This window comes from Ambystoma mexicanum, chromosome 12, assembly GCF_040938575.1.
Source record: "Ambystoma mexicanum isolate Mex_15411 chromosome 12, UKY_AmexF1_1, whole genome shotgun sequence".
Classification (NCBI taxonomy): domain Eukaryota; kingdom Metazoa; phylum Chordata; class Amphibia; order Caudata; family Ambystomatidae; genus Ambystoma; species Ambystoma mexicanum.
The window spans coordinates 887,513,993-887,658,171 of NC_090936.1; the positions used below are offsets into that span (position 1 = coordinate 887,513,993).

At 46.8% G+C, this 144,179-nt stretch overlaps 1 protein-coding gene across 1 annotated transcript; it reads right to left on the reverse strand.

Annotated features, from left to right (window-relative positions):
- Window positions 1–26,151: 26,151 nt before the first annotated feature.
- Window positions 26,152–95,861, reverse strand: SDHAF3 (succinate dehydrogenase complex assembly factor 3). The gene is made up of 2 exons (XM_069629375.1): window positions 95,692–95,861; window positions 26,152–30,112 (listed from the first exon to the last, which is right to left on the reverse strand). The coding sequence occupies exon 2, from the start codon at window positions 29,982–29,984 to the stop codon at window positions 29,601–29,603; it is 384 nt and encodes a 127-aa protein (XP_069485476.1). The 5' UTR covers window positions 29,985–30,112; window positions 95,692–95,861; the 3' UTR covers window positions 26,152–29,600.
- Between the last annotated feature and the right edge of the window lie 48,318 nt (window positions 95,862–144,179).

Sequence of the window (144,179 nt, forward strand, 5' to 3'; positions counted from 1 at the left end):
GACACAGCAATACCAGTGATGCAGATTATATCGTAGGCAACCAACATAAGTACAGCACGAACATTATGTGCCAACTTTTCACAAATGAAACTCAGCACAGATAGGTAGCAGCAGTGCCATATCAGGCTGCATGCACAGAACAAGTTAGGGGCAGGTTGCCGCACTGAAATTTCTCATCTGATGCCCACAAGGCAAGTGAAGCAGCGCCAGCCGCAGCCAAGCCATCCCTCTTACACACGCGGCAGGTACGGTAGACAACACAGGTTGCAGCAGTCACAGAACTGCCACAACACAGGCAACATAAGTAGCTATGGCTTCCTTCGCCCCACAGAACAGGCACAGACAAGAGTGCAAGGCTCCCTTACCATACATGGGTAGCAGGGGCAGCAGCAGTGTAGTATTCCCTCTCAATGCACAGGTAGGCCACAGATCACAGCAGTCCAAGCTTTACACATGAATAGAACAGGTACATCACTCACTAGCACAACTGCACTTTTGAAAAGGGATTATGGCGTTATGTCTGGGTCAGCATACTATACAACCCCATCAATGGCATATTTATTTTTTATTTTGTATTGTGAATTGGTTTAAATTAAACATTACATAAAAGGGGGAACGTGGCTAGAGGGCCATGGAGTAGGACACGTCTTCCGAGCTGCTCCCGACGATCCGATATGATCCTGCGTGAAAACAAGCTAAAAAAGGCATGATCATGTTCAGAATTACACTCTTGGATGTGTAAAGGCGAGGGGCAAGTTTGATGGAGACCTGAGTCCTCGTTGACTTCAGGAAGATTGGCAAGATCAACTGAAAGTTTGTGGTCGTGTGGCGAAACCCCAGACAAAATGGCCGGCGCGCTAGAACAAAGGAGGCCGAGGTAGGCCTAGCAGCCCCACGGCAGACGGAGGTTGGCAAGGAGAGCGCAGCGGGTGGAATGTGAAGCGGGAAGCAACTATGGCTCAGAGAACTGCACTGGTGATATAGAAAGAGTTCACTAGAAGCGGTCCACAACACAGTGCACAAGCTGCTCACGATGCGCGTGAGCTGCAACTGACTGCCTGCGAGAGCGAAAGGTATATCCCTCAAAAAGTGGACTGAGATAAGGCACAAGAGAGACACAGGCCTGGCGGTGCCGCAGCGCGCTATAACCACGGAGAAGGAGGAACGGGGAAGGAGGAACGGGGAAGCAGGGCCCGCACAATACAGAAAAGCTGGCCCCCGGCACAAAGGCTGGACTGCACAATGTCGGTGAGAGGAGGCAAGACTAAGAGTAAGTAACCCACTATGGACATTTTTGCCAAGCCGCAACAGACTCCAACCACCCCGGTACAGGGTGCGGCAGCCGCGCCTGCAGAAATATCCCCGACAAAAGAGGATCACTTTATCCTAACAGCCATTACGGAGTTGAAAGCCTTTTGGGGTACAGCGATGGCGGACCTAAGAACCGCTTTGGAAACCAAAATAGATGCGGTTGGGCTAGAGGGTCAACCTGCTGCGACAAGATGTAAGAGCGCTGGCTGAAAGAACAAGCGGCCTAGAGCGCGGTGAAAACCAACACGGAAACCAGCACAAGTAACGCAAAGGAAGTCCACATTCTGAAGCAACAGGTCGCCAACTTGGAGAACTGCGTGGAGGAGGCTGAAGGGAGAGCGAGATGGAACAACATACGGGTGGTCGGCCTACTGGAGGGAGAGGAAGGTCAGGACCCCACGGACTACGTGGAAAATTTGATCCTGCAAGAAATAGGAGCTGACAAACCACAAGGATTTGCTGTCAAACGGACGCACAGGGCCCTGATGAGGAAACTACGACCTGGAGCACCCCCTCGGGTGATAATAGTAAAGATCTTGAACTATAAAGATAGAGAGAAGATCCTGGAGTACTTTCGCAAAGGTGGAACGATCGAAAGGGCATCTGCAACCATTACGGCATACCCTGACTACACCATGTTGGTACAGAGACAGCGTTATAACTATGTGGCGATCAAGAGGAGAATGCGTACGGCTGGAATCAAGTACATGCTTTTGTATCCCGCAAAGCTCAAGGTCGTGCACAAAAGTAAGGCATACTTTTTTGATACCCTGGAAGACGCGGCGGCATGGTTGGATATGCAGGGTTGTCAGCAACAAGGCGAGAAACAAGACCACAAGGATCACGATAAGTGAGGGGGACACATTATGTAGAATGCAAATGGAGAAGGGGGGGCCCTGGTGAAAAATGAAAGGATTGTCGCATGAGTAACAAGGGCGGGGCGAGGACAGATAACATTGAAAATTGCAAAGAGAGACATTTGGACTTGTTGACCTAGAATATAAAATGTGAATGTAAATTGGGTAGCATTAAGCGCGCTCATATGGAAGCAAACGGGAGTGGCAAAATGGAAACGACCTACCCCCAGGAGTTATAGTAGTAGGACCGCCATTAGGGCGACTTCACCCTGCTGAGCTGTGAGTAAAGGCAATTGCCATAAAAGGGCTAGATGCAGGGGTGCCTGAGATCCAGGGATGGAGCTGGGCAACAGTTGGGTAGGGTGTTGGGGCGGGAGGAAATGGAGGGGAGTGAGTTGGGGCAGGGAAGGGAGGTGGGAGGGAGGGAGGGAAGTTTGGGGTGTTTGTTGTTTGGGAAAGTTTATGTTGGGAGACAAGCCCGCAGAGAATGGGAATATATTTGGTCATGGACTGCACTTGTGGGGGAGAATAGGGACCCTGATATGCCATGGGGGATCTTAAACTAATTACTTGGAACGTCAAAGGGCTCAATAGTTATTTAAAGAGGAATAAGGTCATGCTATATCTACGCAGACAGAAAGTAGACATAGCCCTGCTGCAGAAGACCCATCTTACACAGTATAAGATGGAGATGATCCGGAAGAAGTGGAGGGGGACTGTGGTGGGAGCATCATATTTGGCCTATGCCAGGGGAGTGATCATCCACGGTGGAGGCAGACGGGAGGATGGTCATGATGAGAGGGCTGGTGGAAACAGGGAGATATCCATTATAAACATGTACGCCCCGAACCCAAACACGGCGGCATATTTTAGAACCTTATGTAATAAACTTAGTACGTATTTGGGAGGGGCGGTGATCTGGGGAGGAGATTTCAACTGTGTGTTAAACCCTATGGTAGATAGGTCAGATGGAAAAATGGACAGACCCACCCCAGCCGCTAGAGCACTGCATACGCTGTTGGATGATTTCGGGTTTGTGGATGTATGGAGGATACACCACCTCCAGGAGACGAAGTATTCGCACTACTCAGCTCCACAAAATTTGCACACTAGATTGGATTAGATGTTTGCCACGCATGAGTTAATGACTGAGATAACGGAAACGGAATATAAAGCGAGACTCCTCTCAGACCACTCACCACTAATCCTGAGATGGCAATACCGACCCCCGAGAGCAAAGATCCCGACATGGCGCCTCAGAGCAGAGTCGCTGAAAGACACCATCTTCCGGGAGGACACGTGGGAGGAAATAATAAACTACTTTGAGATAAACACTGGCAGTGTAGAGACAGCAGGTATGCTTTGGGAGGCCTTTAAAGTGGTAATGAGAGGGGTAGCTATAGCTAAGTCCAAAGGGCTACAAGGAGGGATCCAGGCTGAACTGCAAGATACAGAGAGGGAACTAGAAAGGGCACGAAAGGAGGGAGGTAACACCAAGAAAGATAATGCAGCAGAAATGTGCGGGGCACTGGGAGAGATTGTGCAATCTTAACTATAAGAAGTATATGGAGAGACAGCATGCGGGGGGGATAAACCAGGGAGGGTCCTGGCATGGCTATACAAGAGTGAGATCCCCAGGCCCACAATCAGGACAATAACGAGGGAGGATGGGAGCTTGGTCGACACCCAAGAGGGAGTTAACCAAGAATTTGTGGAGTATTATCGACTCCTGTATGGAGATGATGACAGTGACTGCACAGAAATAGCAGAAACACTGGAAGATATAGGACTGCTGCAGATCAGTGCCGAAGAGCGGGAGGAGCTGGATGCCCCGATTACCTTAGAGGAGTTGGAAGAAGTAGTGAGACAGTTGCCTACTAGCAAAACCCCGGGGACTGACGGACTCCCAAGTGAATTTTATAAAACATATAAGGATGAAGTGCTTCCTCCGCTTTTAGAAATGTTGAATGAAGCGTATGAAGTGGGTAGGCTGCCAGAGTCCCTCAAAGAAGCGACAATTATACCGTTGCCCAAACCTAATAACCCCGGTCATAAGTGCGGATCATACAGACCCCTGTCAATGCTCAATCAAGACAGTAAAATATTGACGGCTGTTTTGGCAAATAGAATGAGGAGGGTTATTGCTAAACTAATACATCCCGACCAGACTGGCTATGTTCCGAACAGGGACATATCCAACAATCTGAGGCGACTCCGAGTCGTTGAGCACGCAAATGAGGACTAAAGCGAACTGGCAATTGTATTGCTAGATGCAATAAAGGCCTTTGATTCGGTCAAATGGCCGTGGCTGATGGCGGCCCAGGTTGGCTATGGAATAGGGCCGGGGTACTTACAGTGGGCCAAAATGCTATATAGCGCGCCGTTGGCTAGAGTTAAAACAGGGTTGGTGATATCGGAGAGGTGGCAGCTTCGTAGAGGTACTAGGCAAGGATGCCCGTGGTCTCCTATGTTGTATATTCTTGCCCTGGAACCCTTGGCCATATACCTGAGGCAACAGTATGACCCGATGGGCATTGCTGTAGGAGGGGAACCGCATCTAATCTCTTTGTATGCGGATGACATGTTGTTGTACTTAAGGCACCCAGAAGGAAACCTCCAGTACATTCTGAAGTGATGGAGAGATATGCAAAGCTGTCTGGCATAGCTGTGAACCCCAAAAAACTAGTATATTTTCAATGGGGAGGTATAAAGGGACCCTGCTAGAACAGCTACTGGTTCTACAGATACCATGGGAGGTGGGCACGATCGATATCTTGGAATAGATATATACCATATGGTAGAAGAGGAACACCAGTATAACACAGAGGAGGCGATCAGGAAAAATTGGAAATAGTATGAAGTTTCGGGTGAAACTAACACTAGCGATGATGGGGCGAGGGGCAATGTTGAAAATGGTGGTCCTACCAAGACTCTTGCATTACTTTGGAAACATTCCATATCTTATAACAAGGCGGACCTTTGCTAAGCTAGAAAGCATGTGCAGGGACTTCCTCTGCCATGGGACGAGGAATAGAGTAGCCCTTTGGAAGCTACAAAACTCATACGAAAAAGGGGGCATAAAACTGCCGAACTACGAAATCTACTACATAGCAAGCCAGCTGCAATATGTAGCTAAATGGCTCTCTGAAGAGTCAACCTCGGAGTCCAGGCTGTTCCGACAGGACTGTGCCCCATACTTCCTAAAGGAAATGGTATGGCTGCCTACGGCAGACATGGAAGGGCGCCCAAGGATGATGATACTAGGGTGGAAGATATGGCGCAGGGCCTGCCAGCTGATGGTTAATTCATTCCTGTGCTCCCCGCAGGTACCACTAGTGGCGTGGACTGGCAAAGACAGGCAATTAAGGATGACGATTAGGAAACACTGGGAACCGGTTGGGATAGCAACCATGGGCGATATATGGCAGGAGGGGGACATAAAGGACTTTGCGGTACTGGAGGAAGAAACTGGGTTACATACGGGCCAGTAGATTACATACCACAGGGTGGTGCGGAAAATCAAGGAGACATGGTCCGAAGTAGCACTAGCAGAAGAACCGGACACTACCATAGACACAATATTCGACGTCGCAGAGGGGGGACACGAGATATCCAGAATATATGAGCTGATGATGTCCAAGGTGGGGAAGGAAGTGGCACAACTGAGACGGGACTGGGAAGAGGAAGTAGGGGCCCCAATCAGTGATGGGATGTGGGAACGAGCCCAAGGGTACCACAAAAAAAGTGTCGAGAAATGCAAGACTGCAACAAATACAACTGTACGTAACACATAGGGCATATATGACGCCCCAGAGAATAGCTAAATTCAAAAATGTAGGACGACAAGCATGCCCCAAATGTGATGAGGAAAATGCCGGAATGGTGCACGTTTTGGTCATGCCCGGTCATTGAGTGTTTTTTGGGGTGAGGTGGCGCACAAGTTGGCTGAAAAAAGAATCAAAATTGTGGTGGATACGGTATGGGCCTGTTTGATGGGAGGGTTTCCGAGACCGCGGAAACTCAAGCATGTGAGTAATTTAAAGGACTTAGCGTATGCACTTGCAAAGAGGAGAATTGCTATGGGGTGGAAGGCATGCCAGAGACCACGAATAGAAGTATGATGGAAAGATCTACAGAAATGGGCCGAAGCAGAAACTGCGGTATGGCAGGATGCAAGTAATTTCGGGGGGGAGGAAGAGGCTGAGACCCTGATAGCCTGGAAAAAAATATTAGTTATTTTGGTTACCATGAGACCCAACGGAAAATATAGAGGATGAATCCTTATCACAAGATGCAGAAACAGAACATGGAAGGGAATAGGCTCGTAAGGGGGGGAGGGAAGGGGAGAAGCAGTGAACATGTTGAAGTGATGTATGTTATTTGTAATATGTATGTTTATAATGTTATTGTATGCACTGCAAGTTTGGTTTGTATCGTTTGTTGAAATAAAATGAATACATTTTTTTTTAAACGTACATAAAAAGATAAAACAAATTGTAAAAAATATACAAATAGACCAAAATGTACAAGATATACAGATCTCAAAAAGAAGAGAAACGAGGAACACAAAATAAAGAAAACATTTAAAAATGACTCCGTATTAAGAGTTAAATCATGCAATGTACTGATAATCGAAATGATTCAGAAAATCTGTTAGGAAATGACATAGCAAAAGCATCAGAGATACATTTTCCCCCCACATCAGCCTGGACCATAATTATTCCCTTGAGACTACAGAGTCGAAGCATTCTGGGTGTTTTAAGTATCTAGCTCTCTTTAACTCTCTCAAACAAGAGCTGGACATTCCAATACCCAAGGCTTCAGGGTTTCGAAGGGATCACAACCAACACAAAACCGACATGTAACAGATTGACCAGGAGATTCATATGGCCCTCCCCAATGTTTGTTCTGTTCCTTGGTGGTTAATTGATTAAGTTTGAAGTGCATGTAAAGAGAGCGCATTTTGGTAGAGAGAAAACCTGTTAGGTACATTGAGAAATATTCCCTTTTTCTCCGAAATTTTACATACTCCGTGTATGAGGAATATGATTGAATAGAATCAAGCGTACATAACCAATCATGCCTAAAAAGTTTGAATGTTGCTCTCCCTGGACGATTTAATAGTTCTTCCTCAGTTGACCCAATCATAGCAAGTAGATCGGTCATCCTTCATACAATTATTTATCGATAGGTTATGATTTCCCATTATAAGACTATTCAACTCCTTGTAGAGTGATTTCTCTACTGATCTAAGGAACTTTGAATAGTTGAGCAGTTGTCTCCATCGATATCTTGCTTGGAGTGAGGTTAGGCCCAGCTCATGCCGAATAACCGAATTATGTATGGACATCGCCAATGACAGCACCTCTTTCCAGAGGTGGGCCTGTAGCTTATTCAAGTAGTCCCCCAGATCCAGAAGTGAAAGATCCAACCCATAAAAAAGGACAGGTTCCATTTTCAAAAGACAGTAGTGAAGGGCAGGCAGAATCGAAAAACTGCAAACTTTGTGTAGTAACCATTTCATATGCGAAACAAATGGCTTGATCTTATCCCTCAATGACTGTTGCCACATAGAAATAGAGGCTGAATTGGAAAGGTTGTATCCTAGCTATCCGACAGACGGAACTGGTTCTATTTGTTCCCCTCTCAGAACCCACCTTATAGTTTTAGGCTGCCTTTGATGACATGAAAAAATTACAATCTTTGATCTCGAGACGTTGGCCTTAAGATTGTGTTCTAGCGCATATTGAAAAAGAATATCCAATTTGCGCTGAAGGCCAGTCAGCGTACAATCATAAAATATAAGATCAGCAGCAAATGCAAGCCAATGAAGTCCAAGGTTGCCCAACCTGGCCGGATAGATATATTTCCTACACCACAGACTCAATCTCACTCAAATAAATGTTGAAAAGAGTAGGTGTGAGGGGGTACACCGTTGTTTCAGACCCGCTTGAGTAGTAATTAGTCTAGAGAGGGCACCTTCCCTAGTTAGACAGATTCTGATGGAGGTATTCTGTTTAGAAGCGCAATGAGCTGAACTAGTTTTAGAGTAACTCCAAATGTAATCGGCTTGGCCCAAAGTTTTTCTCACAGTACACAATCGAAGACAGCAGACATGTCCAATGATGCCATATAGAATGGCCCCCTGGCATGATTTTTCACATTGTGCAACAAATGCTCCATAACTATTGCATTTAGTGTGGTACCCGTATTTTGCCTAAAACCCACTTGGAACATTGACAAAATAGGGGTCTGAGCGATAACCAAATTCAGATCTCTAAAAAGCAGGATAGAGAAGACCTTACTAGCAGAGTCTGAGAGTGCAATTGGTCTAAAGTTCTCCGGTATGGTTGGATCACCCTTCTTATAAACGGGGATAACTATGGATACAGTCCAGGACAGAGGAATAATAGGAGTTTCATATTTGTGATCAAAAAGGGCCTTAGGATATGGCCTCTTTCAGAACACAAGGTGGAATACCAATACGTCATGCCAGGGGCTCTAAACGGTTTCAATTTGGTAAGTGCCCATTCAATGTCCTCCACATTCCATGTGCATGGACCAGCTACAATTGGTCCCATAGTAGGGTCTTGGATATCAGATCGAGGCCCTGTAAGGGTAAACTTGGCGGTTCAAAAATAGACCACCTATCCTCTGCAATTGAACATTTGCTCCCGTAGGCATTTACTCCTACAGTATTATCAATTATGCCCCAAAATTGTCTGGTATTTGCATGTGTAATGTGATGTAACATGTTTTGATTATCTTTGATATGCAATTCAATTCTACATAATACATTTCTATGCCATTGACAGATTCATTTGTTGGCTTTCTGAAATTCTGTCAGACTCAGTCCTTTAGTAGCCAGTTGTTTCAAGGTGTTGCTTTTGGTCCTTTTAGAGTTGGCAATTTTAGAATAAAATTGATGAGTGACTCTTTTGTATACACTTTGAGTGTCAAGTAAACATTTCATACAAATCCCAGCAATTTTGGTGAATCTAGAAATGAATTCGACATTGGTAGTGACAAAATCCCTACATACTCCTGCATCCTCCATCAATTCAGAGACTGAGCGAATAAACCGATGGCAAAGCTTATTATCCCACCTAAGTCTCCAGCCTCCAAGGAGATACAAGATACAGGAAAAAAAGGAATTGTGGGCCAAATGTGGTAAATCAAATGAGAAAAATGAATGCCAAATGATCCCCAGCCTTAAAGTCAATTAGTTGACATGGACCAGTGGTTGCATTAACCATGGAAGACATATAGATAGCCAATCTTTGAGTGATGGATACATCCGTGCCATATGTGCGTGGGCAACTCATCCAAGGGTAAGTACTGTTACAAAAACAGTTCCCATTTTGACAGAAAAGAATCCCAATCCTTTCCTCTGCTAAGACCAATATTGGGAGGATAAGTAACCCCTTTGGCCACATTCAATCTTCTCCCATCTTCACAATAAAAATTAAAATCCCCACCCAGAATAATCGAATGGGAAAACCTGTCTATAAGCCAACCTTCAATCAAAGAGATTGGAGCAATATATATATAGACTGCATGGACTGTCTAGAAGGATTCCAGTATATGTTAATCAAAAGTTTGCAGATGGGGAGCAGGTGCAAGTGGATCTTGGTCACCTGGCCTAAGCCCCACCCACCTGGTGCCTTCCTGGTTGCTTTTCTTTCTCCCCCCCCCCACTTAGCAAGCCCTGCCCACCTGGTGCCTTCCTGGTTGCCACTCCTTTTCCCTCCAAGAGGAGCCCTCCGGCCTCTTTTCGTTAGCAGATGGGGAGCAGGTGCAAGTTGATCTTGGTCACCTGGCCTAAGCCACCCCCCTCCCCCCCCCCACGTGGCACCTTCCTGGTTGCCGCTCTTTTTCCCCACTTAAAGAGCCCTCCAGCCTCTTTTCCTTTGCAGATGGGGAGCAGGTGCAAGTGGATCTTGGTCACCTGGCCTAAGCCCCACCCACCTGGTGCCTTCCTGGTTGCTTTTCTTTCTCCCCCACCCCACTTAGCAAGCCCCGCCCACCTGGTGCCTTCCTGGTTGCCACTCCTTTTCCCTCCATGAGGAGCCCTCCGGCCTCTTTTCGATAGCAGATGGGGAGCAGGTGCAAGTGGATCTTGGTCACCTGGCCTAAGCCCCCCGCCCCCGCACGTGGCACCTTCCTGGTTGCCGCTCTTTTTCCCCACTTAAAGAGCCCTCCAGCCTCTTTTCCTTTGCAGATGGGGAGCAGGTGCAAGTGGATCTTGGTCATCTGGCCTAAGCCCCGCCCACCTGGTGCCTTCCTGGTTGTTGCTCTTTTTCCCCATTTAGCAAGCCCCGCCCACCTGGTGCCTTCTTGGTTGCCGCTCTTTTTCCCTACTTATGGAGCCCTGCAGCCTCTTTTCCTTTTCAGATGAGGAGCAGGTGCAAGTGGATCTTGGTCACCTGGCCTAAGCCCCGCCCACCTGGTGCCTTCCTGGTTGTTGCTCTTTTTCCCCCATTTAGCAAGCCCCGCCCACCTGGTGCCTTCTTGGTTGCCGCTCTTTTTCCCTACTTATGGAGCCCTGCAGCCTCTTTTCCTTTTCAGATGAGGAGCAGGTGCAAGTGGATCTTGGTCACCTGGCCTAAGCCCCGCCCACCTTGTGCCTTCCTGGTTGCTGCTCTTTTTCCCTACAATCTGCTGGTAGTACCGGCAAACTTGTAATGAGGGCCAGTGTGTTTCTGCCAGGCGAAGAAAGGAATTTTGCACTTAGCATCATTAGTTGGGAAGAATACAATACAGTGTAAGGGTGTGGAAGGAGGTGACTGACACACAGGTAACATGGTTGTTGCTAAAGATTTATTACTAAGGATAAGTCAAGATGTCCATAACCAAACTTTCACTGTTCTGTGTCAAAACCTATTTCCTTCCCTTACACTTCTAACTAAACTAAAAGGTTGGGGAATCTTCTTAATGCAGAAGAATGGCTCCCGTCTTCTGTGGTGCAGACTGCCATCCCAGTAGTCTGGAGGGACCATTTCCTGTGGGGAATGACTCCCTTCCTATTGTTGCAGTTCTTTTCAAAAGCACCACACAAAGTTCCAGATGGAAAATGTCTCAGTTCAGAATTAAAGGACAGTTACAACTTAAACCCTTGATGCCAAGAGAATGACTCTTCCGTTGGTCTTTCTCAGTCTTCTCACAATGTTCAAGGCTTCTTGGCCTTTATCACAATGTTCACAAACGCCAGAAAGAATGACACCCTTCCCCTGCCCTTTAAGTGTCTCGCAATGCCAAGAGAATGACTCCCTTCCCTTGGACTTTATTACAATGCTCACAAATACCAGGGGGAATGACTCCCTTCCCCTGGCCTTTCTCAAGTGTCACAGCCCACCTGGTTCATTATCCTGCCAGGTAAAGTGACAATGAAGAGCACTGATGATCTTCTTTATATGGGTTCAGGTCACCAATTCTTATGATATATGGGTGCGGGTCCCTGACTCGCATTTCCTTTTTAATTACCTCCTGGATACACTTGTTCACTCTCCTTTCAAGTACTCTCTGATGGCCAACAATATGAGATCATCTCTTTCCTGTGGTATGGGTCCCAGATTCTGTATTGGCGATCTCCTTCACTCTATTGTATTGCATACAACCTTCTTAGTCCCCCAACGCCTTTTCGTGCACCAGCATATGTTGCTCCACGGTCCGCAAGGGCTCTGGACTGGCGTTTGCAGGCAGCTGCGGGACTCCTAGGGCTGCAGAGGACTTTTGTGGGACTGCAATCGCTCTGCAGTCTCCCTTCTTCCCATTGTGCGGTTCTCTTCTTCCGCGGTTCTTCGACCTCCAGAATGCCAGCCTTTGTCCACCAGTTTGCTGGATCATTCCTCTTCCCTCAACCAGAGTCAGACATTCCTGCTCCCTTCTTGGTGTCCCGGACTGCCTGCGTGCTACCTTTGTGGCTCCTCCCGGAAGGATTAGACAACCCGTAACGTCCTTCTTCCCTTTTTGTCAAGCTGGACCTGCTTGTTCTAGGTGTCTAGGCCGCTCATGTTGCTTCCGCAGGGCACTCTGCATTGCTCTGTGCCTCTTCCTCATCTCAGTATTGATGTTCTTATCCTCGACTGATCACTTGTGATCTTCTTCGTCCCAGTTTCCACACATGACTCAAATACATAGTCCCTATTCTTCCTCGTCCCAGTACTTTTTAGGGAGGTCAGATCATCTACCCTACAGAGGTACGTGGAAGTGTGTGGGATTATGGAACCCTGTATATGGTAGGAGGATGAGGGAGGTGGTGAAATGTTGTGGGCATACTTTGTTCTTCCCAGTCAGGCGTCCCTAGTCCCATAGGGGGAGTCCCTCCCATGAGATCCACTCGCCAAGTACCACCCCCATGGGGACAATCGGGTAGCGGCCTGGCCTCATAGGAATGGGCTCCCCTAGGGGAGACGGGACGACACCCAAGGATTCGTCACAACAGACATACAGAATAGTTTACAAGTGTTGGAGGTTGTTTTTAATGAACGGAGGAAATTATCTGAGGTAGCGCACCATACATCCAATGTGTGCACTCCAGGAGATACTGTATGTGCAATCTGATCAACCTTACATCACCACCATGTGTATAACTGACTTATTCTTAGCAGGCATCGTTTCCTGCTGCTGTAGATGTTGTAACAGGAAAGGATCTGTGATAATAAACACAGCCTCCTCCAGTTCTACTCCGCTTGACTCGATGAAAATGTTTGCTTCTTTTGCACTCTCGTGGAGGAATAGTAAAGTACATGCCCTTAAACATGAAACCATCTTGCTCATGAGAAGCAAAGAAAATGCTGATTAATAAATATTATATTTAATTATAATGTAGAGGCAGAAAGTTGCTGGCCCTTTTTTAGAAGGATACACAACGCCCTGTAAGAAAAAGATGAAAATGACAACTATTCTCATATTATGCTGTTAGTTGCACAAGAAGCGTAAAAGGTTAGGGGTTTTGAGGAGGGGGGTTTGAACACAAGTACCTGTGATGTCATTATGGGATACAATCTGGTGTTTGGGAGTTGATGAAACTAGCAGGGATGGTATACATGTTTTCTTCCTTGTATAAAGCTTTTTTCTCTACTTTTTCATGCCTTCGCAAAGCTCATACGTTACTGACCCTAGTGTTTTATTATTTTACTTTAAATCCTGGTGGACTAGGCTGAGGGCTTGCCCCGAATTGTTGGCTGAAGGTAATTATGGTAAGTGATACGAAAGACTGCATGCGTGCCCTAGGAAGCTTAGGACATTTCACTGTGCTCAGGGTTATTGTGTCAAGGCCATCGACTGCCAATTTGTGGACTATACCAGTTCCAGCTGGATCAGACTAGGAGTCCCTCATATGGGACCGGATATGCTTTAGCAGGTGGAGAACAGAAGCCGCTCACCAAGGAGTACAAAACCGGAAGATGTCAGATTAGTCTTCATGATAGGGATGCAGACTTCCACGTGACACTTAGGAGCCATGGAAATTGAAGATGAAGTCTTGCGATAATATAATGAGTTCCTTCGTTATACAGGAGGCGAGAACTACATGCTGCAAGGCCTACATAGGCCTTGTCGAAGATACAGGGTCGATCTTCTCAAGAGATATAAGGGGAGAAGAGCTTGGGAACAGAGCGGGTTGGTTGGGTTTCGGGGTTAGGATGTGAGGCGCTTTTTTTTTCTTTCAAGGAGCCTCCATTAATAAACTTTGCCTGTTCTGTTCATCTACTGAGAACTAAACTTTTTATCACGTTTACAGCGGTAAGACAAGGTTACAGAGTGTGGAGAGTGAGAGTGGAGGGTGGCGAAGGAGACAGACGAGTGAGAAGGCATTCATTGGGAGCAGTAGGATGCCAGAACACCAGACTACCCTGCTAGGTCCCAAAAGGGAGTCAGATCGATAAGGCTACACCCTTTGGGCCTCCAGCCGGGTAGGGAGAAAGCAGCCTACGGTCACCAAGGATGAAGCAGACCGATCTTGGAGCAAGCTTTTGTGGAATAGGGCGCCTGGACTAGTAGGGAAGCAGGAGCTCCCTTTAAGGTTGAGGGAACGGGTATAGCCCTAGACTGGGAACCACAGTTGTTTTGTGTACATATTTTCAGGCTAAATGTTTTGTCTTGTGATTCATTCAGCACCTTATCATAGTCTCTTAAATAAATTATATTCACAAACAGCAAATACCTCCACCAATGTACAGGGCATCCTGTAACACCCCTTAACACTTTTCAACATAAGAGAGAAAACAATCCTGAAATTTAAAATAAAACAATTAATTTCTCATAATGATAATCATATGAATGCCTACCTGGCATAAACATTAGTTAAGGACAATTTTCCATCCATAAAGGAAAATGAGTGTTTCTCAACTGCATGTCTCAAGTCCTTTCCTTAAAGAAAACAACAAATGATAGATAGGCAACCTTAACATAGAGATGTAAACAGTGACACTGTGCTTTTAAAGTCAAGAGTGCCAACTCCCATCATGTATCAGTGGCAGTTGTAGTCCAGTTCTTTTTTCCAAGCTCCGTGAAATGATCCTTGAACACTTCTCTTCTTTAGCAGTACTCCTTAGCACTCCTTTTATTCAAATTTCACAGAATTATCCACAGTTTTGTTACTTCACACGGCCAATTCCAGTGCTTTTCCTGTCAAGTTAGTGTGTTTTTGTTTCTACTTTACCACAGCTTTTGTTTTTCCCCTGACTAGAACACATATTATAGTCGCGTAAGGGTGCCGGTACTACAACAAGGAACTCTGGATATAGTTTTTTAAAAAGCACAGAGGTGCTCCTGTTGGATACTATTTGTATGCACATTCAAGTCCTATCAAGTGTATCTCCACTAATAGGGGTGTCTGAGGTAGTGGCACCAAAATAACACTAAATGCTGTGCATGCAATGACACAATCTAGAATACACATCCCAATAATCCTATTTCGTTATGAATTTTTTTAAAGGTATTGTATGTGGGTGGCAGTGTGGAGTGGCTGTTGCACCGGGGGAGGGGGAAGGAAAGGGAGAGCGGGAGCGATAGAGGGAGGGGTAAGGGGTAATACTGGAAGCACCATGAGCTCCCAAGGTCCGACAAAGCTGCCAAGACAGGCAAAATCTGAGAAGCAAACACTTCTATAGCAGAGACAGTAAAGAGATGAACTAGCAGCAACGTCCATATCGCAATGCCATCCCACTGGAGCACACCAGACAACAAAGAAGGTAGCATGGTTGCCCAAGGAGGGAGGCGAGCAGGATAACACGAAGGAGAAGCCTAATGAGAAGGGTTACGGGAGCCCAGGAAACCAGAGTTATGAATATTGGCAAGGGCCAACAATTGCACCACAAAAACTAATGCAGCCAAAATCCCAGAGGGGTCTGGAGAGACTTGAGGAAACAAGGCATCGTATACCACTGATAGAGAATAGAACCTGGAGAGTTCTAGGAGTCTGGACAGGACTCCGACATAGAAGAAGAAAAAGAAGTGCTAAATTGGTGGACAAGGAGGAAGGGAATCTTATGATATGGCATTTGTAACGTGCCTATTCACAAGTGTTTCAAGGCGCAAGTCTTCTCTCCACTTTAAGGACAAGAGACATTTGATTTGTACAGAGACTTGCAACTTTTTATGCAGATCCTAAAGAAAGACTTAAGGAGTTTACTTTTGTGAATGGTCAATAATATTTCTTTGGTGAACTGTGGACACTGCCCTGGGAGTGATCCCAGCAACATTGGCTGGATAAAGCCTGAACTGAGAGGCAAGGGTTGTGCTCTATTTTTCTGTTTTGTGAAAGTGGTAGGGCCAGATAGTGAATAGGGTTTGGACTGAGGACTATCTTTTCTTATTGCTTATTTTTACAGTAGACAAGCACCCTTAATTTTTAGTTCATAGGTAGGGAAATCCCTCATAGCAGTAGGGATAGGCATTTTTCTTTTAGTTCTATTCAGGATGTTTTATTTGACATTCCTTAGTTCGCCTCTTCCTTCTGGTCCACCACAATTCCCAAACTAAACTGATCATAGTGGTATATAATACATGCACCAAAGTGCCAGGCATAGTGATGCCAGGATTGCTAGAAGAGGTATTAATTGATATTTGTTTCCCAAATGTTAATAACTTGTTACAACCGAGGGGGAAGGAAAAGACAGAAGGGACTTGGAAGCAGAAGTGGAGTTGTAGGACAGGTGGCGGGACTTGACCCTAACAGAGGGGGACAGGGACCCCTCCCGACCTGGGGTAGGTAACGTTCCAAGGCATATGCCAGAACCGGTCCTACTCCAGAGGCGGAGAGAGGGAGTTTGGAGGTCCCCAGTCTCTGTACTCCCTAATTGTACTCCCTAATTGTGCCAAACATACCTATTACCTTGGTACCATCATCTATCACACCGTGCCTTGCTGCCTCGTCTCTGGTGGAAGTTCTCGCTGCTTTCTTACAGAACCACTGGCTCCAGAATGCACTTTATCTGCAGCCGATAACCTCTATGAGCTTAAGCGGTGACCTTGAATGCAAATCTCCTTGATGACCTGCAGATCAGCAGCAAGAGCCCGACATCCCTGGACAATAGGAGGACAAAGCGAGCAGCCGGCAGATATGGTACAAGGTCAAGGAAACCCCACACAGGGAAAATGGGCTGGACTAAAGTATTTTTGAAGTCGCTTTTTTTTTTTAAGGAATTGGATATTGGGACCAGACCCTGGAGAAAAAGGATGCACAATATTGGCCTGAGAGGTCAGGTGGGGGCAAGCAATGGGAAGGGGGAGAAAGCGATTAGGAAGGGAGATATGGTACTAAGCATGAGAGTGTGGACTGACTGTTGTGAGGGGGTAGAGAGGGTTAGAAGAGAGAGGGAGCGGGGGAAGAGAGCGGGGGAAGAGAGCGGGGTGGAGCAGAGGGGTGAAGCAGAGGGGTGAAGCAGAGGGGTGAAGCAGAGGGGTGAAGCAGAGGGGTGAAGCAGAGGGGTGAAGCAGAGGGGTGAAGCGGGGGGGAGCAGAGGGGGGAGCAGAGGGGGGGAGCAGAGGGGGGAGAAGAGGGGGGGAGCAGAGGGGGGGAGCAGAGGGGGGGAGCAGAGGGGGGGAGCAAAGGGGGGAGCAGAGGGGGGGTGCAAAGAGGTGGAGCATAGAGGGGGAGCAAAGAGGGGGATAGAAAGAAAAAGAAAAAGAGAGAAGGAAAGAGATGGTAGGGGAGATTATTTCAGAGAGAGTGAGGGAGATGAGAGATAGAAAAAGGCACACCTTGCCCATCATTAACTTGGGGGGAATATTGAAGTATTGAATGGTGGGTGCTTTAGGCCCTCACTTGTAGAACAGATCAGCAATAGGCACTGTGGGTTACTGGTCTCTATTCCTGACATACAATCATCTGGGAGAAAGGCAATCTGGGCTAGGATGGAGGGAGTCCACAAGAGGTTGAGTCTGGACCAAGGAATGCCCTTAGTCTGGCCTTCCTCCAATCCAGTAATGACCAACGTCTACAAACAGATAGTAAAAAAACCTGAAACTACCCAAATAAATTGTGGATTACTTGAAGCCATCTGCAACATGTGAAAAAAGGAATAAAGTGAATCAAGCCCATAACATGGCAATTATGAACATGTGTAAAGCAAACTCAATATAGTTGTGCTGTATGTGAAGAATAATTCAGGAGAAACACTCATGGCTGCTTTAAGGATGCTGAGGCGGCAGCGCTTCAAATAGAAAACCTTGGGGCCACAAAGCACCTAAACCTGGTCTCACTACTGTAACACACTAGCATGATTCACACTGATCCCATTACTTCTTTTTCACAATTTTCTGACACATTATTTTATTGTCTGAATTCACTTTAACCTTCTGAGAATAATTTACAGACTTACATTATCCATCTGCTCACTTCGAAGTTCATTGTGCAGGACAAAAATCACATTCTACCGTTCCTTTCTGCACTTTACAACTATGGAAAGAAAACTACCTGAATCGGTTAAGTTAAACCTGTCACTTATTACTGTGTTGCCCCTTTCGCATCTTTAACTGAATCCTAAATCCACTATCTTCTGCTTCTTCTAATAACTGTTCCACGCTTTGAATTTTGCAAATTTTGTCACCTTTAGGATTGGCTGCCTTCACTTCTCTTTCGCATGTACTAGTTGTGCTTTCCCCTTTCCCCATCTGGTGCAGTCCTTTTTCTTTCGTTTCCATTTCTTACTGAGCAATATATGTGTCTCTGCTTACAGCAAGCTAACCCTGCTGCTGCCCTTTCTGACCCTTTGCCAAGACACTCCAAGATGTCCATGAGGATTTTCCCATCAGCCTCCTTAACCCACCTAAAGATCAAGAAATTACACAGTTGGCCCAGAGGATGAGAGAATAGGTGGGAGGGCTTGGACATTCACAACAAGAGCCCACAGGCTTCCACACAAAAAGACAGAGGCAAGTATTAACACTGAAAAGACAGTATGCATAAGAGATAAGAGTGCACACCTACCTACGGTAAAATGTAATGACAATGGTAAAGCTAGTTGAAGAGCCAATGATCCTCCCTTGGCACTGTTTGCAGATAGAGGAAAACCTGTACGCTGGCATGAGGCAAGACAAAAACAAGTCTGCAAGGACCAGACTCGACAATACTAATGAGCCGCAACAGACAGGAGACCAATGGGGTCGTACCGGCCAAGGTCCAATTCCAGATCCTAGTTCCCAAAAAGTCCAGTCCCAAATCCAAGGAAAGAAGTCAATTTCCAAAATCCAAGCCAAATCAACAGAACAGTGTGAGAGAGGGGATCTCTGAGAAGACTGCAAGAACTGGTACAGTGAGGGGTGGAGGGGGAGGTGGCCAACTGCTGCATTGAGTGGTTGCATCGGTGAGGGACTACCAAAAGACCACGGTGGTCCAGCAGGAATCCTGATGTTACCCACTGTCCAGCTGAATCTCGGAGGGGTAAACCCTCCTTAGCTACCACAACGTGACATGGTGACAGAGTGCTCCTGTTCCTACATGGAAGTCGGCGAAGAAGGGGAAGAAGAGGCACAGCAGACGAGCCGGTGCCTCAGAATAGTAACCACATTGCAGTCCTTCAAGAGACGAGCACCGGAGCGGGACACTTGCCAGGAGGTTGGGCTGGTGCCCCGCGGTGATCTGCCGACCCGCAGTGGCGTGGGGTGAGAGGGGCACAGAGGATCCTAGGCATGGAGGAGTGGGATGACAATTAAGTCTGCCTCCAGGGTCTCCCTCTGTGCTCATGCTGTGCAGTGGTGCGGGGTGCCCCCTCAGGCACCCTGAGGTGGCAGCCTGGTCAGTCTGGAGGGAGGTGGCAGGGTCCTTCCCAATGAGCTCCAGGGGGAGAGTAGAGGAAGCACAGCCAGCGCGGCTCCTGGACTGGAGCAGCATGTGACGCAGGTGACGACTGTGCGGGCCTAGCAGCTGAGGGGAGGCCATGAGATGCTGTGCCGCACAGCGGTGCCAGCCTTGTTATTCCTTGCGGCCTTGGGAGGGGGGGGACTGGAACAAGGCATCTGAGAGGCTATGAGGGAGAGGAGGAGATCCCTACGACCTGCCCATCTGTCTTTCTACCGGACATTTGGAGGGTGCACCTGCTTGGAAACTGTTGTGGGGGTCATGGAAAGTGAACCCTCCCCAGACTGAGGGGGGTGAGTGACCAGGCTGTGGTGGGGTGGCCTCACATCTTTCTGAGTTGACCCTCGTCATCGGGGAATGAGCAAATCTCTCGAGTGGGCCCTTGCAGTTCAGCCAGAGTCCTGTGGATCCCATCCCGAAACAGTAAACTGGTTGGATATTTTGCCATTACGGGAACTCTTCACAAGTGGGTTTGTCAATCCAATACGATGGGTAATTGTACACTTCAAAAGGGGGACAGATTCACACTAGAGGGACCTAAACAGACAGAGAACATTATGATGTACAGCCTGCAGGTGGGAAGGCGACAACAGCTAACCGGAGAGCCATCTCTAACATTCATGTTAGAAGCAATAAGGAACCTTGCCTTCCTGGAGGCCAAGATCAGAGAAGTGGGCATGGGCATAAAGCTGTTAAGGACGGACCTTAGGAAAGTTGCTGATAGGACAAAGTCACCAGAAGATCGAATCTCCACATTGGAAGATGGCCCAGCCACCATGAAGGGTAACATTGAGGTTGGCGAGGCAGGCAAAGGATACTGAAGGGCGCTCTAGACAGAACAAAATCAGTATTTAGGGCCTGCTAGAGCAACAGAGGGAGAATCAACTGAAATTTCTGGAAAAATGGCTGCCGGATAAACTTGGAAAGGCAGGTATATCATGCTTTTGATCAGCTGAAAGGGGACACCGGGTGCTGGGCAGGTTTCCGCCTCCGGGACCCTTTCCGAGAGTTACAATCGCCAGGCTTCTGAATTTCAGACACGGACGCAATACTCCAAAAAGCGAGGAAAGTGGGTCCAATCATGGTGGGCAACGCCAAGGTGCTGCTCTTCACCGGACATCATGCATGAGGTCCAAAGAAGCAGACAATCTTTTGAAGGAGTGAACTGTGAAATGAGAAAGCAGGGCATCTGATACATGCTACTCTTCCCAGCTAAGTTGAAGGTGATTACTGGAGGCTGATCCTGGTTCTTCAATTCACGCAGAGACGCTTGGGATTGGCTGGAAAGGAGTTCTGAGCCAACTGGCACCAGCCTGGTGGGCGGTCGGAACGAAGAGGTAGCAGCCAGTGAAGGAAATCCTATTGAAACTTCCAGTGTTCCAGGTCAGGAGCCGCCTGAGAGGGTCACAATGGCTGAGGATTGAACTCTACAATCGGACTGCTCAGTGGACCATACCCGACACAACTTTGCCTACTGCTGGCAAGAACGGTCGCTGTAGCGGACCTGTAGCTGTCAACGTTACTTGAAATCGTGATGTGGGAGATTGCTCAATCATATTTTGAACAATGTTGTGGGTAGTGTTTGAAGGTCTTTGAGAAATGGAGATAATTCTTAGGGTGGGGGTCGTAGAGCCCAATATTATAAGAAAGCAGATTAGGGGGTGTAGGGGCATAAGGGCTCTCATTTTTGTGGGAGCATTGTTGAGTTGTGGGTGGTGGGACGAACACTTGGGAACTGGGGAGGAGCCCTTTTTGCTATTTTGTCTGAGGGACTCTACTAGACGATCCACTGTTTTGAAACAACTGTTTGCTGTTTTGTTATATTATTCTCTTGTTTAGGGGTGAGGCTAGGGGGCGGGCGACAGATCCTTTTTGGGATTAAGTATGTGAGGTGCAGGTTCACGGCATTCAGGGTAAAGGACATTGGCATTTAGGACATTGGGACAACACAGTCAGGGTAGCACAGTGGAGAAGTATGCATCATCGGTGGCACTACTCTTGGGCAGGAATGCTTGTGGGTGTTGCTTGCACACAGCCACAGATACATTTTGACAAGATGGGGGAAGATACAATGAAATGATGTCCTGGAAAATAAATGGATTGGAAGACAAGGTTAAGAGAGGAGCAGTGATTCAGTTCCTAAGGCGTCACAGACCAGATGTGGTGATGCTCCAGAAAACACATTTGGAGGTTTACAATTGTCGATTTTTAGAAAGAAACATCTACTCTAGGGTATTCCATGTGGGGTTCGCTAGGGGCTTTAGAGGCAATCATGGTCTTGAAAACAGCCCATGGGACACACCTTCTCAAGGCAGACACAAGAAGACAATAGATATGTTTCACGGCCAGGGTGGGCGTGGACTTAAGTCACCTCGATTAATGTTTATGCCTGCCCTCCGGTTAAGGTCGAGTTGCTGAGGGAGGTGAGGGGCCTAAACCTTGGGTCAGACTCGGACATCATCCTCCTAGGCGGAAACTTCAATGATACAATGCAGGTGTAGAGAAACAGGCTGACCAATGCAGTATCCAGGGGTAAATGGCCCACAAAGCTACACAAGTGGGATGGGCTCACTAGGCTGGATAGAGGTTTCAAGGGAATGGCACCCAAGAACGGACAGCCTTCTCATTTCACTCTGGGGTCCATGGTTCCCTGTCACGTAGTGATTATTTCTTAATCACCAGGGAACACAAGGTTAAAAAGGTGAAGTACCTCCTTAGGGGCCTCTCATTCGCTGTTGTTGATGGAGTGGGGACTGGGTAAGAACAAGCTGCAGGGGATTTGGCGTTTCAACGCCTACAGCTTGATGGCACCAAGAATCGGTGACACTCTGGGAGAGGCCACCAACAACTTCTTTGGAGAAATGTACAGATCAGTTGATAGTCCTGTGAAGCATACAAGAGAGTTCCTAGAGGGGTAGCGATGATGGAGGTCAGAAAAAAAAGAGGGGGATAGACACAAAGAGCTAAGAAGTGCTGAGGCACGGGTTACAAAATTGGAGAAGTGCATGGGGAAAAAGAAAAGGGGACAAAGACAGGTTGAGGGCGATTTCCTTGAATGAGGCTAAAGACTCAATCGGGCACAGTAGACTGAGGGCATATGAGCACGGGGACAACACTGTTAACTTGACTTGTGAGACAGGAGGCGATTGGCTGGTAGAAATTGCATGTTAAGGACAAGGCCATTGCAGATGTATTTGCAGGCTCTACACTAAGGAACAGGGGAAGAATGAATGGAGGAAGAGGTGGCGGCCTATCTGGAGGCCGTCCTGCTAAGGAGGCTGTCAGCAGCCCAGAGAGAAGTCTTGAAGGCAGAGCGGACATTGTCTGACATCAAACATAGCATACAGCACCTACAAACGGGCAAAACTCTGGGTCCAAATGGTCTTCCTCCCCGAATTGTTGAAACTGTTGGGCGAGAAGACGAGTAACCACTTGCTGGCCCAGTTTAAATAAATACGGGAGAAGGGAGGCTGCCGCCAGTTCTAAGGGAGTGTCATCACAGTGATCCTCAAAAAAGGAAAGACAAGGATCTTTGTGACTCGTACAGATCAATATCTCTTCTTAATGGGGAGGTTAATGTCCTGGCGAAGGGATTGACCAATAGACTGCTAGAGGTTCTCACTCACTTGATCAACCGTGATCTAAATTGTTTTATGTCAGGACGGTCTACGTATCTCAATCTGCGCAGGCTCTTTGGCGTGATCTTAAAAGCAGAATGGTTGCCGAGTGAACACAATGCAATTCTGGCCCTTGGCGCGGACAAGGCCTTTCATTCCATTGACAGGGGATACCTGTAGACGGTACTGGGGAGGTTGGGCTTTGGCCCATCTTTTATTGGTTGGGTGAACTACTTTATGAGTCTCCAACAGTGAGGGAAAAGGTGAAATGGTACCTCTCAAACTCACTACAGCGGGGGATGAAGCAGGGCTTTCCCCTCTACCAGTGTCTATTAACACTCTTGATTGAACCACTGGCCGAAGCGGCAGGATCCAACCAGTTACTCACAGGCTTTAAATGGCAAGGTGGTCATACAGATAAGATCTCCTTGTTCGCGGATGCTCTCCTCTACGTGAATCACCCAGAAGTGTTGGTGCCAAGGGCTGTGGAATTACTTTGCACTTTTGGGACATACAGCCATCTCAAGATTAGCTGGGGAAAGTCAATGTATTACTAACTTACAGGGGGATATGTAGGCCACAAGCCACAAGGTGAGCTGCTGCACACTAGAGAACCATTTAAAAAAATGTGCATTCCGATTACCAGCACAAGGGAGGAGGAGTTCCATTTAAATTGATACTCTGATGCAGTTTTCTCAGGGATGTCACAGGATGGGTCGACATTCCACTGTAGCTATTGGGCAAGATTGCACTGTTTAAAATGACAGCATTTCTCAAGCTCCAGTATGCCATGCAGGCAACGCCCCATTAGATCCCGGATGAGGAATGGACGGAGGAATGCACTGAATGCTCTTTGGCACTACCACCCCTAGGATAGCGTTAGACACTCTAATGAACTCAGTTTGGGAAGGAGGGCTGAACCTCCCCAACTTGCAAAAATACTTTTGGGCCGTCCAGCTGGTGGTGGCAAACAACTGCTGCTTCCTAGAGGAGGGTGACCGGGCTACTACTCTAGAGATCTGGAATTGTAGTTGTAATTGGTTATTTATAACGCGCTTAATACCTAGAGGTTTTTTAAGCGCGGACCCGGGGATCGAACCTGTGTTGCTCCGCGTTGTCTTGCTTCAAAGACGAGCGCGTTGCACCTGAGCTATTCTCCCGAGACGAAGATGGGAACATGGGAACACTGATCCCCAGCCAAATCCTCTACTCTACGGGCAGAAGTGCCCAAACGAATTCCCACAACCACGGAAGGTGTTGGTTAAGGTTTGGCACCCTCTGATGGGCAGGACAAAAGATGTGAGGAGGTTGGCTATGGACCAGCCTATATGGGGCAATAGGTTATTCCCCAAATGTAGGGATAAACACGGTCACCGATGTTGGATTGAAAGGGGGATTTGAACAGTGGGTGATGTGATCAATGCAGGAAGCATGGTACCCTTCCAGGATTTACAGAATTTCTTTGTGGTGGGTGCAAATACGTTTGACCAATATTTACAGCTGTGCCATGCGCTTAAGGGCACAGTTGCGGGAGGACAACAGATATTCCCCTCAACCCCCCAGTGCTTAGACTAACGGCAACCAAAGGTTATAGGTGGATAGCTTATAGTACGGTGAAAAAAACTGATTGAATTACGGGAACGATGGTAAGGGTATTTGGGCCCTCTGGATGACAGGGATTGGGAATGTGCCCTTGGGGCGACCAAAGGATAGCCACAGATGCAATCCAATATAATGTACTGCATAGGGTAGATTACACCCAACAGAGGCTTTTTTAGGATGGGGAGAAGAGGATGAAAACTAGCACAAATTTGAGAGTGGGCCAGGTACATATTACCACGTGGTTTGGTCCTGCCTGAGAATACGGTCCTACTAGGAGGAAGTACTAGAAGTACTGAACACCATGGTGGAGGAGGAACTGGAAATGGATCCGGTAATATGTCTATTTGGAGTCTGGGGCGTGCTACCCTTACAGCCATGGAAAAGACCTTGGCAACAACGGCTCTAGCAAAAAGGGCTACTGCAGTGAAATGGGGGAGCAGAGATTTTCCTGTGTTATGCATGTGGGAGAATGCGATGAATAGATCTATGAGCCTTGAAAAGTTGGTATACAAGAATAGGGGGTGCCCCTATGAACATGAGAAGATCTGGGGGAATTGGAATGACCAGAATGGAAGTCCTTGATGCCCGAGAGGGGGAAGAGATGAACTAGGGTTGATAGCAGGAAGAGGGGGAATTGATTAGATGGCAGAATTCTCAAGGGATGGGGAGCAGGAGGGGGTTTAGGGTGCTGGGTTAGAGAAGGTAATGAAAGTTATTAAGGGCGTGGGGACTTGGTTATAGTTCTTGCTTTCATTTTGTTATACTGTGAAATTCACTGATAGAAAGTTGTGTTTAAAATGAAAATAAAGTTCTGCTATTAAAACAAAAAGAACCGGTACAGCAACATCCAGAAAACAATCCAGTCCTCAGGCCACAGGTAGCTGGTAGACAATGATCTAAGCATAAAGCTAGGACTCCAAACAAGAGGAAGCAGAGAAGAAAGTAACACATACAGAAGAAAGCAAAACGAGGCAGGCACGGTGGAGTCCAAAATAGTAGTCACGCAAACAACAAGACAATCACCAGCATTCACTTATGATGTTGTGCAGTGCTGCAATCACCCACCAGCTTCCTCTTAAGAGTCCCACTCCGGCGACTGCAGCCACTAAGCTGTGCCATGGCCTACTGGGACATGTAGCTTCCCCCCAGCCCCCACGCAGCATGGTGCAACGAGTCAGCCAGAACCCAGACCAGGAAGAGTAGCGCTGGATCATACGGCGAGACCAGACACTAAACTCCAATGCCCACCACATATGCTCTTATTTAACCTCATAATTCGATCTCTTCAATCCCTTTCTCTTGACTAACGCCTTTCCTGCTGTTATCAACCATCTTCTAAAAAAGAAAAATCCCCTACATATTACGACTGCTTCAAGTTTTCATCCTGTTTCTCTTACTTTTGTCTCTAAGCTCTGTGCTGTCAGTGACCAGGCGCTAAGGACAAGACCAGACTCCAATGTCTCGATGTCAAATTCTGTTTTTTTTTTATTCAGGGTTCTTTGCAATGTCAGACAAAGTGACAAACAGTAACAAAAAAGTTGTTGGAATAAGACTGGTGTTCAGAATTAGTTAAAAATGGAGGGAAAACTAAAAGTTCTCATTTTGGGCTGGTCTTTAGGTTCCCCTCCTGAGAGAAGACTATGCATAAAGTCTAAACGATAATCCCTGGTGGCATGTCATGTTACAGCTCTTTGCCTATTTTCTCAACCCCGGACTCCAGGGTTTCTCGCACCCTTCCTCAAGTCTCATCCTGTGGTCTTCTTACAGCGTCTTACATTTTCCCAGTGTTGGCTTTTCGCTTTGTTCCAGTCTCTTTGGAGAACGCACAGGTTATCCAGGAACAATTGCCCTGGGAATAGGCTGTGGCAACTCCAGCACCCCCGGAATACGGCCCAATAAATAACTAAGACGAGAGAAAGAAAGAGGAAATCCACCTATACTCAAATTATCTTTTAGTTGTACTATCCACTGTTTCTTTGGCCTTCCTGTCCTATCTTGTAACTATTCTATGTTCCCCTTTGTTCCTCTATCTCCTTCACAAAATAAGAATCCCTTCTACCGGACCTTCCGTTCATTGCCCTCTCTTGCTTCACCCCTTTGGGCAGCTCCCCCTCGCTAAACATTTGCTCCTAGATGTACCTTGTCTTCTCAACTTTCTTTACCTCTTTGGGCACATTCTTCCACCCAGACCCTACCAGCTGCCTTCACCTATTTAGGAAATACCATCATTATAAATATTCTCCTCCAATTTTCCTCCAACTTTCTCTGCCTTCTTCACCCCTTTGGGTACTCCCCTAGATCCAAATAATCTCCTTCAATAAACACAAATCTATTCATCAGTCAATTACTTCCTGGTGTGCTCCTCGCCGCCCGCCTGATTTTCACCTTCTACAACCTCACAATCAAATCTTTCAACCTCTGGGTATTCACACCCTTCTACTTCCAAATAGTTCACCTCCTGAGAATGGCCTTCAGTTTAAACCATTCCACTTCCTGATGTTCACCTCTGCCCATCTCTTGATAATGACTTCCGTTCACCTCCTGATAATCAATACCTTCACCACCTTGACTTCTCTCTCCTTGCTCTTGCGTCCATTATTTCTTGGGTCTCTCTCCGGACTGTAACCTTTGGGTTGTGTGTGAGATCAAGCCACAGCTTGAGCTCCTGCTCCTTGAACCCCCCTTGATGCGCCTCAGCTCCAGTTCCAGCTTCATCTCCTGCTTCTTCCACCATTCATCTCTAAATTCCACACCCACCCTGTGCCAAAGACCCTACCTTTAATAGCGCATGTGGTCCTACATTTCTGCCTCTCACTGGCTTAATGGAACTCCGACATGTAGACTTGGTATTGGGAACTTGGGAGGTGTATCTGGGCAAGTCGCTGGGACAGGCTGAACAACAGCTTCTCGCTGTCTCTGCCCATCATGCATGTGTGGTAATGCAGAGGCTCCTTGCCTGCAGTGTTCATCTGTCTCTCCAGCGCTGGGATTACAAGTGGGGAACTGGGCTGAATCTCACAAATGCGGGAAAGGACAGTTAACAGTCCACGACGTTACCCACATGAAATCGGATAGATTCGCACTAATGCATTCTGACACTAGGATGTCCCTTAAACGGGTAACGTTCTCCATGTTGTCCATGTGGGATTGCTTCTCCTGCTTGGTTTACCTTAATGGAACAGTATACAGAAGTGTCTCAGATCCCTGCAGTGATGAAAAGCTTGTGCTGGCAGGAAGAGAAGACATTGTCTCAATCCTTCCATTCACGCTGAGCTGTCCCATTGTTGCACCTGCCTCTCTTGAAGATACAGTATAGTCTAGTGGTGTCACGTGATACGCTACTGCATTAAGACAGAAACTGAGTGAGACCAGGACATCCTCCCCATAAAACCCTTAGAAACATCATTCAATACTTTGGGGAGGCACCCTGCCATCTTGGTTACCCCACTTCATCACAGCTCCTAAAACGCATCATAGATCGCAACCTCCTTTTTTCTCGATTCTTAGGTTATTCTACCCCCACTTTTGTAAGGCTGCTGTACTTGGCACACAAATGTTACTGCTTTTGAGGTTACTATTACTCTTACCACAGCTGGACACGATAAACTCTTACTTGATCCATCTGCTGCTTTGGATGCTGATGATCATACTCTTCAACCTTGGTGCCACAAAGCAAGTCTTTTATTGGTTCTCACAGACCTCCAACTGTGACTGCTTCCTATTTCACAAGCCCCTTATTTCTTCTTTTGGCCATTCCTTTGACCTTTTTGATTGTTTGCTTGCTGGTAACTGTAGAATATTTTCTACTTTCCTCTTTTTTGTGTCTACTTGTCTCCTTTGCCATCCCTTATGGGTATCCATTTATTTTCCTCCTGTGGTCCTTCATCTGCTCATAATCCGGTCCTGCATCAGCTCGCCTATCACCATACAATGCTCTGCTTGCTTTACTGATTTCCACGCAAGTCGCTTCCAGTTTTGCATTCTTTGCCTCATTTCAAAAGGTCTTAAATTGCATATACCAACATTATGCCATCTTCTCGGTTTTCTTACATTACCCCAAACGTTCCCTTCACTCTGCCTCTCAGTTCCACATAACTGTTTCTCTTCCTCCTTTGTTCTACATCTCCGCTCATTTAAATTTTAAATCCCCATGAGTTGTGAAGAGCTCTATTTCCATTCCATTCATCCTTCTCTCTAGCTCTCTCTTTTATCCTTTTCTTACTCCCTTCTGTATGGGCTGTTCCCAAGACACCACTCCTACTTAAAAACCTGATAACCTATATAGGTTTTACATTTTTGTATTGGTTTATTTTAATTGTGTACATCAATTTGATACAAAGTTGAATTTGGGGAAAACAAAAATAACTAAGATGAGCCTGTAGACATCTGAAAAATAAGATATGATGCTTGGTAATGGCAAACTGGCTCGTACGGTGATCTTACTGTAGCCAAAAAATAATACATACATAAAGTATCCAGTCTATGAAACATGAAGGATAAGCTCTGATATGCTACTGTTTTTGGTGGAGACCAGCCCAGAAGGAGCATATCAATCCACCAGTAAAACATTTTCCCTTGTATTAAAAGTGTATTTTCTAGACAATTCTTGAAGAGTTTGACCAAGCAAATACTCTCCACTCCTAGCCAGGAAATTACTCAAGCAATTAATATTCAAATTATTAAAGCATTTGTACTGGCAAAATGCACTCCATGCCCCCCTTTTCCTTTAGGCCTAATTTAGGCAGCATCCAATAGATTTGAGTAGGTTGGGCAGCCAGTGAAATATGTAGTATCCACAATAAAGAGCTTATACTAGAAAAATATAAGTTTAATAACTCATTCGAGCAGAGCAATAATATGGTGCCACAACTATTACAATCCATTTTCATACATCCTTTACCACATGCTCTACTTTTTTAGCTCCGTTTCTTCGTAAATATTAAATTGTCTATTGGGTTTGGTAGCTTGCTGCATCAGCTCATGCAACTGTCCAAGCTGCTCTTCACGGAGGTCATTCAGTTTCTGCTCTGGGAAGCTCTTTCCAAAGTGAACCTTGTCCATTGGATTGCTTATCTTCTCATTGGCTTGTTGCCCAAGCACTGATGCATACGACTCCCATTCCTTCAAGAACTGTCTGGCTTCTGCAGGGTTTACGGATTTATGTCTTCTAAATTCATCCTTCACATACTGATCACCCAAAGCTTTCAGCTCCACGGGGAGCACCCTGTGCAGCAGCAGAATCCTTTTGTATAGAGACCTCACCTTCAGTAGGTGTAACATAGAGCTAGACATAACAACAACTTTGGAATAGACAAGCTCCTGGGATGCTTCAAGACTACGGCAACTCTGGGGCAATCCGGGGTGATGTTGATGTAACGCTCCAAAGATGGGCCTTCAGCGTGTACTGCATTCAGAAATTACTGCAATAGAACAATGTTTTTATTTCAAAGACTGCAATGAAAAGGTGTGCACAACCGCAATTAAATAGCATGATCATAATGCAATGCCCTGGTCATGGAATAAAATGTTGCGAGAAATCTACTCTTGAAAGAGTAGACATGTACCAAAACACCAGTTTTCCTAGGCATTCCATCATTAGGAGCCAGTCAAAAACCCAAAAGTTAAAAGACCAGAAAACCAACCGGTGCTCGATATACATTACAATAATGGATGGAGGCATAAAATATTGCACACCATATTGCCATAGTTACTTCTTTACCAAACCTCTACCATCCAAAGCAACACACTTTTCTCATCGAATGTGATAGATGCTTTATTGCTTCTTTTGCTCTTCATGCACTCTTACAAACATCTGTATTTGAGCCTCAACCCTTCGAACCTTCAGGCTTTACTGTACTATTCTCCAATTAAACATCAATAAAGCACCTAATACAAACAAACTATTCTGTATATTACTCCCTAATGAGAGTGTGTCTCACCATGACGATATGACCTTGTTACTGAATATGTTGCGATGAATCAGATTATCCCAGAAACCCTGGCTTTGGACCTTTCTCATGTGGCCAGGGAAAGGCAGACGTTTCCTGATCCCGACCCTGGGGCGGTATTCTAAGGGAGGATCACATAAGAGGGTAATCGGGTCAGGAGAACTCCTCTATTAACCTTTTAAATGCCAGCGACGAGCCGGCTCGTCGGTAAAAACCGCTCCAGGTTGCCACCGACGAGCCGGCTCGTCGGTGGCACTTAAGGGGTTAATGAGGGGGGAAATGTTGGCGGGTTTGGGCGGTGAATACCGCGATTTTAAAAAAAAAGCCATTGGCACTGGGGGGGAACCTCAATGGCACTTAAGAGGTTAACTACCAGAGAGACCCTACAGTTTCAATAGCTTACTGTAGAATCTTTGATGAAAAAGATAATTAGAACATTGGGGACATCCAAATCCCACAAAGCCCTAATACTGGAACGAAGAAGAGGAACTCAGAGGCACTAAATTACAGTATGCAGTCTAGTGGTTCAAATGACCCACACCTAACTGGGTTTTTATAGTGGAAGTGAAGGTGACCGCGTAGAACCATGTTCATTCTGTATGTTGAAACGATAGTTGTTGAAGTGGGTGAACTTTGTCATTTGGACAGCAGAGGGCAACCCAGCCCTGATATATATGAGAGTGAGAGTGAGATACTCCTGATCGAAGGTATCAAGGAGCAGAGGTGCATAGCCTGTATTGCATGTGGCAAATACAACAGTGGAACAGACAGCTCCAATGTGTATCATGTTTTCCTAGAAGAAGTTGTGAATTTCGATGCTGTTGGAAGTTTTCCAGAAGGTTTGAGAGAGCCTGCTAGCAGTATGCCAAAAGAAGGAGAAACTAGAGGCAAAAAAAAAAACAGTACACGTCTTATCCTAACCTTTGATAGCCAAGCAACAATGGTCAGGCGCATTTTACAAAAACACTGGAACATTTGTTGGCAGATACTGACTTGGCCAGTCTCAAAAATCACCCAGAGATTAGTTTTAGATGAAATAAATCCCTGAAAGACACATCGGTTCAAAGTTGTATGCCCAAAGACGAAGAGAAGAATCAAAAGAATTGTCTGACAATAAAAATGAAGGCTTTTCAGAAATGCACACAATGTAACATTTGCAAATATTCGACAAACTGTAGTACATTCATACATCCAGTTACAGGACACACAGTTTTGATATCTGAAAATAAATCACTTGTGAGAGACAGACTACGTGGTTTATGTTTTAACATGTGCTTGCCATAAATGGTATATGGGCAGCACAAAGTGCAAACTCAAAACCTGTATACAACATGTGCGAGCCATTCAACACAATGATGCAAATTACCCCATGGCCAAACATTTAACTGACTGCCACAACAATAATATAGACAGTTTTAGATTTTTTGGTATTCACAAAATAGATATTGGGCCTAGGGGAGGTGTCAAAGAAGATGTTACGACAAAAAGAAACCCGTTGCATTCTTGACTTCGAGAGCAAGCAACCTAATGGGCATAACATCGATGAAGAACTGTACACATTTTTGGGATGTTAAATACCCCACAGATTGATATTTTGTTTTATTCTGATTTATTATAGAGTATGCAAGCAATGACTATGTTGGATTTTAAATGATTTTTGTTTTTACCGGTGGTTGTTTCTAATGCACTTTGTTCAATGAGTTAATTGAACAAAATTTATAATTCAGAGAACAACAAGGTTTTGTGGTGCTAATTGGACATTTCGAAAGAATTTTGCAGCTAAACTGAACATTGCATTATGTGCAGTTATATACTGTTTATATTGGCTTTGCTGCTAATCTGGACAGGTTTGAGTAGCTGGATATGTACTGTACCCAAGCGTGGGCTTTGCACTTTGCACTTTATTTGTACTCTGTTATGCTGCTATTGCACTATGCACTTTATATTTGCACAGTAAAGACAGGAATGAGATCTGCCTGAGGTTGACACAGTGAGGTAATGACGACGCTAACAAATGCAGATACTTCCTGTGGATAGAATAGTAGGAAACCTGTTTTCATCAGATATTGCACTATGCAGTCTTTTTGACCATTGCTCATAGTGGCTTTGCTGCTTATCTGGATAAGTTTTAGTAGTTAAATATGTACTGTACCCAAAAGTGGGTTTGCACTATACACTTTGTTTGTGCTTTGTTATACTGTTATGGCAATATGCATCCGATATATGCATCTTCAAGATGGCCATGAGATCTCCTCTTTTGTGGGGTGGACATGCTCTCTGGACAAGAAAATATGAATCCTGTTCTAATGAGACATTGCATTATGTGTCCTTTGTATATTGCTCACATTGGGGGCTTTTTTCTACTAATTTTGCTTTGCTTCAGGAGTCTAACATGCTATTTACTTAAGCGTGGGTCGGCACTATGCTCCTTACTATGCTTAGACATGTGACTGCATTATGCACTGTGCCCATATGAGTACAGATAACAGAATCACGTTGCTAAATATGCAATTCAGCACAGATGACGTCGATATATGATGTAGTGCAGTTTAGCTAGATTTTATAAATTATCAAATCGGGAAAAATTGAAAAAAGATTGGAAGTATCACAGGTATGAACATGTTCAAATAAAGAAAACCCCGGGGGAAAGGGCTGTGCGTAACCCGTTTAGTAGCAGCATGACACTAAAACTGAGAAAGACCCTGAAGGCAGATTTGTGATAATATGGGGACACAGCAGAGGTATGCATAGTGAACTGATATCTCCCCAACAACAACATCCCGGCCCACCTGAACTCAATGTACACCAAAATCATGCAATATAGAAACTTCCTTTTCATATGGGGTGGGGGTTTTAATTGCGTGCATAACCCAGAACTTGACAGGTCCTCACCCCCGGCAAAGGGTCCATCAGCGGCCACAAATGCCCTAACCACCATGATGGACAGGCTGGAACTAGCAGACACATGGCGAGAATTACACCCTCAGGTATGAGGCTATTCATACTTTTCGTCCCCACATGGTCTCTACACAAGACTAGATTATATATTCATAAGCAAGGAACACTTATCCCAAATAGAAGGAGCTCAATACCTGGGGAGATCCATTTCAGACCACTCGCCTCTGTTGGAGGAATGGAATGGCATTGGTCCCAGACCCCCTATCCCCATGTGGAGAATGCACGTGGAGGCCCTGAAAAACCAGGCATTCAAAGATGAAGGAAATGCTGGAGAAGGAACAAGTTACTTACCTGTAACTGTTGTTCTCCAGCATGGGTCTAGCATGGATTCACATGCTCATGAATATTCCCCGTCGTCAGGCTGGGAATCCTCGGTAAAGAAAAAATCAGTATCGGTTTCGTTTCTGATCTGTCTTTCTTAGTAGTAACCAATCACTGATCTCTGGGTCATACTGCCCCCAGCCAATGACTGCCCTCTCCCTAAGCCCCACCTCTGGCAGCCATCCTCAGATTTGGTAGCATGCCAAGTGGCAGTATGACCAAGTGAAGAGCCGCAGAGGGGTAGGTGGGAGGGTTCGCATGTGAATACATGCCAGACCCATGCTGGAGAACAACAGTTACAGGTAAGTAACTTGTTCCTTCTCCAGCATGGGGTCTGGCATGGATTCACATGCTCATGAATAAAAGAATACATAGCAGTATACACATGCACAACCACGGGAGGTGGCAACAGGCTCAACATCAAGCAATACAACAACTCAACATTAAGCATCCCTTACCTCCTCACCAGGCTCACCTTAAGCGAACAGGTTGCGCAGCACTGATTGGCCGACCCTGGACTCCTCCCTGGAGTCCCGATCGACGCAGTAGAATCTTGTGAAGGTGTGCGTCGACCTCCACATAGCAGCCCTCCAGACAGGAACGCCGTAGTAGCAGCAATCGCTCTGGTCGAATGGGCTCTCGGACGGCCGGGCAGCGGTCGGTTTGCCAACTGGCGACAATGCATAATGCAGCCGGAGAGCCATCTGGAAATGGAAGTCTTCGAGAGAGCCTTCCATTGATTCACAGACCCAAAGTTCACAAACGGTTGTGACGTCTTCCGAAAACTCTTCGTGCGGTCCACGTAGAACTTCAGCGCTCTAGCTACATCCAGCGAGTGCAAAGTCCTCTCGGCCGGCGTCAAAGGCGACGGAAAGAAAACTGGTAACACCAAGGGCTCGTTGAGGTGGAAGTCCGACGGCACCTTGGGCATGAAGGAGGGGTGCGTCCTCAGCGCCACCCTCGTGTCATGAAAAGTCAAGCATGGAGGCTTGCAAGATAGGGCCTGAATCTCTCCCACTCGTCGTGCAGAGGTGATGGCCACGAGGAACGCTGTCTTCCATGACAGGAACTTCAAAGACGCTGAATGCATAGGCTCGAATGGGGCCCCCATGAGCCTGGTCAGCACCACATTAAGTTCCCACGCCGGGGCAGGGGCCTTCACCGGTGGGAATGATCGGAATAGTCCCTTCATAAATTCCTTTACCAGGCGATGAGACCACAAGGACACCCGTCCCGTAGTCCTGGTATATCGGGAGATGGCAGCCAGATGTATTTTTATGGAGGCGTGAGCCATTCCAGCCTTGGCCAGCGACAGTAAGTACAGCAGCCCTTGAGGGGCCGTAATCCCCAGAGGGTTAATCTTCTGTGCACGGCACCAGACAGAGAACCTCTTCCATTTATGACCGTAACACTTGAGAGTTGAGGACGCCCTGCCCTTTGCAAGAACCTCTCTGCAATCAGCCGGAATATCGTACCCTCCAAACTCTAGTGCTGCAGGAGCCAGGCCTGCAAGATCAGCGACCGTGGGTCGTGGTGTAGAATGGCGCCTCTTTCTCTGGAGGGAAGATCCGCGTCCGCCGGCAGCCTGACTGGCGGGGACGTTGACAAGTCCAGAAGGTCCGGGAACCAGATCTGCCTCGGCCACGCCGGTACGACGAGGATCATCCTGCACCTGGACTTCTTGAGCTGGTTGAGGAGGCGGAGCAACAATGGCAATGGTGGGAAAGCGTATAGAAACAGGTCGTCCCAAGGGAACGAGAAGGCATCGCCCATGCTCCTCGCCTGGGGAAACCTGCGGGCGAATCTCTGGCACTTGGGAGTTCGCCGCCGTCGCGAACAGTTCGATCTGGGGTTTGCCCCATCGTTGGAAGAGTCGATCCACTTGATCCTGGCGCAGTTCCCACTCGTGGCACGAGCGCAGCTCCCTGCTGAGTGAGTCGGCGATGGTGTTTTTTTATTCCTGCCAGGTGGAAGGGAACCAGAAACATCCCCTGGGCGACGGCCCAGTGCCACAGATCCTCGGCCTCCTTGGATAGGGCTGGAATCTGGTGCCCCCCTGCTTCCGTATGTAGAACATCGTGGTGGTGTTGTCGGTGAAGATCCTCACCACTTTGTCCTTGAGGGACGGGAGGAACGACTTGAGCGCCCAGAACACTGCACGGAGCTCCAAGATGTTGATCTGAAGAGACCTCTCCTCCGGGAGCCAAAGGCCTCTTGCGTGGAGATCTCCGGTGTGAGCCCCCCAACCCTCCAGAGAGGCGTCCGTAGTCACCGTCTCCTGAAACGCCAGGTTTTGAAAGTCCGTGCCCATTGTGAGGTGAGCCCGGGTGCCCCACCATCGGATCGCCCGACGGAACTCCTCATCGAGGGGGATCCGGTCCTCCAAGCAGCCCCCCGCCTGAAACCAGCGGGCATCGAGGAACTCCTGTAGCGGACGCATCCGAAGTCTGCAAAGGGGTACAAGGTAGATGCATGAGGACATCATCCCGAGAAGGGACTTGATGGACCTCACCCTGGCCACGTCCATGGCTAACAGTCGCCGTCCCTTGCCCAGGATGGTTTTGGTCCTCTCCTCTGAAGGGGAGGCCAGTTGCTCTACTGTATCGACCTTCGCCCCCAAAAACAGTGCTACTTGCGACAGAACCAGGTGGGATTTGGGGTAGTTGATGGAGAACCCCAGCTCCGTGAGCAACCGGACGGTCCTCGCCGTATGATCGACGGCGAGTTCCCTTGACCTTGCCCGGATTAGCCAGTCGTCCAGGTAGGGGTAGACGTGGATCCCCTGCAGGCGCAGCCGCGCCGCCACTGGTGCCAGGCACTTGGTGAAAACCCTGGGTGCTGACTTTAATCCGAACGGTAGGGCTCTGAATTGGTAGTGGCGTCCTTGAACCACGAACCTGAGGAACTTCCTGTGCCTTCTTAGAATAGGGATGTGGAAGTAAGCATCCTCCAGGTCCAGTGACGATAGGAAGTCGCCTTCCTCCAGCTGTCCCAGCACGTGCTGGAGGGTGACTATCCTGAATTTCTGCACCTGGATGTACTTGTTTAAGCGGCGCAGGTCCAGGATGGGGCGCCAACCGCCTGTCTTCTTCCTGACGAGGAAGTACCTCGAGTACACTCCGGAGCCCCGGAGCCTTCTGGGGACGAGCTCGATGGCACCTTTCTTGAGCATCGCTCTTACCTCCAACAGCAGTTGAGGGACGTGATTTTCCTTCCTGACCACGGGAGGAATGCGAGGGCACTTCTTTTGGAATTCCAGCGAGTGCCCGTTGGCCAGGGTGTCCAACACCCAACGGTCGGTGGAAATGGACTCCCACACGCCGACGAACTTAGTCAGCCACCTCCCACCGGGGTGCTTCGGTGGGGGCCCGACAACACGGCCGGGTCAGTCTTGCTTGGAGGCGGCCTTGCCGCCTTGGCCTCCTTGGCGACGACGGCGGGAACCCCCTCGTTTGCCGCGACCTCTGTAGGCCTCCTGGGAAGAGGAGCGGGCCGCCTGGCGGTCGGTGGAGGAGCCACTGCTGGATCCTTTGGAGGCACCCTGTCTGCCTCCAGAGCTCCGAAAGGTCTGTTCCTGCTGAAGCACCCAAAGGGCCCGGGCCGTCTCTGAGTCGGTCTTGATGGCCTGTAGAGACTCATCCACTGCCTTACCTAAGAGGTTGTTGCCGTCGAACGGCATGTCCAACACTCTGGTCTGGACGTCCTGGCGAAAGTCTGTCGCCTTGAGCCATCCTCGTCGTCGGAGGCAAATTCCGTTGCCCAGTTGGCGAAATCCGCTATCGGCAATGTCCGTTGCCACCGTAATGGCGTGATCCGATGCCACCTCGCCCTCCTGCAGAATCTCTAGGGCCTCCGCCCTTTTGTCATCAGGCAGGAAATCTAGCAGGGGAGCTATCTTGAACCAGAGATCCCTGTCGTAGTGGGCCACGATCGCTAAGGCATTGGCCGCCTTAATCGTCGTCGCCGCCAACGAGATGACTCGTCGTCCCATAGAGTCCAACTTCTTACCCTCGCTGTCCAGCGGGGAGGTGGAAGTTGAAGCCGCCCCGCCCTCTGCCTTCTTCTTAGCCGATGCCGAGACGACCGAGTCCGGCGTGGGCTGGGGCCTGAGGCACAAGGGGGCGGCATCGGGGACTTGGTACTTCTTCTCGTACCTGTCCCTCTTGGCGGGTGTCGTGGCAGGGTTCTTGAGGACAGCAAGCCCCTCGTCCCAGATGTCATCGAGTAAAGGCACCGCGAGGACCGTCTTCCCCTTAGCCTCTCGTCGCTGGTACAGAAACCCCTCCTTTTTCTGTTCCTCAGGGCAGAACTGGAAGAGCTCGGATGCCCTGGTTATCATGGCGTGGAAACCTCGTCGGCTGGGGACGCCCGCGGGGGGGTGGGGGGGTCGGGGGTGACGACGGGATGTCCGCTGCGTCATCGCCGCCATCGTCGTCCGTCCCCGTCTCCGTCGCCGTATCCTCTCCCGGCGAGGGGGATGAGGGGTCCGCTGGTCTCGCAGGCACGAAGGGCGGAGCGGGTCGACTCTCCTCCACTTGTTCGGAGGGCTTCCCGACGGGCCTGGTTCTGGCTCCTCCGTCGGGGTGCGTGGTAATCTCATTCTTATCTCGGTACAGAAGGATTGGATTGCCAACAAAATGGCCGACGAGCTATCCTGGGGCTCGGGCAATGGCTGCGACGGACGGGATGGCCGCCCCAGTGGGCCCTGTTCTTCGTCCTTGTCGCCATCATCGATCACGTCAGCAGGGAACGTCCCCTGGGATCAAACCTTCTGGAACCTCTCGTTGAGGTGTATGAACCTCTCGTTGAGGCCTATGGACCTTTCGTTGAGGCCCCTCGTTGAGGCCCCTCTCGGTCTCCACCAGTTCCTCCTCAGAGGCTGATTCCGAGTCTGTAACGGCCACCGCCCCCCCCTCTTTTTCAGCCAGGGGCTTCAGGGGGGTCTTAGCGATGGGCTGGAAAGAGGATTCCCTCCGCGGCAGCAGGGATACTCTGGGCCCAGAGGCTTGGCCTTCTGTTGGGCCCCGAACGCCGGGGCGCCCTCAAAGGACTTAGAAGCCCGCTCAGACGACTTCTTCGCCTTCTCACTTGCTCTGCCCTTCTCCAGCCAGGTGGCGAGGCGGGAACGACGATCTTGTTTGGTCCGTTCCAAAAGGTTCTTGCAGAACGCACAGTCCTTCTCCACGTGAGTCTTGTCCCCATGGAGGGAGTAGAGACGTCGCAATTGCTCGTCCTCCTTAAAAACGTTATATAATCCGCATCCAGGGCAGTTCCTGAACAGCTTGGATCCGGGCGTCGAGCTCCCTTTGTCCTGGGCCATGTCTTGAGGTAGGCCGCAGATCTTCGGGAATCCTCCAAGAAGTGTAAACTCGACGAAAACTTCACCCTTGAGGGGCGTAGAAGAATTCCGAAACGGGTCCCCGTTATCGAAGTAGAAACGGTGGAGCTTGAGGCTTGGTTAAACCGAAAAAATGAGAATTCTCCTGAAAAAATGTGAAAAAACAGTAAAAAACTCAGAGCTAAACACGAGGACTCCCAACACTTGAGCGTGGGGTAAAAATCTGAGGATGGCTGCCAGAGGCGGGGCTTAGGGAGAGGGCAGTCATTGGCTGGGGGCAGTATGACCCAGAGATCAGTGATTGGTTACTACTAAGAAAGACAGATCAGAAACGAAACTGATACTGATACTGATTTTTTCTTTGCCGAGGATTCCCAGCCTGACCGGGAATATTCAAGAGCATGTGAATCCATGCCAGACCCCATGCTGGAGAACTACAAGATTCCCTCGATAATTACATTGAAGTAAACATGGGAAGCGTAGAACACATGAGCACAATATGGGATGCCCTGAAAGTTGTAGTATGTGGTGAAATCATAGCAAAAGCGGGAGGCATTAGGAAACTACTTCGAGCGGAATTAGATCAACGAGAAAAAGAAACTGAGAAACTGGAATCCACCCCCCAGGCACCCAACAAAGGGAAGATAAACTTAGAATGCTCAGAGACGAATGTACGGAAGCATGGGGTAGGCTGGCCAAATTTGATCATACCACTAAAACCAACAGAGCACACACGGAAGCTGACAGACCCAGACGATTACTGGCCTGGCTCTAGGAACACCCTAGGCACCCAACTACTGCACTGCAAGATGAGAACCACAAAATGCACCAAACCCAACAGAGCATAAACAACACTTTAAACTCTTTTATGCACACCTATACTCCCATAAAGACCGGGTCCCCCCAGAACAGATTGCAGACACATTAGATGAGATAGGACTGCCCAGACTATCTCCCACGCAATCTGAAACACTAGACGTAGACATCACAACTGAGGATATAGCTGACACAATCAAATCCTTACCCACATGCAAGGCCCCCAGCAGTGATGGGCTATCCACAGAATTTTACAAAGCATATGAATCCTCCCTGACACCCCTGCTACATAAGGTCTTCCAGGAGGCATATGAACAAGGGGTCTTACCCAAAAGCATGAGAGAGACCCTCGTAGTCCCAGTGCTCAAGCCCAATAAACCTGCGAACAAGTGCGCCTCCTACCGGCCATTTGCTATGCTTAATTATGATGTGAAAATATTAACCACAATCCTAGCAAGGAGGCTATCCGGACTAATAGGCGACAAAGTGCATGTAGACCAGTGCGGATTTGTGCCGAACCGCAATACTACTATGAACTTACGCAGGCTCCAACATATTATAGCCCAGACTGACAAACAAAGAATCGTATGCACTACTATCTTTGGACGCCATTAAGACATTCGATTCCATATATTGGGAATGGCTGATGGCTGTCCTTGAGGGCTTTGGCTTTGGTCCGGGGTTCATTAGATGGATCAAAATACTTTATACCAAACCAAGAGCATGGGTGAAAACCGGCAAATATGTATCAACAGAATGGGACATATGCAGGGGCCCCAGGCAGGGTTGCCCGTTGTCCCCATGCTTTATATACTGGGACTGGAACCCATCGCCATTCATTTTAGGAAACAATTTTTCGATCCAGGAATATGGCTGGGAGGGGTAAACCACATCATCTCACTCTACGCAGACGATGTTCTACTATATGTCAGGGACCCACATCTCAATGTGCCAACTATGCTAGAAGTGCTTGACAACTACACCAAGGTGTCAGGTATACAATTTAGCAAGTCAGAGTCTTGTTTATTCCCCCTGGCGGGTCTAAAAGCCAAGAGCAAAGAGAAACTCTCTTCAGTGGGGATACAATGGCGAACTACCACATTTCGATACCTCAGTGTCGATATAATGCACACCCCAGAATTAATGCACGAGCACAGCACAAAGGCGGCGCTTTCCGCACTGCGTAAATCGATGGGTCTTTGGGTGAAGCTTCCCTTATCAATGATGGGCACAGCCTCAATAATTAAAATGATTGTTCTCCCCAGATTTCTATACAAGTTCCAAAATGTACACTACTTCATTAACGACCCCTTCTTTCGCCTACTCGAGACAATAATCCGAGAGTTCCTATGGGGGAAGGGCAGACCTACGGTGGCACTGTCCACACTGGTCCTGCCATATAAACAAGGTGGAATCCAAACCTAGAGAAATATTACTTGGCAGCCCAACTCAGCTTTGTCACCAATTGTCTAGCGGACGAGACCACATCTGAGACTGCCCTACTACAACACATGATCTCCCCGATACAAATGAAGGAGCTTATTTGGGCGCCCCAACATCTTCTGAGTAAAGCACCCCTCTTAGTTACCCTGGGAAGGAAAATATGGCACAGATCTAAGACGCTTATGCGCGTAAAACACCCATACCCCCCCCCCAGAAGTCCCAATGATCGCGGACCTATGTAAAACCGACACTGATCTGGAGAACAAATCAGACTCTGGGGAAAGAAAGGGGTTTACACCTAGGAAGATTTATATACTGAGGGTATCTTCCGGGAGTTTGCCTCGCTACAGGCAGAAGATGACATCCATAGTGGCCAATTCGTTTGGTACCAAAGGATCCGTAGTATAGCGCGCAACAAATGGAAGGCTTGGCCCGAGGAACCCGACACAGACCTCTTCACGACATTGTTCTACAACCTCGGGTAAGTGTGGAAACAAGTGTCCCAAATATACAGTCACCTAAGCGACATCCCCAACCCCCGAAGCGCTGAAATGAAAACCAGGTGGGAGGCAGATATAGGGCATGAGATGACAGATGGGGAATGGGACAGGGCTCTAACATTTCCGAAAGAAGTGTCTAGGAACCCCAGATTCCGACTGATCCAACTGAACGTACCGCACATACTTAATACCATGCAAAATAGCGAAATTTAACAAACAAATGCAACCTAATTGTGTTTGGTGGAAGGCAAACAAAGCGGATCTACTCCATATGTTGTGGGAATGCACAAAGCCTCAGTCCCTCTGGGCCAGAATAAGGCAGACCTGCGAAAGAGCGGGCATGTCCAGGTATAAGTGGTCCCCCGCCGAATGCCTCCTAGGAACTTATCCCAGGTTAGCCAAACTCAAACATGTACTAAAACTAATGGACATAACCTTCTTATTGGCTAAAAGGACCATTGCAATGGCCTGGAAAAAGCCTGCAGGACCACAATACAACCCATGGTACAAAAAGCTGGAGCGGTGGGTGGGCGCTGAAACCAAGGCCTGGGAAAACAGTGTCACAGGACTCAAGTATGGCACTGGATGCATGGAAGGAAATCACAAGGAATATGTTCCATCCCTCAGATGATAAGCCCCCATGAACAAGTCAATCCAGATAACACTGGCCTAAACCCAACACAGCGTCATCTATGGTGAGATGCATATGAACACAGGTGGACCCCACTGCTATCCCTGCTTCCCAGGATTCCACCCTTGCTGAAAACTATTTGAGTTACCCTATATGGACAAAACATGGAGACAGTTAATGTTGTTTATTTGAAATGTTAATGTTTTACTCAGAAGTTGTAAAAAATACCAATAAAGAGATTTAAAAATAAATAGAGTAATCTCTGCAGAGCTGCTCCCCCGCGGCATCTCAGATCACTCTCCCTGGAGATGGCACTTACGAGTCGACCCCTGCCTCCCAAGACATGGAGACTGAATAACTATTATCTGGGCCTTCCCGAATTTGTAGAATCCATCACTGAGAAATCCGATGAATACTTCGAAATTAACACATACACGGTAGAAGACCCAGTCATAATGTGGGAGGCACACAAGGCGGTGCTTAGAGGGGAAATGATCGCCTGGGTGACCAACAGAAAGAAAGAACACCACAGGAGAGTGGTTGAGGCAGAGGGGGAGGTGGAAAAATGGGAATCCAGGTACATATTAGATGCCACCCCAGAGACACATAGCTCTCTCCTAAAAGCCAGGGAATCCCTTCACAAAACAGCATTAGACAACGCAAAACAGGCGCATAGGGAATCCAGGACCAGGCTCTACGAAGGCGGTGACAAGGTGGGCAAGTTGCTGGCCTGGTTATAGAAATGTGAGGAGGGGCATAGATATGTCAGACAGATAGTTGACAATGCGAACACCCCGGCTCAAAAAGACTCGGACATAACAGAGACATTTGCTAATTTTTATGCCGATCTGTACAGGGCTCCAGTGGACCCAACAGAGCCGTCCTTTCTGGACGAAATCGTGCTCCCATGACTATCGGAGCAGCAGAGAACACGCCTCGATAGAGTGCTAGAGGAAACCGAGATTGCAGAAGCCATCAGCCAGTTGCACATGCCGGGACCCAACGGATTCCCGGTTGAGACGTGGAAGAAACTGGGCAGCGACAAGATGGCAACGCCCCTCCACAAACTGTTCCTCGCAGCAAGTGAGCAGGGCACACTCTCCTTGGACCTCAGAAGGGTCAGCATCGTGGTCATCCCAAAACAGGGTAAACCCCGTGAATTATGTACATCATATAGACCAATATCACTTATTTACGGCAAGGCCAAGGTTCTCGCTAAAGCACTAGCGAATAGGCTACAATCGGTCATATCCTCTTTGGTTCACCCTGATCAGTGCGGCTTCATGCCACATAGGTCGACAAGAATGAACCTATGCCGACTCCACTTACTACTAGAACGTGCCCCAATTCTCGAATCACCACTCGCTCTTATGGCAATTGATTTTGAGAAGGCGTTCGATTCAGTGATATGGGAAAGTCTTTGGGTGACGATGCGACGCATGGGGATTGAAGACACCTTTATTAGTTGGGTTTAGCTTCTATATGAGGCACCACAAACGGAGGTCAGGGTAAATGGTTGGTCCTCCAGAGCCTTCTCGCTAGGCAGGGGGACACGGCAGGGCTGCCCGCTGTCCTCCCTCCTCTTTGCGTTGGCAATCGAGCCCCTGGCTCAGTGGCTCAGTCAGGTCACTACATGGTGTGGGTTCTGATGGCCGGAGGGACGGGAGGATAAGGTCTCCCTCTACGCCGACGACCTGTTACTCTGAGTGACCCGAACCAAGCATGCCCGACAGTGGCCCAGATGTTGGCGGCATTTGGGGACTTTAGCGGTCTAAAAGTGAACTGGGGCAAATCAGTCCTTTTTCCAGTTAAAGGAGGAGACCGGGCGGTCCCCCGGGAGGCCCCTTACAGAGTGGAGAGGAAGGGCTTTCGCTATCTGGGCGGATGGATTTCTGGGAACCTCTCGACCTAGGTCTCCAATAACCTGCATCCATTAACTGATCACCTCGTGGAAGATGTGAAGCACTGGATGCTTCTCCCCCTCACAAAAATGGGTAGAGCAGCGCTCATTAAGATGTTGGCTCTTCCGCGTTTTGTATACGTGCTGCAGAATGCCCCACTCGCAATAACGGACTCAGAATTCGTCTGGGTGGAAAGCCTCCTCAGAAAATTAATCTGGAAAGGCGGGCAACCCCGTATCGCTCTGACAACGCTGCAAAAGTCCATATGGGAGAGGGGTATTGGAGTCCCACATCTCCGGTCCCATTACTGGGCTGCCCAATTAACAGTGGTCAATGACCTGTTGCATGGGGACCATAACCTCCCACACAACAGGGTAGAAATATCCATTGCACAAGATACCCCACCACTCGCCACAATATATCAGAACCTCACTAGACCCCCCCCACCCCCATCGCAAACGATCTCCACACATATCGCAACCGTCTGGAGACAGGCACACACACATAGGCTGGGGGAATAAAATAACTCTGGCGCAACCATTGTGGCATAATTATATGCTTACTGAGGTGCAGAAACTTGTTGTATGGACCCGTTGGGTGGAGGCAGGAATAACCACAGTTGGGGATGTAATAACAGATGGCTCTATTTCCAAGTTCGAGGTGCTGCAACAAAAATTCAGACTCCGCGAGAATGAATGGTATCACTACGTGCAACTGTCACATGCCCTTAGTGGTCATAGGCAGGCACCCACGGACGCACCTGAGTGAACCCCCGGAGCGTAATCTTTTTCCACAACACATCCCCACCAAAGTCACGTCAATTCTATATAAAGCCATAACTGCATTTGCCACCCCGGAACCGGCCAGCCTTAAAACTAAATGGTTAAGGGACGTGGGTGCCATAGAACCGGAGGACGGGGTTCAAACACTTATGCATCCACGCCATAAATTCCCAAATCAGGTTGATACAACTCAAGATACTACACCGGGTCTATTACCCCCGAACAGCCCTATTCATGTTGGTACGGGCCTCGGATCCCAACTGCTTAAGATGCCGGGGAGAGGAAGGCCCCTTCTACCACCTGCTCTGGGAATGCCCCCGGATACAAACCTTCTGGACGGAATGCTGTCAAAGATTGACGAGGGTCCTGGGTCGCACAGTGGCACTGAAACCTGCCAAGCGGTTATTAGGGGTCCCAGTTGAAAATGACACAAACAAATGGGAGACTATCTTATCTACTGCAATGGGGTTGATAAAACGTGATCTCGCATAGAAGTGGGGAGCCCCGGAATGTCCGACCCTGGGCCAATGGTCTGCCAAAATGGACACCTGTGCAGCGAAAGAACATAGAATATACACCGCACAAGGATGCCCAGCTAAGGCCACCAAGACCTGGGGGAAGTGGGAGGAGGGTGTGAACTGAGAACCAATGCGACGAAGTGGAAGAATGAACGGAGAGTACTCAGCAATATAACATTGGGTTACACAGCTGTGAAGACGAGTACGAAGCGGTACGACCGATATGCCAACGGACCGGATAAAGTGGCGAAGGGGTGGCAGGGGGCTGGGTGATTGTATGTTATAACTTTGTGTTTATAAAAAAATAAAATGTGATATAAAAAAAGACATTTGGGAAATGTTATGTTTGTGGGTCAACTGACCATGTGAAAGGGGATCCCAGATGCAAGGGCAAACCTTCAGGGGTCCACACTGTCTCCTTAGCCTTCTCCCCAGAGGAAGATGTACCTATGGCAAGTGGAAACTTTCACCTACTGGCTGATGAACCCATGAGAGTCTCAGCTCGTGTTTCTTTAGCGTCCGTGGGCTTGTGGGAACAACAGAATTTAGAGGTCTATAATCCTATCCCAGATAATACTAAAGAGTAGTATAAAGATAGTGTTCTTGTGAATGGACAGGAGACACCTGCCATCAGAGACACTGGAGCCAACATAACTGTGGTGGATGAATAATTTTTCAAGGTGGAGGATGTTGCCAAGGCACCCAAACACCTCACCAAGTTAGCGGGAGGCCCTGTGCAAATGATTCCCCAGTTACCAGCTCTCAGCCAGTGCAATGATATGACTGTCAACATACCTGTTAGTATGCAGTGTGAAGTGCCTGGGAGAGTCCTGTTGGGTAATGTCCTCAAAACTCTTGGAGTTGTGTCAAGCACCCCCAGGCCTCCCAGTAAAAGCAAACAGGAGCTCACTGGGCCTGCAAGGGAGAAAACCTTGGAAGGCTCTCCAGAGGAGTTGCTAGAGGAAACTATCACTCTTACTCCACAGGAGTTGCTCACTGCTATTTCCAGGAAAACAGAGGCAAAGGGTTAACCCAAGACCTCCAGGGAAAGATCAGACAGCACCCCTGTGCTACCAACAAGGACATCCCCAAGAGTGTCCAAAGTCACACATGTGACTCCTCCACCTGCTGAGGCAGAGTGTGAGGTGCACCCTTGTGTGGTTGAGCCAGTTTCTGAAGAATCAGATCTGGAAGAAGACACTGTCTTAGTTGGAGATCTTGACTCTGTTGACCATCCTGAGCTGCAGTCTTTACTGGCAGAAGGTGGACCCAACAGGGCAGACTTCAGCAAAGGACAGAGAGAGTGTCCTATTCTTGAAGGTCTTCGACAACAGGCTGCTAACCAACTTGATGGGCAAGAAGTTGGAAAGGACAGGTTAAGCTGGGAAGATGGCCTCTTCTACAGTGAACCAACTGAGTCTATCCCTGGGGACTGCAAAATAATTGTAGTGCCCCTTGCCAACAGACTCCAGTTCCTACAGTTAGCCCACGCGATACCTTTGGCTGGTCACTTGAGTTTCAAGAAGACCAAGGAAAGGCTTTCCCTCTATTTTTACTGGCCTAAAATGGGTTCTGAAGTTGACATTCTCTAGGAGCTGCCACACTTGCTAAACATCTGGCAAGAGTGGAGCCAAGAATGTGGCACCCCTGGTGCCAAGTGATATCCAACAGGGGATCCAATTTTATGTCCCACTACATGCAAGCCATGTGGAAAAACTGTGTTGTCACTTACAAGTTCTCTACAGCCTACCATCCACAGACAAATGGACTGGTAGAGAGGTTTAATCATACTATAAAGAGCATGATAGGTGCTTTAGAAGAACCCCTTAAGAGAAAGTGGGACCTTCTACTGCCATGCCTTCTCTTTGCATATAGAGAAGTCCCTTAGGAGGGAGTTGGTTACAGTCCCTTTGAACTTCTATATGGCCATCCAGTCAGACGTCCATTGGCCCCGATTAAGGAGGGGTTGGAGAGTGCTCCTTCCCCCAAGCAAGTCAGAGTGACTGACTATGTGATAGGTCTCTGGAGGAGACTGTCACACATGATGGCAGAAGCAAGTGATAACTTGAAAGCAAGTCAGGCTCTGGTCAAACATTGGCATGACCAGAAGGCCAGCATGGTAGAGTTTACTCAATACAAGCTTGTATTAGTTATGGTGCCAACAAGGCAGAGGGCCTTCCAGGACAAATGGATAGGACCCTTCACAGTTGTGGGCAAACTTGGAGAGGTGAACTATTTGGTGGACTTAGGCAGACCCAAGGAGGCTCCCAGAGTCTTTCACACCAACCATTTAAAGGCTTATATCTCGAGACCAGAAGTGGGAGCTTTGCTTCTAGCTTCAGCTCAAGAGGCAGAGAAGAGTGAACCTCTATCTGACCTTCTCAGAGGCCAACCTTTAGATGAAAGAAATAGGAGTTAATCTCTCTTCTCCTCAGCTGACTCCTGAACAACAGGAGGAGTGCAAAGGTCTGTTGAATCAGTGTGCCTCCCTGTTTTCACTATCACCAGGCTTGACCCCTTGGGGCCTACATGATATTCTCACTGGTGACTGTTTACCTGTGAAAAGCAGAGGTTACAGAATGTCAGAACATGTGAGATCCCACATCAAAGGAGAGGTCAACAAGATGCTTGATCTTGGGGTTATAGAGCCATCTACAAGTCCATGGTCTAGTCCAGTTGTTCTAGTACCAAAGGCAGGATCCAAGGAGTTGAGATTCTGTGTGGACTATAGAGCTCGGAATGCAGTCACTAAGACTGATGCCCATCCTTTGCCAAGGACAGATGAACTGGTGCATAGACTTGGTTCAGCCAAATGCCTCAGTACACTTGACTTAACCTCAGGCTATTGGCAAATAGCACCGACAGAGCATGCCAAGGAGAAAACTGCATTCTCCACCCCAGCAGGCCTCTACCAGTTTAAGGTTATGCCTTTTGGACTAAATAATGCACCCGCTACATTTCAAAGGATGTTTAATCAAGTTCTGAATGGGATGGAGGACTTCTGCATGGCATACTTGGATGGCATTGCAGTGTTCAGCCCTACATGGAAAGAACATATTAATCACCTGGGATGTTTTACAGGCTCTTGAGCAGGCTAATCTGACCATAAAGTAAATGTCAAATTGGTCAGAGCAAAGTGGTCTACCTTGGTCATGAGGTAGGAGGAGGTGAAATAAGGCCATTGTCCAGCAAAGTACAAGCTGTGCAAAACTGGGCCACCCCTACTACTCAAACCCAAGTGAGAGCTTCCTAGGTCTCACTGGGTACTACAGGAATTTCATAGAGAACTATGGGACCATAGCTTCTCCTTTGAATGCAATCTCCTCTCCAAAATTCCATAAAAAAGGTAAGATGGAATGAGGAGCGCACTCAAGCCTTTGACAACCTGAAGAAAGCCCTTTGTCAAGCTCCAGTCCTAAGAGCTCCTGATTATCACCAACCCTTCATTGTGCAGACAGATGCATCCAATACAGGTATAGGTACAGTCCTTAGTCAACTAGATGAGAAAGGTAGGGAGCACCCCATTTGCTTCATCAGTAGGAAACTGAAGGAACCAGAAACACGGTGGGCAACCATAGAGCATGAATGTTTGCCATTGTGTGGTCTTTGAAGAAGTTGAGACCATACTTGTATGGATCTACTTTAGCGATTCAAACTGACCACCAACCCTTGAGATGGTTAATGTAAATGAAAGGGGAGAACCCAAAACTTCCAAGATGGTCAATCTGCCCGCAAGGGTTTGATTTCACCATTGAGCACAGAGCAGGATGTCACCACCAAAATGCCGATGGTCTCTCTAGGATGTTTTTAACCGACCTGAGGTAGAGATTCATCCAAGAGTGGATTAAATCCTCCTGTCCCTTAGACTGGGGGGGGTGGGGGGGTGAGTGTTAGGGAGAATTCTCATAAATGGCTAATTTCCCTTACCTACTGAGTCCCTCAGCAGCTTTGCTGGATTTCTAGGGTTTATTTTTTTCACCTGGTGAGAGCGTGAGCCTTTTTCCCACTCTTACATGTATTTTACTGTGTGTGTTTTTACCAATGGTGTGACCTTGGGCTCTGGAGCCTCACCTTCTCCATGGGCCTCATCTTTTTGTGTGTTACACAGCACCTTCAGTGCAGTGACACAGGGTTGTCTTTCAGACTTCCCACTAACTCCATTTTTCTGGGACGGACTACTGTCTCCCAGGAACATGTGAAGTTGCCATTAAATGTATGTAGTCTCTTTAAACCACAGATCCAGTACACCCCATCTTACATGGAATATTGGAAAGGGTTAATTCCTATCCCTTTTTGTCTGTTTCTCCTGGAGCACTGTTTCGATCCATTTTCATCAAGACTTGGCTGGTGGCAGTGGTAACTACCCTATTTTTCACACCGCGGTTATCTTAAATAACCATGGTATTGTTATAGGCTATTTTATTAGCCTCAAACATAAACCCGCTTGACCAAATATATTTTATTTAGGCTCCGGCTGGGTTTATTCACCATTTCTTTTTGTAAAAGTCTTTCTCGTGTTGTAATCTGTACGACAAACCAGGTTTGGTTCCTTTGTCGCCGTCTTTTCGTGGGCTTCTGCACAGAAGCCCTCCTTAAGGTGCCTGAAAGTCTGGGTAGGCAGGATGTGAGGGAGGGGTTTTAGGACCCCTGCCATGGGTTCCCTTGGTAAGCCAAGTTGCATTCCTGTTTGATTGGCTGGATGACTGTCCTTGCCAGGACAGCCACCCTGTTGTGTGATTGACAGCCAGGCTGTGGGAAAACTGCATAAAAAGCAGGTCTCTGGGACTGGAAAGGCAGAGTCGCCACTGGGACGAAAGAACCGACGAGAAGCTGACAGAAGAGGGCCGCTACAACGACTGAACAACCCGGTGAAGCCCTGCTGCAGGTTCGAATCTTCAAACTCCAACGACAGAGACGATCCTCCAGGAATCTTCTTCCCTTGAGCTGGTGGGACCAACCAGTTTGCCCAAACTTCAAGCCAGGACTCCTCCTCTGGTCGAATTCGCTGTACAGAGCTACAGTGGACAGGATATACAGGAAGGTCAGACCCTGCTCGGGTTTTAAGGAGCGCATCTTTTATTCGTTGCTGTGCTCTGCTGCTAGTTTCTTCCCTGGGTAGTGCAGGACCCTCCAGTCTTCCTACTTCTTGTCAGTCCGACAGTCACTTCAGGAACCGTGAGCCTGCAGGAACTACCAGGAACGTCCGCCTCAGCTCCCTCTCCGTTTTAAGGTACTGTGCAATTCCGGTTGTTCGTTTTGTTCAGCCGCTGTGAAAGTGTGTGAAATCTTTCTCCAATCCCAGGACTTGTCCTTCTCTTTTCTTAACATTACCTTTTCTGCCGACCAACTTTGTCTGGAACTCGTGGCACAAACTTTACCGCAAACTACCCTGAACCGTGTGATCTTGAGCAAAAGACTTTTGACCCATTGACTTTGGCCCGAAGCCTTTTTTACCTGATTCTATCACTGTAGTTCCTCTTGCTCAATTGCCCTGGGTACTTACCTGTTGGTGGGTTTTGATTTCTGCCTAACTTTGTCTTTCCCTCCCTTTTAAATTTCTGGAGTGCCATTTTGCTCCCACTTCATTTTGTGAGCATAACTTGTCTGGAACCTATTGGGAGTGGTGTGGTGTATTAAGAGTGTGATTTTTAAACTGCTTTACCTTAGTGAAATGTTATACAACTGATGTGTAAATAAATGTATATTTTTTTACTCGGAAACCTTGAGTCAGTGTTTGTTTGAATCATATTAATTGCTGACCTTTGTGTAATTAATTGATACTGCTCACTTGCTCTTGAGATAAGTCTGGCTGCTCAGCCATCGCTACCACTTTTACTGTGTAGTACAGGCTTGTACCAAAGGTGAATTTGTACTGTCACTTGTAGTCTTAATTGTGTGGTGTTTCCAAAGGGTACTGCATATAATTCTGCCTAACAGTCCCTGCCCATGCAGCCCCCTCGGCTAAGGGCCCCGAGGCAGTAGCAGATCCAGATTATATTTGCCAGTGTTCACCGGTGGAGCCTGCAGTGCAGTTGTCAACCAGCAGCAACTGACAAGGTAAACAAGGTGCAACAGGAATAACATCCATCACTGCTCCCTATTAAACTGTCCCACCTCTCTTATTACTCCTATTAGCAAAAAACTTGTTGCCCACAAAGTATGTTTGTTTTCGGTATCAGGCATTTAGGCATTTGTCTTAGTCAGCCATTTCTGGTACTTGGCCTCTGTACAGGAATACAAATTCTGGGTGTTTTCTGTATTGCGGTTTGTGTTTTTTGAGACTCAGGCTTTTCTCCCTCTATCTAGGAAAATCAAATCTGGGTGGTTCTGCATTTGCTGTGTGGTTCTGAGATTTAGCCTTTTCTCCCTCCATCTAGGAAAATCGAATGTCGGTGTTTTGCATTGCTGTTGTGTTTGAAGTCTATGCTTTTCCCTCTGGCTTGCTGCAAGGCCACCTGGTGTGTTTGTTGTGCACTGTGCAGTTTCTCCCTCCCTCTCTTTCTCCCCCTTCCATCTCTCTCCTCTCTCCCTTCATGGTGCGTTTCATCTCCCCCATTTTCTCTAACTGCTACTCTATCACCTATCCTATCCCTTTTTCACAATCTGGAAGGAAAAAAGTTCAAGAAAAATCTTCTGGTCTCCAATCTAGACCTGCCCATCGCTGACACCTATGTCAACGCTTTTTCCAGGCATCCTCTTTGTCGTTCCCTCTCTGGACCTTTGCACTCCCCATATGGTCTTAGTGCTCTCTCCTTTCTCTTCTTCTCCCATTAATAGTGGAACCTGATGGGAATTTATCTTGGCATATTTCCCATTCTCTAGGGGCATCATTAATGTTTAACAAAATGGCACTGTCATGGTCCAGGGCCCTCAGCGCAACCTCCACCTTCTTGATAGAGTCTTCAGTCCTTTATCAACTTCCTCCCTTCTCCTGTAACTCCTCCTTCTGCGACCCCTCTGACCCCTTTGCCACCACCAACGTGCATACCACATTCCTGTACCCCTCCTCGGAAGAGCTTCAAAGGTGGCAACCCGCTCCACTTAGCTACCCTCAACTCTCGGTCTGCCGTTAAACACACCTCCGACATCTGCAACCTTGAATACTTCAACCTTGACGTCCTCGCTCTCACCTAGATGTGGTTCAAGGCTAGCCCTGTCACTTATTTTGACACACTCGTTCTACAGGGCTACAAAATCCTCTCTAAACCCAAGCCCAGGCATAACCGGTCTCAGGGCATAGTGGCCCCGATTTTCCCTGAACGGGCCCCTTCTACTATCATACCCATTCAGTTCTACTCTTCCTTTGAAGGCCTCGTCTGCACACTTGGGGTGTCTCCAATCCTCTCGCTGACTCTTGCCACAATCTACAGGACCCCTGGTCGGAGCTCACTCTTCCTCTCGGAGTGGTCTGACCTCACCTCTTCTCTCCTGGACTCTACCTCCAAGCTTCTACTCCTCAGTGACTTCAATATTAACCTCAATGCCCCCGATGTGGCGTCTGGACTCTTCTGCAGCATCTGTGACCCTCTTTCTCTCACCATTCTTCCCTCCGGTCCGACACATTCAGCTGGACACACCTTGGATGATCTAATCTCAGCAGACATCCCCATCTCGAACCCTCCCACTACATCTCTCTCCTAGTCTGATCATGCTCTGCCGTCGTCTCACCTGGATTTCTTAGCTCCCCAGCTAAGCCTTGGACCGCACTGCCCATCTCCTTCTCTGTCATTCGACCATTGAAGTGTGTGTGAGTTGCTGCTTTTGCCACCACTTTCATTCCCCCTCCAACTAAGGCTGCCGACTCCCTCATGGACACAGCCCTTGCTAAACTTCACCTCTCAACCTCCAACACTCTGGACATCCTTGCCCCTGTCATGAGGATCCACATGAATCCTGCCTCCAAGCGCAACACCTGGTATGATTCCGATCCAGCTTCTCTGAAACACAAGTGCAGAGCTGCTTAGTGGAAGTGGCAGGAATCGAGCACATCCTCTGACAAACTGGTCTGCTGCCTGCTCCAAAGGCAATACAGACTCTCCATCCGCTCTAAGAAGGCGGGCCATATCCAAGCCTGCATCTCTGGGACCATCAACACCACGGCTGAATTCTTCAAAATCTGCAAGTAACTCGCCAATCCAACTTCAGTGTTCACTTCTCCTCTGCCATCCCTGACCCTCTGCACAGCACTGGCCTCTCACTTCTTAACCAAAACTCAGGACATCCGGACCTCACCCTCCTCTACAATCCTCCCATCTCCCTCACCCACTCTCAGGCCTCCCTTGGCCCCCCTTCCCTCCTACTCACCCATATCACAGGATGAGGTCTCTAGACAAGTCCCATCTATGAAAGTCTCGTCCAAACAGGCGGTGCCTGGCTCCTCCAGAACTATCAAGGACAAAATTGCCTCCCTTGCTCCAGCCTTACATGATTTCTGCAATCACTCCTTTGCCACTTGCTCCTTCCTGCCACTCCTCAAGCACTCTCTTGTGCACCCTCTCCTCAAAAAGCCTTCTGCCGACCCCTCCTGTCCAGCTAAGTACCGCCCTATCTCCATCACCCCCTTCCTGGGCAAACTCTTGGAGAAGCTGGTCATCTCCCAGCTGATCCACCACATTGAATCTGTTGGTTGTCTACCTAAAAAAAGGTGGGGCCTCGACTACTGTCTCCCTCTACCGGGATGACAATCTAGAAGAAAGAACACCTGTGGGAGACAAATGTGTTTATCATGACTGCAACCAAACATCGATCATCAGCTCTATGGACAGACTGAGTCCGGTTGTGTGTTAGCCTTGAGACTTTGGATGAATTATTGTTCTGCACCTAATGCTGCGTATCCACATACTTTTACTCGGGGGGGGCGATCTGTTGCCCAGTGGGTGGACTCAGCCAACCCTGACTTGGTTGTTATTTGGCACCAGCCTGTTGCTGGTGTTTTGCCCGGTACCCCATGACAATGTAGGCTTTGAGAGGTACGGGTCTGTCTGAACGGAAATTATTCTGTTGGACTATGGTTAACCCCCAGATTTGGGGCATTGTTGAATGGTTTAGTTATTATTGGGAGGCTTACGAGGTATTACGATCAAGTGGGGAGGGGTGTATTTGGGATGTGGTCACTGGTCAATTATGCCTCTGCTGTTCTAATGAGCCATGTTGGAGGGAGGCCATCTTTTGAATGGGTGTTGACCCCCTTTATGGTCCAGTGTGAGGAGCACTATGTGGAAACCATGGTGGCGGAAGCAATGGCAACCTAACCATGTCACAAATTAGGGTACTGACTTGGAATGTGAGAGGGTTGGGGGTCATATATACGTAGTAATAGAGTGAAGTCCTATTTGATCGAAAGAAAATCTCCATAGCCTTGCTCCAGGAGACTCACTTACTGGCGGAAGATCAGGATGCTATTGTAAATAATTGGAGTAGGGGGCCAAATTCGCTAGAGGTGTCTGCATATGGATATATAGGAAACTGCTGTTTCAATTGTTGGAGGTGGTGAGAAAAAAGAAAGGGAGGTATCTGATACTGCTGGGTCATCCTGATCACAGAGAAATGTGTATTGTTATATCCTGAATCAGAAAATAGGATGTGGCGTATGCCCATGGAGGCCCTGGGAGACTCCCATTTCAGGGATAAACTGCAGGACACTATAGCTAACTTTTTAAAGAAAACATTGGTAGCGTAAGCCGCTGCCCCCTGATAGGATAGCTGAAGCACTTTCATCGATTCATTGCCAGAAACGTACCACACAACATATTGCTTCTTTAGAACAACCTCGTATGGTAGAAGAAATGAGTGAAGAAATTGCCTCCCTTTCCACCAGTAAAACACCAGGAAGCGATGGATTCCCTGCAGAATTTTATAAAGAATATGGGTCAGACCTGGCCCCAACCTTGCTGAAAGTTTTTGAGGAAGCGTACAAGAACGGTATACTCCCAGCTAGTATGAGGGAAACATTGGTAGTACCCATTCTTAAACACGAGAAAACGATGCAGCAGTGAGACTCCCATCACCCCCTGTCGATGCTGAACTGTGACGTGAAGCTACTCACGGCGATACTGGCTTCCCAGTTGCTTAGATATATTAACTCTCTAATACATACAAACCAAACCAGGTTTGTGCCAGCTCGAAATACCACTTGAATCTTCGCCGCTTGTAGCATGTCATTGACCAAACCAATCTCCGGGACGAATGTTGGGTCGTAGCATCCCTTGATGCTGTTAAAGCCTTTGACTCAGTTTATTGGGAGTGGATGATTGCTGCGCTGAGGGGTTTTGGGAAGGTTTCATTCGCTGAGTGATGCTACACTATCCCTCCCCAACAGCTAGTGAAATCAGGCAGGTGGGTAGGTATCGGCCTTGTGGAAGATACAATGGGTCACTCGTCAGGGGTGCCCACTCTCCCTAATGCTGTACATACTTGCTTTGGAAACAGTAGCTGTGCATTTGCATCAGGAGTACCAAGAGGATGGTGTCCGGATAGGTGGTTCTACGCATCACTGTATGCTGACGATGTGCTTCTTTATCCGTGTGAACCCCAACATAACTTGCCAATTGTTTTGGACATCTTAGATGATTTTGCCGAGTTATCTGGGATCCGTTTTAATAAACCGAAATCCTGTCTCTTCTATTTGGCAAGGTTGCGTGGGCAGGACAGGGAGAAACACCCTGACCTGCGCTTACACTGCGAGCCACACTCTTTTCGCTATTTGGGCGTCGTATCACACACATGCCCCAGGAAACGCACACCTGTAACACGCTTAAAGCGGTAGATGGTATTAGGAACTCACTTCCTCTTATGGGTAGGGGGTCGTCATAGGATTAACCTACCTAGGTTGCTGTACTTTTTCACTAATGTCCATTATTACACTGAGGCAGCCTTTTTTTTGTTCTTTCGATGTTCTGCTGAGGGATTTTCTGTGGGGCTCGAGGCAACACAAATTGGCAATTGATGTGTTGCGTTTGTCCTACAGAGACGGAGTGCAGTGGCCAAAATTTGAGCTTTATTACTTGGCGGCTCAGTTTTGTTCGGAAATGGCTGTCGGATGATCCTACCACTCACCATTGGTGAGACCGGCCTGGCTTAAAGAGGTTCTTTGGCTCCCTAGAAATTGTACTAATTCACAAACTTTGCTAGTGAAACTGGGCAGTCAGATATGGGCTAGGGTGTTGAAGTTACTTGTAGTGCGTCACCCTTATTCGTCCAACACCAGGATCATTATGGGCGGAAGTGCCGGTGTGAGCGAATTAAAGGTTGTAAGGTGCTGGGAAGCCTTGGGTACATACACCTGGAGGGGATATGTATAACAAAGGGATGTTTAGGGATTTGGAAAGTTTGATGTTACAGGAAGGCCTCCCTAGGGGACAGTTTGAGGTACATGCGGGTGGTGAGGACAGCTTGGTGTCAATGAGAGTCATGGCCTGTTGAACCAGAGGAAAACGCGTTTCTTGCTTTGCTATACAACTTGGAGGATGGCTGAAGACCTGTCTCTAAACTTTATCAGTGTTTACTGAATGAGACTAGTACTAGGAATGCTGCACTGAAAGGGTGCTGGGAGACGGATGTCGACTCAGTCATGTCAGATGCGCAATGGAACCAGGTTTTGATTTTTACTAAAAAAAACTAAAAAGGTATTGTCATGAGGCCCAAACAGGCCAAAACATGTGTCTGGGGTTGCTGTTGCTACTCTTGTTCAGAAGAGAATTTCCACTACAGGCATGTCGGTGCTGGACTGCCCTTGGGCAGAACAAAGACTGATATGTAGTGGACATTTCTCTTCTATGAAAGGATGGTGAGCTAAAAACTCTGGTTGAGACTCTAACCCGGGATATAGGCCGGTAGTAGAGAAACTCCCAGAACCCCCTTGTTTTTGCATATTAAGTAGCTTTGGGTTTTCACCCTAAGTTATTAGGGTAATCCAGACGTGGAACCCTTGCTCACTGTTCTTAGAGAGGCACAGCCCCACCTCACTGACGAGGCCCAACCAGGCCGAAACACGTGTCTGGGATTGCTGTTGGTACTCTTGTTCAGAAGTGAATTGCCAGGCATTTCGGTGCTGGACTGCGCTTGGCCAGGACAAAGACTGATATGTAGTGGAAATTCCTCTTCTGTGAAAGGATGGTGAGCTAAAGACTCTGGTTGAGACTCTAACTCGGGATATAAGCCGGTACTAGAGAAACTCCCCGAACCCCCTTTGTTTTTTAATGAAAAGAAACCATACGATTGTTGAGCACTGCTGAAAGAGATAAAAAAAATCGATGTCTTCCAACTGTTGGGACCTCAATGTCGGAATCGGTATAATAATTCCCAACAATTTGGCTCTATGCAAATGTATTACTACATCAGTTTGAGTAATACATTCCCATCCCACTATCTTAGAAGAATAACGTCCAATGCTACTAGGAGCCAATCCTGTATGTGCAGATTCATCATTAGACTTGGGAGCTACATCAGCACTTATTGTTTGACCCGAGGACCATACTAATGGACCTTCCATAGTCACCTCCCGATTAAGTATGTTGTCGTTTGCTTTATTTTTATTTATTTTTTTTATTGCATCAATTAGTTACCAAAGGAAACTTTAAATGCATTGTGGAGATAAAAAGAAAAGAATTGAAAAAAAGGAAGAAAAGGAAGAAGAAGAAAAAAAAACAAAAACAAAAACAAAAAAAACACAGTTACATCAATTATATATATATATAGGGGGGGAAACAGTATAACTCGAGAAAAATAACTAAATATCCAAAATTGTAAAGGTTTCTCTCATAAAGTTCAACAGAGCCAGGGTCGTAGATACTTTTTCCCCCCTTCTCAGAATTAGCCACCTGTCCTGCAAGGTTAAAGTGCTTAAATTTGAAAGGTGCGTCCCCAACCATTTCTCTCTGAACTTAGTTAAAGGTAACACAATGCATCACTAGATGCTGTAAGGTTTCAGCCTCTTGCCCACAGCCTCGACACAGCAGACTGGGTTTTTCCTCTTTTTTGGTTCTTCTCCCTAAGACTTCTCTTGTGTGGAAGAGGCTTAGTCTGAATTTTAAAAACCGCTGTCTTTCCGTATTTGAGGGAAATGTATCCAAGTAAGGGTGGACGGTGCCTCTGCAATAGTGCTCGTCCATGCCTTGGGTGATTGATGGCAAAGCACTGAGCCTGTACAGGGTGGCTATCCAGTCCCAGTCCAAGAGTTTTCTCTTTACCATGAGCGGATTTAACATGAGATTGTCTGGTTTTAGTGCTATGGTATTCAGGATTTCTAAACAAATTAATTGCCACTTGGTTAGGACCGGAATCAATTGTCTTCTGATTGCTTCGTTAATTGCCACAAATCCACTTCTTTCCTGGGGGTGCAGACATTTGCAGAGGAGCGTCAGGGATTTCCAGACCGTAGATATGTAAAGGGACGATAGGCCTAGTTCCTTACGCATACTTTCCATTGGAGTTGATGTCGGTAAGCCCAATACTCTTTTCCAGAATAGGCCCTCCAACAGTTTCCAAACATCTGAATTGATGAAGTAATTCGCCTCTGCTGCGTAAGTGAGAATTGGCACAACTTTCAGTTTGTAGAAATCTATCAGAGGACGAAGGGAAAAAGAACAGTATCGTCGCTTGATTAACAAGGCTTGCGAAGCTAAGTTCGTAACTTTACTTCTAAGCCTGCAGATACCTGGACCATCTTGGATGCTGTTGTTTAAAGTTACTCCAAGGTATATCATGGACGAAACCACTGGTACTTCTTCCCCGGAAAGGTATCACCTTAGATTTTTCATGCCGATGATCGGTCCTAGCCTCAAGAGCTTTGATTTTTTTGGATTTATACGGAGTCCGTTTCCTTGTGTGTATGACTCGAGTGCCTTTAGTTGCCGCTGAAGTCCGATGGCCGTTTGGTCTAGCAACAGAAGATCGTCCGCAAATAACAGCCTTCCCACGACGGTCTCCGTGATTTTTGGGGGGAAACACCTCACTGCTTCGAAAGCTTCCTGCATGTCGGATATAAAAAGGCAAAAAACAGCGGGAGCCAACCAACAGCCCTGTTTCAGACCGTGCATGGCCACCACATTGCTTGAGAGGTTGCCCTGTCTGTCCAACCTTACTCTGAGGGTTGTCCCCGTGTGTAGTGCTTCGAGAGGTTCTCTCAGGTTGGTCGGACATCCCCATTTCCTTAATTTGTGCCATAGCATTCCGTGATCAACAGAATCGAATGCCTGTTCCAAGTCTATTGACGCAATATAGATGTTCTTATATTTCTTGGCCTTAACCATGCATTTGATTATGTTGATGAGTAGCACATTTAAGGATGTTCCAATGCCCTTTCGAAAGCCTGATTGCCAAGGGTCCAGATGGTCTGCCAGCCGACTCCAATCATTTAGATGTTTCAAGATTAGTGCTGCAAATATTTTGCCGACGACATCCAAAAGGGCAATCGGTCTGTAGTTAGTGGGCACAGACCTATCTCCCTTCTTAAAGATCGGCACAATTATGGACGTCGTCCAAGATTTAGGTAACTTTTTTAGTCTTGTTATGTTGTTATACAAATCCAGCATGAACGAAGCCCATTTTTCCGGGTCCCTTTTGAGGATGTCGTTGGTGAGACCATCAGGTCCTGCGGCCCTTGAAGAATTGGACTGTTTAATAAGGTCTAGAATATCTTGTTTTCCAAATTTAAAGTCCCAGGGCTCATTCGATGGTAAGAATGGGGCAGGACCACAGATTTTCCCCATAGAGTAAAGGTTCCGAAAGTGAGTTTCCCAAACTTCTGAGGCTATTGGATTTACCATTTTTGAGTTGGAAGGGATGTTTATTTCATTGATCAACTTCCAAATACCAGTGATGTTTTTAGTAGATAGTAGGTGAAGCATCTTCTCACTGTCTTGTTGCATTATTTGATGTTTGTGTTGCTTAAGCCAGTTCCTGTTTCTAGCTTTAGTATACAGGACTAAGTCAGCTGGTGCTCTAGTTTTAACATATAATCTCCTGGCTTTTTTAAGCAGTTTTTTTTTTGTCACTACTTGGTGATCATAGTGGTGCCGCTTGCATTGGTGAATTTCCTTGGCGACTACTTTTGGGCGAAAGATCTTCAGTGTTTCAGCATATTCTATCAGGTTTGGACCTTGGTCCTTGATTAAGGAATCCAGCACCAGGGCCATCTCTTTTCTTCCCATGCGTAGTCTATTGCCACCAGGAGTTGACTCAAGAAACTGGTTTGGTAGATGTTTGCCTGGTACAGACGAGAGCTTGTTCCAGGCCTCAGATTTAAGTTCCAGGATGTTGTGATCACTCTGGATCGTGGGGATCACTTCCAACGATATTAATTTGCCAAAAGAGATTTTCTGATGCAAACATATAGTCCAGTGTACTTGTTTGGGCACCCCGTTTCCATGTGTGGGCGGCTGGTTTGTCGCCCGCCAAGTTACTGTTTACCAAGTATATATTTCTGGCTAGTAGTTCCTTCTCCATGACCACGCCTCTCGTTATTTTTTTTGAGGCGTTCAAAGGCAGGAACTCTATTTTCCTCTGCTTCTTGTCGTAACATTCCATGTTCAAGTCACCACATAGCAGAATTTCAAGTAGTGGGCATTCAATCCTGGCTTCGTCTATGGCTTCCAGTAGGACTTCCATAAGTTTGTCCTCATCTCGGGCTGTCGGGCCCCAGTATACGTTGCATATAAGCAACTGCCAGTCTAAAGTAAGTGAAGCTGGTTCTGATGTGGATGAAATCCTAGTAAGTTGGATCCAAGGGTTTCTGTTTAGAGAAGAGAGCACCTTTATGCCACTGGTGCGCTTTTCCCCCCAACAGTAAACCCGAGCTCGGACTGCCTTTTGAGCCCTTTGTTGCGGGGTTTAGATATAGCTCAAACCTGTCCAGAAGAGGTAGATCACACAACCAGGTTTCTTGCAAGCAAAATAGGTCGTAAGAGGACAGGTGTGTTGCTGAATTGCCAAGTAAATGCACATAACCCCTTGTGTTCCAACTCATGATCTTTATCCCTTTTGGTTTGGAGTTGGAGTGGGCACTCGTAGATGGGTGTTGGCGTTATGACTTAGCAGATAGGACCCCAGCCAGCCAACTCCAGTCGTCTTGACTATTCACCAAGTTTAGTCCTGCTTTTTCTGATTGAATATGCACTTGGTCTCCTCCACTATCAACCTCTCGGGTCCCTCTACCACTATTTCCTGCTTTCATCGGATGATCCTTATAGGGTTTGGTAGTGGTACTTCGGTGGTTGTGTAGTAGATGTTTCCGAGTAGCTACACGGTCGGATCTGTTTTCCTCCTCCAACTCCCTAAGCACGAATCCACATAAGTTAAGTTTTGGGCCCAACTCTAAGAGCACATTTTTAGTGTTTTGATCACTTGTGTGAAGAATCACACTGTTGTGTCGCTGTTCATTATGAAATTCGATCCAGTCTAAATCCCTCGATTTTAATTTCTCCAGAAGATCCAGGGATTGTAAGAGCCTCATAACGTTAGCCCGATTCATAATTAAGTTGTCTTCGTAGCCTAGAGTTCTTTCCAATAGTATTCTGTAGTGTTCCTTGGCATTTTTTGCCCCCGGTCCATTGTGGGCATTGTGATTGTTGGGCCCACATGTCGGTTTTCTCTCAATCGTTTCTGTCCATGACACTGTTCTTTTTGTTTCCTTTGACGCGTCAGGGCTGACTCCTTTATTACTGGTAGTTTCCAGGGATCTCTGGACAAGAAAGTTCCGTCTGTCTTCCAGTGTTGTGTAAACCAAGGCGTTAGATGGATGTATGTCTGCCCTCTCTTTTTCTGTGGGGCTGGCCGATGTTTCTCTACCGGAGTGCACTCTAGTTTTCCACTTGAGTTTTTTTATCGAAGACCGAGTTCGGAATCGATAACGTGGGCATTGAGGGCTTTTTGAAGGACACTAGCCGCACCGCCCCGTCTTTAATCGTCTGAGCCTTCGTCTCCCCTTTAAGGTCGACTTTTATCTTGCTGTATATTTCTGGATCTTCTTCCTCGATACCACTTTCTGTTCCGGAGGTATTCGATCCTGACTCCCCCTCCCATGTGGTGTTTATGTCTGAATAAACAGATAAGTCCATGAGAGAGATGTCCATGTTGTCATTTGTCGACGTGATGTCCAGTGGGCGAGGGGACTCATCAGGAGTTACTTTTAGGCGGGCAGCAGGAGCAATTTCTGTTTTTTTTATTACTGGTCTCTCATGAGTTGGGAGTTTGCAGGGAAGTGCCAAGTCCCTTAAGGGATATACCAGTTGCAATTTTAGATCTCAATGTGGGTTTTCTTGTAGGCAAAGGTCTCTGTCCTATAGGTTTGTCCGTTGGTATGACTATTTTCCCATAGTTTTTGTCGCCTTTCTTGTTTACTTTAAGTAGACCTTCCTTCATTGGGGATAAACCTGATTTTGGTTTCTTAAATAAGTCAAATAATTTGATGTTGCTAGTTGGCACTGGAGCCTCGAGCTGATCCCGTGTAACCAGGGGCAGAGTATTAGTTGCAATGGAAGATGCTGAACATCCTTCCTTCGGTGCTAGCCTACCCTCCTTCATTACTGGGCTAATTGCCCGCACAGCAGGGTCCGTGTTGGTAGAACTGTCCTTGTATTTAGTAGTGGAAAGTTCCTCAAAAGTACTCGAACCACCTGCTGGTTATGAGTGTGTTCCAAGGAAGTCGGACCACTCTCCGGGCCACCTGCACTCCCTAACCTGAGACTTGTCCTTTCCGATCTTCTTATTTCTTTTTCTTTTATGATTGGCTCGATGATACTTTTCAAAATGTTTGTCGTATGTTCGTCATTTTTTTCGAGTTTCGACTGAATTGCCAAAACAAAGCCTTCTATAAAGATCATTTTAGAAAACATCATTGCGATTGTTGTCGTATGGTCCCGAAGCTGATCATTTTGCGACTCAATAAGTTTCATAAAGGGGGCCATTACAAGAGCAAAAGCTGTGATCATTCCAGGATCGATTTGGGGATCCTTTTTAGAAGGAGCATCTCCTTGAGTTGATTCCAAGACGGACAAGAGATCCTCGACTGTGGGAGAGGGTTGTCTTCTTTGCCGTTTACTTGGAAACGGCGCTTGCTGGGGGAATACTTCTTTATGGAATCTTTGTGGGGGTCCCTGAGGTAAAGTTTTGTTGACTGAGGCAAGAGACCCCCCCCCATTTATTTGGTGATGACCCCTTACGCTCAGGGATAAATGTGTACGACCCTGGGGTGGTCATTTGTTGGGATCTAGACCGTGGCGTAGAGGGGTCCAGAAGACACTCTAGAATAGTCACCCTGTTTTGCTGGTTCGTACTTGAATAGTTTGTGTGGAAATCGGTGTTCAGTAAGGAAATCCCGAAGGGTTTCCAACCGTTGTCCGATTTTTTTGCTGGAGGCTGATCTCTTTTGTTCCCATTTAAGGAACCGAAGACAAAGGGGTTCACAACAGGAGGTGCGGTTGGCCTTAGAGAACCCGTCTCATCATCATAAGTTGCGCCCAAGTCCTTTGGGGAGGAGAGAGTAGAATTTAAGGGAATCGAATTGGGCGAAACCTCCCACACTGTGGCCTTGGGGGACAGTCCTATTTGTGGTTTTGCGTTCTGGCCCCTATCGTCAATGACCACCGTGCTATTAAAAAGTCCCCGATTTTCAATTTCTATGGGGGGCACATGATGTATCTGGGGTCTTGGAAGACTGTTGGGACTGTAGGTGAAGCTGTGTGTGGGAGCCTTCCCCTTCTCCTATACTTGATCCGTTCACCACCTCCTCAGCCGTTTCCACATTTGTTTGTAAAATATTTTCGAATGAGGCAGTGCTGCATGTAATGGCTACCTCGGGGTAGCAGCCCACCCCTGTCCTATATGGCGAGAGCTTTGGTGAGTCCGCCATTGTGAACAGTTAGTCAGTAAGACCAGGCCAAATTACTAAGATTTCAGAAGTACCAGGTTGATATACAGGTCTTTTCAGAATAAATAGATCTTGCAGTTACCTTGCTGCCTTCTTGTCTCCCTGCCACAGTCTGCACATAGGCGCACTTCCCCGAGTGAATCTGGCACCACCAGCGCCTAATAGCCGCACAACAGCTGATGGGCTTTTCCCCGCCGGGCTTAACGCCGCGAGGGTGACTCATGGCTGAATAAAAGGTCTGGATAAGTCACGTGATCCGTCACGTGATGCAGCGTGGCTCCGCCTCCTCCAGGAAGCAGAAGGGGCCACAGCAAGAGCTATCTGCAGCTCGCAATGCTGTGAATAGCAGGGTAGAGTTCAAACTGCAAAACGAAGCTCCAAGGTAATGCTTTATTAGAAGTAGCGCTATGATTGTGGATCACAAACAGGATGTAATTTTGGTTGGTGGCCCTTCATATGACTCACAGCAGTCCTTGAAGTAGGGGGAGGAGAATTTAATAAACGTAGAGCATATTCTTTCACCCCCGCCCTCTGTACTTCCCCAACAGGATTGGCATTAGTGGTAACATAATTAGTTACTGGGATAGGAACACAGTTATAGACCTCATTGTTTGGAGGAGATGTTCGCCTTAGGTGTGGTGATTTTGTAGAACTGCACCTTCTGGTCAGAATGAAGCGAGTAAAAAGACTGAAGGACTGGAGCTCTATATCGTGAAACAAAGTCTATTGGTTTTACAGTTCACTCTATGTGGGTGTGAATCCCAGGCTCGCAATTCCGACTTTACTTTACCACTCTGTAGACTCTGTTCACTCTCCTGCCATGCCTTAGCACAGGCCCATGTCCATTCATCAATTTCTCCCACGGTTTCAGGGCCCAGACCCTCTACTCCCAGCCTCTTAGTTCGTGCCTCCAGCGCCTCTCCGGCTACCCGCATACCCAACTGTGCGGTCTGTGCGGGTGTCGGCTCCACCGAGGCAGCTGGGCTATGTCACAGGACTCCGGTGGCGTTCTGGAGGCTCCCTCACTCTGTGGCTCCGCAGTCTTCCCTTCCTTCGCGGCAGCGCAATTTCTTCCCTGCATGCTCCCTGGGTCTCACGGATGCCCAGAGTTTAAGCCTGCCTGCTGGCCGTGTGGTCCTCACCTCCTGGACCGGCCTCTGACTCTCCATCTGTTCTCTGCATCCAATAAGCTTCCACCTTCACTTCTGGTCCGTGCTTGCTCTCGCAGCTCCCGCTTGACATTTTGTCAAGTCCATTTTTACTTTTAACACGGCTTCTTCCAATCGACAGTCGGGAACCACTAGAACGTTTTGATCATGGGATCCGCATTCATGAAGTAGCCACGATAAGCAGCAGAAGATGAAGCCTTATGCTGCATTAATGCTCCCATGAACAAAGGTGCAGAGTCACTCTGCAGCTTAGTGCTGTTACTTTATGAATGTGGATCCCACGATCATATAAAGAAGGCACAATCGTCTTTAGATCCGCTTGTTATTAGTGATTGCCCTGATGAAGTACACAAGTCCAATATGCATTAGCCACAGCGACTGTTTCTGCCACTCATGCAGTCCTTTTGTTGAAGGACCTTGTTCAATAAAGGATGGTCCAGACATAATTGAAGAACCCTTTTAGCAACTGTCTGGAATATTATTTCATATGTGTTTACAACTGATGTGTGGTATTCACTACTTTAGTGGAACCAATATTGGCAGAGTTCTTTCCCCAATTTTCCTTTATATGTTCTTTTTCTGAACAGTGCAATTCAGATTTTTGGTGACCACCAAATACAAATATTACCATTAAACAGTATTTGTTTACAATTCAGGTACTCGATTTAAGGTGGTGCCTGCACCTATTTATAACTACTAAAAAGGCTCCCCAATACTAAACAGAATTTGTATTAAAAGGGAGCGGGGGTGGAGCGGAGATCGGAGCACAACTGTACTTGGGGGGCCACTGGAAGCACTGAACACCCAACAGGGAAGAGAGGTGGGACGGTGTGATATAATTATAAATAATGGATTTCCTGTGTAGTGCTACACGCCCATAGTCCTCAGAGTGCTGCAATAACAGAACTCATTATTATCCCACAGAGTGGTACTCAATTTATTGACCTCGGAAGGATGAAAGGCTGAGTTGACCCTGCCGGATTCGAACCCGCCACAGCAGGCTGCGCACAAATATCAAGGATGAGTGCTTAGCTCACTGTGTAATCTGACTGGCTATAGAGTGATACCGAGTAGGGAACCACTAAAGTCCGGAACAACGCTGTGATTCACACCCAAATATGGCGGCCCTGAATGAAAAGCCACAGATGGCAGGACTCAGCAGAAATGAAGCGGGTGAATTGATGACGAGAAACCTTGAACAAAAATGGCATGGAATTAAATGATGGAACTTAAAGCAGTCAATGAGAAAATAAACTTGCAAGAAGAGAGTATAGAAGACAACGAGAGGAGGATCAGCGCAACAGAGGACAATTACGATTCCCTAAATAAAGGGATGGACAATGCAATTTGAGAGAGATCCAGTGCCTAAATGGGAAGGTGGACGAACAAGAGTATAGGGTGAGGCGCAACAACCTTCACCTAACTGGAGTGCCGGAAGGAGCAGAGGGAGGGGACATCATGCTGTGCCCAAAAAATTATTCAAATAAGCACTCAAGATAGAAACACTAAAGCACATAACTATCGAATGAGACCACAGGGCCTGGGCCCAAGACCATAGAAGTCAGAGCATACAAGAACAATCATCATGAAGGTCCTAAACTTTCAGGATAAGCAAACCCTCCTCAAGGCCTTCAGAAGCCAAAGTGACCGCAAATAGGCTGACACAATAGGAATCTTCAATGATTAAACAACAGAATGGAGATAGGCATTCAATGGGGTGTTTGAAGCACTAAAAAGATCCTCATTTCAATAGTACCTCAGCTTTCCACCAGACTTCAAGGACCCACAATTGGCTATGAACTATATCAAACAGTACGACCTGTCGCAGGACCCGACAGAACTCTCAATGGAAGATTCTGCTTCTACCATCAGTGCCCAACCCTGGAAGAAGAATGCCCGGGACTAAGGATTCCACGGAAACAATGAGGATATGATCCCACTACAGAAGAGAAAGTTCTCCGGCCTTCCCTAACAAAGTTAAGAACCACTCGTGAGGAGGGGGGCTGGAAGAAGAACCTCTGCGGCGGCAGACAGAATGCCAACTCCAGCAACAGACTAACTCAAGGGTCTTCAAGCTTACCTATAGGAATCAACAAGGCCTCGACACCCTAGGGTATCTACCTGAGATTCTTTGTATAACTAGAAGGCATGAATGATTTGCTAGAACACAATCAGGTCCCTTAAATTCTCTCCAACTGGAGTCTAGATAGCACAAAACGATGTACGACTCAAGAGCAGTCCTGAACGGGTTTGCCGGCTGAATTGGAGCAACACAGCCCTTCAGAAGAGACCCAATGATGGATTACACCCCCAGACAGGGGAGATACAAGTATGCTTATAGGCTCATTTGTTTTAGTGGCTGTTTGAACATGTTAAACAAAACTTTCACACGTGAAGCTTCTTCTGGAGTGTGCTGAGATGATCTCAGCCGTAGCGATCAAGAGAAAAAAGTAGCCGATATATTCCTTCTCTCTAGGGCTGCATACACCCGCAAAAGGTGATGAGTCGACAAGCTATTAAGACAGCAGTTTTTAATGGGACATCTCAAGCTCTGTAGTTGGAATGTTAAAGGGGCAGGCAACCCCACTTAGAGATCTAGAATACGACCCCACCTCAAATTTCTCCAGATTGTACCCATGTACAAGAAACACAAAACACATTTTCATTTAAAAAGTCACTGGCAGAATCGTGGCCCCAGGACCTTCACATTCACCTTGAGACCATGGGCTTTCTTGCACTTTGGGATGCCCTCTCTGATGTGTTCATCTCTCTACAGGGCGCAAAATTAAGATTGGATAAGCAGGAGCTACAAAATCAGCTCTTGGGTATCCAGCAGTAACCAGTCACCAGGAGCTACCACTGGGGAACAAGGAGCTAGTACATTGCGTTAAGCACCTCTAACCTCCACATAATATGCAAACATATAAATTGTATACATTATATAGTACCCCTTATGCTTTAAATGTCATATAGATGTCCCCTAATGTTCATCATAGATTGTCCCAAATACATAGATTTAAATACACATAGTTGTACTTGTTTGGCAACAGTTGGCCTGGGGACCCAAATGTAGCTCCTGGTAGCTGTTGGTTTTAAGCTAACCAGGCTCTTCTAGTTTATAAGCAGGAGCTAAATAGCTCCCAGCTCCCCTCAATTTCGAACCCTGCTCTATGGCTCATGGAAATTCAATATAAACCCTTACAAAGGACATAGCTCAACCAATACAGGCTACACAAGATTTGTGCAAAACAAACACTTTCCTGTAGACGATGCGCAAGCCCCCAATCTCCCTCAGGCCTATGCTTTGGTGCCTTAAATGTAAAGTATTATGGTGCAAGGCTAGAACCTTATAGGAGGGAATAGGTCATAAAGAACACCCAGATTCGCTAGCTACCTGGTTGCTGGCAGACGGTTTACCGCTACTGAATATCTCAGTAGTGGAAAAAAGCATTGTCCATACCATTAGAATAACGTCATTAGAGTGATAGTTTGGGACTGGAAGGTTGAAAGTGTCGCAGCAGTCAGAAGACTACGCAAACACTTAAGGGAAATGCCACAGCTGGAAAAGGGGTCCTACTTAAGAGATTGGTCTCAAATAGGACGGAGTGCATTAAAGACATTTATGATAACACACTAAGGAATATTAAATTGACACACCACACCCCTTCAATATATAATCTCCCAGAGTAGAGTAGATTTGAGCTCCAGTGGGGGAAAGTAGCCATCTCGGGACGAAAGTGGACTCAGGACCAAATGATCAGGGGAGGCTATGACATTCTGAGGCCTCTATTACCACCTTTAATAGGTTATCCGAGGTATTGTAGAAATCCAGTAGAATGGAAAAAATTTGTAACCAGAAGAACCACTATTTTTGATTTTTTGTTTTACTGATTAATCAAGTCAAACCTTAACATTTTTAAAGAATTAAATACAATCAATAAGCAAGATTAAAAGAAGAAGAAAGAAAAGGAAGAAGAAAAACAAGCATAACAGATTAAAACATAACAGAGTATTAAAAAAAACAAATTATAAAAACAATTATGCTTTCATGTTTTCGTATACAGATTTCAGGTTTTTAGAAACACCTATGAATGGCAGGTCGGGGGAAAATGTTATTTCTTCCTTTGTCCCATAGGTTTGAGGGCGGGACGTCTTCAAAATGTGAGCACCTAATCCCACTTGAAACTGCTGCATATGACCAGTACATAATAAAATCACTGGGAGGAGACTTTGACCAGACAGAAAGACTTGTCCTACCAGCAACATAAAATACAAATAAATAAAACAATGATTTGCACGGTTTGCCAAGTAACAATTTCTTGATTATCATTTTTGTACTAATATTGTTCTTGTCCCCAGAGTATATTTGTACGCAAAACAAACAAAAAAATCAGTCAGCAACACTACAGCCTTTGTGTGTACTTATGAAGGAAGACATAAGTGACATTAATGTCAGTAAAACGTTAAGTTTAGCTGAATGAAAGTACACAAAAAACACACAATAAATAGGGTAAAAAGGCTCTGAAAACACCATGTTGGGTTGGGGCTGCTGGGGTTTAGCTGAGTCTCCAGTGGAGACTTAGCACTGGGCAGGAGCAGTGACAGAACAGGAACATGACAGCCAGGGGAGAGGTGAAGGGGGACAGGTATAGAACATGGATGGTTACTTGCAGCTTCTGCCTGTGTTGCCAGCCTCCTGATTAGTAAGCAGCGCTCCCACGGTTGATAACCTATAATACAATCAATAGGCAAAGAGCGATTTGAAGACTTTAGTATGTGAGGTGTTGCAGCATGTCTGTAGATGCGCTGACTGGTAGGAAATATTGCATAAACACCTTTCTAGCTTTGTGGTTTCACTATGTAAAAAGGAGAGAAAGCTAGAGTATAAGCATAGTGGGTGGTGTAGCAGGCAGAGAACTGGGCAAACTATGTGGGTGGACATTTGTAGTTTGAGGTGCGACAGGGTCCGGTAATGGACCCTGTCGAGTGAACAAGGACTGCTCCAAACGTGGGGCACAGGGCGTACCCGTGCAAAGGTCAAAGCCAGCCCTGTTCAATTGGTGGGGAGGGTGTGTTAGGGAGGCCCTAGTTCCTGAAACCTACTAATGTGCGGGGGAGTGCCCTAGTTCCCGAAACCCCCTCACGTGCCTTGAATATTAATGTCATTGCCACCCTCTGTCAGACAATGCTTGCCAGTACTGTTTCTGGTCAGAGTTCTCATATCTTTTTTGGGTCAGCAACTCCCAAAATGCACCTAGATGCAACTAAGAAAACCCAGACAGGAACCAGGGAAATTGACTCAAAAACAGGAATGGATGGACTGGGATTTTTCTTGCCAAACAGAGATGAGACACCCAACACTCAACCTACCAACTACAGACAGACCCATATCCTCCCCAAACCGAATTTGAAGCAAAAATAACGAACATTAACAACAATGAAAGTTTTGCACCTGTGTAATCCAGCCCCAGGTGAGCACTGGAATCGATATAATGGTGGGCTAGAACAAGAGAACAGTATAAAGGGAGTAGGAAAGTGAAAGAAGTGATGTGCTGTGCTGTTGGCAGCTTCAGTTCGGTTTTCACCGTGCGCGCAGCTATGGTGTGAATGTTGGACCGATGCCAGACCTCATGTGCTGTTGGTGCAGTTTATGTGTTTGTTTATTGTTGTGGTGTAGTGCGTGCGGTTTGCTGAGCGCAAAGATGGTTGTGTGGATTTTCGGGTGAGTTAAGTATGCAGCGATTTGAGTATAGAGTTAGTGGGTTATATATCCTAGTTCTTAAATATCTTGTTTTTTGTATCTAGTCTTGTAGGTAGGTGTAATCCTTACTAGTTCATCTAATTGTTATGAATAAATCAGAGCTTTCCAAGCTGTATTGTGTTTGAGCTTGTTGTAATTGCATGGGGTGTGCCCGGTCTCCCACTCTGAGATCGGTGCTATAGATTAACCGTCGCCTACTCCCTCGCTATTTTATTTCCGTCTGTTGGCGCTTATGTGTAATTTGTAGGCCAGAGTTCTATTGATAAGTCGTCCCTTATCTTTACATCCCGCCCTCACTTGTGTTTAATCCAGTGTATAGTCCTATATCAATCCATCAGTTGGTAAGTGGGTGTCTCTTGGAGCAGCTTCCTTAGATTCCGTTTATGGACGATGCCTTGGCAGGGATCCATGTTGGTTTCTTAATTCATCCTCGTTTCATCTGTGTGCATGGCTCCATAAGCGTTATTCTAATTATGTTGTGAAGTGCCAGGATTTGAGGAGTTTTCTGAATAATGGGTGGTTTGTTGTGTTACGTATGTTCTTTTGTAGATCGTTCCAGGTTTTTGGTGCTAGGTGAGAGAAAGAGGATCCTCCAAATGTTCTTGTTACGCTCACCTGGTCTCTGCGAAGGCGTTGGGGCACGGTTGCAGCCCTCCCTGAACTTGACTCACCCCCTTTCAGGCCTCTCCCTCGGTAGAAAAGCGGTGAGCGGTGGTACATGGTGATACTGCTCCTGCGTGGAGATAAGAGTGTGTGAGTACGCCAATCTGTGATTGTTGTACCTCTCGAATCCTTCTCCCCAAAGTACGGTTTCTGTGAGCATACACCAGCCCATAAAGCTCACCTGTGAATTATGGAAGGTGAACTCTCCGTCCTGCTACTTCTGGCAGGGGCGAGTTGAATGGGATCTAGTTGCTTCACTGATCCCTGATAAGGATTAGTCCAGTCCAGCTGCGACTAGGCTTCTCCTTATGATTGGTAAGTGTCTCTTGAGCTCTTGTGATTCCGTTTGTTCTGTTTAATGTCTTTATATGTTGCTCCTTATGCCCGCAATAATGTCTCTCCTCTGTTTTCTTCCCTTAGATGGAAATGCGGCCTCAATGCAGATGTGAGACGCGGCCGGAAGGAAGATTGATGCTACCGCAAAGTTCGACAGCAGGTAAGTGATGTTTTAAGGAAAAGCGCGGCGAAGTATGGCGAAGCGCGACCTTAAACTGACTGTTTTTTCGATGTCTAACCTTGTCTTCTGTTTGTCATTGCAGGCGCTGCTGTCGACGTTGGAGCGTGTCGTGCTGCGGTGCCAAGTTTAAGATTTCGGCGTTCCGGAAAGTGTAAAGATGAATGCTCTGTTCGCCGAAGAGATGTACAGGTAAGAACAGCTTCCCCCAGTTGTTAAGTATGCTGGCAGGAAGCAGGATGTCCAGGCAGCAGGGTCTTCAAAAGGTAAGCAGGTCTGACCTCAGGCAACGGTGAGCGTTACGCTGCTGGTAAGTGCAGAATAACGCGAATCGTCTGTCTTGAGGATCAGGGCAGCTTATATAGCTGTGAATCCATTAGTAGCCACACCCAAGAATACACTTGGGGCTGCTTAATGGATGGAATGTTCAAGGTTAATGCATCTGAAGTGCTTAATGGATGGAATGTTCAAGGTTAATGCATCTGAAGTGCTATGTCCATAATAAAAGCTTTTTGGTGTTAAATGGATGTTCTTGTTTACTTTTGTTCATGAGTCTGTCGCCAAAGGCGCCAGGACAGTGTCCACCCAGGTCTCCTGTGCATGCAACCCCTGCATGCCTGTGCCCCTGACTTCATAACCATGATAGTTCTTTTATTGTAGAGTCTTGGTACCAGGTGGATGTCGCTGCTTGATCTGAGCACCGTCATTGGGTGATGTTGCTTAATTTGTCTCTCAGGAACTATGGAAATTGGTTATGGATTGCTCTGTGCGTGATGCGCATTGATTTGAATTTGATCCGCTGGGTTATTGGTAGCCAATGTAATGTTTTCAGTGCTTGAGTAGCAATAAAACCGCCGCATTTTGTATGCGTTGTAGTTTTTTTTTTTTTTAAAGTCATTCAGGCATACCCTGATATAGGCTATTGGCATAGTCTACTCTGGGTAGGACGAGAGCGAGAATGGTGAGAGTTTTGTTGGTGAAAGACAGGAAAGGTAGGATCCTTTTTACCGCTCGCAGGAGAAAGAAGCATTTCTTAATTACAGCGTTTACTTGTGGTTCTAGAGTAAGTTGGTTGTCCATCAGTACTCCCAGGTTTTTTACAATCAACGATAGGGCAGGGGTTGTACCAAGATCCCTTGGACAAGGATGTAATGGTTGTCTCCTCCGTTTTTTGGGATGATCATTATTTCGGTTTTGCCGGGGTTGAGTTTAAGATAATTCAAGTTCATCCAGTTGTACATATCACGTAGGCAGTCCTCTAATGTTGTGTTTTCTTCTTGAGTGTCTTGTATTCTGTAGATTGCAGGCGAGTCCGCGTCTTTTGATAATCTTGATTAGTTGAGACAGGTAGATGTTGAATCATAGCGGGGAGAATGATGATCCTTGTGGTACTCTGCATGAGGATTTTCTAGAGTTGGATTTGTAGGGTTTCATCCATACGGTCTCTGTTCTGTTAAGAATAATTTGATCCATAATAGAGCATGGTAGGTGATTCAGAGTTCTTCCAATCTCGTGATGAGGATGTCGTGATTAACTGTCGAATGCCACTGAGAGGTCTAGAAGTATTTAAGCAGTGCATTTGCCTTACGGTCATCCCATATTGAGAGGATTGCCGATTTTGTTCCTCTCATTGGTCTAAAGCCTACTTGTGCCGGGTCTAGTAGGTAGTGATCTTCTATGAATTCTTGAGTTGTGCTGTCGAGCAGTTTAGCGGTTTAGTAATTAAACAAAAGAAGAAACTGACATGAAAGATCTGCTACGATTGAGGAATAACCTACTGGAAGTTTTTTAACAAATGCTTTGCTTCTTCAATGGAATATGGAGGATTTGGAGACATAGAATGAAGAGAAAGTAAGAGGAGCACAAAACCACGATATCCGCACACAAGAATCTCCAGAGCTCAATGTTGCCTGTCTACCACGGTTTTCAAGCACACCCCGAATTCACAAACAGAAAAACAAATTCTCCTGTGTTTGTTTGAAACAGATGCAAAGGGGAAGCACAGTGCATGAAAGGGTAATGTATGACCAAGTCATGCATTTATTTTTCAGTGTGGCAGCACCATTTTGAAATTCTGGTACCACACTTTCATTTCTTTTTTATTTATTTGATTTCATTGAATCAACAATTTTTTCGAAGTAAACATTTAACATCACTATGTCCGCTTCATCCGGTCAAAAAAAGAAAGGAAGACATGAAAGGAAGAAAAAGGAGAGGATAGACTAGAGAATAGGTTTTCTGTCACAAAATCTCCTGCATATCCAACTTTCAAACAAAATTTAAGATAATAGCCTTCATCATAGAGACCAAGGCAATGGTCATTTTGGTTCGCTCTCCACATATAAGAGTCCTCCAACGATCCTCCAAGTCCAGTGTCGCGTGATTATCAATCAGTCTCTTCGGTTGGTGCACAGAACCGACAAGTTTTTGAGGTAGATCTTCCTTGGATGTAGTTAGTTTCGTTGGTATTTAACAAGTTTAATCTCATTCTTATGAAGATGTCTCTAAATGATTTATCCAGAAATCTTTTCAGGTAACCTCTCCGATGGTTCAGTTTTGTCGGAATTACAGGTAAGTTCTCTGCCAAACTGCTTTTACTTGCTTTCTCAGTTGTTTTGATCCAGTCGAGTTCGAAGAGTTTCTTTTTAATTCTCAAAGGGTTCGTTACCTGGTCAGTTTCTGAGCACCCGAGTTCCTCTAGTGTCTTTTGACAGTTAATGGCCCAAGTATTCAGAACCCTATTTCTGGTTTTAGAAATGTTATAGTGGATCACTTTGAATATTGATGCACAGAAAAGAGGAAGTGTTTTTTCGATATAGGTTTAGTGCCTTCCAATCCTTAATGGCTTCAAGTGAAGTTAAACCAAGCTCATTTCTGATTCTAACAGTACCAGCTGAATTTGGTAAGTTTAGGACCGATCGCCAGAACTTGCCTTCCAGGACCAGATTTCTGTCGGCATATGAATCTGACCTTCGGCTCCATAAGTTATGGTCAGGACCACCTTGTTCCTGTAGAAATTGATTAAACCGATGATAGAAATTCTTCTAAATCTTTTATCCATCAAGCGACCCTGTGTTATTAAGATTGTGACCTTGTTCCTTAGAAAAACTTGTGCCGGTGCCTCTATGTGACTGTTGTTGAAAATGACTCCAATATATCTAAAAGGAGTCAATTTCCTCAATCTTTTTATCGCCCAAAAACCAACTTGGTTTGATCTTTCTGTGTTTTGCCTTTTGAAGGCAAATGATTTTGGTTTTACTTTCATTTATCTCCAAATTGTTTTCGAGCAGATAACGGTGGAGGCTAATTGTCTTTGGAGGCCTACTACGGTCTGATCGATCATGATCAGATCGTCTGCGTAGAGAAGTCTTGTTAGTTTCGTTTTCCCCAGTTTAGGTGGAAAGGACCGGATTGATGGTTCAAAGTCAGGAAGGACTGCAATGTAAAAATTATAAATGGCTGGGGCAAGGGGGCAGCCCTGCTTGACCACTCTTCGGGTTGAAATTGGCATGCTTAAAAGACCTCCTCTATTTAAACGGACTCCGATTGAAGTGACCGAATGTAGTTGCATTAGTGGGTCCAAGATTTCTTGTGGGCATGTTACGCTCACCTGGTTCCACGGGGGGCGCCACCCAGCAGTTGGGGTTCAGATGTCCCGCCTTGCGATGCCCAGATGCGACCAGCGGAAGAGTTCTGCCTGGAATACAGTATGTTCAGGACTGGGCAACCGGGGTAAACAGCCTCCCACCTCCCTGTAGATCTGCGACCCTTCTGGACTTCTCCTCACCTTGTTTTAGATGTTGGTGTGTTCTCCGTCCTGCTGTCTTGGCCGGGGGTGTGTTGTGCTTGGTGGGCAATGGCGATCGAGTTGCTTCACCAATGCCGGCCCATCTTGAGTCTTTCAGGTAGGTCTTATTACTGTGAATATTGCTGTTCTTGCATGCCTTTTAAAAAATGTCTTTTTCTTCCTAGGTACGCGGAAGTCCAATGTGTGGCAAGGCGGAATCTGTGTTTCGCCGGTAAGTATGGGCGTTTTTGGAGCGCCTTGATGCGGTGAGTAGGCGCTATGCGCTGCGCTTAAGATGCCTTGCCTTTGCTAACCTGTTATCTTTTCCTCTCCACAGGTCGCGGTACTCGGCCAGAGTATGGAATTCCGTAGTGATGCTGATTGAGGAGCGGCTGGCGAGGTAAGCCTTTCGGCACAGTTCGTTAATTGTACAATGTCTAATGCCTTGTTTCTTCTCTTTTACAGGTCCGTCGATCCGAAGGAGCGCTGGTTCCAGGATGATGGTCGGGAGAGCTGCGGACCGCTGGCGATGAAGTTCAGGTAAGCTGCTGCCTTTTCTCACGATGTCTTCTCCTTTCCTTTGCAGGTGCTGTTCTTCCGAGGTTCGTGGCTGAAGCTGAACACGGTGAGCGTTATGTTGCAGAAATGCAAACTAACGCGAAGCGTGTCAGTCTATTCGGGTGTGGTTTAAATAGCTTCAAGAAAGAAGTCCAGGTAAAATAGTCCCCATGGTACCACACCCAAAAACACTACACTGCAAGCCTGGCTTCAGGGAGCCAGGTTACGGGGATGCTTCCACATGACTGGCATTAATGGAAAGTAGTTCCCAAGCACAAGTCCATATTCAAACATGAGCCTGGCGCCTTTGGCGTCAGGACTGGCCCCAAGAAGGCCTAGGCTGCAAATTCTTGGGTTTAGTGGGAACTGGAATCAAGACTCTCCCTGGCCCATAGGTTGGCCAGGGGGTCTTCAGAGTGTGGGTCGTGTCAGGACACTTTAGCTTCTGGAGTTTATGCCACAGTCTGTGCCTATTTACCCTATCAAAGGCTTGAGTTAAGTCTACGGAAATTATGTATATTCTGGAGTTCGTCTCATGGCTCTGAGCTTTTAGGATGTTTAGTAACAATATTTGCTGCTGTGCCAATGTTCCGTATAAAGCCTGTTTGAAAGGGGTCAAACCAGCCGTTGATGGTGGTCCCCCTGGTTAATTTGGCGAGTATGAAGGATCCAAAAATGTTGCCTATGACGTCCAGTAACGCAATTGAGCAGTAATTTTGAGGTTCGTCTTCTTTCCCCTTTTTAAAGATAGGTACAATTGTGGCCGTCTTCCATGAACTTGGGATTTGATGTGTTTTGCAGATTTTATCAAAGACGACATTTATGAAGGTCGCCCATTCCTCCAGATTTTCTTTTAACATTGCGTTACTTAGGCTGTCAGGCCCAGGTGCTCTAGATGTAGTGAGCTTTTTGATTTTCAGTTGAATCTCTTCCAAACTTATACCAAAGTCCCAATATTCAGGACTAAACGCCGGCCCAGGAGCTAAAGGTGTTCCTCTGTCTTGAAATAAAAAGTTAGAAAGTATTGTTCCCACTGTGATTCGCTAACATAATTCTGTTGGGTGTCATGGATGGTTAATTGATCTTTTATTAGCTGCCAGAAGTCTTGAGTTTTTTTTTTTTAGACAGGGCTTTAAGCATATTCTCTGCATCTTTCTGAAGGACAGTTCTTTTTCGTTCGGCTACACAATTTTTATAATCTTCGGTAGCTTTCTTAGCTTCCATCTTTAGTTTACTTGAATCGGACTTAGCTGCAGCTTTTTTAAGTCGCCTTACGATTTTGCATTTTTCTACTAACACCTCGTCGTAACAATTTCCCGTTTGTTTTTTTTAGTTTGAAGTGGTCAAGTAATGCCACAAAGTCCGCCTGATTTGTACCTTTGGTCAGGTTCCCTCTGCTTGGTTGCATAACATATTTTCCAGTTATTGCTTTTATGTGGTTTGGTTTCATCCGGAGGCGATTACCGCCGTTGTTTACCACCACGTCTGCTCCCATCGTTGGCCTCCAAGTTTCTAGTCCCCTTGTAAAAGTCACAAGTCTCAAGTTGTGGTCGCTATTTTTAGTTTGAATAATCTCATGCTTAGTGATATAATGTGCCAGATCACTTGAGACAAACACGTGGTCAATATCGGCTGCTTGATCTCTCCGCCAAGTTGGAATTGCAGGTTTTGTTACCGGACGTGCTGGCTCAACAGAGACCAAACTCCTTGATTTCATGGCTACTGACCAAAGTTCCATCTCTGTTCACGGAGAGGATTTGGTTTACATGTAGTTGCAGTAACGTTAGATAAACCGCAAGCAGCATTTAAGTCTCCAGATATTAAAAATGATGGGATGTCGTACTTTAGCAGGGCCATGTCAATTGTTGATGTTATCAGTTCGACAAAGTCTCTGTTTGAGATCAGCTCAGGGTTCCAGTAACAATTGATGATGATCAAGTTCTGGATGGTTTTCTCGGTCTTTTGAGGTTCAACCATTGTCCAATCAGCTCGCATAACCAGGAGAAGAAGGTCACAAATCAATACTTCTTGGACAGCTAGTCCTGATCCAGACTTTACAGCCGTGAGAAGCCCAGAAATAGGTCAGCCAATAGGCCCTTTCTTTGCTGGCGCCAGTCTTATGTCATAGCCATCCATTAGGGGCAGGGGGGAGTGAGCAACCATGTTGGGTTCTTGGAAACAAAGGATGTCAAATGCTCCAAGATTTAGATCACTGGGTGCTGTCAGATGTTTGAACCCCCTTGTATTCCAAGACCCTAATTTTGGCTCTTTACTATTCCTGTAATTTGTGGTTATAGACTTGATTTCCTGCGGACAAACATTCTCGAATTGCTATTCAGTCGGGGTCCTTGAGTGAACTTTTGATTTCCACCGCCACATCTTATTGGATGTTTTTTTCTTTTCTAATATGTTGCTCGTCCATAAGAACCAGTTTTTCTTCTCCTGGTTTATCTGGATTGAACGTGATCTTTAGAGTTGGTCTATACATCACACTCTGTTGACCTTATTAAGAGTCAGCCTCTGGTTGTACATTTTTTCTATCTTCGTTTGCAGACACCGTGTGGGGGTTAGCCACATTGACTGTCTTTATACAAGACTTCCCTCATTAGATCCTTTTTTACGGTGGTCGATAGTTTCACAAAACTTGTTCTACAGTTTGTCAGTTGGAGGCCCTGGTTAGAATTGGGAACATGATTCTTGTCTTTTTCTGTTATGGCCTGCAGGTCGCCTCAGCGGGATGGTTTTATTTAATTATCACGATGTTGATATACCTTCAGATCGAAGCCCAACTTCCGAAGGTGATCCGTTGCTTCCAAGAGTGTGTCTATCACAGTTTATAATTTAATATGAAGATAAACTGAGTCTGTAACATGTTTTTCTCCAAACTCTACAATTTGAATATCATTCGTAGACATCGACCTTTTAAGTTGGGTACGCACTAGAAAACTGCAAAACTGCTTTGCGATTTAAGATCAAGTTGTTTTTCTTCACCAAAATTCTCGTTAACTTAACAGATCTCGTTCTTCTAGAGGGTTGCAGAATCTGACTTTCATTTTTGTATGTATTTTCCTTAAGTTCTGGTAAACGATCACTTCTTCCTTCTTTGATGTTTAGCTTGTCCAGTCTTTTACTTGGACTGGGTTGTTGTGCAGGATGCCTCACTTTCGCTTGCCCGTTTGGACTCCCGTCCTCAACACGGGTAAGAGGCGCCTCTTTACTGTTTACCACAGTTTTGACCCAGAAAACTTCTATGTCCTTTCCGGTCTTCTCTCCTAGGGATTTCCTCTGGTGTAGTCTTTCGTTTTTCAGACAGGGTCATAAATAAAAGGAAAGGGTGGAGTTGATGTCTCGTTCATGAAGGTTCCTTTAGAGTTTGAAGTGAAGGTAACATGTCTCAGCTGAGTCTCGATCAACAGGGTTACTGATAGGTTCTACCCCAGGGTTCGATTTGGATGGTGTTGCAAGTTCCAAAGTTTCAGACTGAGTTTTCAGATAAATATTCTGAGATGTCCATCAAGTTAATTGAGCCCTCAGCATTCGAACGTGCTACTACTGCCATACTTCTATCATCTGTTAACTCCAACATCTCTGTTCCAACTTCGTGTGTCTTTTGATGTTTTCAGATACACCTTGACTGGAGGGCGACTGGTCTCTTCTTTACCTAATGGGTCTTTATCATCTGGCCTCAGTGAAGTTGCTGTTACTTCACCACTTTTTAAATCCATGATTTGGTCCCCCCTAATGCATTTCAAATTTTCAGAAATAAAGTATTCCTTTATATTTTTATCTTGGTTCAGTGCTGGGGCTTTCCGAAGTTCTCCTGTTTGTAAAATTTGGGAGTCTTTTTTTTTTTGGGAAGTCTCTTTGCTTATCTCTGTTGAGGGATTCGGTCATTGGTCATTTACGGTTGTTAAGTCTATCTGACCATCTATCTGGTGTTTGTTTTTTTCTTTGAGGCCACTAGAGTGGTACACAACGTCTTCGTTGGCCTTTCGTTTTCCTTCCGCTGGGCTGGTTTGCGAGCTTGCGTCTTTTTTTTTTTAGATAATCGTGACATTTTCTGTTGGTTTCCAAAGCTGTCACGAATCCTTCCAAAAATTGAAGTTTACTATTCATTGTTGCAATGATTGAAATGTGATCTTTTAAAGTCTCATGGATCGACTCATACAACTTAGAGAATGGTGCCAAAGCTATGGTCACTGTCGACATAACTGACAGCAAGTCGGACTTTCTTGTACTTTCACCCGACACTTGATCACTTAATCTCCTAGATGTACGATTTTTCAACGCAGTTGAATCTCCCATGACTCCAGTGGAGGTTAAGTTAGTCGAGGGGATAGTTTTATTTAGAGGATCATAGTTAGATTGGGTCCTCACGTCCATTACACTATTAGTTTGGTTTCTTATCGAACTTTCTCTTACAGGCGATATTTGGGATTTATAACTTTCATGCAAGTTGAAAGAGGTTGTTCTGCCTTTGTTGTGTAATGGTGTTCCAGAGTAAATTCTGTTAATTACAGCCACAGGAGTTGTTACGTGTGATTTTGCGTAATCCTCTCCCGAGTTGTGGTTGCCAGAACCCAGTCCCCCAATCCCTGCTGCTAGTTTATCTGCAAGGGTATTTCTAGTATATACGTTCCCTTCAGGATCGTCTGCACTCACAACATGAGGGTGACCAATATCGCCTTCTGACACCTTCTGCGTCTTTTTTTTAATTGGATTGCAGTCTGAGAAAGTTGTAGGCAAGACTGTGTTTAAACTTGATGTAGACACCTCTTCCCCTGTCGTCTGTGGGCCCCAGACCAGTGTCAATTGGTCTTTGGTTTTAACTGGTGGTTGATTGTCAGCCAGTCTAGTGGCTTGATTAGTTGTTTTTGATGTCTCTAGAATCTCTTTTGGTCCAGTATGGGGAAGTTGAGGAGCATCCTCTCGAACCACTTTGGCGGTTGCCATTTCCAATAGCTCAGCGTCTGAGACTTTGTGTGTCACCAGTGGTTCTGTTTCTGTTAGATCTTGGGTTGATAGTTTGTGTTTGAAAAAGAAATTAGCCAAGTTACCTGATAACAAGGTTCTTCTAGGAACAATTTTCCTGTGTTCGTAAATTGTCGGGCGTTGTAGACTCCTTCCCAGGGGAAGTAACAGGAGGAGCTCCTTTCGTTTGTATCATTTCTTTTCTTCTTTCTTGAGGTTTTAGTCAAGTGGTTAAAACTCGGTTTCCCTCCAGCCCCTCTTTTGATCTATTTCTGTTGGATGTGAGAGACTTAGTTTTGATCTAATCGTTTTCTGAACTTTCAAGTTGAGGTTTTTTTTGTTAGTGTTTCCCCTGATTTTGGTTTGCGTCTTATACTGGTTTTTGTCATTCCTTTAAAAATTGTTACATTTGTCATTTTGGCCTTGTTCTCCTGTTCTCTTGTTGTTCCCATACATGGGGTTTCTTTGTTCATAAGGTGTCCTTCACACTCGGAGCACTGCTTATCGATTTCAAGTATGGGTCCACTTAAGGGAAGAGTACAATCATGATCAATGTCCTCGCTTAAGCAAGGGTAGGTGTTGGCCAGAGGGATGGCCGTAGCAAGTTTACATGGAGCATGATGTATTTCCACTGTAATGCTCCTTACAGCCTGAAGGTCCATGGTCTCACAATCAAAATATGGTGTTAACGGCTCCCTATGTGGGCTGACAACAGATGGGACGTTCTGGGTCTCTGTAACAGGTGTAATTGAGTCCCTGGATTCTATAGTTGTGGCCTTCACAGCCCTCCCCTGCTTGGCGTTAGGTGTGAAAGGTGCTTTTCCCATTGCTCCCCCACCCACCTCTTTAATCAACTCTCTCTCTCGCCTTGCCTCCACTTAACCACCAGGTTCTAACCGACATTCAGCAGAAGGAGAAACCGCTGCTTCGCCGGTCACGTAGAGGTGGTTTTCAACGAATGCATCAAATGTATCATTTCTAACATTCTTAAGCCTTTGTGTGTGGTTGGCAGGATTGAAGGGTAGACTCAAGAGGGGGTCAACTTGGGAATTTATATTCAAAAGACTGCCCATTGGAGGCTGACCTTCGGGCGTTCGTGTAAGGCTGGAGCAGTCCAAGTCCAAATCCGGCAACGACATTGGCTCGTCAAGCCGCCGCTGTAACGTCACTTTTTCCTATCTGTCAGAAAATCCTATCTTGCTGACTGAGCATGCGTGCGCATGCTCAGTCAGTACTTTAAGGATAGGATTTTTTGACAGCAGGAATGTGGTGTACATTGTGTTTATGGGGTCCCAGGGGTGACATTTTTTTTAACTTTATGTGAGCCAGACTCACTGCAATAACAGAACACGGCGAAGCCCTGTTAAGAGCTACTCGTAAATGGACATAAACATTACGAATCCACCGGACTCCAAAAGATAAACGCAGCGGACACTGTGTTTCATAAAGTCCCAGTATTCTAATAAGCACTAAATGTGCAAAACATATCAAAGTATACATAACAAATACATATGTACGTGTATGTGAAGTAAGTGCATCATTATCACGTTAATAATGCACTTATTTCACATACACGTACATATTCGTGATGAATCCGGCTGACTGCGCATGCTCAGTCATGATTTATAGTTAAGCACTGGGGGCAGGGCCGCCGAATAAAGAGGCATCTTTCTACAGATGAAAGCAGTGGGGACAGGGGAGGGGGCACTCAGCCATCTGTTCACATTGCCCCCCCATACCCACTTAATGAAGCCTAGTTACAGTGAGAAGTGTTGACACTGCATGGATCAGTGAGTTAAGTGCTCTCCCAGGCTGAAGAACAAATCGCCGTGCAGAGCCAAGGAGAGCCAGCTCCTGGACAGATGAAGCCATGCCTCTTGCTTGTCTGCAGATAGGGTGGGTGGCTGGGCTCCGTCCTTGACTGGCCCCCACTTACCCAGCCTGTCCTCCTGCATTGCGATTGCGAGCAGCAGGACTGTTGAGGGCTGGAGAGCCCTGGAAAAGACACATTGGATTTTACAACCCCACCATCCAGGGCCGCCGAGTAAGGGGGGCTGCGGGGCCCGTGCCCCCCCATCTCCCTGGCAGAATGAAGTTGGGGCTAAGACCCCCTGCCTGAGAGAAGAGATGAAGTATGGATGGCCCTTTGTTCCATCCATACTGTGTCTCTCTCTCTCTGGCGGCCTGGGTAAAAGCCAAGGAAAAACAATGTTTAGAGGCTGGACCGGCCCCCGCAGGGGGCACTAGAGGGACAGCCTACATAGCGGGCTGTCCCCTCTGGCCACCCCCTTCCGGGTAGGGGCCAGCCTCTACTCTTCCTCCCCGGGGGAGGCGGAAGAGGCGTCCCCCAGGTCCTGACGTCCGGTCAGGTTCCTGGGGGACGCATTTAAGGCGGGAGCTGCAGACAATCAGTCTCTTGGTCCAGCAGCTCCCGCCGTTTCTCGATTCCCACCCACACCAGGTATTATCGAAAGGGAGATATTAACATCGGTAAAGTGTTCAGCTAGAAGTAGTTGCGCGACGCAGTAGCAAGGTGTTGTTAATGCAAGTAGCATAGTTGGTAAGGATCATGGTGAGCCGTTCGTATCACCAAACAAGTTCAGTTAGACGTTAATTTAATATGTGGCTGGGACCGTCCCAAGTTTATTGTTTGCTCCAAATAAACCTGTGACCTTGTATATTCCAAAGAACCTTACAAAAGTTGGCTGTGGTTATTTCATCATGTGTGTGTGTTGTACTGGCTACAGGAGGTGGGGGTGACCAATGGGGATCTCCCCGCTATGAAATTGTGGGACAGATGCAAAGCAAGAGGCTCTTGCTTTGCATCTGTCCCTCAATTTCTAAAAATAGTTTTGGGTTGGGTATACTTCTACATCTGTGCACCAGGGTGCACAGATGTAGAGGTACACCCAACCCAGAAGGATTTTTAGAAATGGAGGCACAGATGCAAAACAAGTCTGTCCCTCAATTTCTAAAAATCGTTTTGGGTTTGGTGTATTTGTACATCTGTGCACCCCTCTTGGAAAGAGGGGTGAACAGATGTAGAGGTACACCCAACCCAGAAGGCTTTTTAGAAATGGAGGTACAGATGCAAAGCGAGGGAGGGGGCAGGGAGCAGGGGCAGGGAGAGGGAAAATGAGACCGTTTGCATGTGTCTGAGTGTGCACGTGGTGAGGGTGAATGCTATGGGCGGGGAGCGGAGGCGTATGAGCCAGCACTTTCTAGTAGAGCTGCCATATTTGAAATGGGGAAATGCTGTTGCTCCTCAGTTAGCTGGCTATACTCTTGATGGGATAGTACTGCTGTAACAGGGCTTCTATAATTGTTGAATCTTCTAAGCGATAATACTATGCTTTTGTTGAGGCAAAGCTAGTTCATCTTAGTGGGGCTGCTATACTTTTGATGGGACAACATCAGCACCTCTCAGTTGAGCTGTATACACTCTTATTGACAAGGCCCCAGCACTTTTCAACAGATGTATTTCTTTTTATTTGAATTGGTTATTTATAATGCGTGTACTACCCAGAGGTTTCTAAGCGTGGACTGTGGGAGTGAACCTGTGTTGCGCGGACCGAAGGATCAAACCTGTGTTGCTCTGTGTCGTCTTGCTTCCAAGGCGAGCACGTTGCCCCTGAGCTATCCTTCCGATACTGTAAAGTTCTGAAGTACATTTAATTATACAGAACCAGAACTATTGAGCAAGTCTGTCATCATCAGAAAATCTCAACACTGTCGTGGTAATACAAGAGCTCATATATTTAAAGGGATGGAATAACTCAGAATGTAGCAGCACTATTCAATAACCCAAAGTTCTTAAGCATAGTTAATGTGAAAATACTACACTTCTCACTGTTGGGCCAGTACTGCCACTTCTCACAGAGGCTTCTACACCTTTTATGGGGCAGTACTGATCCAGCCTATTGCTCACATGCTCAGAATTGTCATTTCTCAGCAGGACTGCAACACTATTCAATTGTGTTCTGTATGTTGAGTGCTTCTTCACCACAAATGTGGATTCATGGCTCTCTCCCAGTGTCTAAATAGTAAATCTGTCTACATTCAATTGGCAACAGGCATGTCCGGAGCTGCCTGCTGTCCATAAGCTGCCGCTCAGGATGTTGGGAGCCGTGATGGGGCAAGGGATAGAAGGTTTGAGTCTGTCGGATAGCAGAATCAGCAGGGTCTTAAAACCTGCTTAATCCTTCTGGAGGGGCTATGGGGCAAAATTAGCCTGATCCCACACACAGGGGGTTGTTACCCCTTTATCTCTCCTGAATGAAAGAATTAGCTCTCTCAGACACCAGTTATCACCCCTGCACACACTGAATGAATATGTTATGGATCTATAAATCGAGAAAACTGGAGTGACAATTCAGAGTGTTTTAACAGAAATATAATTGTCTTCCCAGATGGGAGACTGACTCCATTAATATACATGGGGTCACTGAGATGACCAAGAGTGAAACTGTACATTCAGTTGTGAGATTACCAGCAACGGTTGATATTATGCTCCAAGGAGTGAGGTGCCCACTCAATATATCACAGTGTTTATAGGTGTGAGACCCATCCTGAATGCTTGCCCAAAGAGCCTTGGCCAGAGTTTCACACTGAAGAAGTGAGCATGTTATCCGGGGTCTGCAGCCCACACACACGCAGGGGATTCCCATGCTCCCACTTGCGAGATTTGCACCAAATTAGTGAGATTGTGCTCCAAGGTAGGAGGCACCCGCACAGTCTTTGCTCTGACGTTTGACACACTCACAGGATGGGACGACATTTCCTTCCCCCATCCTAGTTGTGTTGCTCTGCCTTTTGAGGGCTACTACAACCTGGGTGATTATAGAGGGGTGGAGTAGTGGCAGTGATGGCCTACTGGAATGCAACTCGAAGGCTTAAATCTCCTTGTTACTTGACTTTAGTATATGCAGTACATGCTAGCCAATGTTTCCACTGTTCTGTGCGCGACTCCACCCCCCCCGCGCGCCGTGGCACCAAGTTGGCGACTACATGCAAATTTGTGGTCCTATAACTGCCAGTGATGTCACTTTCTGTATTTGGGCCCTCCCCACCCCCCCGGAAATTCATAAGTCGGCTCCCCTGCCACCATGTACACGGGGCATGGGTTTTGGAATGGCACAGAACTGTGTGTTGGCAGTTCAGCTGTGCCATGCCACGTCCAGGTATATTGTGAGGCGGGATGATTTTGGACAAATGTTTTTTAGTAAAATAAATGAAAATTACTATGTGGGAGACTACAGAAAAAATTGAGGGACTGGCAGTGTCCAAAATTGGACTGTATATGAACGGGTAAGACTCAGGTCCACAGGATGAAACTTGAGTTGCTTGAAGCTGTTTGCATCTCTGTCATTCTGCCAACACCCCCAAAAATATGCACCCATCACTGCGTGGTGCAGTGCAAAGATAAAGGTAGGCCAGCATTCTGATGTCAAAGGAGCCTCAAAGTACAATTGTAAGTGATTGCTGTGCATGTTTACACTTCACTGCAGACTCTTAAGGGCACTGCACAGACAGAGAACCTCCCCAAATGCCAAATTACAGAGCATGTTAGGGAGAAGTATGGAGATGAAAATCCCACCTTTTACAGCCAAGATGATTTGAAGATGTTGTAAACACGACTTTATCCTGGTACTTCAGTGAGATGGAAGGCATTTCACTGGGAAGATTTATAGATAAGAATAGCCTCTACCTATCATTGAGGATGGGTTTACCCCTCCACCTCTGTGGACCTCTTCATTCTCCAGGCATCCGACAGTCCAAATAACAGATACAAAGCTCATTATTGTGGGGTACTAATCCGTGAGGACAATTCTGAGACTAACTTCAGTGAAATGTGAAGAAATTGGATAGATGCTGTAATGCCTCGCACAATAAATGAGACTACACTATTGACTAGAAACTGTTGAATGTTCTGGAACAGCGTGGACATGCTCACGCCTGCCTTATCAGAAGTGAATGCGGGTTTGTTCAGTCCTGGACCACAGGCACCTGGATTCCGTAGACAGGGATAGTCTTCTGCCTAGCACCTGAGCTGTCTTCCTAAAAAGGGCTGCCCTGTGCCACCTCTTGAAGTGCCACCCAATGGAGACACATTGCAAGCCCACATTTCTAAGGATGTTACATGCAAGGCTGACTATTGCCCGTCTACTGGCTGACTGAGTGGACAGGGGTTTTGGCATCATCTTAATTGATATCGGGTGAGTAAGCTGCAAAGAGGTTCTGGTGCTAATGGAGTAATAGAATGCAGAGCATTTGATGTATTTGATAAGCGGCCCTCTTCCCCCCGTGGCCCCAAAGCATGGGGCCACAGCGCTGGAGACCCCTGGGGGCAGATGATAACTGCCCCAGGGGTGAAAAATAAAAAAAGGCGAGGGAAGGAGGGTGGTGGGAGAGGGTTTGGGGCCCTGGGGCCCACTAGGCCACCAGGGATATAGGAAAAACAAGTGTCCTTGGAAAGGGGAGGTTCTCCCCTTCAAGTAAGCAGCCCTCTTCTTCCCCTGGATCCCCCCCACCCCCAAAGCATGGGGGCACATATGTGCACAACCCTGGGGGCAGATGGCTGATCATCTGCCCCCAGGGAAGGGGGGCAAAAAGAAAAAAATAATAATAAATAGAACGGGATGGGGGGTGGAGGGTGGGGGGCCTGGGATTTTTTTGCCCCCATGAAATGGTGGTGGCCCTCCCCCTCCCACACCAAGTGGAAAGGGGGGCCACCCCTTGTAGCCCTCCCTGGGGGCAGATTTATGGCCCCAGGCAGGAGTACATGAGGGTGCCCCCCCATCCAATTGGGGGGTGGGGGGGAGGGCTACCAAGAATTAGTGTGCAGGCCCCCCAAAGGATGGGGCCTGCAGGTTAGTCCCCCCTGGGGGCAGATGGCTGATCATCTGCCCCCAGGGAAGGGGGCAAAACAAAAACAAAAATGAAAATAAGAAAAAGGGAATTTTGGGTGGGATGGGGGAGGGGCACTAGCCACCAGGGATATATTTTACAGAAATGGGGGTGGCCCTCTCCCCCTCACCCCAAGGTGAAATGGGGGCACCCCTTGTAGCCCTTCCTTGGGGCAGATATCTGCTCCTAGGAAGGGGCATCTGACTCCAGGGAGGGCTGCATGAGATGCCCCCCTCTTATCTGCCCCCAGGGAGGGCTGAATGAGATGCCCCCCCCTGCATTTGGTGTGAGGGGTAGAGGGTCATCCCCCAGTACATTAGAAAATTACCTGGCGGTTTAGGGTGCCCCTCAGCCCGCCCTAAAGTGTAGTGTACCTTTTCCATTTTTTGTTTTGTTTACTATACCTGCCTTGGCGCAGAGGGGCACATTGGTGTGCCAATCTGGCGCCAGGGTGCCCAAACCTTACTGCCCCACCCACTGGGGAGCCTGTCCCACCATTTTTGGGGCCCCCCCCACCCCAAATTGAGGGGGGTGTACCTTACGCAGCCGTTTGTAGGAGGCCCAGGGAGGCCTGCATGAGGTGCCCCCGCCACCCATTTGGGTTGAGGGGGGAGAGGGCCCCCAAAAATGGTGGGACAGGCCCCCAGTGGGTGGGGCAGTAAGGTTTGGGCACCCTGGGGCCTCCAAGGGGAGTTGGGTTACCAAAGGAAAAAAGTGAAAATGGTGGAACGCTTTTTAGGGGGGCTGTGGGGCACCTCAAAGGGTCTAGGAATTTTCTAATGGGATGGGGCGTTGACCCCCTCCCCCCAGCCACAATGGAGTGGGTGCCATGTCATGCAGCCCTCCCTGGGACCATATATCTGCTCCTAGGAACGGACGCCTGCGCCCAGGGAGGAGTGCAGGACAGCCCCCCCTTATCTGCCCCTGGGAGGGCTACATGAGATGGGCCGCCCCTCCAATTGGGCCATGTGTGGATTCCCAGGGGTGGCCTCTTTTGGGAAATGCATGGGGTTGCCCGTTTCCCTTGCTGACTACGACACCCTAGGCCCAAATCTGTAGGTTGCCCACATGAACAAAATGGGCAGTGGCGAAAGGCTTGGGGTTCCCAGTGGGTTACCCTTTTCCACCCCCGGTAGGTGCACCCACACATGTGAGGTACCGTTTTCATCAGGACACGTGTGGGGACGCAGGAAGGTAGGCCATGTGTTGCTGGTGGTGTATTTCGGTGGGTGGCCAGAGCGAAATGTCTGAGAATTGTCTTCATTTCCAGCCAATTTCAGAGACATTTCCCTGTGTCCACTCACCGAAACACGTCGCCAACAACAGATGTCATACCTTCTCGCGTTCCCACAGGTGTCCCGACGAAAAAGGTACCTCACATGTGTGGGTGCACCTACTGGGGGCGCAAAAGGAAAAGGGTAACCCGCTGGTAACCCCAAGCCTTTCGCCACAGCACAATTTGTTCATGTGGGCAACCTACAGATTTGGGCCTAGGGTGTCGAAGCCAGCAAGGGAAACAGGGAACCCCATGCATTCCCCAAAAGAGGACACCCGTGGGAATGCACAGAGGTCTGACTTGCGCGAAGCGGGCCCGAATTTATTACCCAGAACCCCAGACAAAGTGAACATTGTGTTTTTTCCCCCCCAAATATCACACTTTGTCTGGGAGTGTGGCTAATAAAAACTGGGGCAATTTGCGCAAGGCAGACCTCTGTGGATTCACAGGGGTGTCCTCTTTTGGGAAATGCATGGGGTTCCCCGTTTCCCTTGCTGGCTTCGACACCCTAGGCCCATATCTATATGATGTGAGTGTGAAATTCAGGTGTGAAAACAGACTTGGGGTTACCTGTGTTTTAGGCTTTCCCCTTGGCGCCCAGGTAGGTGCACCCACACATGTGAGGTACCGTTTTCATCGAGACACCTGTGGGAATGCAGGAAGGTATAACATTTGTTGTGTTTGTGTGATTTTCATAACGTTTTGACCCATTTGCTGGTGCCCTTTGTCACACAACCCTTTCATTTCCCAAATGTGACCTACATTTAGTCGCTGCTTTAGGCACCATACACTTTTGTAACCTGCACAAGTCACCTACCCTTGAAAAGGTCTGCCTGTGCTCTTTCAAATAATGGATGCTTGCCGTTCCTCACCACATTGGTTTTCCCGATTTACACATGCTAAGTGCGTCTGTTCAGGCCGTGAGCATAAAACACCTGTGTACCATGGCTCAGTGTTTGGCTTGTGGTAGTGCTTGTTTTGTAAAACACTACAAACAATGTGTGCTTTCCTAACTGTCAGAGTCGGGGGAATGTAGCGGAGCATTGCTTTTCTCAAAATTCATAGAAGCCATTGCCGTACCAAGCCAACCATGTGCAACACATACCTTTTTTTCGGTCATTTTCCCTCTTTTCCCCCAATCTATGGCACTTTCCCCTACCTAGTTGTTGCCGGACCTATGCAAATCACTCCTTCCTAAACTTGGAATTTTGTCTACTTTTCAGAAATATATGCCTTTCTGTCCTCCAATTTGGCTTTTCTACCCTTTTCTTCCATTCCGTCCATGCATGTCCAATTGGCACAAATGGCCAAAATCGCCTACCTCTCACAAAACAGTTGATAACCACATCAAAACAATGTTTTTTCGTTCCCACTCGACCTGTTCTTGAAAGCCAGGAAATTGTGGAATTCAGCACAGCAAACCTTTGTACACCATTTTATTGGCATTTTTGAAAAAAACCAAAATGTTCGCCCTTTTTGCTTATTTTCACTCACCCCCCTACAGCAACCTAGGATTCCTGGGTGGCGTTACGACTGCCTAGATGTGGGGAAAAAAGGAGCCAAATGGCCGAGATATTTCATGTAACAAAAAAGTTAGAAGGATTTGAATGGCCACATACCGAAATCACCAAAAAAAGGCCTTGGCACTTGGGGGAAAAACCCATGGCAGTTAAAGGGTTAAATAATAATATGACAAGTAAAATAAACGGAAATCACGATGATAGTGAAAGCACAGGAGCGATGAAAAGAGGGGGCAGAGCAGATAGGGAGAGGGAGAGTTCCAAAGTATGGGAGCAAGTAACAAAAATGAGCAAAACCGGGATAGAGCCCAGGGGATTTGCGGACAGAGATACGGAGAAGAGGTTCAGAGCGAAGAGAACGTGCAGGAAGGTAGAGAGAGTTAAGAGGGCAAGATAGGAAGGAGCAGGACCATTAAGGCCTTGAAGACCGTGCAGAGTAAGTGAAAGTCCCAGGAGGATAGCTCAGCGGCAGCGTGCTCGACTTGGAAACAAGATGACACGGAGCAACACAGGTTCGATCCCTGGGTCCGCGCTTAGAAACCTCTGGGTATTAAGCGCGTTATAAATAACCTATCATATCATATCATAAAGAGAAGTCGGTTGTCAAATGAAAGAAGGAAATTGGAGCATCGGTTACTGCTAATGGAATCACGAGCAGGAAGAGAAAACATGAGACGAATAGAGGAGTTGAAGACTGAGCGGAAGGGACGGCGTCACAGGAGACCAGAAGGGACGGGCACGACAACTGTTATAAAGGTGTTGGCGGCCGCACAAGCAGACATTGCTCCAACAGCTGCCAGAACATGAGCAGACTTGAAATCCACCGCTGCAGAAAGGAAAGGGCCAGAAAAAAGTACTCTCTGTCTATGCCCCAAAACTATAGAACCTCCTCCTCGTTAGCATCAGACTCACCCGCACCCCCCTACAATTCAGAAAGGAACTCAAGGCCCACCTCTTCAAGGAGTCGCTCATACTCAACACCTAGGCCATCACATCGCCCCTTGCACCACCTGACTCACTAGATGGCGCCCGCCCCTCTCCTCAACACCACCCAGGACAGCTGTACCCCTCCTCTGTGCTCCCATGTATCCTACACCCCGATGTATATCTGTTCTGGTACCTCTGAAAAGCACTCCATTATGCATCTGTACTTTTGTATACCTCTCTTAAGAGCTCTGTTATGCATCTGTACTGTTGTATACCTCTCTAAAGTGCTCTGTTATGCATTGTATAGCTCTCTAAAGAGCTCCGTTATGTATCTGTATTGCTGTATACTTTTGTAAAGTGCTCTTTTGCTTCTCAAAGCTAGGTCCGCCTCAATAGATACCATCGTATCAATAATAAAAGCAGCAGCAGAGATATGAGTAGTGAAAGAGAGTGAAGACTCGAAGATTACACCAAGATTTCTCACTGTACAATAAAGGGGATTAAAGCAGGTGGGAAGGAAATACCAGAAGGGTAGGCAGAGGGAGGCAGAGTGGAGGAGGGGAATAAATAGAAGCTCGGATTTTGACTGGCTTTAAGGTGAAGAAGGTGGGTGTGGATTCCTTTTTTAATAGCTGAGAAGTAAGCAGAGACATTGGCCTCAAGGGAGTCAGAAAAGTAAGAAACAGAGGAGAAAAAGTTGGGCGTCATCTGCACAGAAATGAGGCAAAGATTAAAGGAAGATATGAGATGGGAGAGCAGGAGGGTATAAGGGGAGACGACAAGAGGGACAAGCACAGAACCCTGCAGGACACCAAATTGGAGAGGAGGAGAGTCAGGTGTAGAGCCAGACCAGGATACCAAAAAGATTGATACGAAAGTTAAGAGGTGAACCAACGAAGGACAGCACGAGAGAACAAGTGAGGTAAGGGAAGACAGGAGAGTGGAGCGATCGGCAGAAGAGGGCAGAGCATAGCATCAGCGAAGCAGTGCCCTCACAGGAACATGGCTTCAGCAGGAGCACAGCTGCAGAGCCACCAACAAATCAATGAAGCCGCAGTCGGCTTTCCTTCCCTGTACCCCTTTCTCTATGTCCTTCCCTGAATTCTCTTCTCATCCATATTAGTGTACCCCATTACTGCAACTTCTTGTACAGCTACATGCAAGCTATAAAAAAGTGAGTGCACACCTGCATGCTGATATGTACCCTATGTGTGCGGAGGTCGTGGCATTTTTCCAAATGGAACCAGAAGTACCTGGAACAGGATACAGACCCCACTAACACAACCCTCAATTTTCTGCATACTCAACCCACTCCCAAAACCATTTCTATCCCAGCAATCCCCATGCACTTTACCACATCGCATCAACACATAGAGCGAACCTACAGCACACGAGGCCTCGCCCGATCCGATACGTTCACCAAAGCCCAGCACTCGGTGTATACCGAGCTGAAGCTGCCAACAGCACACCACTTCTCCCACTCTTCTACTCCCCTCCTCCTCGACTAACCCTACCCGCCCTCATCCTGTTTACAGATCCGCCAGAGCGCCTGGGGACCAATTCCGTTGGTAACGGTGCGCTATAACATAACATTTCCAATGATATGGACATTTCAATATGTAAAGTACTGTTGTGACATGTTGCCAGAAAAGGTGCAGACAAAGCTCAAACTGTTGGCAAATCTCTAAGTCGTATATTGTTTGAGCTTATAGCCGTCAACAATCATGTCCTTGTATTGTGTCTTCGCAATAATAATGATCAAATTAGTAAAGCAGTGGTGGGTCATATAGAGGTTGTGCAAGCTGCCATCCTTAAAAATGCACTTTCAGGCAGTACGGTGACCCAAAAAGTTTTAATCCACTTGGGTATGTCATCAACCTGAAAAAAGAGGAATTGTTTCCATAACCTCTTTCTCCACTTACCCCACTTTCCCGGTACACGGGCAAATGCCTGCTCTCGGTATTTTTGCAGCAATATTGAGCCATGGACCCTGTGGGGGACACCCCCTGCAACCCCAGCATTCTTTTTAAATGTATGGGGGACACCCCCGCAACCCCCATTCCACAAATGATCTCCCCCAAAAAAATCACCTATGGCTAGACAAACAACCATATATACGGCGATATTTTTGGTGGGGATAATATGTAGGGATACTGAAAAAATGACAAGTCAGGCTGTCAGATTTTCCTACCCCGTCACTTTTTCCTACCCCTGGGTGGGTTGCCCAATGCTAGCTGTCGGTAGGATTTTCTGACTGGTAGGAAAAAATGACAGGCCAGGCTGTCAGATTTTCCTACCCCATCACTTTTTCCTACCCCTGGGTGGGTTGCCCAATGCCTGCTCTCGGTAGGATTTTCTGACAGGTGGAAAAAAATGACAGGTCAGGCTGTCAGATTTTCCTACCCCGTCACTTTTCTTTTTCCTATCGGAAAGATTTTCTGACAGATAGCAAAAAGTGACGTTACACCGCCTCGAACTTCTTAGGGGGCGGCCTTCCTCCATAATGGCTGTTAGGCACGGTATAAATATAGCAGGGACAGTACAGATGGAAGTTAGATCAGGTCCTGTGAATACCTGAAATACCAGGAAACCAAACAGTGCTCCACAGTCGCCCTTTACATGCAGCGGGCTTAACCTGTTCAGATGGCCTCTGATCAAAACCAGTGCCCATGCCTCTCGAGCACTATGGGCTGTATGAGTCAGTCGGGGCGTGTAGGGGGCAGAGCACGATGTGCTTGAACTTTCCAAAATATTCTAAATAAAGGCGTTCACAGGGTCACAAGAAGCAGCGGACAATGACCACAACAGGAGTGGCCTGCTACCAGTCCAGCCACAAGAATCAGATCAGGCTCGCAGGCATTCTCCGACCGGCCGACCTGCTGGGCCAGTCACAGAGCTATCCCCTGAAAATGCTCATGATGCTCACCCACTGAGCTGCACTGTGCTAATCCGCTACAAACTCCGCAGGCGGGCAGCCGTGTGAAACACCTCGCAACACCGCCCGGGGCCGTGAGCCGAGTAAGGTCGTTTGTCTGCCTGCTCGCCTGCTCTCCGGCTCTCCGCTCCCAGCTCCGCCAAAATTAGAGGAAAGCACCTACAGGCAACAAAGACGTATGAAGTCGCACCTCGCGTACGTACGTTCAGAAAGAGGCCGCTTCCGACAAAACCACGATATCCGCAAACAAGAATCTTCAGAGCTCGATGTTGCCTGTCTACAACGCATTTCAAGCACACCCCGAATTCACAAATGGAAAAACAAACAAATTATCTTGTGTTTGTTTGAAACAGATGCAAAGGGGAAGCACAGTGCATGAAAGGGTAATTTATGACCAAGACATGCATTTATTTATCAGTGTGGCAGCACCATTTTGAAATGCTGGTATCACACTTTCATTTCTACCCCCAAACAAACAGGGATAGAAACGATTTGTTTGGGCCTACGGACCCATTACTGTGAAATAAACTGCCAGCGCCCACTAGGTGCTCGAAGCCAGTCAGGAGCGTGCGTGCGACTTGGTCCCAAGGAGGCTGCCTAGAGCATCATCTGCACTTTTACTTAGGCCACTTTATGAGAATCTCTGCCAAGTCAGATAATACACGAATATTAATTCTGTGCACAGAACTGTACATAAAGTACAATGAAAAAAATATAGACATCAATTCAGCTGGGCATACAATAATGCAAAGTGTGGTTTCTATTGAAAGAAACATGCCAAATGTTCATCCCATTAATAGTCAAATGGCACAAACTAAATGGTAATGCTAAGAACAATCTGCATATTACGTACTATTGTATGTTTACGCTAAATTAAAAAGGGTAACATTGTTTCTTATACATCTAGAAAACAAAGTTAAATAATAACAGACATTTTACCTTTTTACATAGGAACACAGCAATCTAAAATATATGGTTTCCTGCGAACCTGCACATTTGCAGTAATGGCAAAGAAGCCCCTGCATCCTATGCCCCCTCTTAACGTTCACACAGAATTGGATGCAAAAGTCAGGACAAAAGATGGATAGCATGATTTTTAAAGTCTGAGGAAGACAAAGATTTAACCTGTGACTCTGGGATAGCCTTAAAAATGAAAAAACACTATTGCTTCCCCATGCTGGCAATCTGGTTGTAGGGTACAGCTTGGATATGCAGGGGGACACATGGTAATGTACGCACCCCCCCTCCCCCCATGTGGGGGGATATGTCCCTCTCGTCTCCCTTGGTTTCTACGCCCTTGTTTGCTGCACACAAAGGTCCATAAAACAATGTCAATTAAGCACTTGCAGCCGACAGGCTTACCCCCAACAGCACCCCAGGTGTTTTAATATCTGCCACTTCCTCTTCTTTGCTGCTGCCACTTAAGTAAAACAAGCATCAGAAATGCGAACAGTTTGTGCTTTTGTGTCGGCATGGTGCAAACTGGTGAGTACCTAAACATCTAATAGCAGTGCCTGGTGAATACCTACTACTTATACACAAGCCAAAACTGCTGGCTTTGCCAGTGCTTTTTAACAGGACTTCAGTGAAGGAAACTCAAAGTGGCTGAAGGCAGACCTGGTTTAGATATTTTTAATGCACCCGTTGTGTGGCAGGTTTACAGCTCTAATTAAGTCATCAACTTTCAGAAAATTGCTTTGAAAACACACCGGCAGGCACTTCGAGTGGCAAGTTTGATAGGAGGATTTTATTAAAATGAGCTGAAAGAGTTCCCAGGAGGAGGTGTTTTGGGGATGAACTGGGTGGAAACAGTCAGCAGGTTTCAATAGGGATTGTGAGAGTGTATCTGTGCCTTTTCTCTTTAAGGCATAGTAGTTTAGCCATAGGTCAGAGTTATACAAATAGTATTAATTTCCGATCTTCCTTTCCTACAAAGACTGGCAACTTTTATACCAAAACAGGGCAAAATCAGTATCTGATTGATGTGTGTTTTCGAGAGATGACTGTATTATCTTGGCACAATCACATTTTAAGTGAATGCCTAAAATGTACACCATTACACTGAGCTTTTGGTTGGAATCACTGATTGTTTCAGTGTGCCTGGGTTTCAAGGGTCTTGCACATTGTGAAAGTGAAAATATGATTGGCGTGTGGGTAAACGGGGAGAAAGACAAATTATACAAAAAGATAAAACATGACCTACACAAAAAGTGAGACAAATGGATAACTATGTGACTGGATCGGGAGACAGTACGTTTAATAAAATGGGTCGGGGAGATCAGGTTGGCCCCTGCACGAAAGCAACTTTTAGACCTGGCTTGGTCTGAGCCCTGGCCCACTTAAAGCATAGGTTGAGGAGCATGTATTCCTATGGTGTTCTCTGTAAGGAGTGAGGGGGAGAGAGTGCATTCTGGGAAATCAAGCGTTTGGGTGCATTAGTATGCATTGTGGCATTTAGTAGGCGTTCCTCGTAATTCGACCCCTGCTACATTCAAGCTTAAGTGATGCGAAGCCATGAGAACTCTGCAATCCTCCAGCTTCCTGCTACTATCTTTAACAAGATTTTAAAAACAACACAGAAGTCACAGATTTGCAATAGAGGTGCCTATCCTTTGCCCCTCCCTCCCTCTCTCCCTTTCCCTTTCTCCCTCCCTCTCTCACACTCTATGTCTGATGTAAAAAGGCAATGTTGCCTCGCCTACTGCCCCAGTTCTCTTTCCAGTAGTAATTCACTAATCGGTTTCCTCTCCTTCTACACCTCCGCTGTCCTCCCCACACTCCCTCGTGCATCTTTAAGATCAACCTGCCTCTTATCTTGTTGCGCAAAGTGTTCTGCATAAGTCTGTTGCAAATGTCTAATGAATAAAAGGGAGGTTTGGCCTCACAATGAAGTATGTATTTGCATATGCCGGCGATGCCTGGCCCTTTGAATCTGGACTGGGACAGGTTATCTCCATATACAGATGTAATCACTTGTACTCAGATTTTGCTAATTATACACTATTAAGCAGAACTGAATGCAGTATCATATGCACTCAGGAATGTTTCTTAATTTAGGACATGACTTGCATATATGTTGGCTCTCAATCGCCATAAGTGACATTGAGGTACCTACCAATAAGTTTTAAAACTGATTAGGGTCATTTCTACTTTTAATCCTCTTGGATCTATTAAACGGCTATCAATGGGATAACACACGCATTCTTTGATCACCAAGAGACAATTGTGTGGGATCTTAATGTCCATGCCTCTCCCCAAAGTGTTTGCGCAATGACAGAATGACCTACAGCAGGCACTGAACTTGCATCCTTACTGCGTCCTTTGGCAGTGGTACTATGGGCAGGTCCACTGCTGACCCCAAAAACGTGTTTGTTCTGTATATAATATGACTTGCATTTCTTTTACACTTCGAGTTCCTTCTGTATTAAATGGCTTGGACCGGATGTACGGGATTTCAAAAGGCTATATGACTTGCGACATTCATGAACGTGCCGAGTGCAACTCTCAACAGAAAACCATTCTGACGTGTGCACCAAAGAAATATGTTCAAATTGCATTTTTCATGCACAAATAATTGTGCATGTTTTAATATGAGAATGGTCAACAAGGTGAATGGGTGGGACCTGGCGTGTGTGAACGCAGTGCATCAGGGCAATACGTCGCCGTATGGAGTGATGAAAGCACAGGGCAAGGCCAAGGGAAGGGTTTTGTGTCACAAAACAGAAACTGCTATGACTTTTATGTGTGTTTTATTGTATTGATGTTTAATATAGTGTCAAATACAAGTCATTTCAAAGTGCGTGTATGTTGAGGTTGGAGGGTATGGCAACATGGGTAAAAGCTAGGGAGGGTAACGATGGATTGCAATGTACCATGCACAACTTCCTCAAACCCACGGCCAAACAAGCATTGGCAATACCAACAGTTTGGCTTTTCTTTAGGTTTGGGAAAGGCACTTGCTAGGCACAACCGTAGTGGTATTAAATGCCCATTGATGGTAGCAGGTGCAAAATGGTACAAGTACCTGGGCATCTAATAGGAAATCAGCGAAGGACACACTGCACTTATAAAGCTGGTAATATGGGCCCAGCGTGTTATAAAGCTGGTAAAATGGGCCCAGCGTGTTAAACGCTTGTTGCTGTGATCTATGTTTGGTCTCCAGGTCGCAGGTTCAAATCCCGTCAAGGCCAACTCAGCCTTTCATCCTTCTGAAGTCGATAAGTCGGGTGACGAGTCTTTGGGTCCGAGACTCTGTTTGCATAGCTGCTGCGTGGAGTGCCTTGAATTCTATGACAAGACAGGAGGCTCATATTATGCATTACAATCTTTACTCTGAAACCACAGCAGCAAAGAATTTTTTTTACAAACAAAAAAAGTTTGAAAACAAAACTAAATGGAGTTCAATGTCAATGCAAGGGGGAACTCCCCAATCCATCATGGAGGACAGGTCATGCCCTGCAGGAGGCCAATGAGCAGGGACCCTTCCTTATATAAGTCCATTACTCTAAACCCAACTCCTCTTTCTTTGCTGCTGACACCACAAGCTAAGTCACTCCTTCTAGTTGGGATTTGCATGCTGGTTAATAATTATCAAATAGTTCATATAATATGTGTATGGATGTAGTATTGGTATACATTATGTACTTGCTGGGTGTTCAAGTACACAAAAGACTTAAGTTTTAGGTGCGCATTAATGTCGCAAACTTTTCTCTTTGGTGTCTTTACCCAACGCGCAGGGCCTGTCAGAAGCTTTAGGCCGACGCGCGTGGGTCTCCGTTAAGTGGGACTTGGAGAGCGGCGCCGAGTGGCCCACTGGCTCTGCGCATCTCTGTTTTTTTCTGTTGGTGACTGTGCCAGTCTGCGCGCATGCGGCTGGGGTTTTTGTTTGGGGCTCCAGGCCGCGTGTGTGGCGGAGTTCGTTTCACGGACCGAGCAGCCCTTCAACTGGGTGTTGGCGGTTGGCCCGCCCTTTCATTTCAGAGCGCTCCTGTAATGTAAATACAGAGTGTATTTACGGCGCGCGTGGCCCCAGTTTTCATTTTGTTTCATTTAGTTTCTTTTTCTCATTATCATTCCTTGCAGCGTATTTACATAGCCAGGGTCTGTGGCACAGACAGTAAGCATGGTGACTTGTACCTCAAACGTTGGCGGTTCGAGACAATCCCCCTACATCAAAGTTCTAAAGGTGTTATGGAAAAAAAATGATGAAATATAAAAGTTATAATTTTAAAGGAGGCGCACAGCCCTGTTTTGTTGATAAACTCTTTCAGTGAGCATCTCTACAGCGTACAGCTGTATCCAGTTGAACGCTTGCATGTTTTCTATATTTATTCGGATATATATATATGTATATTGGTTTCAGGTAGGCTTCTGTTTCAGCACACACAGGAGACATAGCTCAAGGAGAAGGTTGCAGGTTTACCAGGCAGAGGGACCTGGGTTGCTGCCCACCTTTGGCAGTATACACATGTGGATGTGTATGTATATATATATATTTATGTATAGGTATTTACATGAATATTTCTATATATATTTAAAATCTGATATTTTATTTTGTGTTTATATTGATATTTTCAACTTATATTAACACTAGTTCGCCTACTGAAGAGCCTCTTACGCTGCCAATCTGCATTTTCTATTTATTTACTTAGGTGATTTGTCTTCGCTAAAAAAATGGTAGGTGCCATAACCTGGTCGGTTTCAGGTTCTGCCGGAGTTGTATTGCGGTGTTAACCCCTCGTGTACTGCTGGTTACTACACCCTACTGGGGTGAGCAGTTTAAGGTACACTTGCTCAGTGTATTCCTCCCTTAAACTTGGCAGTTTTTTGTTTAGGTGCTGCTGGTGGCAGATGTCATTATCTTCCCTGGAAAGGTGCCGTCACCTGCTCGGTGGCAGGCTTTGCCTGTGTTTTTTCTGCGAGGTGACCCCTCGTATACTGCTGGTTACACACCCTGCTAGGGTGAGCAGTTTGAGGTACACTTACTCAGTTTTTTCCTCCCTTAAAGTTGGCAACTTTGGTGATTACCTTAACTGTTTGTGTGCCATAACCTGCTTGGTTTCAGGTTCTGCCAGAGTTCTAATGCAAGGTTACCCCCTCGTGTACTGCTGATTATCACGCCCTGCTCGGGCGACCAGTTGGAGGTGCACTTTCTCAGTGTATTCCTGCCTTAAGGTCGGCAGCTTTGTTTAGGTGCTGCATATGGCAGATGTCATTGTTTTCCTGGAAGCGTGCCGTAACCTGCTCAGTTTCAGGCTTTGCCTGAATTCTACTGCGAGGTACTCCCTCGTGTACTGCTGGTTGCCACACCCTGCTGGGGTGAGCAGTTGAGGTGCACATGCTCAGTGTACTCTTTTGCTAAACAATATATTTAAGTGTTGACTGGAACATATTTGCGTTTTTCAGAATTGTCAGTAGCCCGGATAGCTCAGTAAGTATCAGCTTCTATAAGGGCCATGGGGTTTGTACCGCAGTGAGGGCGTAACCCCTCTTCTTTGGATATTTTATATATTTTATATATTTTTTATACTTTATATTATTTAATTATTAAGTACTTTAAAGAAAAAGAGTGTGGAGGTAGTTATAAACAGGCTCATGTGGGGGTTGTACCTTCCCCTCTAGCCATCACTATGGTGTTAGTCTTCATCTTTTAGTTAACATTTTGGTGCCCTTTACCTTAGTTAGTTTTAGGACAACTCAGTCCTTTCCTTAGGTTTTGCTTTCCCCAATATCAATTGCTCCACCCAATACCCGTGCTGATTAAGCTGCAGAGATTTTCTCTCAACATGAGGAAGACAAAATTATACTGACAAGGGCAGTCAGCAGTACCAGCACGCTGTGCTGGAGATCGAGTGTTTTTTCCTGCTTCATCGTTGGAGGCGTGTGCTCAGAGGCGTGTCCCGAGCCCTCCATCTTACTTACCTTCAGTCCCCCGCGAAGCGGACCGCGAAGGGACTGACAAGGGCAGTCAGCAGTACCAGCACGCTGTGCTGGAGATCGAGTGTTTTTTCCTGCTTCATCGTTGGAGGCGTGTGCTCAGAGGCGTGTCCCGAGCCCTCCATCTTACTTACCTTCAGTCCCCCGCGAAGCGGACCGCGAAGGGACTGACAAGGGCAGTCAGCAGTACCAGCACGCTGTGCTGGAGATCGAGTGTTTTTTCCTGCTTCATCGTTGGAGGCGTGTGCTCAGAGGCGTGTCCCGAGCCCTCCATCTTACTTACCTTCAGTCCCCCGCGAAGCGGACCGCGAAGGGACTGACAAGGGCAGTCAGCAGTCCGCGGGCCCGCGCGACTGCGCACTGATTTCAACACCGAGACACTTACTACATTGATCCCCTGCTCTTCAGGCCCGGAGGATGGCAGCCCGGGACGAATTCGTAAAGCGGTAATTTGGGCTGGAAGATCAGGACGATCAGGACAAGCGCTTGCTAAGAAACGGCAAACCTCGCCAGCCGCCGTCCCATAACAAGGACTGTGTAACCTCACCGGAAACCGTGGAGCAGTTGGCTACTCAGAGGCTTCAACGGATCTCCCGCATTAAACACGCGGGTAAAGTAATACAGCCAAACTCAATCCGTCCAGCTGAGCCAAACGAAGTAAGTGACTCTATGTTTCTTCCGATTGAAGCCTTGGGTTCGGATGGTACGCCGTCTTTGATGGCGTTAACTGCAGAAAATAAACTGATTTCCCCTCAAGATATGACACAAGCAACAACGTGTCCCGCGACTCCCTACACACCTCCCTCACCTTTACCCAATAAGGAGGTCCAAGGTCCAGAAACAAGGTGGGTTAGCTCGATAAACCCGGAGTTCATCTCACTGTGTGGTGAGGGAGTGCAAGAGACCGCGTCCAAACCTATGACCTCTACACAGGACGCGGAGGGGGAGGTAGTCAGAGTCCGCCCCGCATTTTAGACTCCCTTGTGGAGCAAGTAATGCTCGCGGGCAATAAGAAAACTCCCCGGAATGATCCAATCCCGCTCTCACTCTCGGGGGAGCGGGTAGTGATCATGGTACACAATACAGAGGGAGTGGAGGAAGTGGAGGACTTACGAACACCGCCGGGACTAGAAGACCCAACTTCTTCTCCCCTTTCGTCGTGTGATCTGGCGGTTGAGGAGAGAAGGGACGAACACAGGTGGTTGGAGATTCCAGGGATTGCCCTGGAAGAGGGGGATGGCCAAGTCTTAGCTTCCCCTTCTCGGGTTGTAATGCCGAAGCCTAGCTCCAGCTCCAGTTCAGTGAAACTACTCCCATTCTTATCCAATATCCCCCCCCCCCAGTCGAATGTAATGCGGTTGATGTAACCGCAAATGCTAAACAGACTATTAACAAACTGCTGAAAACTTCGGGAGGTAGTCACAAGATGTCCTCCCGCAGGACGGTGAGGGCCAAGCCTCCGTACAAAAGAGGACAGGTGGGGGGGAAAAAACAATCAATCCCTCACTATATGTCAACTCTGAAAGAGTTTTTTGGAAAAAAAACACGAATGGAGGGCAAAGGTTACCAAGATGTATCAGATGCAGAACTCTTGGCCATAGTTGAAGATAGAGCTATGCACCTCTCAAACCTGAACCCTCCTGTCGACCCGACTGCCTTGTCGGAGAAATTGATAAATAGTGCTTCGCACTCAACCGCTCAAGGGAGTAGGACCCCCAACATAATAAACATGGGAGTAGAAGCTATAACGGGGAGAGATCCCACAGAACTTGTTAAGGGCGTTGGAATTCACGTCCTGTTGAACAAGAGGTCTGTTTCTCCTCAGTTAAATGCCGAGCTAGCCCATGTTGAAAGGGGGACCACGGGAAGTGCCACCTTGATTACTGGCACCCCACCCTGCATGGACAACCAAGTAGAGGGATTGGGATTGCCAGGAACCCTAGCAGGGGAGATATACCCAGTCCCGGCATTGATAAGCGGTTTCCCTGCGCTACATAAAGTGACTGTGCCTCCTTATTCTCGATCTTTGGAGACCAGCATGAAACCGCACTCTGGAGGGGAGGGCCCTCAGTATGATAAAAGCTTGGGCCTCCACAAAGATCGTGGCATTTCGACACTCCCCAGATGTCAAGGCGAATCTCCCGCTAGCCAAGAGACTGAAATCCCCTCATAAAAAGAGGATCTTATGACCATTCTATCTACAGTCACTATTGCGTTGGCCCCATTCGGGAAATTATATGAAGCCATTAGTGACACTTTAAAAGATCAAACCACTCTGATCGCACATATGCACACCAAACTGAACTTCCTGGAGGGGTTCATTACTGCTTTTCAACAGCACAAAGGCGATGACATGAGAGGTCTGGAGTCTATCCAGGAGATAGAGGTGGGCATTCGGCCAACCGACAGACCCCTACCTTTGGCGAAATGCGTAGCACAGACGGAGCAAAGTATAAAGGGAGGTCTGCCTTTGAACGGTTCGACTGACAAACCAGGAAGGAAAAATGGTTCAGTGGCTTTTATCCTACCAGAAAGTGAAGCGATCCAATCAACTACGAAACCAATAGACTTCTCCAAAATGAAAATCCCGTCCACCTTTGAAATATTTCAACATAAAGGCCAAAGTGAACCGGTCTGCAAGGGCAAAAAGGCTTCAAAACATAAGCCCCCTCAACAGCCCGCACAAAAAGACAAAGCAGAGAATAGAGGTCCAAGTAATCAAGGTTAACCAACTCCACCTACACAAAATCGCCAGGTCTTCAAACTAAAACCCCCGGATAAAACGCAGTTGGTTATACGGAGCCTAGAGAGGTCGCGAGAGGATTCTTGTAACTCAATTGACCTATTGAATATGAGTACATACACGGTCGAGGAATCAGAATCAGAAACTCTGCTAGTGCCGAATCAAAAAAGAAAAAAAGCTGAAAGTCGCGACAACAGAGGAACGGATGAACCGAAATCAAAAGCCCTGCTCCTTGATTCTCCCTCGACCTCGCCAAGAGCATTAGAAAAAATCTCTCTGCCACAGAAAAGAGCAATTAGGAAGCTGAGACAAGCACGGGGTAAGGGGCCCTTTGGGAGAAATCAAGATGAAGTTCACCCCCGAGACCCACAGCAAAGATCATGCTCTCCCGGGGTAAAAAACCCCTGGGTTCAACATGACAGAAAAAAGGACAGGAGCCCTCCTATGGACAAATCCAAATGCCGCTACAGAACCAAGGTTCATGCACTGTCGAGATCAACAGGGCGGCGAGCCGCTGGAGCCTTTAGAACTAATCGTTCTCCTTCGCCTAGGCAAAGGAAAATGATGACAAGAACTTTCAAATTGCAAAGAATATTTGAAAGACAGGATAGCTGGACACTGAACCGTAAGGCTCTATTCAAACTGTTCCAGGAGAGTCGGGTGTCTAATATCGATGTCACAAAAGACATAAAAATTTTGGAACCGAACCCTAACGGAAGAAAAGACAGTTCGTTCCTACATATAGGATCGAACTATATTCAAGATCAAATCTGGAAAGCAAGAGCCAAATTGTACAATCTTGGTTTTGACCTGTCATATGCGGTGGAGGGAAAAACTTCGACGTCGTCCCTGCAGGAGCAGTCTTACTCTCGATCTAGACAGCAGGAACCTGTTCGAGGCTTGCGTCCTCACAAGTCTCCTACTGGGGAACAAGTCTTCAGTAAATATGCTGAAAATAGGTCCCGGCAAGAATCTAATATTTCGAACACTAGTCGGGATGCGAAAAGGAGATTGAGCTTAGAGAGGGGTCTCTCTTCGGCATCTCACTCGACACATAATGTAACTCATAGAACCTTTCAACGTGTGGAACAAACAGATGAGATAATGAAGCAGGGCAGAAGTCTATTTGAAAAAATTGACCCTATAGTGGAGGGAATGAGATACAGCCTGGACTCCACAAATCCCCTAGTCAGCAGGCAGTAGCCACTAGAGGGTCCTTCCAGTGTTTCCTTCACGAAGGCATCGGTTCCCTTGGAACCCCCGGAGGTGACGCTGAAATTCGGATCATGGAATACCAGAGGATTCGCCCACTTAACTGTTACATCAGACGTCAACTTCGGGAGCTTCGACGCCTTATGCTTGCAGGAAACATGGTTAATCGAGCCTCCCACGCTGGACGGTTTTCAAATGGCACACTCACCTGCCCATAGAAGTGAGAGAGGCAGACCAAGATCTGGGCTTATTACTGCTATAAGAGTGGGCTCAGGCTTATCATTGTCAAAGACACTTTTGGCTTCGGAATTCATTCTGGCGACGCTCTTGGAGTGGGAAAGGAGGGAAGGTTCCTCGGAGCTAAATCAAAGTACAGAGATCCTTTTGATCAACGCCTACTGGAACCCAAAGCGAGTGACTAATGATTACTTCATAGCTCAAATTGAGACACTAATAGATGACTTCCTGATAACATCTGATTCCAGCGACGTGATCATCGCAGGAGACCTGAATATTGACCTAACTCTTCACTCTAACGTGCTCCAAAGTAGAAATAACAGGTGGCACAATCTTTTAAAAGCAAGAGAGATGCACATCCTCAAGCAAAAGGAAGTGAAAGAGTTCAAAATGATTCCATCTTGGGAGAGAGTGGATCAAGCAGCAATAATAGATTATATTCAGGTTTCGAGGAGCCTACTGCCGTTGCTCATATCCTTTATAATCACCAGAACACAGCATAGTGATCATAACTTGCTTACCTTCTCGTGGCACTCACGGAGAAGAGAGGCGGTTTTTGATGCTCAGAACCTGGCAGTAAATCAGAGCGGGATCAGGCTGAGATTGTCAGAAGCAGCTATTGCCAATATAACCACCCAATACAAGGCACGTAAGCTGGTTGATAATTCATGCCCGGCAAATCGGATCGAATACTCCCCTCTTCTGACAGTATACCGACGAAAAAAAGGAGTGTCGAAACAGGGAAATAAGGTTCCACTCCACACATATAATGAACAGCTAGTAGCCCGAAGAAAGGGGGTCAGAAAATTGCAACGGGAGGCCGCAAAATCAATGTCCCTAAGCAAGAAGGCAGAAGCTATTACGGCAGTAAAAACTTACAAAGCTTGGCTGAAGTCAACAAAAGCAAACAGGATCCAGGCAGACGCGGAAAACATGCTGCGTGCTATCAGTGGTCATAAGGCACGCGATTTCTGGTCACTAATTAAGGGTAATTCTAAATTAGTGAATCAGGCGCTGCAAAACTCGATTGGTGAAAAGAAATGGATATCCCACTTTGAAAATCTTTACGGAATTCCGGATAAGGACAAAGAGACAGAAGCCTCTAGTTTTGAGGAACGATGGGAAATCCCTCTGGACCTGTGCACAATCAAAAGCAAATTATCACATCTTAATGGTTCCAGAGCGGCAGGCCCGGATGGAATTACCAATTTTGACATAAAAGATAAATCGGAATTCTGGGCTCCCTTCATCAAGGAGGTATTTTCAAACTGTGTAAGACTCTCGACAATTCCGGCATCATGGAAAAAAGCGATCCTGGTTCCCATTTTTAAAAAGGGAGCTAAGGATAATCCTGCACATTATCGCCCTATCGCGTTACTTGATTCCATAGGAAAACTTTTCGGTGCTTTAGTGCTGGATAATTTTAGCAATTGGATATCCGTGACTGGCCTGTCGGATCCCTTCCAGGCGGGTTTCGTGAAAAACGTCGGAACTACGGTCAACATCTTGGCGGTGAGCATACTCAAAGCCAAAGTGTTCGAGGGCAGTCCGAAGATCTACATGGCATTTATCGACCTGGTGCAGGCATTCGATCGGGTAGACAGGCAACGTCTTTGGGCAAAACTACAACTTCACGCCTGTCCCCCACGGATACTGGAGCCCATAAAGGCCTTGTATACGGACACCACAATATGTGTCCGATTGAACAACCAAGGCCTCTTATCATCCTGGATGAAAACGGTAAGAGGGGTAAAGCAGGGATGCCCCTTAGCCCCCGCCCTGTACAACGCATACACGGCCGACTTCAAAGAGTATGAAGCCAGAGTCCGGACGTTCCCTCCTACACTGGGATCAAGCAAAATCTCACGCCTACTATACGCGGACGACATAATACTCCTTGACGTAACCCCGATCGGCCTCCAGAGGCAGATAAATAACCTCGACTCCTACTTGAAGGAAAACAATCTTCTGATGAATTTGGAAAAGACTAAGATCATGATTTTGGGTGGAAAGGAAAGGAAGTTGGAGAAATTCACATGGGTAGTAAACAACACTAAAATCGAACTGGTGGACAGCTTCAAATACCTGGGCGTTATCATCAACAAGAATAGTAAGGAAACAGCGATGCAGGAGAGCATCATGTCCAAAGCGAGATTGCTCGTTTCACAATCTTGGGCAATATTGAAAAAATATGGCAAATTCACCATGGCGCCAGTGGTGACTTTCTATAAGTCCAAAGTAATTCCAACGCTCACTTATGGGGCAGAAGCTCTACCAAACCTTCCAACATCCTTTTGGTCTAAACTGGAAGGATTTTATTGGAGAAAGGTTCTTAATCTTCCTGACTCGCTACCAATTGTGTTATTAAGAAGGGAACTTTCGTTACAATCCTTGACTTCCATTGTGACCCGCAACGAAGTTATGCTATTTCGAAAGTCTCTACTCCCAAGCTCCCCAAAGATCATGCAAGAAATTCAGGAAGAAATTCAGTCGGGAACATGCAAAACGTTAACAAAATGGGCGGCAAAGATCGACTCAATCCTAGAGGATGTTGGAAGCTGTAAAGACGAATTAATACACAACCCTTCTAAGTTCAAATTGCGTCTATTACAGCAAGATTGGATTGATACTCTGGAAAAAGCAGCCGCATCAAAATTGTTCACAGATTTGCCTCCACAGTTGACTAAAGTGAACGAACTTAAGCCTTACTTGTTAAAAGGGCCTGATCCCATTTTCAGGGTGAACTTCTTAAGAATCCGTCTGAACATCCTTCATACAAGGGAAGTCCTATTCCGAAGAAATTTGGTATCGGATGAAGTTTGCAGATTTTGCAGGAAGCTAGGGACGGCAGAAACCATAAGACACCTTCTGCTAAACTGCTTAGGAGTTACGGGTCCTCGCCTGAGACATCTGGGGCACCTGTTTAAAAATCTACATGTTTACGATGAAGAGGAATGGTGGTGTCGGCTTCTTAGTGGGGTGAAGACCACTTGGGTGATTGCGGTGGTGGGCTTTTTCCGAGAGATTAAACTGCTTACCTGATGACAGTTATGTGTGCCGGATCACCAGCTGGGTGTCCTCATACTAACTTTTCCGGGGGGGTCGCTGACTCTGACTCTGATTTTGGTTTTTGAATTTTGAATTTTGAATTCGAACTAGATTCGAAAAAGAACTGATCTGACAGAGCCTTTAGGGGAATTTTGAGATGCTTGGGGCTTTGGACAAAGATGTCTTTGTCTTTGCAGGGAATCTGGATCAGTTAATGTGGGGATTTCCCTATTTCTCCTTCCTCTCCCCTCTCCAAGTTTGTAAAAATTGTTTTGTAAAAATTGTTTTATACAATTAAACAAAAAAACAAAAAAAAAAAATTATACTTTATGCCCCTATTGAGGTCTGCAGGGGTTGAGGCTCTCTTTAGTGGGGAGGTGTTTCCCTTACTATTTGACCCATTTTGACATTCTTTTTACTATTGAACTATTGGTGGAGACAAGGTCAGCTCGAGAGTAACTGTTCAGTTTTGTTGCAAGGCAAGCTGGGCAACCATGTTCTGCTTGGATGGAGTGTTTGGAAACACTTGCTGGTATCAGATGGACGAGTTTCCAAATAATAACTTTCTGGCGCGTGCCCCATGGGTTTCCTCCCAAAGCTTGGCCTATTGTTCAGCTAACCGTCCAGCAGCATGTTACAATTTCTCCTCTGCTCGAGGAGTACAAGCAGACTTCGGTATCCTCAAGAGAGTTGTTTAGCCTCTTTCGTTATATATATATATATAATTATCTACAGTGCAGCGAATAGAGTTCCTACGCTTTCACAGCCGTGCTGAGCCTACTAATGCAGGTTCCTAAACTTGGAAAGGTCTAAATCAGTCTTTTATCCTGCTGCAATCGATAAGTAAACACCTCACACCATACTCTGTTGGTAGTAGTGATGAGCAACACTAGTATACCTGAGGGTTCGTAGCACTATACAAGTGCTATTTTTGCTATGGGCAATGTGCTTAATATTTTTCCTTTCCCTGATTCCCTTAGTGGCCAGTTCAGCCTCACATGCATACAGAGACTCTGACCTCAGGGTTTGAGGGGACAGTGGTCCCAGTATTCTTTCACAACCTTTCATTTACAGGACATGATAATTACCCCAGAGTCTTTTCCCCCTCATTCCCTTTCCCACCACCCTTGGGGGAGATTGCATCGTAATATTACACCTCTTGGTTTTTTTCCTTTTACAGAAGTTCTGACTCGTGACCAGTGCAGACTCGCACTGAGCATTTCCCTCCCGTCAGTTTACTTTCCTCAGCGCTAATTCCTGATATTTCAATAAGTTAATCGGAGCCCCTTCCACGGTCAGGGGGTCGGTTAGAAGTGCAAGAGTGTATTTATTTATTTTAAGGGTGTAAAGCAGGGCTTTAGCGTGGTCCTCGGGGTAGCCTTCTTCTGGGTTGCAAGGTTTTCCTTAGATAAGTGAGGGAGGGTTCTCCTCCTTTGGGAAGGCTCAATATCCCTTGGTGGGATGGGGGTTTGGGAGCGCTACTAATCTCCCGTCCAAGTTATTACCACCCTCTTATCACAATGCGTTCCAGCGTCTCTACATTAACTATCAGAAGGTGTCTGTCAGTGCCTTTCCCAGAGGGCTGGAATATATATATTTAGTTAATGACTTGAGTATCCTAGTCACCTGCATGGCAGGCAGACCTTTTGGGTTTTCATAGGAGATTGTTGTTTGCAATAAGGTGCCAGCTCAGGGTGCTGGGAGCTTCAAGGTTCTTCAAATTGCATAAGATAGAGGCTAGTCCTCTTCTGGTGAGCGACTTCATTTTAACTGATTAGTGATCAGTTCTTTACAGTTTAGAGTCTTTGCTAAGACTTTGAATTTTAGGGATCCTCCTTTGGTCAGTTTATGATCCTCTAGGGGAGTTATCAACCATGGAGGAGGGAACAAGGTTCAAGCTCTGGGCACATCTACAAGCGGGTTCAAATATCACTATAATGGTAGCGATTGGATGTAAGATACATTTTTCTCCTTGCAAGGTTTGGTCTCTTAAGGGTCAGGTTTTGTGTAAATATCTGCCTTTGTCATGGTAGCAGAGTCCTTCTTCAAGAGGTCGGAAGGTCTTCGTTTTGGCGGTTTGGCATGTTTATCTTTCAGGTGGGGCCCTCTCTTCCATTCTGCTTCTGCCTCCACAAGACATACCTTCTTTAGTATACACATATGTCTGAAGAGAATTGTGTGTTAAGTCTATTGCTTTTCAGCTCCGCTCAGGATAGGTCGTCCTATTACAGATTAATAAAACAACCTTTTTACTCTCATTTTACCTTTTATGAAGATTTGTCTTTCCACACTTGTTCCCCAGTGTAGTAATGTGACATGCCCTGTTTCTAATGCGATATCTTCCTTTAACGCATGGGATGGAACCTAAAAAGCTTTCACCCATAAGGGGTATTTTTCTTTATCCCCTAAGTGCTTGTCTTCTTTGGTTTGCTATCTAGGTTCACAAAGATGGTATGAATTTAAGTGTTTAAATGTTTGATTGGACAACAGAGGAGTTTATTATTCAGATGGGTTTTTCCCAACCTAGTAGTGTAGGAAAACTTGGTTCAGTGTTTCCCTCCTCTTTTTAACCAGTTGGTTTTGGTGGCCTTTAAGTAACGCTTGAATTGGCACATCTTCCAGTTGTTTTTTATTGCAGTGGATTTGGCTATGCCTTATAAGACAGTTATTCAGGCAGCCTAGTCTTGGGCAATTCTCTTGTGGTCAGCTGATTGATTTAATGAAAGTATTTTATAACATTTTCTTCTCCTATTATTGTATTATATTGTCTCTATTGTATTGATCATGTTGTGCTAATGAGATGCAAGGGCTTCGAACTTGCATAATATGAGCCTCCTGTCTTGTCATAGAATGGCTAATCCACCACACTAACGTGAGATGGGGGTTTAGATTCTATTAAAGACAAGGAGGCGATTATTATCACACCCACCCACCCACCCTTGATATGATATGATATGATATGACAGTTATGACACGCATGTACACAGGTGTTTCAAGAGAGAACAGTCTTTGGTTTGTTGTTCTTCCCATCCACGCACCCTTCTTGCTTGTTGTTTTTACATCTACGAGTTGAGATTCTGATCAGGAGTTTGGCTCACAGTTACAAGTTATGGAGTGCGTGGTACGAGAGCTTCGCTGGATTTGCCTTCATCGTTTATCATCTGATCTGTGCAGTGGACGTCTGGTTCAAGACAGCTACAGAAAGATGAGTTGGGTTTAGAGTAATGGACTTATATAAGGAAGGGTCCCTGCTTATTGACCTCCTGCAGGGCATGACCTGTCCCCCATGATGGATTGGGGAGTTCCCCCCTGCATTGACATTGAACTCTATTTAGTTCTGTTTTCAAACTTTTTTTGTTTGTAAAAATGTTTTTTTGCTGCTGTGGTTTCAGAGTAAAGATTGTAATGCATAATAATCGCCTCCTTGTCTTTAATAGAATCTAAACCCCCATATCACGTTAGTGTGGGGGATTAGCCATTCTAGTCCTCTTTTTCTGCCCATCATATAAAAACTGTTCCACGCCGCAGATTCGGCTGATGGGTCTTTGGGTCTTCGGGTAGAAGCCGTTTAGGAGCTGCGTTCTGTATCCAACATTTTTCCTCTTAAAAACCGGGCTGGTTAAGACGGCTTGAGGCAACGTTAAGATTGGGCGCTGGGTTTGGGGGCACTCAAGCGGCTCCATTAGACTGCAAAAGACTTTGATTTCAAGAAGTCTTATCCCTTTTGGTCTTTAGCAGTTGCTGTCAAGTGTGTGCCACAGTGGTAGCTTTTGGTCGTCTCTCCCCGGTTCGAACACTGGTGGCATCTGTATTTGGAGAACAACCACAACTGGGTGTGAGAAACGTGGGAATTTAAAGATCAGAAAGAGACCGAACTTTATTAATCTCCTTGTAAAGTTTTATGTTAGAGGACGCCTTGGCAACTGACTTCCAATCTCAGAACTTTGAGTAGTACGTAGCAGGGAGGGGAGGTTTGGAAAGTTTGGAAATCCTCGGCTCGATACCACACACGTATTATGTGGGATATCTATTTTCTGGGGGCCAGATCTAGGAGCCATAGCTAATGAAGCTCCGCAGTACAATCCTCATGGACGACACCAGAACCCCAGAGTGGGATGGCTCCTTCATGGATTCTTCAGCCATTCTAGACCCTCGGGTACTACAAGCTCCTTGCCGGCTAATTCTACTCAATTGATTCAAGCTCAAGTCCATGTGGGACATCCCCATCACATGCCCCGGCTTATCAAAAAGGGGCATCCGCTATAACTCAAGCATGGAAACATGGTCTAGACTATATGGTGACTACAAAGAAAATACAAAGGAGGATAGAGGATCATTTTGGTAGAAAAAGAAGCATGAGCATGAATGATCAAGCAGGGGATTCACTGGTTCCCCTCCTGAATACCCCGCCCAAACAAATGGAAAGGGAACCAGATCTTTTGGCATGGGGTGACAGGCAGTGCGGGATGATCATCGATGGGGAGCTTTTAAATGACTCAGATGCCCGGATGGAAGTTTGTCCCAATCCCCATCAGGATATTTCAGAGCAATAGAGGAGATAGGATAACATAGGGGAACTAAGCTCTCCATTGGCCATCAAGGAGACGCTGGCCATTGCTCAAACAAATGAAGCCACATTTTCAGCTCTGAACTTCGTACTTCACTCTTTGGTCTCGGTTGATGAACTTCTAAAACTGAAGTGCAATCCCAAGCGGGGATACTGCTCGAACTCACTAAAGAAATAGCGAGCCGTGAATCATCCTTAGTGGGGATTAATAACGTAATTAACTCAGTATTGATTCCCACCCTAAAAGATTCACGGCTGGAGGTGGCCAAACAAAGGTTGGACTTTTCAGCAATCCAATTAGCTCTTGGATCGAAAAAGAAAAAGAGGAAGAAGATATTAACCTGCAGTTACAATAACTTTTGAACTACCTGAAACCACCACCTCAGCCAGTTGAAAAAGAAGGAGATGAGGGCAGGGATGAAGAATCATCTCAACCCTTTGATGACACACCCCTCTCTGAGTCGGTCCTGGAGGAATTCAGAAGATTAGCCAATGTGGTAGAGGGGGCTGGAGAAGGAGATATAGTCCCCTAACAGCCTTCGTTAGAGGATAATTCTCAGGCCACAGACGCTGCCACCCCAAAATGGACAGAAGCGGGGCACCAGCTCTCCCGAGGAAGAAGGAGAGCAAGGAAAAAAGAAGTCAGAAAGAGGAGATCGAATTTACTCTCCATACCAAGCAGGAAAGAGCTTGAGAAAACCAAGAAATTAAATAATGCAAAACAAAAAAAACAAAAAACAATGAACACCTTCCTCAAATCATTATTGAGACTAGTTCAAGAAGATGCCTTAGGAGTTATGTTGAGGGTGTCTGTACCAAAGTCAAGGAGGGACAAAAGTAAAAATATCCAGAGGGAGGGTAAACAAGAGAAAATCAAAAATGCACAAAGATTGATCCCCGGAAGCCTCCCAACAATAAATTGAGATCATAAATGTGAGCGTGGGGCTCTAAACGGAGCCACAAGAGCATGTTGAGAAGTATAGACCAGCCACCCAACAATACCATGATGGGGGCTAGCACTCCTTCTGGAGATTTGGTAAAGAACAACACACCATTGAGTCTGCCAGGGTCAGGGGCCGCGAGGCCGCCATGGGCTCCAATCTTCATGAAGAATAAACAACCCATACTTCAAAGTCAACTCTTGCTTCAGTAAAAACTTGTCCTCAGGGGGCAACTGTGAAACTAGCCCCAATATTTTTAAAACATCAAGGTAACGAACTAGCAAAACCTCTGATAACTGAGAAGCGAGGACTAGGGAAGGAAAGCAGTCTGTTATTGCCACAAAGTTTAATGGAGCTGGAAAGTCGGCCGAGATTGAGGTACTCTGCCATTGGACCAATAAAACCCAACAAGATATAGGGAGGCTTGCCATATCCCAGAAGAGCAACGATGAAGGAAACCCCGCCTTTGCGTCCCGAACATTTGGCTTACATTAGTAGCAAAGAAAACTCTGCATAAATCTCTCTGTAGAAGTGTATTACTATTATACTTCAAAAAGGTGCCTAATCTTTACCTTCTTGCTTCGTAGGATATAGAATTTGTACGATTTCCTAACATGCATAATTGTTACAAGGTAGAAATTGGTTTATCGTCAAGAAAAGCACAAGATGCTGTCCTATGTGCATCAAGAGAACTGGAGAGGCAAGGTTTATTGGTCTCGTCATGCCCTCCAGTAGAAACAAAAAGAGGGAATCACTCTGCCGTGGGTAGTCTATTTAAGTCAACCTTGGGTACTGTGGAAATGCCGGGAGAAGTAGCCCCTCCCGGAAAAAAAAAAACATTGCAAATCTGCAGGATAATGCTCTTACCCTTCTCCCAGAAATCCTGACCCAAGTGTTGCAAAAAATGGAGATGGGAGAGCACTCTTTAGGCAGAACGACTTTCGCCTGATAAATTGGAACACACAGGGTCCTAACATTTTTACATTAAAAATAAATGAGAGAGTCTTTATTTGGTGACACTGATATTATAATCCTCCAGGAAACCTAGCTCGTTATTTCAATAGCCATTGAAGGCTATACAGTATATTCATTACCAGCTCTTCAAAAAGGCTAAAAGGCAGGCCATCAGGGAGTCTGCTGATGGCTTTTAAAAATTCCACAATTAGCGAAACATCTCATTTTTAATAATAAAATGGATATCCAAGCCTGTAAAGTAAATTTAAGATCTTTAAAGCCAGATTTCCAGTTGATTGTCATCAATCTTTACTGGAACCACACCTGGATCGAACTTCAGGATTTCCTAGCAACACGGTCGGTATTGTTAGAAAAGATCAAACTCTCATATGGGGGAGTGCATATAATTCTTGCAGGGGACTTGAATACCCAGTGTGTCACATCAACACAGGATAAGGATGTATTGAGATCACAGAGAATTTCTAGCAAGGGCAGAAACTGGGTGGACTTTATGGATGCCTGGGGGCTGAAGATGATAAATCGGTCGATACTGGGGGACACTCCTCCAGCTTCAACATGGCATCGAGGGCAGTCCTTCTCGACTTTAGATTACATCTTCATGACAACAGGTCTATTTTCTTAAAGTGTATCACTGACCATTAAGTCGGATGGAAGCAGTGATCACTCCTGGCTAGATCTGGTGCTCTCTGACATGGGCATTAGACAGCCAGATAAACAGTCTCAGGCCCTAATGTATAAAAATGGTACAGTACGTCTCTCCAAATATAGATCGCAGGGCAGAGCACTAAATAAGAATTTATTGAAAATCCCTGACAATGTCCAGCCAAATTATTGTCAGCCAGACACATTTGTAAAGTTTGTCTGGTCAATTTCTCCTCCAAGTCCTTGAGGAGGGGGGGAGCGAAAGTTTCATCACCATACATTTGATGAGGAGACGTGGGTGCATAAAAGAGAAACTGAGGAGTTCGCATCCAAGTCCGGAGGTGCTTAAGAGGGAGTCTAGGTCCTTAACTTTTGAGTAAAAACACTGGTCAGTGGGTAGAAGGATGCTGCGTCTTCAGCAGGATGGCAAAATGATGTTGAATATAATCCGCAATAACAACTCCCGAAATGTTTGGTCGGTCATTCACCAGTTGGAGAAATATTCCAACAGTACCCAATGTAATCTGGTGTCTGAGGCCAGGTGGAAAGAATATTTAACTCATCATTTTGAAAACCCTGATAAGTCCCTATGCAGTCCATGCCAATATGTCATCTGGCATTTACCTTTTGAGGAACAGGATTTAGTGGACCTGATTTCCAAATCCTCCTCTTCGAAAGCAGTGGGGCCAATTGGGCTGACGTATCAAGTTTTAAAGAATAATGTTTCTTTATGGTCTAAAATGCTATACTGGCTGTTTAAGGAGATCCTGGAGAGGCAAATGTTTCCCCCTTCATGAAAAACTGCCACAATTATTCCTTTGTTCAAGGGGGGGGGGGGGCGATCGATCAACTGGCAAATTATCACCTGATTGTCGTCCTGGACATCGAAAACAAACTATTCATGAAGATTTTGTTAAAAGAACTGGAAAGATGGGTGGAAAGTGCGCAAATCCTGTCCAAATTCCAAACAGGGTTCAGAAGAGGTGTTAGGGAGAATTCTCTGTAAGGCTAATTTCCCAAACCTAGTGAGTCCCTCAGCAGCTTTGCTGGATTCTTGGGGTTTATTTTTTTCTCTCCTGCTAAGAGTGAGATTCTTTTGCTCCCACTCTTAGACATGATTTGAGGTGTTCCTTTAACTTTCCATGTGTTTTATGGGCTATGGGGTCTTTTACTCCAAAGGGTCTCATGTGTTTTTTGATGTGGGTTACACAGCACCCTCCGTGCCGTAACCCAGGGGTGTCATAGCGACCCCCCAACATAGACTCCATACCCTGGGACTGACTACTGTCTCCCAGGGCATGTAAAGTCACCATTGGCTTTGCTAGTCCCAAATTATGAACAGAAACCAGTACAAACCATCATATTGTGGACGTACTGGTCGGGGCAATTCGATTGCCCCAGGGTCTGTTGTTCGATGGGGCACGTCTCCGTCCCCCCTGATCGAGTTTTGGCTGGTGGCAGTGGATACTACTTTTTATATTCGACCGCAAATATATCTCCATGGGATTTTCCCATTGTTCGAGGCTACCAACTTTAATTATTTAATTCTTATAGCCTCGAACATACCGCCGGTTTATTTATTTAATATTAATTCGCCGGTTGGTATTTTTTGCCAGAACTCGATTCTAAAATGGCGTTTGTGTTCTCTTCTGTGACTCCACCCCGAGTCGAGCCCTTTGTTCCACTTTTTTGACGGGCTTCTCCACAGAAGACTCCAAAGTGGTGCCACTCTGTCTGGGTACCACAGGGGGTGTGGGAGGGGGTTTAGGCACCCTGGACTGAGTTACCTTGGTAACTCAGGTCGCACTCTTGTGTGATTGGCTCAAGTGGTGAGCCGGCCTGCTCACCACTTAGCATGTTTGATTGACAGCTAGGCTGAGTGAATGGGGGTGTGCTGCATGAAAGCAGGGCTTTGGGGACTGGAACTTCAGAAGTCGCCACAGGACCTGAAAATCCGACGAGGGAGAAGCTGAGCCGACCTGCTACGATGACACCACCGGTGGAGCCCTGCTGAACTGACTCACCACTTCCCAACGACAGAGGAGATCTCCCTGCTGGAGAGTCTTCTTCCCCTGACTGGTGGGCACAACCAGTTTACCTTCTTTTCTTGCATCCCAGGACGTCTTGTGGTCGAATTGCCCGTGCCAAGCACCCCGGCAACCGGATAGCCACTTACCACTGGACTGCGAATAAAAGGACCGCTCCTTTTAATTGAGAACTCCGCGGCTGGTTTCTTCCCTGGCAGTGCAACAGACTCCTGCTTTCCTCCCCGACGAGATCCTCTCCTCCCCCGGATGAAGCACCGACTTGCACCCGCTGCCAGGAACAACTGCCCCCGCTGGAGCGTTCTCACCATTTTAAGGTACCGTGTCCGTCAGGCCTCCCTTTCTTAAGGTTGCTACAAGGTAACAATAACCTCTTAACCTTCTGGACTGGGCTGACCACCTTGACCATCTATCTGGTCCCTTTCCTTTTGATCCAACTCTTTCCGAACTTATTGCGAGACTTTTGGGCACTTTTAACCGTGTGACCTTGGACACATTTCGACCGGAGCCTCGTAAAGTGGGTCCGGCCTTGTTACCTTTGACTTTACAGTTTTAACCTGCCTTTTTCTCCTACTGTGTTCTTCCGAAAATGTTGGGATCTGTTTCTATCTTTGCTCTGCCTTTCTCTCCCTTTTTAACCGATTGATTAGAGTGCCATCTTCGTTAAGCTCTCACCGCTGTCTGAAAATAAGTGTTGCTTTACTTAAGACTTGTCTAAATAATCGTTGAAGGGAGTGTATATCTTTAAGTGACCGTGTTTTTGAATTGCTTGATATTAGTGCCAGTGTGTTTAACTAGATGTGTTTTAAATAAATAATTATATCTCTTTTACACCAAGCTCTGGTCAGTGTTTGCTTGTTTTACTGTGTTCCTTTGACCTATTGTGCATACTCTGTATACTGCCTAACTCTTCTTAAGGGAAGTCTGACTGCTCAGCCACAGCTACCAAGTGAATCTGTGTGGTACAGACTGCTACCAAGTGGGTTTACTGCCAAACACCTGTAGTCTTAAATCTTTTGCAGTGGTCCCTAAGGGAACTGCACAGGTTTCTGCCTAACAAGAGGTCTATCCACTACCCTGAACGGGTTGGCCATGAATCTCAGGAGTGAGAACAGCAGGGGTAAGGGAGACCTACAACTCTTCGGGGCATGGTTGGACTTCTCAAAGGCCTTTAATCAGGTCAAAAGGGCCCGCCTTTGGAACAAGCTCAGAAACTGGGGTATTCCCTGAGGGCATCCTATCAATGCTAGTCGAACTGCATAGGAATACTACCCTGAGAGTGAGACTCAACGAGGAAGGCCATCTGACAGACACTATCAGGGTAGAGAAAGGTGTTAGACAGGGTTGCCTGGGAGCACCTCTTATCTTCAATTTATACCTGGCAGGTTTGGGGGCTGTTCTGGAATCATCAGCACTGGCCAGTCCGGCTATCAATGGGACTAAGATACACTGGCTGGCCGACGATATTGTCCTGCTGGACGACACAGCAGTGGGGTTACAGCGTCTCCTTAATAAGCTGGGAGAATATGCCAAAGGAGAATGGTCTTTCTATAAACCCAGTAAAATCTAAAATAGTTGTGTTCAGGCATGTGCGTTTTCCCAATGGGTCCTGGAGGGACAGGTGATCCAGAGAGTGGAGGAAGTCATCTACCTGAGATACAGGGTCTATGCGTCACCCTCAGTATGTAAGGTGGAAGCGGATGTGCATGGTAAAATCACACAGTACCACAAATGAAAAAGGTGCTTTTTAAATATTGCAAATTCTCCTTCCTCCCCCGATCAAATACTATACAGCAAAAGTTATTCCAGTCATCCTGTATGGCTTGGAGGCTAAACCCTTCCTGTTGAGTACAAACTGGTAAAGACTGGAGAGTCTAGTTTGGAAGAGAGTCCTTGGGCTTCCAATGAATCTTCCTATGTCCAGCCTAGGATTTGAGTTGGGCCCGAATTTGTTGAGAGTGCTTGCAGAATGGAAATTGGCTTCCCTTCTCCGTCTAATCATAACTGCTCAAGACCACACACACGTATGCAGATGTTAAGGCACAGTTGGAAAACTCGAAATCAAACATGTTGTCTAATCTAGAAACAATAGTCACATAGTCCCTTGTTAAGGCAAACACTGATGTTGAGACATTGATTTGCAATCCGGTAAAGGCCAAAAAGTTATTAAAGGAGACGGATTTGATTGCAACTAACGAAAATATGCGGTCTTAACACCCACAAATCTATTTATGAAAGTAGGCAGGAAATTGGGGACTCTCCCAAGATTTCTCGTGAAGTTCCCAGATGGGAAGGCTAGGAAAGATTTTCTTGGAATCCGTTTGAATTTGGCACATACTGGAGAGGTCCTGGCCAAAAGGGGGCAAAGGGAGGCTACTATCATCTTATGTGACACATGTAAAAATCCAGTAGAGCAATCATTAAAACATTTGCTGATGGAGTGTGAGGGTATCTGGCCGGTTAGAGCAGCTTGGCTTGCTAGATTTGTGGTTTGAAAAGAGGGGATACTCTCTGATATGCTCTGGGACAGACTTACCACTGGATATGAGACAGCGCTAACAATCTCTGTGGTACATGATCTGGAAAGAAGTAATATCGTAGCTTGAATACATTCCATATGTATAATGTACCGTTTGAGAATGGTTGTCTCAAAACTACGATAGGAAGAAAGAGGTGATAGGAGGGGTGTGTTAGTCTGGTTTTGACTGAAAGTTCTTTGTACTTTTCTCTCTCTCGTCTCTTGCCTTCTTTGTTATTATGAATTAATTTTTTTATGTTTTAAATTTCTTCATTTATTTTTTCTTTCATTGCAAATTTTATTTGTGTAGTGAGATATGTTAGTTTGTTATTTTAAGGTTTAGTAACAATATACAAATAAATAAAAATAAAGTGTTAGGAAAGATTCCCCTTTCCTGCAACTTTACTTCCATTTCTATGGACCCCCCAAACTTTTTGCTTTTATTTTTGTGTCCGACCTGTTGTTTTTACAATGCAGTCAAGACTTAAGCTTCACTACACTGGCTTTTGCTCATCTGTTATGGGGAAACAGACATGTCCTCCAGGCTGTCAGTACTGGGAAACATAGTCTCCCTTAGTCTACTTACTTTGTTACTACTTTTATGTTTAAACATTTTTATTGGTTTGAAATAGGACAAAACGGTGTACAAGAATCCGGTTAACCATTATTGAACATCAAATAATCTGAAGACTTGCAAAACCAAATAAACAATTGATCTAGAACATGTTATTGAATTCAGGATCAATAATCTTATTGAAATGGTATAATGAATGAGACAAAAACAGTGGAGAACAAGGACACAAGGACGTGACGGGAAACAAGAGGGAAGGCGAGGGGTAATGATAAGTATCATCATGTCGGTAAGTTTTAATTGTGAGAGTTAAGGTACTGAACAAATATATTCAATTTTGTGTTAAACTTCTGCATAACATCAAAAGAGGCATGGCATTTTTCTATCCGGTGAATAGAGCAAATAGAGTTCCACCAAACATTATACAATAGGTTGGTTGTATTTTTCCTGTTATAAGAAATATTCTGATATGCAATACTTATGAACAAATTAAACAGAGGGGGAATCAATGTGACTAATAACTGAATTAACAATAGACCCAATCATTAGGTTGGCAAGTGTTAGGGGTTTGGATAAATCAAAAGTTATTTGTCAAGATGGCCGCCGGCAACGACTGACGTGCCGACGGCTGCTCCGGGCCCGGTTTTGCAAGAGGATCCAACGGGCTCCGGTTCTGAGTTGGGGCTGCTGGCAACATCTTGGGGGCAAGTCGTGAGCCCCCGGCGGTCCACCCCTATTGGAGGCGCCGGTGGCCTGTCTGTTCCGTGGGAGGGGCCGGGCCGCCCCCGACACGGGACCGCATCGCTCGCGGCCGCCCGGTCTGCGGAAGGAACTGGGACGCCCTCGACACAGGATCGCTCGTGGGGGCCTGGGCGTGCGCACGTGAAGCAGAGGGGCCCCCCGACATGCCTCGGTACCCACCTGCCAGTTGCCCATCGGGAGCAGTTGCGGCGGGCGCCGGGGCCGCCCGAGACTCTGGCGCCGTGAGGTTGGTGTTGGCTGCCGCCACAGGCTGGAGGACTTGGCGGGTTTGTGCTGGGGAGGAAAGCGGAGCATTCTCTCGCTGGAGCCTGTCCTCACCGGGAGGCGAGTGTGCGTTTGGCCTCCCCCTTGGCGCACACGAACAGCGGTCAGAGGACGAGGTGCAGTGTCTCGCTTGACCCAAGGAGTGCGGAGGAGGCCGGGCTGAGGTGAGCGGAAAGGACCTGGGATGCCAGGCGCTGCGCCTGGGGCCTGTTTCTTGGGCAGGGCTGAGTAAGGTCCGGCCTCGGCACTGCAGGGGAGCGGACGCCCGAGGGTGTCGACCTTGGGCTGTGGCTTATGCCGGGGACTGCCCACGGGGGGTTGGAGGTCCGGTTCCCCCTGCGGCACGGCCCTGTTTTACGACTTGTGAGAGGGGTGGCACCCAGCCTTGTGGGACTCCCGAATCTGTGTGATTTACCCCATTGTGTGGGCCCATCCAGTGGCGGGGCTGGGACCCCGGGTGTCCATTGGCTGTAGCTGGAGCGACGACCTTGCCTCCCGGACGCGCTGGGGGCCACTCCGGGGCCCCTCACCGATGCCTTCCAGATCTAAGAGAACACCAGGTCGGCCCGAGTCCTCTTCAGGAGCGCCCCAGAGCTCTCTGTCATTACTCTGGCCCACAATGGGGAGCAAGTCTACTGATGGCCCACCTAAGGAGAGTATGAGAGCAGCGGCAGAGGGGGACGGAGAGCGGATGACCAGACAAGACTTCAGGGGGGAATTGCAAACCCTGAGGGAGTCCCTAGCACACACCTTCCAAGAACAGTTTCAGTTTATACGTACGGACCTCAACACTGCGCTAGGCGACATCCGGCACGAAGTTGCGCAGCTTGGGGAGAGAACCGACTTGTTGGAAAGGGGCCTCCAGGACACGGCGAAGGACACTACGGCCAATAGTGAGGCTATAGACCGCCTGGATATTGCCACTAGGAATATGGAAACAATGCTGGAGGACTTAGAAAACAGGTCCCGGAGGAGCAACATTCGGATAAAGGACCTCCCTGAATCGGTCTCGGACGGGCTTCTGAAAGAGGAATGTCAACGCATCTTTGCAGATCTCTTGGGGGAAGGGGACTCAAGCTCAATATCATTGGACAGAGCCCACAGAGTTGGTCGAGCTCAACTGGGTTCCAACGCCAGGCCCCGGGAGGTGGTGGTTGCCTTCGCCAGGTATGGCCAGAAGGAGGCGGTGTTGCGAGCGGCCAGGCATAGCAAGCCCGTTCTTTATAAAGGGCGGGAGATTTTGCTGTTCCAGGATCTGGCTGCGAGCACCCTGGTGAAAAGGAGGGCCATGGGGCCTATTCTAAAAGAGCTGACTGAAAAGGGTATAAAATATAGATGGTCCTTTCCATTTGGCCTGGTTTTTGAATGGGACGGGGTTCAGAAAAAGGTGACCTCTGTTCAGGAGGCTGCCAACATTGTTGGACTGGAGGAAGAGGCGGTGGCGGGTGGGCGTGCAGGGGCTTCGGCGCCCCGTGGCGAGTCGAGGGAGGGGAGTAGACCTTGGGAGTGGACCTTGGTGGGGGAGCGGGGGAGGAGGAGGAAGGTGCTGCGGGGCCTGGGGAGGGGCTCCCACGCGGAGTCACCCGGGGGAGGAGGGACAACATTTGGGGGGGGGGGGAGTGACCCTTTTCGGGTCACCGTCACTCTTTTCTGTAGGGGGTGGTGGTACATGAGGCTGCGAGAGGTGTCAGGGGGGCGGAGTTAAACATGTTGGATCAAATCACAATGAGAGTAGTTGGGGGGTTCAAGGGGAGGGAGGGAACAGTTGGTGGGTATCTTAGTTTAAGCCTGCAGTTGGGGAATCCGGGCGGGGGGGCGAGGGATGGAAGCGGGGTGGGAATGGGAGCCCATAGGTTTTGCGTGGGGGGTTGGGCGGTCTGGAGGGTGGCGAGGGGTCAGAAAGATGGTTGGGGTGAGGATTTTCTGGGGCGGGATATCTCCACTTTTCGGCTTCAAGTGGCTCACTCTTAATGTGAAAGGTCTTAACTCTCCTCTTAAAAGGGCGAAAACTGGAGCATTTTACCCGAACACATGCTCCAGATATTTTGGCACTACAGGAAACCCATTTGTTGCGCACATATCAACGTCGGCTGCGCTTGAGGGGATATGCGGAGGTGGTATTTGCGTCAGGCTCTTCGAAGAAGGGTGGGATGGCAGTGGCTTTTGGGAGCGGCTTGGATTTTAGAATCCAGGAATCTCGGAGGGATAGAAACGGGAGGTTTGTCATGGTGATGGGGGAATGCTTGGGTGCCACTTATACGATCGCTTTGGTATACGCCCCAAATGTGGGACAAGATAACTTTCTGAGGGAGACGCTGTCTACGTTAGGGGAGTTCGCAAGAGGACAAGTCATTTTAAGGGGGGATTTTAACTTAGCCTGAGATAAGAGGTTAGACCGGACGCAACATGGGGGCGGGGGAGGGAGGACGGTGGCTTCCCAGTGGCTAAAGGAGCGCTTCAAAGAGGCAGAGTTGAGGGATGTGTGGCGGGTACTCAAAGGGGAGGAAGAGGGTTTTACCTATCTTTCGGATGTGCACCGGTCTCAATCCCGGATTGATTATATTTGGGTGTCGGCCAGTCTATTGGGAGGGGTTGAAGGGGTGGAGACCGTCCCCATGGGCATCGCTGATCACAAGGCAGTGCAAATGAATATGCGGTTGGGCAAGCGTAAGCCGGGGGTTTGGAGTTGGCACTTTCCTGGGGACCTCCTGCGGGATACGGTGATTAGGAAGAAGGTAGGCAACAACATCAAAGCTTTTTTTGTTAGAAACAAGGAGTCCGATACGAGCCTCAGTACAAGGTGGGATGCATTCAAAGCCACGTTGAGGGGGGACCTCATTGCCATCAAGGTGGAGAGGACCCGACAGCTACGGGCCCTAGAAGCACGGTTGGAGGACGAGGTGGAGACTGCGAGAGGTAAACTCAAAGGGGACCCCTCCAGGAAGATGCACAGAGAGTACAGGGTAGCTGAGGGGCAATTGAGACTCCTTGGGATGAAGAAAGCGGAGGGTGCACTATTGAGAGTTAGACAAAAACTGTATGCTAAGGCCAACAAGGCGGACTCTCTGCTGGCGTGCCTGCTGAGGGGCATCAGGGAGCGAAACGTGATAGTTGCCCTGAGGGGGGAAGGAGGGGAGAGGATTACCAGATCGGAGGAAATCAGGGAGCGTCTAACCGGGTTTTATGAAGCCCTATACACATCCCAGGGCCCTGCCGCTCAGTCACAGAAGGAGTTTTTGGATGGCCTGCCCTTGCCGCGCCTGTCCGGGGAAATAGGGGAGGACCTGGGAAAGCCAATTGCGGAAGATGAGGTTCGAGCTGTCATTGCTTCCCTCCCCTCCAATAAAGCCCCGGGTCCTGATGGCTTCCCGGTTTCCTTCTACAAGTCTTTTTCTGCCATACTGGTTCCACACCTAACCCAATTCTTTAACTCTTTTGGCCCGCGGGCAGTATCTCCCCCTCCATGGAGGAGGCTAAAATTACTTTAATACATAAGGCGGGCAAAGATCCAGAGGACTGTACCTCGTATAGGCCTATCGCGTTAATTAATTCCGACACAAAGATTTACGCCAAGATCCTGGCTAAGCGCCTAGAGGCACACCTGCCTGAGCTGATCCATCAAGATCAGTCTGGTTTCATGCGGGCCACCAAACAGCTGATAATATCAGGAGAGTTTCCCACTTGATCGAAAAAGTACAGAAGACCCCCACCACGGCGGTCCTTTTAGCCTTGGATGCCGAGAAGTCGTTCGACCGGGTGGAGTGGTCCTTTCTGTTCCGGGTGATGGAGCGAATGGGTCTAGGGCATAAGTTCATTGATATGATTCGCGCGATCTATATAGCCCCTTCTGCGCAGCCGCTTATTAATGGTACGGTGACACGACCCTTCAGGCTCGGACGTGGCACGAGACAGGGGTGCCCCTTATCCCCGCTGTTGTTTGCTTTATATCTGGAGCCCCTGCTCGTGGCAATTTGAGAAGCAAAGGACATCCAGGGAATCCCCTTTGGAGGAACACAGCATAAGGTGGCGGCTTTCGCCGACAATATGCTCCTTACCCTGTCGAACCCATCAGTGTCGCTGGAGGGATGCGCAACTTTGTTGTCTACCTTCGGGAAAGTCTCTGGCCTAAAGGTGAACACTCACAAATCCGAAATTATGAATTTATCTCTGCAGGGAGACGAGTTGAGGGCTCTGAGGATATCATCACAGTATAAGTGGAGTCCTGGGGGGATTCGGTACTTGGGGATTCGGGTTACCCCTCGGTTGTCAGGATGGTACGGAGCTAACTATATCCCTGTTCTTGCCTCCATTAAAGGGGACCTTAGGAAGTGGGGCTTCTTTAAGTTATCATGGCTAGGGAGGGGGGCAGCACTAAAGATGGTGACTCTCCCGCGCCTGCTTTACCTCTTTCAAGTGATCCCTCTGCCCGTCCCCGCTTCCTTTTTCAAGGAGCTGGACAGGGCCGCGAAGGAATTCGTCTGGGAGGGTAAGACGCCGCACTTGGCGAAAAGACTTCTGACAGCTTCCAAGGGGGCGGGGGGCCTAGCACTACCAGACTTCAGGCGCTACTATGAAGCGGCTCAGCTCAGGGTGATCCGCGAGTGGTTCTCTGAGGGCTACAACAAACATTGGGTCAAGATGGACAGAGCGGTAGCGCACCATCACCTGGGCGAGGTACTTTGGCTTCCCCGTAAAATGAGGCCGGCTCACGTGTATTTAAGTGTCATAACCAAGGGCCTAGTCGACACCTGGGACAGGGCGGTAGAGAAGCTGGGGGTCAGCACATTCCGTCGCCTTTCACCCCCATTTTTAACAATGGCGACTTCACCCCTGGGCTGGAGCAGGGGGCCTTTTGGAAATGGGAGAGTGGGGGGTGTAGGATCATTAGAGACTTTTTCCGGGGGCAGGTAGTGAAATCATTTGAGGATTGCAAACGGGAGTTCGGTGTAGGCGAGAGTGAGCGGCTCCGATATTACCAGATTAGGCATTGGGTTTTGTCGCGGGAGATTAAGGGTGCAGCGACGCAGGGCTTAACTCAGTTTGAACGGTTCCTCTTGTCAAACGATGGTTCTAGGGGGCTGATATCAAATTTATATAGGCTTTTAGGAAGCGCTGGTCCCGCTATAAAGTGGCCATACATGTCTAGATGGGAGCAGCACCTGGGGAGGGAAATGGAACAGGAAGAATGGGAAAGGCTTTGAAACGCGATCCCTAAGGTGGCTAAAGCGACCCAACTACAAGAGGCCTGGTATAAGTATCTAATGGGCTGGAATTATACACCGGCGCGCCTTCGGGCAATCTTCCCGACATCGTCCGGGATATGTTGCAGGGGTTGTGGGGAGGAGGGAACAGATGCGCATATTTGGTGGGACTGTCCTTACATTAGCTCCTTCTGGAAGTGTGTCTCCTGCACGCTGGATCAGGCATTTGGAAAAGGCACGGGTCAGGACCCTCGCGAGGTTCTGGTGGGAAGATGGGGAGAAGGGGGTGGACCGCGCAAGGCGAAGGTGGTCTTCATCCTGGCAGCCATGTCTCTCCTTGCCCAAAGGTGGAAAAGCACATTGATCCCTACAGAGCAAGTGTGGTTGGGTAAAATATGGGAGATTGTGTCCTTGGAATGGGCCACGTTTGCAGCGACAGACAACCTGAGCCGTTTTGCTGCGGAATGGGGGGAAACCTTGGACTTTTTGAAGGGCAAGTTTCGGGAGCAATGGCGCCCTCACAGACTGAGACTTCTGGACTTATCGGTTTAATCACTGTAAGGGAAAGGAGGGTGGTTGAGGAGTTCTGGGCTCCTTGGGAGGTGGGGGGTGGGAGGGGTTGTTTTGTTGATCTTTCTGTTTTATTAAAAACAATAAAGAGAAGTTTAAAAAAAAAAAAAAAAAAGGTATTTGTAATTGAGACCAAATCGAAGACCAAAAAGCGTGCACATTTACATTTGAAGATTAAATGTATGAAGTCTACATTAGGTTCAGCACAAGACCAATTATTAGGAATATTATCAATAGCTTTGGCAATGCAGATTGGAGTAAAAATGGCACGATGAAAAATGAAAAAGCGGGTTTGACGGCAATAGAAATTGAATGACATTTTCCATATTTTAGTCCATTTGTAACAAATTGAGGAAACTTCGGGATTTGGAGTTAATGAAATTAGAGGTGGATTTTCGATCAAGGGCAAAGTCAAGAATCTGGTTCATAGCGCAACAAAAAATAAGTTTATCTAAGTTTTTTTGAGAGAGTTTAGTAATGAAGTTAGACCAAAAAAAGGATGGTTGGGTGCATTAGGAGCATATCTATTAGCAATAATAACAGATAAATTGTTGATATTTGCATCAATGATGATCCACTGGCCTTCAGGATCTTTATCTTCATTGATTAGAGAAAAATTCAGATGTTTATTTACTCGGATAGAAACTCTACCCTTCTCATCTAGTGCATCAGAGTTCAGTGTATGACCAATCCAAGGGGCTCTAATCTTGAGATTTGGGTTTCTGGAGACAAATGATATCAGGTTTTTGTTTAACAAGTTGGGATAATACTTTACTCTGTTTAATGGGATGGCCCAAATATTTTAATAGACATTTGTATATAAAAAAAATACAAAAAAAATGAGTGATTGCGGAAGTAGGATATAAAGCATGGCAAAGCAACATTTTCATGCATTGTAATTCATTAACAAGTAAATACTTCAAGGCATGTATGGAATAAAGAGTACCAATAACATTAACATTAAAATACCTGGAATAACACAAAGGGAGGGGGAGACGACAATACAGGAGAGAATAAGTAAGAATGAAAAAGTTGAATAAGTAAGGATATATTTGAGCAAGTAAAGACATAAGGGTAACGACAAAATTGACTAAAGAAAAAAAAGTATAAATATCAGAACCACGGGGTAACCAGAGTACAGAGACGGAGTAAGCATAGACCAGAAGAAGTAAGGAGCTAGAAGAGAGATCAAAAAGCCTGAACATATTGATAAACGATGATGATTAAAATGTAGTTAGGCTGAAGGAATTAAGAAGATAATAGTTCATATGTTGGTAGATGCAACCATGAAACATAAGAGTCCCATTTTAAACTATCAAGTTTGCAAAGTGGCAAGAGAGGGATCCGTTGATTTAATGGGAGATCTTGACTTGTCCATGAGATGAGTTGATGTGGAAGAAGCCTCTAGAGGTAGAGTTTGACCTGCTGCATTTGGGTGTGAACTTGATATGCTGATTCGGTGATGCGGTATCTTGAAAGTTGGCGAGTGAAGAAGAGGATCCGATTTGTGAGTGGTGAGTATTGGGTTCAGGGAGGTAGTATCCATCCGAGTCATTTGCATGGCTTGAAGAAAGTTCTGAAGATCATTTAGGTCAGTAAACTCTTTAGTGGGGCTGTCTGGGATGGTAATTAACATCCTAGCAGGGTCTAACAGACCATACCTGATGTTGAGCGATTTCAATAGAGGTCTCATGTCCAGAAATCTTTTCCTTTTGGCCTGTGTGATTCTGGAGAAGTCTGGGGAGATAACAATTCAGTTCTGGAAGAGGATGGGAGAGCTTTTCCTGGTGGCAAGTAGGACTTGACGTGCTTGCTGGTGCCGAAGGAACCATGCAATGAAGGGTCTAGGTGTAAAGTTGTTGGAGAACCGGGGTCCAATTCTGTGAGAACGTTGTAATTCCAACGGGGGAGAAGAGGTAATCCCTAAGGTTGATGGGATCCAATGGATGAGAAAGCTGATGGGGCAATTTCCTTCAATATTTCCGGCAATTCCATAGAAACAAAGATTGTCTCTTTGATTTCTGTCCTCTAATTCAGTGACTTCAGATTCCAATTGTGCCAGTCTTACTTGCATGTTTGAGACCTTCCACTCTGTCCTCCACATGACCAATTCTTTCCTCCGTCTCTTCGAGTCTGCCAGAAAATGACTTAATTTCACATTTTAAGTCTTTAATCTCTTCCTGAATGGAGAAGGAGCAGGAATCTAGTGAAGAGATAGAGGATCGAATGTTGCTAAATTCTTCTAAGATTTTCTCCATACACGCGTTGAATGGTGTATTGTCAGATGGAGCTGATATTTTAGTATGATCAGCCATTGGAAAAAGTTAAAATAGCTCTTAAGACCAAAGTAAGTATGCCCCAATTAGGAATATTATCAATAGCTTTGGCAATGCGGATTGGAGTAAGAAAGGCACAATGAAAAATGAAAAAGCGGGTTGGATGGCAATAGAAATTGAATGACATTTTCCATATTTTATTGCAGTGGTCCCAATAAGTATTTAGAATTGAGAGCACAGGCAAGAGTTGGTTTATAGGTATTAAGGGTGAGGGTGAAAAAGGTTCACCAAACTTATGGCAACGTTTAAATACACCAGAATATATATGAAAGCAATAGTTAGTTATCTGAAGAAACTTGTAGCAGTTGACGTTCAGGTAAGTTGATAGCAGTAGCAAGTTAAATTTTGAACCACAAATATTTGTTTGTTGAATTATGGGAAGTGAGCGTTCTAATTCTAATGTAAAAGTTATTACATTAGTGCCTTTAATAATAGCTCACTACAAAGAGTTTCCGGTGACAGTAAAATAAAATTAAGCAAGTATCTCCAAGTCAGTCTTAACAGTCACTGGGGGTGAGCACAATGAGGAATAAGAGCTGTTATGAGTCACTGTGCATTTGTGTTTATGAGATTTTCTTTAAATGGAATTATTACAGAACTCTCATTAATATTTTTGTTAAATGAAAGTGATAAAAGTATAAACTTAATTGGGCACCGTTTCAAACGAGTTCAGGCGAGTATATTGGCTGGCCGTATGATTAATTGCGGTCCAAATCCTCTGAGAAAAGTAAAGGAGACTTAATGACTTTGTGAAGAAAAGAACGTGCTTCAGGAGTAAGCGGAGTATCCCACACGTGTATGCCCATCAGCTGACAGGACGCGTTGGGAACACTTTTGACGTGAGGCTGTGGATGTATGCCTCGCCCCCTCATACAGCCGAGCAGTTTCTCAAGCATACACCGGCAACGTTACATTAGCTTGCAGGCAAACAACATATATGGGGAACGAAGAGACCCTCATCCTTCACACAGCGTCACAGGTGTGTAATTCAGCATTGCGCCACCATCCAAACCGCTCCGGAGCAGCGAGCGGAATGCCTGAAGTAGAACGATGCCATAGGAGCAAACATGAAGACATGGTAGGCTGGAGCGTAGTACAGCTCAGAGGCGCAGCGGGCGCGTTCAAGTTGAAATGCTGAATAATTTTGTTGTATTATTGTCAGTAAAAGTAATTTGAACGTAAAATAAGTTAGCTTGGCATGTTACTGTCTCTTCAGTCCCAGGAGTTCCCCGACTATGCTGCAATCTCCGGTGCCGCTTGGCCACACCCCACTTTGTTTTAGTAACGTTTTACCACTTGCGGCAGTTTTTATCATTGTACAATGCATCTTACAATGCAGTACAATGGGGTACACTTTTTGTTTTGCCCTACACTAACAGTGAATGGTTGGTTACTCTAGGTGTGCTAAATTGACACGCTGGTGGCAGCAGTGACTTTTGACCATTTTTTGGTGCATTCCGTTTTAGCCTTACTGCGTTTGGCAGCTAACTGTGGCTAGTGGTCAAACATGGCCATGCCACAAGGCTTTATTGCTTGTCCTTTGGCCATCTTGTCTTTTAGCCTTCTTCCTGGCCTTTGAGGCCAGGAAAATCCTTAAATGAACTTCCAGTGCACAGGAAAGCAGAGGCTGTTGGCAGGCTACTGGAGGACTATGTGTGTTCACTGCCAGGAAGGGGGCTGGCGCTGTCTGGTCCCAATCCACAAACTGGTGCCAGTGTGTCTGAGTGGTATGCATGAGTTTTGCCGCCAGTGGTCCTGATTACCTCTGCAAAATGTCATGGTCCTAGCATCAAGGGGACGCGAGATACGAGGGAAAGTCTGACCGCGTCAAATGAATCCCTTTGCATCGCCGTGCCTCGATGGCCATCATCCGAAAATGCTTACCTGCATCCATTTCTGTCCTGAGAGGGGTCCTGCAGCGAGTTCTGCTGCATTATTCAAATGAGAGACCTTGCACCAGTATTAGACAACAACCAGAGAGCTGCTCGAAGCTGCAACCCTGGGGAATCCAGGGCTGAGGATGACGGTGGGAAAGGTGACCTTGGACCCTCTTCAATCGACCTGCCAAGTCCTCCAAATAATCAGAGTACGGGGGTGAGTTGTAGCGATACTATGCTCTAACTCCCTTTTAAAAGTTTGGTAACTTTAGATTGCTTTGGTTTTGCCTTTGCTTGTTCACACAAACACTCCAAAAGTTGGGAACACATTCGTTAGCTAGTTTAACTCGTCCCCCGACACATGGAACTATTCAATGGACCCCTGAGACACTACCTTCATTTTTTCCAGCTTCAGAAAACTGTACGGAACTTTGCAGGACTTTTGGGCACAAGGACCCATACATTTTAGGGATGGACTTTTGAAGTTAGGATTGAATCGCTGTGGACTAGTAGTGCTAATACTAATCTGTACCTTCCTTTTCACTTGTTTGATATGGATGTTGGCCTACTCCCGTAATTGTATATATGTATCTAATTTTTAGTATGGAGTGATAATATTACCCGTTAGTAGTAATTTTTCACTGCTATTTGGCCATAAGTAAAGAAGCATTTTTATACCTGATTGTCTAAGTGTGTTCCTTGACTGCTTCAGTGGGTGTGTTCATTGTCGACCCCTTGCAAGCTTAACACCTCTTGAGACTTAGCCTAGACCACTCGCCTTGCTACCTTGAACTGGTTTGTCTACAGCTCCCACAATATAGGCTGGCCTTCTATACATCTGTCCACCAGGCCAGAGTATAGAAAAATCTGGCCTAACAATAAACAAGTACCAATTTCGATTGGGTAATACAAAGGTATGTAAATATGTCCTATGTAAAGCGCTTTAAATTAAAGCACTATATGAAAAAAATACTATAAATAAGATGACTGAAGGGAGACCTGGTTAACATTTTTATTACACCAGTAGAGGGTTTACAACTCCAATCAAGTCATTGACTCTGAGCAGACTGCTTTAGAAAACACTGGCAGGCACTTAGAGTGTAAACTTTGATGGCAAGGATAGATTAACGCAAGCTTAAAAAGAGTTCCAGTGAGGAGGTGTCTTGGGTAGGGAGGGGCAAGATGCGGGTGGGAATGGCCATAGGGAGTAGCATGTGGACAGTCAATGGGTGGGCAAATACCCCAAAAACACCAACAAGTTGTGTCTCCCTCCTCATATGCAATTTCTACCTAGCTTTACTCTAATGCAATAGTTTAGGCTCATAGGTATCAAATGTTTAAAGAAAATCTTTAGGGGTGCAGGTATCAGCATCCAGTGACTGATGGCAGCACACTTGATGCCAGACATTGTACCATGTATAGTGAAAGCCGTCCTCTGCTGAGCCCTTCTACTATATAAATGATTACTGCTTGCCCTGGGCAGATGGTAGGCATTTAGTGCTTTGAGACCTTGTGAGCAGGCAGAAATTATTTCTTAATTTTCTAGTGAATCGGTGGGCAGAAGAGCACACATTTCGGGCCTCCTTTGCTTTGAGACACCGGGGAGATTACAATAAGGTTGTTAGATATATTGCAACAGGTAACGTTGCTGTCACAAAGCCTGTCACTTTGTTCAATGCTGGATTAATGTATGCATTTTGTAAATCCGTTTGTGCACTTGGCCTCTGCTTTTTCTATTACTCTATGAATTTCTGGCTTGTATACTTTAAAGATGATATGCTGCAGAAAACAGAGGTAAACTAAAGCCACATGGCAACACAATTTGAAGCGCTTTCACCATCATGAGAAGATCAATAATCACACTGGGAGGTGCCAGTTATCGCCGCAAGCAATCTCAATGTTATACCATCCTATTACGGACATGCTTAATTGTTACAAACATGAAGTTTTAGAGATCTGAGGTTGCTCTCGCTGCACACTTCTCGCCCACGCTTTAAACCCAACGATTGGATTGCTCAAGCTATTGTACACCCCCAGATATAAAAGGTCCTACTAGAAGAACATGTGCGTTGCAGTTTCATAACGATACTGCTACCTTCAACATGCTGCCATTTATGGAGCTAGTCCGATTTTCAGCACAGCAATGCTCTTCTCCCCAGTCCTCAAGAGACAGAGGGAGGCCAAGCTGTTAGGAGTAATTACAACTGACCCTGCCCTTGTGTTAATTGCATCCGCTGTAAACAAACGGATTGAGATTTCGTGAGAACCTGACGTGTGGAAGATGTGTCTGTCTCAGAGCGTGTATATATATAGATGTACGTGTGTGTGGGTTTGTTTTGGTTTGTGTGTTCGTGCTCATGTGTGTTTCAGTGTATATGTGTCCATGCGCTTGTGTCTGCGCGTGTGTGTGTGTGTGTGTGTTGAAGAGGGAAGGGTAGCCTACCCCCCCCCAGTCACCTATGAAATACATGACACGGAAGAAGACCACGAAACATCACAAACACCCATTCTATTTCGGACGAATCCTCAACGGACCTATGGATGGCAAATATGTCTAGACGTAACCCCTCAGCCAGCCCTACAGGCCAGGCGCAGTCCAAATCTACCCGAGAGTGGACGAGGAGTCCCAGGCTGCAACCAAAGACGCCTCAATCGACAGTATCGATTAAAACACCAAGAAGCCATGTTGCTGACGTCGTTAAAAGACAGCACGGCTTAGCAGCGTTAGACATGAAGCACACGTGCCATCCGCACTTCGGGACACAAACACGCACTCGAATACACGAAGAACACAAACGTACAGTTCTATAGAGGACAGATACATATACATACTGCCATTGCTTTTATTATTTTGTCCTTAGCTAAACGCAGCAATGCAGAAGCCGCAACAAGCAAGAGATCCTGAGAAAAGCTTGGAGATGCTTACATGCGAAAAGCCTCATTGAAGCAAGTGTGACTAACCTATGGAGAATGTAGTACAGCATGAACACTGTAGAAACCGCATTATAATGGTTTAGGAAAACTACAGCAGGCCACAGGCCTCTCAGCAAGAGCTGATCTGAATTCAGGCTGAACAGAAAGCAAAACGTGTGGGACAAGGCCCACTGCCAAGGCCACAAGATATGGATAACATTCCATTCCTTGAACGACAGTAGCACTAGCTGCAATAAATACAAATAATTCCTCATAATTCAGAGTGCACAGCTCCAAATCATGGTCTCCGAACACGTGACCCGGCCGACGCAGACAATGGACAGCGACCGGCGCTGGGAAAAAGCACCGATCTCAGGCTACCAGACAGAGGACCGCAGCAAAGATGTTGCAATGTGAGACAAGTGTTGCACTGAGCGAACAAGCACTCTCATAGCCTAAGGTGGTAAACACAAGTTACAATGCAGACACATAGTCCTTATTACCTTGAAAAGGTACACCAAGAGCTGTGAACCTTTTGCAGATCCCAGGCCTGGGGACATCAGCTCTAGCCAATCACAGTTTAGCATCCTAGGGGTGGGTAGAAACAGCCAAGAACCAATGGCAAGACCCTCAGCCTACAACATTGTTATAGATAGTGACTTGGGGATGGACCAGGCCAGCCACCTGACACGGGAGAGCCAGGAGAATAACACATATATGTGACCATACAGATTAGGCTCCTGACGGCCAATCCAGTGGTCCAATAGGTTTCTGTAGAAGGGCCCAGGTTGTAATGACACTGATGTCATTAGGGTACAAAACTGGCCTGCGAGCCAGGAGAAGTTGAGATGTCTATGGATTCCTTCTGTCCCTGTGCTGATCCCTGTTGGTTTTGTCTGTAATAAACCGCAGTTTGAATTTGCTGTTGACTGAGTCCTCGGTTTGTCCTGTGGAAGGTGTTGGGCCTTCCAAGAGTCTGCAAACTCCTATTGGACCTGGGAAAAGAGCTAAAAGACTCTCCTGTGGGAGAGGTACTCAACCCGGAGGACCACCCTGACCTCCAATGCTTGTTAGCTGAAGGGGGACCCTCTCGGGCGGACTTCTGTAAGGGTCAGAGAGAGTGCCACTCTCTCAAGGGTCTGAGGAAACAAGCTCTGTCCCAGGCACAGGGAGAAGTGCCTAGGACATTCCGGATTAATTGGGAGGGTGAGCTCCTTGTTAGTGAGCCCACTAAGCCTGAATCTGGTGCCCTCAAGAGGTTGGTGGTACCCCAGGTTTACAGGCCCTTCCTGCTGCAGTTGGCGTATGAGGTGTCCTTGGCTGGTCAACTTGCTACCAAGATGACTAAGCAGAGGCTCTCTGCCCATTTCTACTAGCCCCGGATGGGAGTAGAAGTGGAGTCCAACTGCAAGAACTGCCCCACTTGTCAGTTGTCTGGCAAAACCAGAGGCAATGTTATTGCCCCACTGCAGCCGTTGCCAGTGGATGGCACACCATTTGAGAGGGTGGGCATCGACATTGTCGGTCCCCTTGACGCTCCAACTTCAGGTGGACATCGGTTCATAATGGTCTTGGTAGATCGTGCCAACAGGTACCCTGAGACTATACCCCTTCGGACCGTTACGGCCAAGGTGGCTGCCAGGGCGCTGCTGGGCATTTTCACCCGTGTTGGATTCCCTAAGGAGGTAGTCTCTGACAGAGGATCCAACTTCATGTCGAGCTACATGAAAACAATGTGGAAAGAGTGCAGAGTTACTTACAAGTTCTCCACCTCTTACCATCCCCAGATCAATGGTCTGGTTGAGAGACTTAATAAAACTCAAGGGCATGCTAGGTGCTTTGGAAGAGCCCCTAAGGAGGAAATGGGATCTCCTCCTGCAATGCCTTCTGTTTGCTTACTTAGAGGTACCTCAAGAGGGTGTTGGTTTCAGCCCCTTCAAGTTACTCTTTGGCCATCCAGTGAGGGGGGCCCCGTGCCTTGATTGGAGAAGGTTTGCAAGCTACCCCTCCAGGTCCTGCTAAGCAAGTGGGGGGGACTATGTGTTAGTCCTCAGACGGAGGATGACACAAATGATGGGTCAGGCAACAGCAAATCTCAAGGCCAGCCAGGAATTGAAAAAAATACCTGCATGACCTTAAATCACCACAAGTCGATTGGACTCTAGGACAGGTTAGCCTTGTGATGGAGCCTACCAAGCCTAGAGCGTTGGCAGATAAGTGGACTAGACCCTTCAGGATAATATCCAATATGGGCGAAGTCAATTATCTGGTTGACATGGGAGTCCCTGGGGTAGCCCCTCAGGTATTCCGTGTTAACAGGCTCAAGCCTTTCAATAGGCGAGCTGAAGTCTTGTGTCTCTTACTCGCTTCAGAGCAAGAGGACGACGAGAGGGAGCGCCTTCCTGATTTGCTCCATAGTGACCCTCAGGATGGTTCAGTGGAGGGAGTGCATCTCTCTCCAGATCTGACAACAGAGCAGCATAGGGCTTGCAGGGCTATTCTCCAGCAGTATGCCTCTCTGTTCTCACTGACACCAGGCCTTACACCCTGGTGTAGGCACAAAATTGACACTGGTGACAGTGTGCCTGTCCCAAGCAGGTGCTACCGTATGTCAGATACCGTTAAGAACCACATCCAGGCTAAGGTCACAAAGATGTTGGATCTGGGTGTTATTGAACCCTCAACCAGTCCCTGGTCCAGTCCAGTGGTCCTTGTCCCCAAGGCAAGTTCCCAGGCAGGTACCAAGGATTGGAGGTTCTGTGTGGACTACAAGGGAGTCAATGCCATCACCAAAACTGACGCGCACTCATTGCCCAGGGCTGATGAGCTCGTGGACCCCATGGGTGCTGCCAAATTTGTGAGCACCTTTGACCTTACCTCAGGCTATTGGCAAATAGCTCTGATGGACCAAGCCAAGGAAAAGACTGCGTTTCAACACCTGAGGCACTCTACCAGTTTAGAGTCATGCCTTTTGGGTTGAAAAATGTGGCACCTGCCACTTTCCAACGTTTAGTCAATCATGCACTCAGTGGGCTCAAGGCCTTTTGTGTGGCCTTCTTAGATTACATCGCCGTCTACAGTACCACTTGGAAGGAGCATTTGACTCACTTGGATAAAGTGTTGCAGGCCTTGAAAAGGGCCAACCTCACTATCAAGGCCACCAAGTGCCAGATAGCTCAGGGGAAAGTCATGTATCTTGGTCATGAGGTAGGAGGGGGTTACATCCAACCTCTCCCCAGTAAGGTACAGGATGTCCATGACTAGGAGACTCCCACTACTCAAACCCAGGTGAGAGCCTTTTTGGGCCTCACCGGGTATTATCACAACTTCATGGCAGACTATGGAACTATAGCTGCACCTCTGACAGCACAGACTTCACCCAAGCAACCAAGGAAGGTTAATTGGACTGAAGACTGTCAGAGGGCCTTTACTGGCTTGAAGGAATGTCTGTGCAGGGCACCTGTTTTGTGTGCGCCTGACTACAGAAAACCCTTTATTATTCAAACTGACGCCTGCGACACCAGAATTGGAGCTGTCTTGTCCCAGTTAGATGACAAATGAAGAGAACATCAGATCATATTCATCAGTAGACAACTCAAGGGTAGAGAACTTACATGGGCTACTGTTGAAAAGGAATGTTTTAGTATAGTTTGGAGCCTTAGGCCCTACCTTACCGGGTCTAGCTTCAAGGTCCAAACAGACCATAAGCCCCTGAAGTGGCTTATGCAGATGAAGGGGGGAAACCTGAAACTGCTCAGGTGGTCCATTAGCCTGCAAGGGCTAGACTTCACCATACAGCATAGACCAGGGAAGAGTCAGGATAATGTAGATGGCCTTTCCAGAAGGTATGTTTACCATCCGGATGAGTGTGTCTATCTCGTGGGAGATTAGGCACCCTAACCTCACTCTAGGGGGTGCAACTGTGATGCTGGAAATACATCGGAGGGACAGGGCCTCTGAATCCGTCTCCTTTATTGCTTCATCATGTATGTTCTGACTTGTTTTCCACGCAGGAGTTCATGTGGGACTCCTGGCGGTGCGGCTCTTCCTGTATTTGGTTTGTTGAACAGACCCTTGCAATACCCTTATGGCACCCATGGGTGGGGGTACGACCCTGTACTCCTAGTCTATGTTTTGGGCACCTGTGTGTATCCCACAGAGCAGGGTACGGGCTGGTGGCAGCTCCGTGCTGAATTGACACGTGCCCTGCGCATCCTCCATTTTGGGATGCCCAGGCCCTGTCATTGGAATCAGTGGATTCCTGATGGAGGCAAGATGGGTCCGTGGCCTCTTGCCGCCCATCGCCTGTTACCTCGATTTTCCCTAAGTCCCGGGAAACCATGACTCTGTCCCTTCCCCCTGACTGGCTGTTGGGTGGAAGTTCCATATATGGTAGTGTGGGGAAGTGCCGACTAGACTGGCTGGAGCCTTCCCAACGACCGTATGTTGTGGGTACGCCCGTGGGGTGGGACCTGGGTAAATGGAGTGTGTGACGAATACGCATTCTGTGTTATGGGTGTCTAGTATCTGGTGGTTGACACAATTACTGAGGCAGCCCTGCCCGAAACACGTATGAATGCAGTGTGTAGTGCTGAATAGCAGAGTACTTGCGAGTGTCTGCATGGAGAAGAATGGCCGGAATGCACCGTGCGCCTGATTGGCTGACCTACTGCCTGAATGCCCTTCTGAGTGATTGGTTGCCAGAGTGTAACCTAGCAGAATGAATGGGAGATCAACTAGTATATCTGGGGGCCTCTCACTGCTAGAAATCGGTAGAAGCTGAAGTTGATACTTGATGCTTACTCTCGAAGCCGAGCCGGAAGAAGAAGGTGAACCGCTGTACCCTTCAGTGTAATCTGAAAGCTGCTGTGTCTTCAAGAACTGATCCAAGAGAGGACCTGGTAAGGAGACCTCTTCCCGAGCTACGAGGGACCATCGTGCACCAGCTGATCTTTGCCAAAGCTCCCTGGTAGGCAGACCTATGAAAGGCTGCCGACCACCGAGGAGAACAAAGAAACAGCGGACCGCTGTCCACCGTCGGCGACTGCCGTCGCCGGAGCCGCAGTGCTCCCTTTGCCTAAGAACCATTTGATCTAAGGACTGCCTTGCTCATCATAGTCGACCGCTTTCGTCCTGCTGGAGAAAGTCAAGGCCGCCGACCGAGGAGAATCCGCCAGTGGGTTTCCCGCCACCCAAAGACCTCAGAGACGCTGCCGAAGCTACTGAAGCCAGCCATGGTCACATCTCGCTTGTTGACACCAGACGCCGAGACGCCCTTGCTGGGCCAAAGTTCTTCACTAACTCTTTGCAGCAAATAATCTCTGTCATCGAGGTGAACCACATGCCTCCCCTGTTGCAGGACGTTTTTTCGATCACTCGTCTACGAGCACCACAAGGACCGAAGCTGCTGCCTCAATGACAACATTCCCCCTTTCTCGGAAGTTCGATGACTCGTGGCTCCCGCTTGAGTGCACTCAAGAAGGGCTTGTCGATTCCCTGACAAAGAACTATACAACACAAGGTATATTGGGTTGCAGAACTATCGAAGATCAGACTCTGATAGACAATATATGGACTGGGCTTGTAGTGCATCTTCATTTACAGGTTGTCGAGGTGGGGGGATGCTCATACAGAACTGGGTCTGGTTGGTAGGGAGTCAGTATTCTGCCAATTGTGTAACCAACTTGTCTTCCCCCTAAAAGTCTATGGTTGATATCGTTTTGCTGTGTTGATTCGTATGCTATTCGAACTGAGTACAGTTGATGCATTTTAATGGAATCAGAGTAATCGTGGTACCACCTAGAGCTGTATATATTTACCATGTATATATTTACCATGAGCACAAAGTGTATTATAGTGATAGTGTATATAGCATTGAACCTTATTTATATTAAGACTTTGTTCTAACTAATACAGTGTGTGAACATTCCTTTGTGGGTGCTTGGGGACTACACTGTACTTAAGAACCAGCCAGCATCACCTCCTGAGAAGCTAGGCCTTGATTGCTTGACCATAGCTACCTTATAAAGAATCTTGGCAGGGGTCCTCTATGCCTCTCCTCTGCCATGTAGAGCAGGAGTACAGACACTCCCCTCTGGTTGCTTTACAAGCAGCAGCACGCAGAGGAGCTCAAGGGTATAAGCACGAACGAATGGATAGCAGCGGAGATACTTTTGAAGCTCCAAGGGAAGACAAATGGAGAGGTAGAACAGGCGACCGAAGCGATAGAAAGCCTGAAGAGGAACAGCGACACAACAGATTGGGTAGAACTAATGGACGAGGAGGATAGAAGGGAGAAGGACAGGGAGGTGAGATTAGAGAGCGAGGACAGAGAAAGAAGGAGAGAAGAGAAACTGGAGCGGGAAGACAGGGAACTAAGAAGGTAGGAAGAGAAGGAACACTTGGAAAGGGAAGAAAGAAGGGAACGGGAAGAAAGAATCGAGAGAGATCTTAAAGAAAGGGAGATGAGGGAGTAAAGGGAAAGGGAACTGGAAAAGGCAGAGAGATAGCAGAGCAAGAAAAACACAAGTTAGCTGAGAGGGAACAGCAGAAGTTTCAGTTAGACAGACTGGCATGGGAACGAGCATGCAGGGAGGATGACGAGCGAACAATAAGGGCAGGGAGGACGCAGGTAGCACGGGATGGGATGGGGAAAGGAATAGATCTGAGGAGGACAGACTGACAGAACCAGACAGTAAATTGTAATTGGTTATTTATAAGACGCTGAATGCCCAGGGGGTTCTAAGCACAGACACGAGACTCGAACCTGTGTTACTCAGCGTCGTCTTGCTTCCAAGCCAAGTGCGTTGCACCTGAGCTATCCTCCCGAGACAAGAACAAACTCTCGGGTCAGGAACACAAATGAGGTTGGTGGAGCAGGTCTAGGGGCCTGGGCAGGAGGAAGCAGGGGCGACTTGACAGAGATTGATCTCAGCATGAAGCCCAACACAGACTTGACATCGATGAGACAGAGTTTTGCAGATGATTTATGTAGCAACATGGACACAGGGTCTGAAAACAAGGACAGATACAGTGGGGAGGAGAGGGGGGAGCAGTACCGATCAAAGTCCACTGGAGCAGACAAACGGGTGTCATGGGATCTCAGGACAGATACACATGGAGAAGGGAGAGGTGGCGCGGATGAGCAGAGACAACAGGCGGATGACTTTTGCACATCACACAGAACTTATATTAACAGACCAATGGATCTCCCAGGACAAAGGAGAGGGGAGACAGCCATAGCTTGTTCAAGGGGACGATTGACAAAAGCTTATGATGACAACATGAGTGTGCCCATATTGGATCCACTAGATGTTTGCACAGGCATGGAGAGTGAGAGGGAGCCTTGACAGAATAGACTGACCAGAAGGTCGCCTGAGGAGGAGATGGCATACACACAGATGCCTTTACTGGAGAGAGGAGGGGCGAGACCTCAGTATGTGCCTTGGAAGCACACAGACAAGGAGAATGTGAAGTGTAGGTTACCATCGTTGAGCGAGGGAGCTGGGAGATGGAGAAGAGTACAGCTGGCCTTACATTAGCAGTGGGTGACGTAAAGGGACTCTTAGTATCAACATTAGGAGACGTAGTGGATGACGTATGAAGAGGGCGGGATTCCCAGAGATGACGACACAGAACACAGTGCACAACGGGGCGCCAATTGCAAACTGCAGGGCGGCAGTATAGCAAGCATTAAGGACACAATACCCAGACACATCAGACATTGTAGCGATTACGTCAAGTAAGATGAGGGAAGATGAAGATCCTGTGCAGTACATTCAGGAGATTCAACAGCTTTGGCGCCTCGGAACTCGAGAGCCTTGGGATAAAACAGTAGTAATATCTTATCACATTAGTGCAGGGACTATCAGAGCTAGTTCAGAAGAGTTTGAAGAAATTGGCAGGAATGGAAGTGAAAGGATGACCAGAGGTACAGCTCACAATAATGCATCATTATAGACTATGGTAGAAGGTTAAGAAAAAAAGCAGAAGACAGGAAGGCAGATGAGGCAAAGCTAGTGCAGAGGAAGCTATCAAAGTATGCGATGGAAGCGGCGGTTATAACCAGCCCCACCCCACAGGCACAGCAGCAGGCGCAGCATCAACAGCCACAACAAATCG

Bases quoted from the DNA above. Each gene is read 5' to 3' on its own strand.
- SDHAF3 (XM_069629375.1), bottom strand. From the start codon at position 29,984: ATGTCTAGCTCTATGTTACACCTACTGAAGGTGAGGTCTCTATACAAA.